This window comes from Vanessa cardui, chromosome 5 (assembly GCF_905220365.1).
Source record: "Vanessa cardui chromosome 5, ilVanCard2.1, whole genome shotgun sequence".
NCBI lineage: Eukaryota > Metazoa > Arthropoda > Insecta > Lepidoptera > Nymphalidae > Vanessa > Vanessa cardui.
This window is the reverse complement of record NC_061127.1, coordinates 4679460-4796081: the sequence shown is the minus strand read 5'-3', so window position 1 is coordinate 4796081 and position 116622 is coordinate 4679460. Positions and strand designations below refer to the sequence as shown.

The following is a 116622-nucleotide window of genomic DNA, read 5'->3' as shown; positions in this document are numbered from 1 at the left end:
TCATATTTGAAATTTTTATTACTCAGTCCCATTCATACCGTCAGCTTGTAATAATTATTTTTAAATCTCATAACAAAATGAGTAAATTTTTATATTCCAAATTACGGTATAATTGTAGACGCTTTTTTTTTAAATCACCGGTCCCCAAACCTTCATATACAAATACATAACTATTATTTGTACAATACTGTTTTGGCTTCTATATTTTTTAAAGCCTAACAGCGTTCTTTGTTTTTAATACGCGATGCAGTTAATGAGAATTAGAACAAATGAACATCATTCGTATTGTATACGAAGTACGAATATAAGACAACTATTCGACCGAATGTCCTCGTAACACAGCAACGAACTACAATAGCTTCCGCCTGTTAACTCAGCCATGGGTGCGTGAATTTCGGAACGGGCTGTGTATTCAAGGCACGCGTTTTCAACAAGACGAAAATAAACATATCGCCGCTCATACCGTTACCGCTACACGGTCACGACATCTGGTGACGTCTTTTATGACGGTTGAATTGTGTAAGTTATTTGTAAATGGAATAGGAAAATAATTCGAAAGTAGGTTCTTGTATAAGTGAATTTGATTAAATTTTACGGCTTGAAATCAAATTCAAGTTTTTCAATTTCACTTCTTAGCTCTTCGTCTTTTGTGTGTGTAATAAAGCACAACATCACGAAGGTACTAGATAACAGGAAAAAAATGATCGCTGTAGCTGAGAATATAATATCAAATACATTTTGAAGATTAACATATAAGTTATAAATGCCTTGTTAATCCTGAAACTCCAACACAAGTATCAAAGTATATACACATGGTTTTTCACGCTTTCGTCACAAAATATTTCAAGTATAAGATAAATCAAAATTCCATACGAGGCGTTAAGGTTTGCTTACCGTTGATTAAACTTCACCTTAACGCAGCCTTCGGTTAAGTAACACTAACGAATCTCAAGCCCAAGTGGGCTCTTTTTTAACAGAGCTTATAGAACATATTGTAATAATTATATTGAATTTTAAATTTTTGTTTGTGTTTGGTGAACATCCGATTTATTACTATAAGGACTAAAGTGGAAAATATAATTTATTTTCATAATAAATGTCTTTATTTTTGTCGTAAATTAGTCCGATAAAAATATCGTTCCGTATAATGCGAACGGTTCCTATAACAGGGTGATGTTCAGTCTAAGCGGTCAGCGTGTCAACATGTAAACAAGTTCATCTTTGTTTTAACTTGTTTGTTCCCTCACAAAAGCGGTGTTTGCTGGGGGGTGATAAATGAAATGGGGCGGATGTAGAGATTCACAGAGCTCTTATAAAGAAACCCATACTATGAGATGATTGGTTTTATCAAAAATTTTTTTTCTTTAATTTTCATAATTTTCTTTACTTTGGTTACTCTGAATATATATTTGCTCGACCGTTTGGTTTTTTGATTTTGTATTAAACATGCGAAAACTAATGAAGGCGCACGCTACTATACTTACTCAATTTCATAGTAGTATTCATTTACAATACAAAATTTAGTCCACGAACGATATAATGTAGGTTAAAATGTTTCATTAACGAATGTATTTAAATTCCCTAATGTAACATGTTCAGCAATGTAGTATTTACGTTATCAGTAATAAATATATAATTTCGTCAAAATTCGAACAAAAATTGTATTAATAAGTAATTTAATAGTAATAGCATTCAATAATTTTATATTCGTACAACGGAACGTTGAACATGATAATCAAAATTTCACAATCTTAATTCATTCGTTCTTTAACAGTATAAAAATCATTCGTTCTCATTACGATTTGTATATTAATTGTACACAATTTCCATTAGAACAAAAACAAATTAACGGAGATATATAATAAGATATCTTACAGAATCATGAACAATAAAGATATTAACTTAATAATCCGTCATGGCCAGTGGTGCACATTATAATCTTTGGGTATACATCTATGCATTATTTTATCTGTATTAATAATTTCGTGTAGGTCTACGATATACCTGATCGAAACTTATCCACAAAAATAGATCGTTAAAAAGAAATATTTTTTATTAATAAATTAATTCACAAAAATCGTATTAGTAGATATTTTGATGTGAAATTCATAAAATTCAATGACATGATTTTCAACGGGCGGCCATGTTTGACGTTTACGGGTCCGTTCAGTAAATATATTCCAAATAATAATTTCGTATAGCGATATGGTTAATTCAATGGAACTTATCCACAATAAATTATTAATAAATGATAAGCCGTATGTGTTTTGTTCTATTTATTTTTACACGAACGAAGCCGGGTTGTCATTTAGTGTTTCTATATTTTTCATTTGCAGATTGTCCGACATGGGTAACTACTGCATAGTATTGTATATAAGGCAGGGTTGTAAATCTTCGTAACAGAACATAGAAGTTTATATGATTTAGTAGAGAGATAGTATTTTGTGTAATTTGTTTTTAATGTCGCTATAAATCTAGTATATAATATCCTTATATTGTTATTAAATGTCGCAACCCAATCAACATAATACAAAAGTTCTAGTCAATTCCTAAAGTATAAATGAAAGCTTAATAATGTAAACTTGGATGCATTTTATAATTTGTAATGGTAGCGATGTAATCAGAGCAGTATTAGCTTTGGAGTTCAATCGATAAGAAATAGGTAAGAGCTAAGAAATGCCAACTACTCATACGTAGATCTAGGGGGGATCTAGTACAGGGTTCTATGACTAAATTTTTTTTTGTATAGTACGTTATAGTACTACACAACTTAAATGTAGCATCAGCAAATTCAATAAAACCGATTCCTGCTGATTTATACAACCAATAGAAATAGCTCCTTATCGCGCCATTTGATTCTCGCGTCAGTTCAACCCGATAAAGCAAGTGCATGTAAAACGACGTGTCAAATATATTATAATAAGTCATTACGTTTGTGTGAATGTGTATTTATTCACATAAGAAGTACATAATGATAAATTGGAATAAAGTACTTAATTCGGATGTGATCTGTTTTACGAATTTTACCAATGCTACATCTAAGTTGTGTCATACTATACAAGTTTTATTTGTTGGATTTACTAATGTATGAAAACTTTGATTGCTCACCCCTAGGAATAATATTATGCTTCACCATGGTAAGCTGTGTAACATTGTCTGGTCGTTCATTAATTTATTTGATTGTCTAACAGTTTTTACATTGATCATAAATAATGTAAACGATAAGTGCCTACCTAATTTTATAAAACGTAAATAGTATACACGTTCACTACACGCGGGTACAACCTACTCATCAAATACACCAACAATAATTTATACTCAGTATTGTAGTCGCGTTTTGATTCGGATGAGTGAGCCAGTGTAACAGGCACAAAGGACATAACACCTCACAACATGTTGGCATTGATGCAAGGGATGAATTAAATGTATTGCCTTCCAAGTGTTTAGGGTGGTGAACCATCAATTGGCGTATTTTGAATATTCCATTCAACCTATTTGTATGATATGTGTATATATATATTTACGAAAAGTAAAATAATAATACTATTTTTAAAGGTGCCTTTAAAAATCATTAACTTTTACGGAAATAAGAAAGTATAGTAATGCGTCAGATACAAAAAAAATAAATAAAAGACGTTTTTTTATGAAATTATGTAGATAGGTTATTTTAATCTACTTATTATAATTTGAATTTCTCACAACTGTTAATCTGTAAATTAATTTTTTTTTTTTAAATAATAATAGTACTTGGCCGTACAATGCTATATATAGCGCAAAGGGCTCAGTAACAACCATTATTATACACACATTTTGTACTTTTTTATCTGTCAGAGCCTTTTTAATTTTACTGTATACTGTCTGCCACTTTAAACGGGTAAAAATAAGGTTTTATTGCATGATTTTAATATAAATTTAAACAAATATTATAAGACAATTATTGTTTTATCCATCGATCCTTCTTCAAGTAAGTGTTCATTGCTTGTATGTATTACTTTAAATAATGTATTATGTAATATTAATATACAATGTATATAAAACAGAAAGCAGATAGAGCGCAGTGAACATTAAAGTGAAGCAACAAAAGCAAATACAAATTTCCAGTAGCTTTTGCATGAATTAGATAAACAAGAAAGACTCACTTCACACAGCTCAAAATGATAGATCGTCGAGTAAGTAGGCTGTGTCGAAAAACAAAGGACAATCAACTCGAATTATTCACAATAGACTATATGGAGCTAGTTAAATAACTATATAAGCCATAATATTAGAATAAACACGGACGAAGAGTAACGAAGCATACGAAAAAGAAGAAGAAGAAGCCATAATATATGGATTAGAGATGGTCCAGTAGGTAGAACACGCCACCAACCCGCATTGGAACAGCGTGGTGGAATATGTTCCAAACCTCAAAGGGAGAGGAGGCCTTTAGCCCAGCAGTGGGAATTTACAGGCTGTTGTTGTTGTTATTGTAGAACACGTGAATCTTTATCAAAGGTTCCAGGGCACCTTTATCTTTTTATGTTTCATTCGCTAACCTATTTTAGTTAAATCTTGTAGAATAGGTTCCGGACCTTCTCCTCGAGGAACCGAGATCCGGAGTGGAAAAGGAAATGAAAGGAGATATTTAAAAGGTAAGGTAAGTAAGATAAACTATAGTATCTATATATCTTTATGATATACTTCTAAGAGAAAATAATTATATCCAACATACATTTAAGTAATAATAAAAAAAGAAATTATATGTATATAAACTTAATTTAACTCACATTTGTCTTCCATCATCATCCTCCTGCCCTTACCTCAATTTTATTTGGGGTCAGCGTAGCATGTCTTCTCCTTCCATACTTCTCTGTCAGACGTCATTTCACAAGTAACATTTTTTCTAACCATAAAAAGAGTAACTACTGAGTTTCTTGCCGGTTCTTCTCGGTAGAATCTACTTTCCGATCCGGTGGTAGCTTCACTTAATTGTAAAATGACGATTCAAAAGTTTATTTTGATTTGATTTGATATCGTCTTTCACTCAATCCATCCATCGTTTCCTTGGTCGTCCTCTACCTCTATATCCATCCACATCCATGCTCGAAGCCTTCCTCACAATATGTTCCTCATTCCTTCTCATTACATGCCCATACCATGATAGCCACCACAATTTTTAAAGAGTTTTTGCATTATATATATATTAATAGCATAAATCCTTCTCTCATACCAAATTTCATCCATATCGGTTCAGCAGTTCACCCTCGAATATGTAATAGACCGAATTTCTGTGACACTTATAAAATTAAGTATAGAATCAATATTATGACAGTTTGACAGACAGACTTAGGCTAATGATGTATGAAAAAGATAATAAGCTTTATCATATAGAAACTCATTCTATAAAGACTTTTTTCATTAACTTAAGGACCTTAACTATATACGAATAAGAATTTAAAATACTCTTGTTTACTGGATATCTAAGCCGTGTGGAATGGTGGTAATTATTCTTACAGCATCTCTCCTCTGAATCGTAATTCCAATCCTCTGGGCACCAGTGGAGGCAATAAGGTGAGGTATACTATTAATAAAGGTTTTGTATCAATAATTAAGTAATATTGAATATCTAAATTATTATATACACTATGCAGTCAAAACTTTTGTGTGAACTAGCCCTAACTGTCCTTTTTAATGGATTTGATATTATTTACCTAGATACAGTCGACTACATTAGGTCATTTTATTTTTAGTTTAAAAATAGTGTAATGTAGCAAAAAAAAAATTAAGATACGAGGTACAATATGTTTTGTAAGTGCGGGATAACTTGTAATCTTTTAAATAAAGGCATAATAAACGGTTATGTATTATTTCACGGTACTTTTCGCGTCGCAATGAGGTGTTTAACACTCATATCGCGAATAAATAGCTGATAATTTTGCTACATCTCTAAAGTTGAAGGCGTTTCGGTTTTTTTTGGACTTCCAACTAAATGGGATAAGCCTATTATTATGTTTACTGTACGTTTTAATGTTCTATGTCATAAATAAGGGATAATAAACCAGTCTTGATATGAGGAGTTATCATTTTAAATGAATATAACATATTATTATAACGGTATGTATTGTTTTTGTTTGTATGGTAATGGTCGCAGTGGCTTAGTGGCTAGTTTATAAGACTGCAGATTTCAAGGTTTAGAATTCGATGCAACAACTAAAGTCTGTAAATTTTCCACTGGTGGGCTAAAGTGGGCTTCTTCTCCCGTTAAGGAGAAGGTTCAGAACATATTCCACCACGCCGTTCCAATACGATTTGGTGGAAAACACATGTGGTAGAATTTATATGAAATTAAACACATGCAGGTTTCCTCATGATGTTCTCCTTCACCGCCGAGCACGAAATGAATTATAAACACAAATTAAGCACACGAATATTCACTGGTGCTCACCTGGGTTTGAACCCGCGAGCAACGGTTAAGATGCACGCGTTAGAGCGAAATTTTAGGTTATTCAAATTTTAGATATTTCAAATGAACGTCAAAACCGTGCCTCGTAAAGTATTTAAAGCTACTATCCTTGTGTCTAATGTTTCCGATCGTGTCTTATTGCTTTTACCTATGACAGTAAGTGAGAGTGCTAATGCACTTTATGTGTTATATTATTAAACAGCTACCGCTAAACTCAATTACTAAGATTGCCAGTCTCGTCTTCTTAAAATAGCATTGTACCTATTCGTACAACAACAGCCAGTAAATTCCCACTGCTGGGCTAAAGGCCTCCTCTCCCTTTTGAGGAGAAGGTTTGGAACATATTCCACCACGCTATTTCAATGCGGGTTGGTGGAATACACATGTGGCAGAATTTCTATGAAATTTATCACATGCAGGTTTCCTCATGATGTTTTCGTTCACCGCTGAGTACGAGATGAATTAAAAAGATAAATTAAGCACATGAATCAGCATTGCTTGCCTGGGTTTGAACTCATAATCATCGGTTAAGATGCACGCGTTTTAACCACTGGGCCATCTCGTACAATACGAACAAATAAAGATAATAAAACATGGATTTATTTCAACCAGTAGTTCTACAAAAAAGGTTTTATAGTACAAAATCGTATGAAAGGACTCGTAATAACATAATCCAATACAATTTAATATAGTTGTTAAATATTAAAAAGCGTTTTATACTTACAATAATTTATGAATACTTCGAGCAATATGTTGCATGCATAATTGCGAATTTTATGTTTTTGAACCGTTTTTTTAGCCAATAATGAAATTTTAACAGGACAGTTTTATTTGTCGCAAGATAACATTGTTGTGAATGAGTTGATTAGTTTGCTGTATTCTGAATTAACACATGTTCAAAGATGTGTCGTCACGGCAGCATTCGAACGTGATTCCTTGACCCTCGCCGAAGAGATACTGCTTTTTAATGGGTATTCCATGTTTGGTGACCTAGGAAGACTCCCACATACCCCTAATTTTATTATTATTATTGTGTGCAAATGCATAACGCGTTTTTCCAGCGACAAAAAAGGTTAGTAACTGTACACAGCTATGTTAGTTTTAAATTGAAAGGTTTTTTATTGACATGCCGTTCTGTAAATATTTTGAATTAAGAATAAACCAGCAAATTCGGGCACTATCTATTTTTTAAATAATTTTTTGTGACATGAAGGCAGCACTATTTTTATAATTGAAATCTACGTGATTAGCTGTTTCTTGTTAATTTTCAAAGTTTGATTGTTAATCTAAGAAAGCATTCGCAAATAAATATAACAAACATATTTAGCTTTATTTTTATAAATATTAATACGAGAGAATTTGAAATAGTATATGCGTATCTTTATCTATTTAATTGGTCACTATATGTGCAAGTTACCGAACTACTCCTAAATGACCGAATCAATATTCTTTTAAAAAATAGAAGTTGAGTTGGTTCCAGCGCAGTTTAGATTGGACCCAATAGTTGGTCAAACTTCAAAGCCAGTACAAGCTACCAATATATGTAATCATCCAAATGAACGGATGACTTTCTATACTTTTTTATTCGAATATCTATTTAATTGGTCACTACATATACAAGTTACTGAACTACTCCTAAATGACTGAATCAATATTGCTTAAAAAAAGAAGTTGAGTTGGTTCCAGCGCAGTTTAGATTGGACCCAATAGTTGGTCAAACTTCAAAGCCAGTACAAGCTACCAATATATGTAATCATTCAAATGTACGGATGTCTTTCCATACTTTTTATTCGAACTTCAGGCTTCAATCTCACGTGTATTATAATATAATTTTATTGTTTTTTATATCGCAATCACGAACAGTATTGTAACTAAAGAACTAGTCAAAGATCAGAGAACAGCAGATCGATCGATCTCGTAATGATAGCGTTCGTTACACTTTATTGCGTATAAAACTAACACGAAATGCTAAAGAGGCGAGAGATTACCGAGGTAATAAAGATATCTAAGTTTATTACCCAGTTGAGCATCAATGCAGGCCGAGTGGATATCTCCCTTCCGCGTTTATTAACAAATTTACTGAATCACTGACAATGCCGTGCGATTTTACTTGCGGTTTTGTTTTATATATACATGTTTCATGAATGATTTAAATTAACAATTGTTGAGCAAAACCGCATCTGTGTGAGGAGAAGATTTGAAGCTTCTTTCACCACGCTACTCGAATTTGGGTTGGTGGATACACGAGGGGTAGATTATATAAATACAATTAAGCACATGAAAATAGAATGGTGCTTGTATAGGTTTGAATCCGTAATCGTTAGTAAGATTAATGGGTTCTTGCGACTGAGCCATCTCGTTGGTTCGCCACTTTTATGAATGAAAAGATAATATAAAGACCCCAAACTGTAACATAGCGGAGTAAAACGTGACAAAGCGTTTCTTTATTTGCATTAATGGATACTTTTGTTAAAAGTTTTATATAAGAAAGCGGTGAACATAACAATATGTCTTATAAAAAGTTTTTTTAAACTTTATTTTATGGATGTCAGTGTTAGTTAAACACATGCTTCGGTTATAGAAAAGTTATAATTACATTAAACGTTTACTATTGTGTAGTTTTTTATTTCCTTTTGGTGTACATAATAAGGTTGAAAATTGAGACGCCGCTGGGCATTTACATTGAATGGTTGAAGTAGCGGTTATCAACTTGCATACAAGAAACAAATCGTATGAAACCAGATCCAGCCTGCCAGCTTCTAATACTTAAACTAATATTTCGTAACATTAAACCAACTAGAACCAAGCAACTTAAAAAAAAAAACAAAAGAGTATAATGGAATGATTAACTACTATTTATATATGTATGTCAATGATATAAGTCGAAAGCCTGTATCAGTTGAATCAGGAGTAGAAAAACATCTGTGTTTTATAGTCTCCAGATCTCTTTTGAGTCTAATTGTATAAATTAATATATTCTATAGTTAAATAAATAGATAACTCTAAAGGTAAAGAAATCATAGATTATATATTCTATTATACATATAAATACAACACAATTTCTCTTAACTTACACTGATTTCACTTTCAATTCCAGTAATGCAATCGCCAATTTTCGAAATTGTGTTTTTTCGCGAATCAATAATGATTGTTCAAAAACTCGACCAATGATATTGCGTCAAAGTTATTCATTTGTTTTTACTCGTCCTGTACTATAACACTAGTTCTATGAATGAATGAATGAATGAATTATACTTTATTGCACACCACAAACAAAAAAAAAGAAAGTAACACAAAATTAATAAAATTCAAAAATAGAATATGAAAAAAAGTATATTAAAGTATTGTACAACGGGCGGTCTTATGGCTTATTAGCCATCTCTTTCAGACAACCCAATCAGAGGAAGATTTTAAGACCATCGGCGTAGGCGGCGCAGTCATAAACTTACAAATATTTACACATTAATACCTATACTTACTACATAAATAAATATAATGTATAAATAATATATATCTCTATTATACACTAATACATACTCAAGATAATAAAATGATATAAAAATACATATAATTATGTAATAAATGTTATAAAAGGTCGTCTAAATTATTGTTTAAGTAATAGTTGATTTTCTCGTTAAAATTTGATTAGAAATGAAATGTGTGAGGTCCAATATCAAACTATGTTCATACTACGCACGCGATAAATCCACAGCAGTCCACCAACATATTTCATATTCATTTAATTTGTGCCAAGTTTTGTCTTTTCTTTTGTAGAACATGTATGCTATGTTTTGTTTTGTGTATTTTTATACAACTTGTGTAATACGTATTAGTATACGTAGTAGTATTACGTAGTGTGTTATACGATCCAGGTATAATATAACAATGGGTTGAAAAATATACACTCTGTAAATGAAACAAATATTATAAATTAATTACAATAATAATTTGCAAACTACTTTTATTTATTTATTCAAGTAAAACAACCAATAAAGTCGATTCAATGGACATTGAATTTATATACGAGCATATGGGCCACCTGATGGTAAGTGGTCGCCATCACATCACATTATGGGTGACAATGACGCTGTAAGAAATATAAACTATTCCTTACATCGTCACTGCGCCACCAACCTTGGGAACTAAGATGCTATGTCCTTTGTGCCTGTAGTTACACTGGCTCACTCAAACGTCAAACCGGAACACAACAATACTGCGTACTGTTGTTCAGCGGTAGAATAACTGATGAGTGGGTGGTACCTACCCAGGCGGGCTTGCACAAAGCTCTACCACCAAGTTAACTATTTTCTCAAATCGACTTCGTCCGGGTAAATTTCTTAAAAAAATTCATCGTATTGGAATTTTCAAAAATACTTTCTTAATGCATACTATCCTTATAAAAACACCCTATGTTCCAAATTTCAGATTTCTAGATACATTTACATACACACATTAGTCTGTGCGCAATCAGTTATTCATGGCAAATTGTTTATGTATAGATTATAGTATTAGCTTTCGTTTTCTTAGCAAGTATGCGAGTGCCGTGTTGACCCAGTAAGACGTAGAAGACGTAAATCTTAGTCGATGATTCCGAATTCAAACTTTTCAAATTCTTCCAACCCTCATTACGTGCTCCTTGATAAAGGCTAATATAGCGAGGAGACCTGCACGTAGTGAATAAGAATCTGCCACGTATATCCAACAAACCGGATCGGAGTAGCGTGGTGGAGTAAGCTCTAAAAGTTCACCTCTTCCCTTTTTGTCCAACGGGAAGTTACCAGACTGTTACTGTTTTGCTGTGCATGACTTTATTCGTTAGAATATAATCTTATAGACAGTAGTAATGATTCTTAATAAGACATAATATAACGCCTTTAGAAAACAATAATATTTTTATGTATCCGGTCGACCATTGACGGTTATTGTTATTAATTGGGTCCCTAGTTAGCAAACAATACGTAGGATTTTGAACAATAAGTTTCACCCTGGAACCTTGAATAAAAAGTTATACGATAAAAAAAATTATAACTCCACTCGAAATTCTTGGCGACATCGTTGTTACAGATAATAAAAAAATAAAGGAAAAAATAATGTTGTTTAATTTTTATAATCTATTAATTTGAAAATTGTATTCCATTTTTAAAAAATGGAATTACTATATTAAGAGAGCCATAATAAATTTGAAGAGAAGTAAAACTCGCGACCATAAACCGTTTCAACAGATTTGCTTTTCTAACGGGCGCCTAATAATAATCTAAGCTTTCAAGCATCGCTTTTAATATTGCTATGGTCTATGTCGGCTTCTGATATCTTGTTTAACGTACCTTATTTGCTCTAAAAATATAATTTGTTATTTTTTACCTATTTAATTTTTTATAAGCTCCAAAACTTGTCTATAACTCTAGATTCCATTTTTCTCGACTTCAAGTAATGTGCTTGATATGTTAATTATGTTTTATGTAAAAAATACTTGCGTGTTTCTCAAGGTTACTTAAAAACTGTATAAAGTAATTTTAAAGCCACATCAGATATAACATAGTGATGAAGGAAACTGCTTTAGTTTTGACTAGCGAGATCGTTATCATATTGTCTAATACGTCCAAATAAAAAATCAAACATATTTTTTATTTTAAACTTAAAATATATAAAAATAAATTACTTCTTACAAGTTTTAAATACAATTATGTGCATATATACATGTATAAAAAATAGTAATACCAAAGTAGGTGATGTACCTAAATATTCTTTATACTCTCGATTTTTTTATGTTCTTTGGATAATGCGCGGTTAGCGTAAATATATTCTGATAGAAAAATAGATGAACTAAGAAAATGTTCCTCTCGAACATATAATTAAACCCTTCAAACCCTTGCGTTGAACAGCGAAAGTGCTCGCACCCCCGTATAAACGTGCGCGAAGGCACTTGCGCGCCACTCGCGAATCGCACGTCGAGGTGCGCGCGCGCCATTGTGTCGCAGTGTAGTGTTGCCATTTGTGAATATATATTTTTTATATTTAATTTCGTGCAAATTCAACATCGAGGTGAGTCCTTAAATTTTATTTTATATATATATTTTTTATTTTCTATAAATTCTATTTCATTTAATTTAATATTTCGTTACGCAAATATTATTTCAGTTAAATATAATGAATATTCATTCATTATATATTTAAATTAATTAAAAAAAAACGTTATAAATAAAGTTCGACTTATAAAAAGATTATCGCAAAAAATATCCGATACTATTCTTAGTATTATAATTACTAAGAATATATTATTTATAAAGGACACATCTAACGTTGAAGTCTATTTTTATCAAAAACAAGTGAGCACCAGAAGTTGTTCTACGTCAAAAAAACTCACTCTTGCCATTTGCAACACAGATCACCGCTAAGATGGGCTGAAGTCTCAATTGGCTGAAGGAAATTTAAAAAAATCTACATATTTATTCATTGATAGTAATCGATTAATGAAGGTAATAAATACATTATTTAATTTTGAAGCGTTATTTGTTAGGTCGAGTAAATTAACTGGAATCAAATTCGGATTTACAAAAATGTATTAATATCCAAAAATAGGATTATAAATACAATTACATTTTATACGTAATTTCTCGTACTAAAAATAAAACAACATTATAAAAACGGTACACTTTTGTACATAGCTATACATAAAGCTTCAAACGCTGCAACTGTTTCGAAAATTAGATAATAATTCACTCAAAACTAATCATCGGTTTGTTGAATGTTCGAGCAATTATCGTAACAATAATGTGTGATAATATTTCTGAAGCTCGTTCCGTCTCATTACGGAGTTACAAAATCGCTACGCCAGAAGCAATACGTAACGGTGTCGATACTTAAAAGCCTTCGTCTAGGCTAATCAAAATCCCGTCAACATCAGCTCCTATTATCCCAAAAATATTACAATCGATTATCTTTGCTTTCTTAATGAAAATATGATTTGAAATCGATTATTCTACATTCACGTTACCGTTTTGATGATAATCGATTAAGAAATCGCTTTACGCACGTTTCCGTGAAAGTGTCAGTTGTTGGGTGCGCGTATAGAAAGTGATAATTTGGTCTTGCCGATTATTTATTTGTTTGTAAGTAATTCCATCGTATTGTCAGTCGAAATGTAATTTAATCGATTTTGTCACACAATTCTGTATTTAGAATAGCGATGTGATTGCGACCGCTGTTGCTGTCGGATAATAATTACGGAATTTGCATGCTTATCGATCTAGGAAGATGAATTGCTAGAACTCACTGGGGTTAGTATCAATCAGTGGGTGAGTATATATAATGAGATGGTAGAATAGATTAGTGCTGATCTCTGGCTAATGTAATGATTCACAAATATTCTAATTTACTTTATCACCAAAAATCTAACAGTATCATTACGTAGTATATAACAAAGTCGCTTAACGCTGTCTATCATTATGTATGCATAGATCTTTAAAATAACGCAACGGATTTTGATGCGGTTTTTTTATAGATAGTATATAGTACAAAGTCAATATAAATATATATTAAAAAGATACATTTTTTCATTATTCATATTTATTTTAGCGTAGAGCTAATTCTTGCAAACTTTCATGCAGTATATATATTACAAAGAATTGCATTGAACTGACATAACTTGGTAATCAAATGTTGGAAAAAATTAACTGAGCATTACTGTCTTTCCTGCGGATTATTTTCGGTAGAATTTACATTCCGCAAAGGAGGTAACTTTTTTTATGAGGTTCTGTAAAATGGCGATTCAATGATAAACGAAGAAATAAAGTATATATTGATTTGATTATAGCATAGAATATATTTATAATGACTTCATTATTAAAGTCTAAAAATGAAAGTGAACCATAATTCTACGACAGTGAATTTTTAATAAAATCTTAATGCTGCTTCCACACTTGATGCGCATTTAATAAGTGAATCCTAGATGTATGCAATTATATCAACCCACCCACACGACATTATAATTGACCAAGGTGTCATAAATAGACAGCAAAGATAAGGTTTAAGTTGTAACCGATGTGCTGTTAGAAGGTTAAATATTACACTACATTCGCAATTACTATTTCATTAGATATTGATCTATTTCATTAGGGATGTGGACTGACGGACGACGTTATTCGCTTTGAACAAATGAAGGTAGCTAATTCTAAATCTGTATTTATCTCCCTCGTAATTATATACGTGGGATTCAGGCGATTGATTAATATGTAAGAAGTACAGTTGATACCATACTCGATTAATATAATATGGTAGATTTTACCAAGTTCGTTTAAATTTCGAATGCTTTCCATATAGAAATTTTTATTTATACATTTGTTTTTTTTTAACGTAGTTATGATTGGATTTGTTTGTGGCCTGGTTTCGAAAAAAAAAAACAAAAAAAAGTTACCTTGCACATATATACATTAAATAAATGTCATACGTTTCCGTATTTTTTATAAAACGTTAATATAAGTTAATGATTATTTTCTCTTAATTAAGAACTATTTTTTTTATTAAATATTTTATTCGTTATAATTTGAATTTTTTTTTTATTATAAAGTTCTAAAATTTTATATTGATTTATTTTATACACATTGTAGAGCTGATTGTACTTACATTGATCAGAATGCTATAAATTAAGTGCGTGGATTCATTCAAATCACTGCGGAAGCACTTTCCTTACGTTTTCTTTTACATAATATATTATCTATAAAGGTATTAAATACAATTTCGATACAATTATTTCAATAACAAAATAGTTAGGTTTGTAGAAGTAGTATATATAATTTATATTTTAAAATAAATTCACCTCCTTAGCTTAAAAAATATTACTTCTTAAAAGCTGAAAAAGATATTGCATTTTATATTTGTTTCTCAGAAAAGTACTGTCTGTTTGTTGAGTAACGGTTTGAGAGCTCAAATATTTTTTATTAACATAATAATTGTATTACTCTTTCTTGTTTAATGATAAATGAATACTTTATTCAAATACTTTATAACTGTACGAAAAAAAAATTTGGAAGTCGGATAAAATCTATTTAAACTATAAAATAAACATATTTTAGTGATGGCAACACTTAAAAAATATACATGTCAACGGACCAAATTGAATATTTTCGAATTATATTTGAGACTGAACAATTGAAGTCACAATTTAAATAATCAACATTTAAATTGTACAGTATTAACAATTATATTAATTGCATGTAGCCGCGACACATCATTTCAACACGAAGTGGTACTAATATCTGTCTCACATATAAGGCTCGACTTACAGCACGAAGCGTCTAATGGACCCTGAGTAGCCTTAAACAGCGCCCATTACATTTAGACCAGAACTCTCTTAGATACCACATACACGGGATGGTTTTTCATAGCGATCAGAACCGCCTGTCACAGCATAGCATAACTATTCGTATTTTTTTTTTAAAATATAATATCGAGCAAAGGCTACCCTTTTCTATTCATGAAAATTGTAGATTTTTATTTTTGTAAAAAAATATTTTTTGTTTTAATAATTAATTTCTTTGTCATTAGGAAGCTGATAATATAGTTTGGTCATACTTCATATTGTTAGGAAATCAAAATTCAGACAAATAAGAGTTTTATTTTTAATAAATCAATGCCTCCATCGTTATGGTTCAGATACAATTGTTTACCGATGTGTGACTTTATAGTATAATATATAAAAAAACGTTGTGATTGGGAAATTAAAAAAAAAACAAATAATGTAAAACTAAAAAAATACTGGTTATAAAGAAAAGAGTAAAAAAATACTCGCGAGTATCATATGAAACTAACTTAACTAAGTTTAAGTTTGGAATCGGATCGTGTATTTGGTCTTTAACCGATTCCTAACGTGCGAATGATTGCCAGTATCTTTAGTTAAATCTAATATATATTCTCTGTTTAGGGATACTTTTGAATGGGACAGATCAGATATAAATTGGCAACGAACGTATGGTTCAAGTGAATTCGTTTAATCCATGCACGATGTACTGTTTTAATGAGATTTATTTAAAAAGCTAAAATTTTGGTGACGGATGTCATAAAATAAGCATCAAGTGTTAAAAATTTTTCATTCTACAACTTTTTATTATAAGAAATATTTTCATTAAAGTAAAAAAAATAGTTATTTATTATTTTAAAACAAACATAAATAAAACACTTCAGAAATGAGCTTTTAACTTAATTCGGCATGTGTAATGTATCATATAAATTTTATTGAGTGCTTCTATGTTTTGATTACCATATTACAGAGATAATTAACCAAAATTGCTTACGATTACAGATAACATAATTATCTAAGATACATTCATCGTATACATTACATTAATTAGAAGTTTCACAAAACAGTATTTTGTATAATTTACATATTTATACTGAGTGCTAAATGGTAGTTGAATTATTTACTCGTAAGATGTAATTTTTCAACTAAAGTAAGCTTTGTTGTATTATTCTCTATATTGTATACGTAACTTTTTTACATTTTATACAATTTTATATTTTGTTGCACTTAGTTTACAATATAATTTATGCACAAAATTATCACTGAACGTCTTATTTTTTTTAATCATGTTATATCTTCGGTCACTTGCCAAATGTCCTATTGTATAAATATAAGCCATAAGGAAATAAAATCTTTAGTTCATATCTCGTTCATACTTGAGATCAATTTACTACTTACCATATTTATTATCACGACACCAAACTTGTAGGAGTACTAATCTTCAAATAAAAACTTTTGGTAGGACTTCGTGCAAGGCCATCTGGGTAGGTATCACTCACTTGTCACATATTCTATCACCAAGCAGCAATTGTGAAGTGAGTTGATCCACAAGTTGACAATTTCCAAGACTGGTGGCCAAATTTCCAAAGCCAATGTCTGTGGACATCGGTAACCAACATGTGCCCCGGAGGTTTCATTTGTCCGCCTCCCTATAACATTAATATTATAATATAAGATTTTTTGCCAAGAAACTCTCCATGGTTGGTATTATTTTGCGCCTGAAATCTCTAGTTCCAAGAGTGAACTAATAAAGAGTGCATGGGTTTTTACAAACGAACAAAGACACATAAATCCTTGGTTAATAATTGCCAACATGACTGAAAACGGTCAGGGGCATAATTATACTTTTATTAATGTCGACATAACTTTGGAGATAAGTTTATTTCAAAGATCCATGTCAACAAAGAAGCTCGTATGTATATTTCTTCATAAATTACTAAATGCACCGTTTTGTCTCCAATGTTTTATCTCGGAGTCAGTATATTCTAATCTAATTAGCATTCTTGAGCTCTCGGGTAATATTTAGTGCGGAACGATTGTACGGACGACGATGTTGAAGAATTTTGACCTCTAAGCCATGGTAATAAGACAGTGGTAGCTTAAAATATGTGCTTACTGTTTGAAAGTTGTCTGTTGTTCCATCGCGACGGCGACGTGACTGAATCTTTGATATATCCAATCCTGTTTAAACTGTACAAGTGCATAGAGGTCTAATTTAGTTTGATACCAAAATGTTTGATGACTTCTAAGAACTATTTATGACTGAGCAATCTTTGCTAGTCAAGTATTTAACAAGGCAGTTGATGCCTGAGGCAGGGGTTCAAATGCAGGTTGGATGAGTATATATTTAAGACAACATTATTAGTATATATTTATTGATTTTTTCATCATCATGATTCGTCATGACAATTTTAGTACCAGACCCAACTAAGGTTAGAAGTTTTTCTGCTACCAGACCTCAGAAAGCTTATTTTCATTGGTAAATTAGAGTGAACGATTACCTGGTTTCCTATACTCACGTCTCCTGCGCAGTTGACAACTCCTTGAGATAGAGATACTTCGCTTATAATTTAATTAATTGGTTTAATTTTTTCTAGACATAAAAAATATTTTAGGATTGTGTAAACTTATAAAAATCGAGATTTGAAATATTCCAGAACATTTCTTACTAAGATTAAACTACATAGTTATTATACATATCAATATTCACAACTTACTTAAAACTCTCTTTCTTTCGAAAAAATGTAAAATTATTAGTAGTCATTAATTTAGTCGTAACATGACTACTATTAATGAAAAAAATATTATAGTAACAAGTTCAAATAATAATATGTCAGGCTCAAAATAACATAATATAGGCATATTCATTAAAATAAAAATTGTTTCTAAAACAATATAACTTATCGATTTCTACAGATTTTGCATGACAAACGTTAATGTATGTTCGCCGTATTGTGCCAAAAAACGAATTATAAGTCACACATAGTGATTTACAAAATAAATGCCAGCTATTTCGTAAATCACATTTCACCAACATAATCGTTTTTGAAGTAATAACTATGTAAGTTTAGCTAATCGAATGAAAGTCTCAGTGTAATCGACTAAAAATATAATTCATAAAAATAAATAATGATTCGCCGAAATTTTACGTCGGCATTTTCTCATTACGTAACAAAACATCTGTGAATTATTCGTTGCCATCGATATTCTCAAATCGATTTAACAAAAACGATAATAGTTACACGTTCTGTGATTTACATTGTAGCCTACCGGACTCAACACTTTCGCTGAAAAAGCATTATCTTATAATGTTCGTCAATTTTAAGTCGCTGTTATGACATTTGACCGACAATCTTACGCGTTAATTCACTTTTTCATTCAGTCGAGAAATTTCGTTTTTTTGTTGTGATTCGGACATGCGGATGTTCGAAATTACGGAACGTATAATCATAATGATATAAGCATGTCTATTTATGTCGTATTATTTTGATGTCTTGCTTTAAAATGACTTTTGAAATAATTGGCTGATGAATTTCTAAACTGCGTGCATGATAAACGCAACCTGGGAAACTGCTAGACAATATAATTTTTTTTGGTAATACTATCCGTCTACAGAAATTTAAATATGAACTTCTCTTTAAATACTTTCTAACAACTCTTGTCATTCGTCTATTTGTTTTATATTTTGGTGAAAACTACAAATTACGAATGCTATCAGCCAAATTCTAGGCGGCATTTTATGAAATATCCCATTCATTGGAGACGTGTTTACTTCATTGATATTTATATTCATTATATTCATATTTACTTTATATTTATATTTTACTATATATTTATATTTACTTCATATATATTGATATTTCTAAATTTAGACAGAATTTAATGCTTAATGTTTGCCCCGAAACTATAAACTATCAAAAAACGAAAGTACCATTACCATTTGAATCGAATGAGTAGTTTTTGCGGGAATCTGAATCATCAAATTTATTTCGACAAGAAAAGTATTAAAGAAAATTGTACTAAAAATATAATATTACTATTAGGCCCAATTCAGGCGACGACGGAGAAAGTAGTATCGAATTCTGCATTGCGAATTAGTTTGTATAATTATCTAATTATATTGGCGAAAAATTAATCTCCTTAAAGTGGCTCTCTCCCACCCGGAGCACTATCTTTTGTGTTTTCTAATGACAATTGTGAAATAAATTGACCAAGACGTCTGAACTACTTTCAAATTTAATTCAAATCCATTTGACCTTTTTAATGTAATTACGTTCCGTTTTTTGCATCGGACAACAATGTGTGATTTTCTATTTTTTTTTTCAACCATGCAATATTATTCAAAAATCGATTTTTGGCATTTGTATAAAATATTTTTTTTGATCTCATTGAATGAATGCTTATTTTTTTTTTAATTGTTTAAATATTTGCTGTAGATTGTAAGAATGATACGAGCTTGAATGTGTGATGCAATTCAGTGTACGATTAATTTGAAAAGAGAAAAAAAGTTGAACTGGTATAAATTTACAATAAATCTAGATGGTGTTACTTGATACAGCGTAAGTAACGGGCAAAGAGCGTTAAGCGAATTGCGCGTCTAATTACACAATTATAGTTTATCTGTGACATCAGATAAGAGACACGATAAGTAATTGTATTTCAAATTTATTTTTTAATAAACAAAGTGTCTCCCATCTTAGTCTATTTTCTGTTTAAATATAAAAGTAAATTGAATGATGTTCTTTTTTTGAAAATCGTTATTTTTGTCTTTTAATAATCAGGCAAAGGCGCATTTTTTTAATGAACAGTTAATTTGTGAGAAACGGTAATTACGATCAGTCGTATACCAAATGTGCTGTGTGTTTTGGGTTGTGTGTTTGGCGTTGCTGGAAATTTATAAAAATTGGAATCGGTGGTTTATTTGCTTAAGGAATGGTTCATATATTTAACAGCGCCAATATTGGCGAAGGTTCTGTATCAAACAGCTTTATCACTTTCTTATTTATTAAAGTACGTGTATTATTATTTTTTCTGCTTGATAATATACACACACAAACTGCATACACTCGAAACAAACGAAAAATATATATTTTTAAATCAGACCAGTTATTATCGTGTTCAAACAAACAAACCAGCTCATTTTAACAGATTACACAGACAACACAGAATCATCAAGATACTTGACGACACAAAAATGATGTCTTATAAAAATAATAAGCAAGTTAATTAACACTTTCTGGGACAGCACTAAAGACGCCATAACAATTACTTAGCTACTGTGTGTAGCTAAGTAACTCTGAATGCTCATGGTTCAACCCACGATCTTAGGGTAAGATTCACGTGCTCTAGTTTATTTATAAACGTAAATGTGTGTATGCGCCTTTTATTGCACTAAAATAGTTTCTACAAGTAAACCGAAGCAGCGTTCTAGAGCTAGTAATCGGTAATCACATAATTATGTAATGACATGGTGAAGTATAGTAGTTTATTACCAATTTCCATGGTGATCGAATCGGTAACATACCATAACGATATATAAGTTGATTTCTGCACTATTACCCACTCATAAACTTAGTTACCGGTCAGTATTTTTTTAATCATCTGTCATTATTTTTTTTTTAAATTCTCACGCTAGACCTTGTTAAAGATCCCGATGAAGGTTTTATATTTTTAAAAGAAATCTTTATTTTTAACCGACTTCAAAAAAAGGAGGAGGTTCTCAATTCGTCGGGGCCTTTTTTTTTATTTTTTTTATTTTTTATGTATGTTACCGAATTACTCGAAGATGGCTGGGCCGATTTTGACAATTCTTTTTTTTTAAATTCCTTTTTAGTTCGCAAACAAAATATGCAACAAAATTTAATAAATATTAATATTAAATATAGTTTTTTATTCATTGCAACTGGAAATTCTCTGTACTAATATTGTTCTTTAGGGTCTTTCTGTAGGGTGCGTTCTCCGGAATTAATGATCCGAATCTAAAAATGTTTTCACTAGTCGAAAGCTACATTATTCAGAAACAAAATAGGGTATAAATTTTATCAATATCCTATCATTTTAGCGAAAAAAAAAAATTGCAACCGTGCAAGGCCGTAGCTATTATTAGATCATTCTAATTATATTGCATCCGATCTTCATCAAATACTAATTTTATTTTTTGAGAGATTGAGTGCATTAAAATTAGTATAATTATTATTTGTATATATATATTTTAATGGTAGAAGGAGTAGATATATTGCTTTACCTATTTCATGCATTTAATAACTGACTATTAATATGTATAAATATTTATTAATTACCTTTCCCTCTTCAATTTTATTTCCAAGTTCCAAAAACAACTTGGACGAGTGAAATGTCATTAACTTTAAAACGCAAATGCTTAGCTTTCCTTTCAACAATCGGTCACAGGATGTACTTAAAACTAATATAATAAAAATAACCTGAAAAGAAAATGTAATATACAATGCAATGAAACACATACACACACATAAAAATATAAATATTATACACACACATTGACAATAATTATACAGACCACTTAAAGTTCCCTTTGAGAGAATCTTGAGAACAACAGATGATATCGTCTTAAGACGGCTTCATCAAACGCGTTATTGCATAATACTGACTGAGTTTTCAATTAAGTCTATTCAGCGACTATCATTACAACGTCAATATTATAAAGATGATGTGTACGCGTTTACGAAAACCAGTTTATTTAATCGGAATTAAATTGCAACTTCTATCACACGCTACTGATCTAGATGACGTTAATATTATAGGTATTCCTATAACAGAGCTTATTCGCGAATCCTATAAATATTAATGCGTTGTCTAAAGAAGCTGACCGTGTGAACTGAAAATTAAAATATCCGTAACGCGCGCGTGATGTGCCTTGTTAAATGTGTAACTGTCTACGCCTACCTACCTAAAGATGCAGCCGTATTATGCGCGTTCGATAAGTCGGTCTATTTTATAGTACACTACAAAACATTTCAATTAATATTAACTTTTTTTATATGTTTGTGAACTATTAAATAATGATAGCAACTATTTAACAAGATTTAACTTCAAGTAACAAGGATAAGCGTACTTTCTATTACACCTAATTATGACTGTTCTTCTGTAAATAAACTTAAGCAGATATATATTCCATTGATCTGACCTAAGATTTCAACTTAAGATTGTAGAAGAATTTAAGATTAATCTAGAGTTTCATTGTCAACTAATTAAGGACCTACGAAGTATTTTAATATTGCGATATTTTTAAATGAACAAAATTGTTTCATTGGTTTCATCCAAATATATATACCTATATTCTTAGATTAACATTGTCTATATTTAAATATTAAATCTATCTGAATCTGCAGCTTTACTTGCGCGAAATTTTTGAAACTTTACACCCAATTATACCCCCTCGAGGGGTGTATTAAAAAGAAGCTTACGTCCTTACTTGTGTCTCAAACTATATTACAAAATTTCATCTAACCGGTTAGCGGTTTAAGTGTTAAGAGGTAAGAGATAGCTACATTCACATTTATAGTATAAATTAATATGCATGTGTCAATGAATAAATAATTCGATACAATTTTAATAGATCAAATAAAGAAATTATTTTGACAGCTCAATAATCATCTGATTAGAGGTTTCCGCTTTTTATTTGAGCGTAATTTAATTAATGTTGGCACTTGGCACAAGTTGTTTACATGTCCGCGTGGGAGGGAAAACGGGGCGTGTTTTATCACTTATTTATGCAAAACAATTCATAAATTTGCATAATTTTGACAACTATACTATTAATTAAATTTATTAAACTAATATTATCACGACGTTTACTAGAGATATGTTATGGATTTAAATAAATTAGTTATTATTGATTAAATACGTGTTATTTTATTTCTGAACGATATCATTACTTTTAATATACTTAAGTTGACAGCTTTAAATATTGATTTTGTAACTTGATGTAATGATTAACGTCGCTTAAATGTGTTGCTATTTTTAATCTATTAAAATAATCTGCGTAATTTAATTGCAATAAAATATTGATTTAACTATTTTGATTTGTGAAGTCGAAGGGACCCAGTTTATAGAACACGTGAATCTTAAAGAAATATATTGGGTTCAAGCCCTGGCACATTTTTTCATGTGCTTAATTTGTGCTTTTCGATAAAGGTGAAGGCGTTTGTTGTCATTGTTGTTGTTGTTGTTGGCCATCTAAATTTAAATGATAAATTAAAAACAAAACAAAAACACTTACACGAAAGTACAGATGTATATTTTGAAAGCAGTCAAAATAAACAAGCTCTTAAAATATTAACGACCCATTATGAAAGTTGTAAGCCTCATTGTGTTACTTATTATCAACTTGTCAGCTGCGGACAGTTATGTAACTATCAATGTTTAGAGGTCGCATAGCATAGAGTTCAACTAACAGTAGCTGATCACATCTTAATATTGATGGTTAATAATTACAAGCACTTTTTTTAATGATCATTTTGAATATCATAGCAAAAGTTTTAATTAATTCTGATTCGATACTTTTAACGGTTTTTAGGGAATTTAAGATGGTCATTTATTGTTTTATTATTAAAAAGTCAATACCTAATATTGTAATACCTTGGCCTGCTCAAGGAATCTACGAAGTATAAAAAAAAAAAAACAAAAGAAAGTAGATACTGTACCCTTAACCAAATAGTTCTCATTAATTCCAATTCACCCAAAAACCAATTAATATACTATGCACGTCAAGTGATTGATACGAATTTGTACCAGTTAAGATTACTTCGTAACGGAGATTTGAGAATGGTCAATTGATTCAGCCTCGTCCCAATTTATGTACTAGATTTTTTCATTTGAATCCATAATAAGGTTATATAATAGTGTCATATAAGTGAAAATTAAAGTTATTTATTTATTTCTGAGACGTCACAACTCTTATCAATATTTATGTAAAAAAGTGTTACTTACCATCAAGTTACATAAAAAAAATTTTTAGCGAGATATGGAATTATTTGAATTTCGAACGCAATACACAGATTGACAAAAAAAAATAGTATTCGAACAATATTTTGTAAATATAATTTAATTTATGAATAAATCCTGTTTGGACAAGTTGTTTGCTGCATGATAATTTCTTTGATAGTAATAATTGTATTTATACATACTCAATAAATCGGTATGATTTAAGTTCTTCTTAAAAATAAAAAACGGTAACTAAAAAAATACACGAGTTCAATACTCGCAGTGACATAGAATATGGGCTTATTTGTAAGTAATTTGTCTATTTACAAAGGTAATTTATACAATAAGCGCTTCAAACATCGCTTATTTTCATGATCTTCAAATGCAATTAATCTATCGTGATGTCGTGTGACATAAAATGGCAAGCGATGATTCGTTTAGTAAGCAGCCACAGAAAATATGTCGATTACAACGAAACAACGGCATTCTCGAACGTTTGAACCGAATTCTCGAAGTAGGTGTCTAGGTCACATGTGGAACGCTTAATTTTAATTTTCATTCAATTACCGATCTATTTGAGTGTATTCATTTTATAAAAATCAATTTATGATGATCCATTTACTTACTTTACGACTTTTTGGAGTTATCATAATCAATACTTAAACTTTTCTTGACATTTTTTGTATTAGGCACATATCGATTTATAAAATAAAAAAAACATTCAAATTTGGAACAACCGAATACTGTTTTCGATCATAGAAAATAAAAAAATATATATATTCAAATTTGGAACGATCGAAGACTGTTCTTGATAATTGAAAATAAAAAAAATTATCGATGTTATCTTATCACTAATTATAGGAAAATCGTTCAAACTAGTAATTATTGGAACAACCTTTCTTCGTTTCAACATTATAACTAAATTATTAGTTTACGCTTCGATACATAACAGTTCGTTTGCATACATCAAAAAGTATTATACGTGATGTCGTTCAATTTCCACGCTCCGAACACACGCACGTATTCGAAAACTAGATTATCGGGTTGGTTTTAGTTTAATGGTTTTGTATTAATTATTATAACACCCTGTCTAGGCCTGTTTTAATAAACGCCATAATCTTGTCAGAAAATCTGTCTCGTATAATGATAATTTATATAATTTGCTAATAATTTGTAATTTTATAGAGAAGCAACATTGTGCTATATTTTGCGAAGTGTAATTGTTATCAATGTTTTTGATATCTTCGTTGTAACGGCTTGTGAGTTACAGCGGTAACGCTTAGCGATTTGAGTAATATTGTTATTTTAAGTGTTTTACGGTATAACGTTTCAGTGCCACGGTGATTATCACTAAATTTTTAATTACAAAATTAAAGAAGAAACCTAATGGCTATCTTGTTGTGAAAATATTTTACATTAAACATTATATGTTATAATTTTTAAACATTACTATTATAACATTATTTTAATAATTGACTAGAAAAACTTTGTGATTGGTCATTAAGCTCTTGTAGTAAGTGACTACGCAATTGTTTTTTTCATATGGTTTGGAAATGTATTGCTGTGTTTCTATGTGTGTGTGTGTATTCTTTGAATGGTGTATGCGTCAGTGGAATTTGAAATATAAAGGAATATAAAATTTAAGTCCCAATAGGAGACTGCTCAATGATTATGAATAACAACAAAAAAAATTTTCATGAAGCATTGAAAGCCACTTAATAAAATTATACAATAGCCGTCATTCTTCTAAATTCAAATAAATTAAAAAAAAACAACGGAAGATCGTAAAATGAATAAACCATCAGGACGCAAAATTTTAGGATCATATAGGTCAATTAAATGTATACATGAATGGAACTATTTAATATAGTCGTCAATGTTAAGCACTGTACTTAAACAGTTCATCAATAAAGCACTTAAAGATAATCCTAAGAGTTATTTACGCAAATTTAACTTTCACTGTAGAACTAATTGCTTTGAAATAAACATACGTTGTTACATCACGCCATCGTGGATCGAAGAGCTCATGTTAGTCACGTTACTTACTGAATAAGGAGGAAGTCATTAATGATGGTACCATTAGCGAGAAAACGAAATAATTTACTTATGGAATCACCTTGATGTATGGAGCGGATTCTTGATTATTAAATATTTAGGTAAGAGTTATTAATTCTTGCAGACGAGTAAACTGCAAGAAAACGCTCTTAAATCTTTTCCTCTATTTTTCTTTCTATATATTAAATAACTTAACTGATTTTTAATAACAATTTTATTTCTTCGCATTTAATTATTTTCAGAAGTTTATGTATTCTATTGCGTCTGTTATTAAATATTATAATAAACAGCGAAAGCGATTCCCTTTCATTTGCCGATGAATTATTTGAAATAGGCTATTTTTATAATAATAGATATAAAAACTTTTTGCAAGTAATTGTTATTTTTGTATTCTCTGTATCTTATGAGTTTTATTTGTAACGTCACGAGCCGACTGAGCGAGGGAAATATCAAAAGATTACGATTTCGTGCTCCATTATGTCACCTGAATAACAAAGTGGAAAAGTCCCGAAACGTGACAGACCTTTTAATTTCAACGAATTTACAATAACAAACGTAACAATATTGAAATCTAGTATAACTACTTAAGTCGTTCTTTGTTTGCGTACCTTTTTATTTATCTATACATATAATAAAATTGGTGTGCCTGCTTGTAATATTTAAATAGCCCTTTTTACTCAATGCATATGTATATATATACACGATAAATATACCAAAGATTTTTTTTTTACAATTTTTGTCTGTTTGTTCCTGCTAATCTCTGGAACGGCGAATTTTGACTAGACTTTCACTGGCAGATAACTGTTATAATAAGGAGTAACTTAGGCTACAATAATATATTTTTTGTTAAATTCAAACGCGAAAAAGGTCGCGGGTACAGCTAGTTTTTTTATAACTTGATACTTATGTATTAAAAATCGTAGAGATTTAAAAGGTGTCTACAATGTTACTTTGTAAAACTACATGGCAGATTAATCTAGTACAAATATTATTCCAAAGACGACCAAAAATTTGCCTGAACATGTTTCAATTACAAGCTTAAATACGTGGAAATTTCGTATTGGAAAACCAATTAAACTAATTGGAATACTTTAGAGCTATTATACCAAATCCAACACAAAAATAATTGTCAAAATCCGTTTGCAAAGAAAATAAATACGGATGTATCTAATTCGATCGGATGAACTAACAAAAAAAAGGTAATAGAGAACCGTCTGCATTATTGGAGTTGGTTTAAAAATGACAATGTCGTGAACACTTTCGATTTCAATCCGTGTAAGTGCATAAGTTCAACCATTAAATTACACTAACATGTGCGCAGTTCGATGTTTAGTGTTACTGTTGGGAGGAAGTAATAAATAATGATCTCATTAGTATCCAGATCGGAGCGTGCAGTAAAAGTTTAATCAGGTGCGTTTTACACCGGCTGGTAGTTTCGAAGCGATTTACAAACGCGATTTTATTGGGTACATTTTCGAGTCTATTTAGTTAAGGGTTATTGATCCTGTTGAACAAAATCAATGGTTTTTGTAGACGGTTTTTATTGAAATCGTTTTGTTGAAATGTGTGTTCTATATTTGTAATACATATGTTAGCTATTTGGCTTGGTGTATTGAAATTTCGAATTTGAAGCGAAATTGAATTAACTGCAATTAATATTAAAATACGGTGAGTGGTTTATTAGACTTTTGGAATATCACTTTTCCACCAACCATCATTATTTTTTTCTTACACGTTGCCAAGGGTACAGAAAAGGAAAAATATTACCGATCACTACTCAAATTCTTGATAGATATTCTTATACCAATAACTTTTAATTAATTTTCAGCTTCTTTGTAAAAATATTTTTTATATAACAACATTTCTTCAGTTAGTGTGCAACCCTGATAATACAGTAACAATTAGTATTAGTACGTTACCTAAAATGTATTAGTTCCACAAATGTTTGATGGATATGCAATTTAAGTGGATGAAATTATTATTATTAATAGTTAGTATCTTAATGATACACGGGATCGACGAAAAGTAAAATAAAATATTTTCTTATAATATAAATAACAATAAGCGTAACTGAATAGGTGGTAGGGCTTTGTGCTAGCCCGTCTGGGTAGGTACCACCCACTCATCAGTTATTCTACCGCCAAGTAACAGTACTCAGTATTGTTGTGTTCCGGTTTGAAGGGTGAGTGAGCGAGTGTAACTACAGGCACAAGGGACATAACATCTTAGTTCCCAAGGTTGGTGGCGCATTGACGATGTAAATAATAGTTAAAATTTCTTACAGCGTAATTGTCTATGGGTGATGGTGACCACTTACCATCCGGTAGCCCATATGCTTGTCCGCTAACCTATACCATAAAAAATGCTATTTCTCTATGCGCGGATGAATCATTCATCTGATTGTGATGAAGAACCGTGACCGAAAAGAACAAGAGTTTTTCTGTTTATAATTTCTCTTCCAATATAAACTTTTTACGTAGACCCGTGTAAAGTTGAGATGCCAGTTTATCATCCTTGTTTTTAATAAAATTAATTGCATACTGTGTTTACAAATTACATGAGTTATCTTTATTGGCTTATCAACATAACTAGTAACCTTTAGGTTATAATTGTGGAAAGTGACATCATCGTAATATACCTGCCATAAATTTCTACTAGGATAACATAAATTTACTTCGAACCTAAATTTAACTAGACATATACTAATAAATACGGGTATGATATGTTCGTTAATTTCCCTCATTACTCATGTATTATAGTGAGAAATTATATATATGTCGATGTGTTTTTAGCATATATTTTGATCGCATTATAGCTTACTGGATTTAAATCCGTGAAATTCAAAAGTTAATTAAGTTAATATTGATTGAACTATCTCTTCTGTAGGGTTATGTAAGTCTTTAATTTAAATAGATTACAATAAATCGACTTATCCTGTGTCTATGAATAGTTTTATTTTTCTATGGTAGACGCACTCGGTTTTATGGCGGTGATAGACATAAACGTATAGTGCCAACTTCCCGTACAGTTTCGTTTTGTTTAAGCGATGGTCATGAGATTTACATGATTATGTAAATTATAATACAATGTAAGGTTTTATAATCTGCATCATGACTTTACAACCCATACTTCAGTATGAAGTCTACAGTCATGTAGACTTCTAGAGAATCATTTTCAACTTTTTTAAATGTTGAAATAGTAAATTCTATCAATTATAACATCGTAGGTAAGTTAAATTTTGTATTATGTCTGATGCATCTTTTATAGTCTGGAATAGTATAGTTTGGAAAAATAAAATATCTATTAATTAACTTAATCTACTATATGTACCCAATTGAAAGGTCATTACAACACGTTCAATCTGTAAATTTCCTACTGTTGGGCTAATGTAGCATATTTCATCACCTCACCTCCACTGTTCTAATACGGGTACGTCGATTCACAGAGATTCACGGGAGAATTTTGTTGAAACATTCAAGTTTTCCTAACGATGATTTCCTTCAGCTCGAAATGAATTATAAACTCAAATTAAGCACATGAATTTCAGTGTTGCTTGCCTGGGTTTGAACCCGCAATCATCGCTTAAGATAACCACTGAATCTCGGCTCAATAGTCGCTAAGGAGGGCATAATGTATTGACTGTTTTTTTTCTCTGATATAATTTGATCGCGTGAAATGGCAGTTTAAAAGCGCTCGTATGAGCTCAATTGAATAATGCATATTTTGATTTGTATGTACGTCTTTAAGTACAGATTACCAATTTCCACTCCGCACCAATATACTGTGTTAATCGCTAATCTATTCCTTTGAAGCAGATGCAGATCGAATCTGGTCATTTACTGCATTCCATATATTTTTTCTTTAAACAGGCTCTATATACGCCTCATACTCGCTAACAATCCTTTTCCTGTACCAAGTTCATCTGCCTCTATCGTGTTTGAGTTTTTCAAAGATATTTTTCAAGCTTCTACCTTATGGTATATAATTGAATACTAAAAATATACGAAGATTATATTATGAACAGGATAACCGGTTATAAAAAAATCCTCGTTTTAAATAATCATATGCTGGCTCATAACAGCTTTTTAAAAGGGTCGTATATAACAAAAGCGAATCTTATCGGTATAAATCTAGACGAGATCATATAATATCGTCAAAATTATGTTTAAAACAATTTATGACAGCGATATTATCTTCATTAGCACTGATTGGACGAAAGTATCCGCATTAAATATCGAAAGTGAATTTAATGGGCGTAGGTCGTTAATTAAATACAATGATAAAGAGAATTATACAAAATGTTTTATATCTTTACCAATGCTTTCATGTATATAGAAAGTTTTAATTAACATTTTACTTACATTCATAAAATATTATTGTAAAAAAATGTATGTATCGCTTATGTTCTTTGATGCTCGTAATTATTTATTCATTCTTTTAATGTCATGATACTTTGTAAGATACATCATTATGTTATTTATTAATAATAATTAATTAATTATCATACTTTATGTATACGGCGTCAGCTTCTTAAAAATACTCATTCATTAAATGTGTTTAGCACAGCAAATGATTAATCGTTCATATTGGAAATCATTTAAGTAAAATTCCAAGTATCTATTTTATACGAAAACTGTTGTTTCATGGGTGTCAGCACTATATTTCTTCCCCCGTTAACTTCACCAAAATCGTCAATTATATTGCAAATTTATTAGAGACTGTATAACTATTTAATTATTTATATAAATTGCCTTGTAGGTGTAGGCTTATGCCTCATGCCTCTTCACTGATCTGTATAAAACCAATGATAGGTATACTTTTTATTTAAATTTCTTGATATCAAATATGTATAGTTACAAATCGTTCAAAGGTATAGGATTCTTTATGAGTGAAACAGAAGTAATAGTCTTACGGTTGTAAAGACTTTTTCGTCACTAAATACTTTACATGCATGTACCATTTCAGTCATCGTTGTGATATTTACAAACTGATTTTTTTAATGATAATTGAATCTTATATAGTGTATTTGTAACTTCCATAGTTGTTTCGGTGTATATACATTCATATTATCCGTAATTCGTATGTATATGTTCGACTTCGCGCAAGCGCCATTGATTATTTTATAAGTATTTCGAATAATTATGTGTAACTACACATACTTGTATCTCTAAATAAATAAATATATAAGTAGTATAGTTAGTGTTCTTCGATTGTAGTTTTTTAGTACTCAATACTAATTATTTAATATTATTATTAAAGATCTATTGTGTTTTCTGCAAATCAACGTTAAAGTACCAAATTAACACTTGCATTCTAATTGAAATATAAATTGAGTGTGTATTTTAACGAATACAATTTGTTTTAATGTTTCTACATAAAATATGTTATTGCATTCTTTGAAAAACTGCCTTTATTAAAAACTCTTTAATTGCTTTTGTCGTCTACGTAACATCTCATCCTAATTACACATAAAACGTATGTATAAAAATTGAATATTACTTTAAATGACAATCACAATATTTAATTATGGGACTCGCGATAGCACCGGAGTTATTATATACGTAGTCATTTGTTTATTTGAAAAATCTAAAAGATTTACTAAAAAGGTAGTAAGTAGTAAATTTAATACATATGCAGTTAAGCCGTTCTGTAAAATACGTATTGGTAGATATGACCTTTATGCACCAACGTAAAGCTATGCTAATTTTCAGCCTATAAAAATATTTCTCCAAACCTCGCTGATCAAAAACATTCGTTTTTATAATATTTACTATTTACAAGCACATTATAGTAGCTGCCAAACTTGGTACAGATAAATATATTTTTTTAAACATGTGATCTGAATTACAGTGCCTTAGGTCTAATCCAAATAGCCCAGAGTCAAATAAAAAAAATCATTAAAATTGTTCCAGTCGCTTAGGAAGAGGTCGTTTGACATACAATAATACAGAAGAGTTATATTTATAAAGATTTCAAATTAAACATATTTATACAATAATTAAATAAAACTGCTAGTATCCATGTCATAATGGAGGCTATAAAATTAAAAAAAAAAGTACAGCGTATAATGATGACAGCTCGGTTGTTTTATGCACGCGTCTAATCAGAGAATCTCTACGGTTTGTAATTCATCTTTTTTTCTTAGTAATTCTGTTTATAGATTCGTTTTTTTTTCAATTCAATATTTTATAATGGTAACTTAGTATTAGTTTAATTATTATTTCCATGAAGCTTTTATACGTATTAAAATTTGTTAAAATTAAATAAAAAATGAAAATCCTTGCTAACTTTATTGAAAAACATTATTTGATCCAAATCGTTAGTGCCGTTTTTAAGATACACGGAAAGAATAAAATAAATGAATAAATGAATTGCTCATTTATATTTTAATGTTTATATTTGTTGGTTTTCTGGTTATAATATCTTCTGATAATATCAGAAGTATAAGTAAGTAAATAATTAGTGTCAGTATTGCACCCGTGCGAAGTCGGGGCGGGTTGCTAGTAATTATATTATACAAGATTAATTACCGTATGATTGAAGTAACCCAATCAAATTGAAAAATAGAATATATTTATATAAAACATTGCTCAATTAACCGACGGTAGACAATCAATAAAAGAAAGTGCCGACTCACGATGAATAGTTTAAAGAATCTTGACAAATATGCGTATAATAGTTTTCAATGAATAAGAAATTAATATTTCTCAGGAATCTTTACGTAGATAATAAATTATTCAATAGTCGGCGCTACGGTCCGTGTAAGTAATAACATTTGCGTTAGCCGAGTCAACAATGGAGCGATTCTAATCAACCTATTTCACACTTCATTGCATTTAAATGACAAATATTGGCGAGTGATACGAATAGAATGTCAGATGAGGATTTTGAATATATTAACGTTATGCTTTCTTTTAAAAATTACGCAACATTTTTCCAGTCCTGTTAACAGAGGGTATGTATCACAGTGAGCGGCAGATACCACTCTCGCAAGGAGTAGGTTTAGAGAGTATTTATTATGATATAACATTCTTCTACTGCATGTTGTATGATGCCTATATAATAAAAAATAAAATAATTTATTCCTTAATTATATACCTACTAAAATTAATTAAAAAGTTATTTCGGAATACACAAAATGTTTGGTATCAACTGAGTCTCATAGTTTTAATATACCTACTCCTAAAAGGAGTAGATTAAAATGCGCCCTTAGGGAGAAGATTCACGAGATCTTTATTTATAAAATATACTTTTATTTCTTTACAATAGTCAATTCTGTCGCTACAGAAAACTTTAAATGTTAATGTAGGCATATTAACTGAATAAATAAAACGCCGTGATAAGTATATTTCTCAGGCTTTCCCGACAATTTTATTGTTATAAACGTGACGACAATTTGCATTTTCTTATAATAATATTATCACGTGATGTCACAAGGCTTTAGAATAACGAATGCGTTTATTTTACGATCGGTGAACGGATTCCAACACGTTAGTTATAAGCGGTAATGGAAACGGGAAGACTACTGGTTCACATATCGATTGGCCAGCTCTGTATCTGTTTGATTAAACCAAGATATGCATAAATGTTACGTAAATAGATTAAATGTTATCATATAGCGATTGAAAAGTTGGCTAAATCTTTAACATAACGTTTATTTATTATTTTTGTTACTTTATATTTTCGTATCGTTTCATAGAATGTACTTTCGAATATTGAACTATTTTTTTTGCCATAATTTTACAATTTATAAAAATGTATAACGCATTTTAATTTTTTATGTTATATAATATTTACATACGAATAATTTTAACTGCTTATAATATTAAGTAAATAATGAAATAGTTGATATATCAATGCGAAAAATAAAATATAGTAATAACTTAACCTTTTTTCCTAATTAAAGGTAGCTTACAATGAGTGTAAAAAAAAGTTCCACCTTAACTAAGTTTTTATATTTAATAATAAAGGTAATCGATATTTGCTAACGATGAAAAAAGTAACTTGCAATTAATTACCCGATTACTTAGAATTATGAATATTTACATAAGAACGCATCACGCTATTGACTTAGGACCTTTTTAATGGAGTATGTTATATGTTAATTAACCGGGAACAACAACGACAACAAGCCACCAAAAGAAATAAAATCATGTAAATAACTTAGATTTTTTAAATTTTGATTCCGTATAAAGTCTAAAATATTTTATCTCCAGTATCAAAGCGATGTTGCTATTTTTATAAAGACAATCGCGTTCTATAAATAACAAAACTTTTTTTTTATATATAACTGCAAACAAAGATCGTTGGAACTAGTTTTTCTGCTGGCTCTGCTTTTATCTTACTTATAATACCAGTGGTGATGTGATCTTATCGATACAAACATTTTAAATGGACAAGTCAAATCGATAAATATGTCATTTTAAAAGAAATAAACTTAGATCAGTCGAATAAGAAATGGTGTTTTGGTATAAAAAAATGTAAATAATGTTTGCAAATGGTAATTTATTTTAATATTTATTACACATAACATTATATTTATTGTAATATTTTCCCAACATAGTGATATGTTTAGGCATTGAAAATTGGAGTGAAATAAAAAAAAAACGTTTATTTTAGTGGCGAAAAAGTTGTTTTTCTTGTAACAACATATTATCTATAATATATTAATCGTTTCTAAAAACATATTATGATAATTTAGGCAGTTTTATCTTTCATTTCGCACAATATGCATATACAACTGTCATATAAATAACAATTATAATTTCTTTTGAGAAACATAAATACAAAAACATGCATATGTATATAACAGTATAGGATGTTCCAGTTTAAGCGTCTCGCGTGTTGAACGGCGTTTATACCGACAAAAAGGTTGTCATATTTGAGAATTTTATTACGAGTTAAAGCAAACACGATTATGATAATTGGATTATCATTTAAATTGTTAATTCCTGTTTTTAATATTTACAGAGCATGTGATGTCAAAGCCAATTTGAAATTACTTAGCAAAAACCGCCGTACGAGTCTTGTATGCGCTCGTTAATTCTACATTGCGTATGTTTTTTGCGTCTGGCAACACATTAACGGTAATACCTCATTTGCATTTGAGAATCTCGAAAGCAAAACTCAAGTTACTTCATAGTCTTTATTTTGTATATAATTGTTAGTATTCATGATAATAATATCTTTGCTAATATTTGCATGACACTTCGTAATACAGACTTGGCATTTTTTCCAGAAAAATTGAACTGACATTGACAGTCATACGAGAACTTGTTTGAGTATCTGTACTAGATGACTATCAAAAATTTTATGCAAGTGTACTTCAAGAGTATTGTGATAAAATTCACACTACTATATTATTGGTGTATTACAATCTTAAGTGGAAAATAGAAACCAGTTTATGACCAGTGTATATTAAGAAGTGAAAAGTTCACTAAATGTCTAACAGAACAGTCTCTCGAATAGGTAATCGCTATTGACCAAATGATGAGATTCATAAACAGAAAGCGTAAAAGATACACTATAAGACTCTATCCAGTACGACTTGGTAGAATTTAATACAGCACATCCAGGTTTATTGTATTATAAACATTAGTAAATGCCCATATTTGCTAGTAAGTTATGCCATTTCGATTCCATAAAAGAATTTAACAATGCCAATTTTCTTATAATCATAGGTTGTCAATAATTATTTCTGCTCTCAATATTCCTACTTATTAAATTATATTTTGCAAAGGAATAAATAAATATTGTTTAGAAAAACCAAAGTGGATAAATGGATTAATTATTATTTTTAAATTGTTTTCACGCATACCGAGTTGTTCCACATCACACAATTTCTTCCACTTTAAGGTAGTAATTGTAACTTGTACGTCTGACTAGTTTATATCTAAAAAGGTAAAAAATATACCATGTGACCACGCCTTTACGCTGTCATAGTCTATAATAAGATAAAGTGTTGTACACACAAGAGCAAGGATGTTGCTCATAGAAAAAAATAGTTTTTTTTTTTCAATAATTAAGTAATTAAATAAAGTGTTTAATTTCGTAACAAAAAGTCACGTACGCCAATTAACGCTGAAAGTATAAACTAGAAGTTGAATGCTATTTTACATGACGAGTTTCTCACGTGTATCGGTAAGATCAAAAGAGCATTTGTCAGTAAGGAAATTCTTTCCCTAATGGCTTCTGAGTGTTTCTCAGATTTCTTGAAAGGATTATTTTGAAAATGTAAATGCCAATTGATGTGTGAATTTATCAGTTTCACGGAGAGATAAGTACGAACGGTTACATTTTGAAAAATAAAATAAGGATATTCCTATATCTTATTTATCTAATAAAATAATTTAATTTATATCGTATCTTGAAAATTGAAATAGTTGATTTATTTTGAAGAAATTCATACGACTATTTCCTATGCTCAAACAATTATCGCTAGATGTTAAAGTGGGACTATTTAGATTCTTATTCGCTATATTATGTACGAAAAAATTCTAAACTTACCGTAGAAGAAGATTGTACTATGCGACATTGACTTTAATATACATGACAATTAAAAATAAAAGGATCGAATATTCTATCAGTCTCAAGAGTGAGTTATTACACTACAGGTATTCAACCGTTTTCGTGACAGAATCTACATTTCAAATTAGCGCTAACTTTACACAATATACTCGTAATATCTTCAGAAAGTATTTAACAGTCATAGACTTATAGGTGTATGTATTTTAGTTTTTTTTTTATAATTGTACCTTTTTCTATATATTTAACTGATTTCATGAAAGCTAATTTTAAAAGAAAACAAGTTAAGGGAGGGCCCAGAAACAAAGAAAGAGAGTTTAGAGGTATCATCAGAATCTTCTAACTTAGTTCACTATAGTAAATTCAAAATATCGTTTTAGTAATTTCATTACATATTTTAGTTCAAGAATAACAGTCGTTTTTCGGTTTATCTTTGATAGAACATTTAGAACCGGTGTAGATTTAACTACAGCAAATTAGCTTGTAACATAAATTTGAAAAAGTTTTTAATCAATAGAACCAATATTTTATTTACTGTTGGGTAACATAAATATTAAATACAACATAAAGCTATTCCGATTGGCGACAAAACTACTAACCGACGTTTGAGTAATGTGTTCATATCCTTAGATATTTATAAGCGTCTGTAAAAAATATGAGCGCGATGTGACTATGTAATTGTGAAGATAATAGCTGGCCCCCGGGTGTTTTCCGAACATTTTTAATGGCGGCGTCTCCAACTTTGGTACTGTTTTATTATTAAAATACCCCTCGTTACAATGTTGCTGCACGTAAAAATAGAAGAAATGACATTCTACAAATCTCTGTTTGTACAGGATATTTTTTATATAGTTACTTGTTGACTTCCAGGCGTGCTATAGTACATACACGTAGGTATAATTGTATTTAACTAACATGAATGTATTTTTAAATGTTGAAAAACAGTAACTGAGTTTCTTGTCGATTCTTCTCGGTAGAATCTACTTTCGACGATTCAAAAGTGCCTGTAAAAGCATACTTGAATAAAGTATATTTTGATTTTATTTGTAATTTATTTATATGTTACTATGCACACTTGATGGTCTAGTGATAAGGTTGCAGATTTCGATGATCTGGATTCATGAGGTCGATGAAAAGTTATTGCAGTTTTCTGTCGAAAAATTCTTAGTAATAGCCCAGAGTCTGGAAGTTGGAAGTATCTACTTTCCTGCCTCGGAAAGCACGTAGTCGGTGGTCTTATGCCTGAAATCTTTTCGATCCTATCGGATTTACTTTTCCATCAGATTATAAGATATGAAATAGAGAGTGTACTTGAATTTGTGCACACAATTGTGCACTGTAATACGTAATACGTATTGCGTAGTTGCGTGCGGCTGGTATTCGTTGAGATTAGAGCTTACCGAAATTGAACAGGATTCATATATTGATTGCAGAATCACACGTGATTATATAAGTTCCCGGTTATGCTTGACTTATCGGAAGGCTAGGTTTTCTTTATCATGAAGCTACAATTTTAATCACTTCATTGGTATTCTATCAAGACGTATTGCAAGTCAAAGATTGCGAAAGTTAAATAATGCTAATAAAATTACGTATAAATAGATCCTTTTCTCCAATCTTTTCTAAAAAGAATTAAAAACTTTCGTTCATTATTTTTTCAATACGTGTGAAATTATGATGTGATCGCTTTCGAGCTACACTGAACCTAATGCAATATTAATCATCAAAACTGTGAGAACATATAAAGGAACATTTACTTTTTTAAATTGTTTAAAAATAGAACAATGCTCACGCCGTATAGTATAGTATACTATTCAACCTATCAAAAAAGGCAAAAAGTGCTTAATTAGCTTATAACAGTCAATTGATATAGATCTCTTCACACGTGAAGGTTCGTCCCTCCACGCCCTCCACGTTAAATTAATATCTAAACAAATATACTCTAATCTTTTTTCTTATATTATGTAATCTTGTTAGCACGAGGGTCACACAATGTTTATGAACGTCGATTATGAAACTTTGAGGAGCGTAGAGGGCGCGGCTTCGTAAAAGAATAGATCCATACTAATATATCACAGGCGAGTGCGAAGTTGACATATGATTGCGGTAATCACATATCTAAATAACACAGGAATTTTCCTGACTTAAACAGATTCACAAATGCTCACTGTGCATCGTACAATTTGCGTATATTTAAACCTAGCGACCTGACCCGGCTTCGCACGGGTAAAATACTGATACTAAATATACTACAATTTTTTTTACGAAATTAGAATCTTATACAATAATGAGTGTTTCTTTACTATATTGTCAATGTATTATATACAAAAACGTTCCTCTCGAATCAATCCGCATCAAAATCCGTTGCGTACTTCTAAAGATCTAAGCATAGATAGGAACAGGCAGCGGTAAGCGACTTTGTTTTATAATATGTAATGATATATTTTTTTAAATAATTGTCAGTATTAATTTTACAGTTCTTTAATATATTTCATCGTTCTAGTATGTCTTTATAGCAAGGAGATTTATTGAAGCAGCCTTCATCGTCATACGTCACTGTCACATTCCATAATTTATTTCATAACATAGTTATATTTCTTGTATGATTCCTACCAATTACTTTGACGCGTCGCACGCGGTTCGATACATGAAATTAGAATTTATAATTATTTAATGGACAAGGAATTCTATGTCCATACATTTTGTGTCATAAATTTAATGTCTATCTTTAATGCAATATATTACAAACCATTATTAAGGGACGTTAAGATATAGTCGATAATAGGCTTAGACATTACTTTATACGTAAATTATTACGTTAAATTGCACCATTTTTTTTAATATATTTTGACCAATGGTATGTGATCAACCTTTGATTTTTAATCCTTCCTTACATCGCTACCAACCTTAATTTTTTTTTTTTTTAAATGTTTTGACTCTTGGTATCTGTAGGTACATTAGAGTGACATTATTGCTGAAGTCATCTATGCATATGATATAATTGAAGTGTCTCTTTGTAATATTAAAATTATTAAATACTTATGTATGTATGCACTGTTCATATAGGCAAAATAACATTTATTTTTATTTCTGTTTGTCTTTATGTCAGTTCCGGCTAATCTCTGGAATGGCTGGACCGATTTTGACGAAATTTCAATAGCAAAAAGCTGATGTAATAAGGAGTCACTAAGGCTACAATAATATTTTTATTACTATATACAAAAGTGCATGAAGTAGCGGGCACAGCTAGCAATCATTTAAGATTAATCAATTGGTCAATTGGTTACTACAACAGTCACAAGGCTTTAGTTGATGTTTATAATTTTCATTTAAGATTATTTTTAAATTGAACGTTTAAGTTTTTCCTTGAACGCAGGAAGGAGATGTGGTTTTTAAGGCAGACGTTAAGAAAATACAATGGCCAGTGCAAATCTCTGACATTGAAGCTATAATTATGTTTTTAAATGACTATACTGTATGCATTTGTCGCCAGTAACATTTATAATTACTTATTTATGGAAATGTCAAACCAAAAAGAATCAAATATATACTAAAATACAAAAAAAAATAATTATTAAATGTATAAATATTACGAATTAACAAATAAGCTGAACAAAATATATGGCGATATGGTTCCTTTATATGCGGTGAAAGTTCAACCTAGTAAAATGCCTTGTCTTGTCGAGATCTACAGTAAATCATCTTGCAACGAATATCCAATAGATGTGCTAACAGATGCCTACCAAATTTGTCAAGTGGGAAGGGGAACACCAGCAGTAAAGGCGAGAGTTGATGTCTTTTTCGAGGAGACCCCCTATATCCTACACCCGGGTTATAAGTCGTGAGAACTGCTCGGAGTTTTCCTCTCTTCATTACGATACGATGCGATGGACCCGGCACCAGCATGGTGAATAGGTGGAACGCTAAAAAGTTTCGTCGCATTCGTTGAAGATTCACCCTGTCTTGGCCTGTGAAATAATCCATACTGAATATCATATTGGTTTGGATAACTTCGAACTGGGTAAATACATGATTACTATAAATTTTAAATAAGTTCACTTTGATTTGAATAACAGAATTCGAATAATAATTAAAGAATCCTTTAATAACACTCCGTAAAACCATAAAAACGTGATATTTAAGCGGTATTTTCTCGTTGATCGAATTTTGGCATTTTAACTGTCATAACCTCTAACTCTTATATATCTTTCCTTGTATATTACCTTTTTAAGGGGTAAAAAGTTGGATATATACCCAAGAAATATTATGATTTTATGGTACAGGGCGTATTTTACAAGTCAAGCGACCATTTCTATGTATGCTGGAAAGCTCTGAACGAAGCTTGTTTCAAAAACATCATGCGTTGATTATGTTAAATAAATCCTTAAATACACATTTCATTTTTGTATAGATAAAGATGCTCTTACTCGTATTTTTAAAATATAGTATAAAAACATCTATAATACTTTACAAACAATTTTATATAACATTTTTCACCTAAACTTACATCGAAAAGTTACGTTATCGACGCGGACGCTGAAATGTACCCCATTAGAACTTTGACATCTGCATAAAATAATTCATTGTATCAATTCACAGCGCTGTCGCAACGATATTATCGAATTTGAAATGATATATCTGAGTATATTAAGTGATAGTAAGCAAAAACTTATGACTGGGGCATGCCTTCGCCCCGTGCGTGAAACGGACTCTTAATAAAAACAACCAAACCGTATCGTGAGAAGTACTTTCGCCCACCACCGCCGGATACATCAGTCAGATGCTGGGAACGATTTTTCATGGACCGGTTACTATTTTTAACACTACAAATTATATCTGTTTAAGAGCATGATTAATGAATCTTATTTAATTATAATAACTTCCTGTAACTTTACAAATTGATTATACAGTCGATGTTCAGACGATTAAAGAAAGCTCACTTTCCACCGAATGCTCAATGCTCATGCAATAATATCCGATCTTATCTCACTCGATAATGCTGTTTGTCGAGGAATGGTCAATAAGTTTAGCGAAGTGCATCGTGTCCGTGATCATCGAACGGATGCGTCGAAATTACGTCGGCGACGTGTTCGAAACCTGTCGAGCATTCCTAGACAAATAGTGAAACCGGTATGGTTAATAATAATATGAGGGGTGTGTTTTTTTTTTAGTAATTTCACAGTGTGATTCTTAACTATTCATACTCTGTGTTTTTTTCATAACTACGTTATCTATATAAATTGATGTTTGATTTCATAACGTATAAGTAGCATTAATGAGAAGTATAATTCAAACCTATCCAAATTATAATTAAACAAATACATTGCAATTACTAAAAAAAAAATTTTGGCTTACTAAATTATTATTATTTTTTTAATTAAATTACATTTCTACGGTTCTTAAGTATATTTCTTTAAATTTCATTGGAATATATTTTAAAATGACCTCATCATGATAGGTTAACCTACGGTTATTTTACATGATATTTTCCCATGAAAGGGTGTTCCCACATTTTTCTGATATTAAATATCTAATTATGCTAATCTTAATCTAGGTCTTACAACGTAACCTTCAATTACGTATCCACAGAAATCATTTAAAATTAGATCATGTAGTCATGAACACAGTTTTTTTAAAGGCAGTCAGGTAAATGTTTATCATTAGTGATCACTTCCACCAATAGACAGGCAGTTTGAGACCATTTCGCACACTATTAATGTACCGCCGACGATGAGTTCATGTTCCATAAGAGATGTTATACATTATAATAATCCCACTAATTATATCACTTCAAACCGGTATAGAGCAATGGAAAGTATCGATATTTAGTTGTACGACAATTGATTATTAGCTGATACCCTGGTAGATTTGAACAAATTCCTACCAACAATATTTTCAATCAGTTCTTTTATTATAATGTATTGAGGCCTATCTTTTTTAACTCAAATTCTGAGTTGAGTAAATTAGTCAGTATATAATAATTAACTAGTAATTATTTAATTGCATTGTAAATCGATGAAACCTTTTTTTAATGATACTTTTAATATCAAATACATTAGTTCTTTTTAACCGGCCAGTAACTTTTTTCGTTCTCTAAAATTAATTCTTTACTAAACTGTAACAATTGAATACATAACAATCAAGAATTATCTTTCATTTTCTTTCTTTCTTTAATTTTTATGTGCAGTTATCGTCGCATATCACTGGGTCAAAAATCGGCTTACCCTGTTTATATATAAGGCCATCAAAATAGAAGTTTTATGTAAAGTGCTCTTTCTACCTAATTATTATTGTGTGCTCCTTTCATTTATTTGTTTAAGAGAAATATTGCTCGTAAAATTATGTCCAGTGAAAGACGGCACTGGCTCCAACTACACAATTTTACGTAATGTCTCAAGGGTCTCCCAAACCTTAGGCAAATCAGAAATACATAATAGGCCTATACACATAGAAACATTAAATCGTTTTGATGAAATAAGTATGTTCTCTGGCAATTCTTAAATATAAATTTTTAATGTATGAACTCATCCAAACTATACGAATAAATTGAAAATGAAGAGGTCACAGTAGCTATCGATAAGACCTACTGTTCAATTCTTCTCAACAACATTATACAACAATAGTACCAAATAACTCCCTTGTTATCTAAATCATATGTAATATGATTTGTTTTATATTTTAAGTTATCGGTTAGAATCGTTTTTTTTTAGATATTTTGTTTATATATTGAATTGTTTGATACGCAATGAAGCTAATATAAAGCGTGTAATTTGAAAATACATTTCTTTTTTCACACAATTCTTATTAAAATCAATTGTTAAATCGGTGAAATAACTTATTTTGTTTTTTTTTTCAATGTAATATTTGTGTAAATTATCTAGAAAAAATTACTAAATGTAGTAAAGTTAAATCCTGATATCTATATATTGTATATTTTTTGTTATGTCTACACATTTAATTAATCTAAATTACGTAAAGATTATATAAATAAAAATTAAAAAAAAATTAACTGCATTTGAAATTTAGGATGTATAAGTCAGATATTTGTATGAAAACAATAGAGGAAAAAAAACACATGAATCTCTATTCCTACACTAGGATGTAGACCGCACAGAGTGTAATAATTCTAGACTGCTAGCCTCATTTTAATGCTACCTTACAGCATCGGATACGCATCAAGTGTTGTCAGTAATTGCGGTTCGCTGCCAATTTACTGATATTAGGACTTTTTATATAATTAACTTTCGATTCTAAGGCTTTCTCGGATACCTAGATTGTGTATTTTCGTTGGAGAAAATTATCTACAATTACTTAAAACAAAAAAAAAAATCTTTAACAGGCAATGGCCGTGAAATTTAATCTAATTCGATTACCGACATTACAAATAATATAAATGAATGCTAAAAAACGATAAACTAATCGAAAGTTGAAGTGACGAATTGTATTATTTTAGATTATTTATCGTTTTAGTTTTACTACTAAGAAAATGGATAAGTGACCGCGACATCGATTCAGTAACAATGCTCGAAAAGTATCGTCTCTTACTTCCTTTTAATACTGAAAGCATAATAATAAGTCGTAGTTGTTAAGTATGAGAATAAAATCCAAACTAAACTTCTTTTTTTAATAAAAGTGTGTCCAAAATTATTAAGAGAGTTGACATGCGTAACAAATAATACCGTCTTTCCATCTTTCAGTCTTAATCATTACATTACATAACATTAGCAGCCTGTAAATTTCCCACTTCTGGGCTAAGGCCTCCTCTCCTTTTGAGTGGAAATTTTGAAGCATATTCCACCACGCTGCTCCAATGCGGGTTGGTGGAATATACATGTGGGCGAATTTCTATGAAATTGGACACATGCAGGTTACCTCACGATGTTTTCCTTCACCGCCGAGCACGAGATGAATTATAAACACAAATTAAGCACATGAATATTCAATGGTGCTTGCTTGGGTTTGAACCCGCAATCATAGGTTAAGATGCACGCGTTCTAATCACTGGGCCATCTCGGCTCATCAGCCTCAATCATTCTATCATTATGTAAATTCATTTATCTAACGACATATACTCGAAATAACACGAATTACCTAGATTGTAAGCTTTCATCCTCCTCTATCTCAAAATGAATTGGTTCGTGTTTTAACGGCTGTAGTTAAGTGTTGTTATCTGTTTCAGATTGGGCGATAAACTTGGAAGTGGTGAAGGATAGAAGCGTGAGTACTTTACCTACATACAAAATACTTAGAGGAAGCGCAGACTTGAAAAACCTTAAAATGAAATTCTCTTAAATGCTTACTATCTAAATATTAAAATAACTGTAAATGAATGGCTTTAGTAATATTATAATCATTAAACATTTGCTTTAAACATTTTGCTTTATTTTTTCATAAATAATCAATTTAATTTAAAAAAAATCATCGATAAAAATAAATAGGTTTTTTTATTGATGTCATAGGCGCAATGAAAATTACCTGTCAAAGTATAACTCAATGGAGACAACCATAGAAAGTGAGGCTTAGTCATAAAAAAGTTAGCGAATGAAAGATAAATAAAATACTATGAAATTAGAGAAAAAAAATATTTAGAGCTACGACTTTTGCCTTTTTTGTGGAATGTCTATTTCCTTTGAACACGTAATCGAATTAACATATATAGAGAGACTGTTTTTTGTTACTTTCCACTTTTAATAATAATAATTTTATAAGTAACTAATTATTCTACCATTAAATGTTGCAATTAACAAGATTTCATCGCTTAAATTCTCACGACATGATCGTTTGTACTACGCCTGTTTTGTCTAGAGTCTGTGTAGTCTTAAAGTGGATAAGTCTGTTACTAATGTCTAGGGCAGCTTCTTTCCCATGTATCGTGATGCACTTTACCTACATACGGCGAAACAAAATTACAGACAAGATCAGATGCTGTAAGTTTGTGAAAAGTTATAGCGATTCGTGGTATGTAAATTTCGTGTGAAATTGTCTTTAGTCAGTCTAGTTAAGCCAAATTTAGCGTCTAATAAATTATAAAAAATGTATATTATATTTAATTATATTAAATAAAAACTCTTTGGTGAATATAGATGCTGTGAAAAATGTTTACTGCTTCTGATTTTTGTATTAATCACTAATAAGTCTACGATGATATAATAATTATAATACTGATTATAATTTATATAAATACGCTTATTTTATTAGTTAGATAAAATACTTTTACTGACATTATCCTGTTTGAAATAAAAAAAAAATTTCATTCGAAGCGTTTAATTTATTAATTAGTTAATGCTTTAATTGGCGCGATTCTAAGAATACGTTAATTTTCCTCACAGCAGCGACTAATAGAAATACTTTCAGTAGATTTTGTTTTTCTATTTTATTACAAAACTTTTACTTTTCTTTTTATAAAAACATTTTAGAATACGTTTTTGTTCTATATTTTCCTTAATCTGTACTGAAACTTCCATGCGATTAATCATATGTAAAATTTTTAGAGAACATTTTTCCCTAAGTGTTTTTGTAACAATTTAAATAATTTAGAATGAGTTTATCATTTTGTATTCTGTCGGTAATTCTATGTATGTTATATTTAATTGACTGACTGTGATCATTAAAATATATTTATTGCTTTGTTAACTATAAAATATCAATCAACCTATACCACTTTTATGACTGCTGTTTACAGTTTTCACGATTCTTAATTATAATTTAATTACTGACAATAGGAATTGAATAAAATTAAAATAGTGCATTGCTATAAATATTCATTTATTAGTCATTTTTATCGTGCCTGCGTATTTATATTGGAAGTTACTACTATCTTAAATATATTTGTTTTCTCGAGCAATTTAGCCTCAAGTGAAAAAGAGTAAGTTAGGAATATAACGATAATTAAAACGTAGTAAATTTACTAAATTTAAATTTGAAAGTTTGTCATTAGACTTTGGAGTTTTATTTGACAATATTCCACAGGTCTGCGTTAGAGTATACGGCGGAGGATTCTGTAATAATAATCTGTAAATAGTAACTAAGCAAGATTTAATAATTTAATAGTGATAGTTAAACACATTTTAATTTAACTCTAATCTTATAGGAGATTGCATAAGCTACTAAATTAATGATTTATTTCCTTTTATGATAGGTTTTGGTTCCATTTTTTCCTTTCTTTCTCTATACAATACAATACATACTTAACATATGTAGGTACGTATTTTAGTAAATATTAGCAATTTATTAAGAAGTCCGAAGATGGGAAATCGAAATCATTATCCCGGATGTGTTTAACGCGAGTTATAATTATGTGAAAGCTTAATATCAATTAATTTTTTAATTATTTCAATTAGAAAAAAAGTAGCGATCACTTTCGTAGATATAGTTTTGTTTATCAAACTGTTACATCTGAATGTAGAATATTTTTTATATGTGATTATGTAACTTCATCTGTTATCATGTTTGTGTCTTGCTTACAACCAATTCATTCAACCATCAATCCATTGAGCTACAATTTTGGAAACACTTTTTAGAACCAGTGACAATATAATCTAGAACGCTAAATAGTTTGACAAAACTTTTTTTAAATAAGCAAGTAAAATATAAGTTTAGTTCTATATTTAAACTATAAATCGTAACAAAAACGGTTCCGGAAGTAACATGAATTTTGGCAAGACCAAAATTTCCCTTTTGCTCATTGCCTTGCATCTAGCATTTTAAAAAGTACAAACAAAACTTTCGATATCGTGTCAATCAATATTTAATATTTTATTGCGCAACATAAAAGTAACTGATACCATTAGATTAACGAAAAAAAACAATCAACAAATGGTACGCAAACGGTCTTATCGTATACAGCCATCTCTCACAGACAACCTTTGGTGAAAAAAGCTTTGTAATAAATAAATGCAAATATGAGAGATTTGACTTTGACTAATTTTACTATTTTATATCTTTTGTGCGAGTAATGATATTGATTAACAAAAACTTCAAACAAGAATAATGCAAATCTCAATATAATAAATAATATAATCAAATCTGTTTGGTACCAAAAAGTCGTATGGGAAGTGGTGCTTCTCTTTGCTTTTCGTCTCTTCTACATCTTCTCGTTCCGTGCCACGGAACATATGTAAGTAATTGCATTAATTTGACAGGTTGCGTGTCAAATCATTCACAGTTGAGATAAAATAGGAAAACCACAATAGAAAGTAAACGTATATACATATTAAGTGGTAATAACAGTTTTATACGTAATTCGTGCATCAATCATTCGACTGATGTTTATGAAGTGTGTGAAATAACTGTCTAATTTATATAATAAGTTAATTATCACGCCATTATGGACATTTTATATGAACGATTTTGTACGTGCTTTTACTTTGATGGCGATGATTGAGCTATTAGGTTTTGATTGTTAAGGTCGATAGGTTCATAATGTAAATTACGGATAAATCCTGAAGGCGTGTAATAAACAAATCTTATAATATTTTTAGGTGTCGTGGGTTGAAATTTCCATTAGCACCAATAGGCGTTTTTAGCGCATGTTAATTTTAATTTTATTATTAATATATGACTAATTATTATTTTTTTTGAATCTGATTAATTTACTTGTATTTAGTTTATACAAAAAGTTTGCATAAAAAACTCAGTTCCATTTACAAATGCAATGCTTAAATTGCCATACCGACATTGAGTAATGAAAAATATGCAGATGAGATAATATCTAAAATTTTAATGTTGATTCGTTAAAACTAAAAGTGGGTACAAAATGTCATACCACTTGTTCTAACACATATCCAAGTTTAATTGTTAATACCTTTTGTAAGTGAGTTGATTAAAAAGATCTGGCAAGTTGGACTATCTTTATCTTTGAATTCATCTAATCACTATATCAACACAGCAGTATATGTGTTACTATGTTGATATATCATGTTGATTGACTGATGACTGCCGTCCTCCTACCGATTTCGACCACAGCGTTTATTCGCAAAGGCTAGTCAACTGTGCATATTTTATGTAGATTACGCTATTCTTTCAAAGTCCAATAGAACTCAAATCCAATGTATTTTTAATGTTCTGGCATGGAATTGATTTCCAGGATCTCGTGAGTCAATCAATGGAGTCATATTATATGCATACATTGGTGTTTCTTAGTAATATGTTTTATTAAAACGCAAGTAGATTATGTTATAAGTTAGTACCACTTGTAACTACGAATGCGTTATAGATGAGCGAAGTTAGAGCCAGTTTGTTTTTTAATCCTCTACGAAACAGGAATATATTAATAATTATCTCATACATACATGTACCGCATATCAGAAACATGCTAAGTTGTTAACTTGAAAACAAGTTATTTTATAATGAACTAATTAGCTATGCAGTTACTTAAATTAAGATATTTCACTGAGATAATATTTTATACGTTTTGTAACGTCCCTGTATGATGGCTTCTGTTTTTTTATAATCAATGAATTATGAATGACTTTATCTTTTAAAGGTGAGAAACATAAATTAATCTAAGCTATTTTTAAGATATTTAACTTAACAAGCCGATATATGTCTGTATATAGTTTAAGGGATGCAATGTGTTCAAATTACGGATTCAAATCCACGCAAACTCAACACTTTTTTTCGATTTCCAATTATATATATATATATATACTTGAAAATTAAGCGCATTAACTTATAATATGCAAAGAAAGTATTGCGGAAAAAAACAAGCATGTAAGCATTATATGAAATGCCGTCACATAATAAACAGCTCCTAGACACAACCGAGTTGAAGCTGTGTAAAACAAGCGTTAAACCATAACTTCTATAGGAAATTATAATATAAAATTTTTACAAAAAAGTACAACTTCTAATTTGAGTCAATTAAAAAAATAACCTGTATATTTGCCAAACTTAGAGCTGGTTATTTATTTCTAAATTTAAATAGGATCAAAATAACCTCTCAAAAAAATCCAAATCTATTTATAAATTATACAAACATAAAAAAAATGCAACCGGATTGACAACCTCTTTTCTTAAGTTGATTAAAAAGGTTTTATTTTATTTGTATCATAAAAAAATAACAACTGAACAGCATTGTCAATTGTTACGTACGAAAAAAAAGTTTTATAATTTTAGACCGTTCGGGCGCTAACATGTGCTTAATAACAATTTAAACATTATAATTATGATTGATGAACAGTGAAATAGTTATATTTATGAAACAATAACAGATTGCGTGATCGTTTAGTTGAATATATTTTAAGGTACTTAAAAGGCAGCAATCAATAACACTTCGCCAGAGTCAGAATAAATTAAACTTCGTTATTATCTATCGTATATCATATTTCGTGTTGCTTAATGTGAGTTTACAGTTGAATGAGCATTGTTGCAATGATGTAGGGAATTTTTAGTGTGAAATAATTACCACTTATGGCGCACGCAGTATTACTAAGACTATGGTGTTCATTATTTCGTTATAACTTTGTGTTATTCAAAATTGATTTCTAAATTTTAACAGACATGAGTTACACCTGATTTTAATTAGTAATTCCGGTAATATATTCATGTATTGCTGAGATTTATGAAACATAACATGGATTCTACTATTCGCAGTTATTTGAGACATACAGGTCTGGTTAGTTTAAATATAATCCATTCATAGTTACGACACAAAAATTTCGAACAAATTTTAAAGAGTTTTTTTTTTTATAAAATATGTATGTATACACGGTACATATACCAAAATAACATTTTTACAATTATTGTCTATTTGTCTCTGTCTTTTTGTTCCGGCTAATCTCTGGAATGGCTGAACCGGTTTTGATAAGATTTTCACTGGCTGATATCTAATGTCATGATGAGTAACTTTATCCACAAAATAACCTTTTTTATATTGAAACGCGCACAAAATCACGGGCACAGCTAGTTATATATAAGACGGATTGGATCGCAAACAGTCGCTTGTATCAATTTTGTTTTGTAAAGTATGCAGTATGCTAATTAAATGATACATTTCTAACTGTTGCCGACTCTCAAGCGCCGGTTATCTGATCTTCTCATGACTACAGCGTTGTCAAGATTAACCGAATTAAGTAGGAATACGTTTAAACGCCTTTGTTGTTAAAAATTTTAATTGAATGTAAAAAATGATCTTTTGTTAAGATTTTAATGGTAATTGCTTGAGATTTCATGCTTTTATGTTTGAATTTTATAATTATAGTAATTTAAAATTACGCTGATGTTTATAAAATTATTATTACGATTCATTTGATATAATATATATGTGTGTCTATATTTGTTAATTAAATATTTTCATTTAAACTGATGACTAATGTACGTAATTTTTGAGCAAGAGTTTGTTTTCGTTACTTTTATGATTTATTGTGATAAAATAATCTTTTTAAAAATATACTTTTTTATAATATATTCAATTGCATTAAAAATTTGATATTCAAATCTTACGGTTATCAGTTTTCATCGTAACAATTACCCTGACTTTTGAGAAAACATAACACAAGAACAGTTTTTATAATTAATTTTTTTTTCTCAGTAATTACCAAAAATGAAAGGTACCCCTGATCCCATTACAAAAGATTTATAATTATGCAAAGCTTATAAATGTTAGCATTATATAGCATATTTACGAAACTCCTTCGTTTCATAAGTTCATAATAATTTCCCTTGAAATATATCATCCCGATAGACTCAACGTTTGTCAATCGGTCATTTTTAAATTGTATTAATAAAGTATATTAAGTTATTCTTTTTTACATCTCATTGTCGTTTAATGAGATGTAAAAAAGAATAATAATATCGCAATAGAGCACCGAAGTGTCCAAAAGTAGTTCATATATTTGATATAACCATTGTATATGGACGTAGAATCAGGTGTAATATACAATCAGAGTAAGAAAACCTTCGTCAGATTTCAAATTCATTCCTTAATCAAGTCTTAAACTCGTAGTACCTTTTGAATCTAAACATCAAGTCATCGCGACGCAATGTCATTCTCAATCGGTAAAGCAGATTATCGCTTATACTGATCTTAAGGTGACGAACCTTTTCTTACCTCGACTGTACACAGAAGAAATCTTATGAAATTATACCCAAGTTGACATTCAGTGTCAAATTAAAAAAAAATAAACGAGCTTTAGTTATAATAGCTGTTACGAGTATCCGATCGTTATTCATAACGACTTATCTCGTTACCTTCAGTTAAATACATTTTCAATTTACACGAACATGAATCCGATGTTCACGGTCATGATCACAACGTACATATTATTATAATTATTGACTCTAAGTGGAAATTACGATGGCTGCGTTATAATAATTGCTAAATACATAACTTTTTACTTATAATTTTTATTACTATAGAAATAGCTCTGTGTTGAGTTCTTAAGCTTATTTTAAATGTAAATAAATGACGTTTTTTTAAAATATGTAGATAAAGAAGCAACCTGTTCACCCACACTTAGACATTGGTTAGGGAGTTAGGGTGTTATATCCCGTGCCTGTATTAAAACTGACTCACTCATCCTTCAAACCGAAGCACAACAAACCTAACTATTGTCATTTAACAGCAGAAAAAGGATGGAACTTACATTGGATTGCATACAGCACCACCCAGTTAATTTATTGACATTTTCATAAGATACTTAGTGTCAGTTTCGTCAAAGACTTTCAATAGGTATTTTCGATAGATTTTAAGACTACACCCATAAAAACGGGGTAGGTTCTTTGTTTTGAATAACAATCCATTCCAATGATTTCATAATACTGTTCATTATTAATACTAAATAATATTGCCATCTCTTTCTAAAGCGTGGAATTGAAAGAGATAGCAGTATTCAGTTGTATCAATTCAGATTAGTTTACCGATGGCGTCTAGTTATTAGACAGTGCTAATGGATACGATTTAAAGTCATATTTATCTAACGTTAAACAAAGATACATTTGTTTTCGTGTACTTATTATCTTCTTCCAATTGAGAGCAAACGAGTTATTTTATATTATTTCTAAAGTATCAGTTTTATCTACAAACGACAAAGTACTGACTTAACGAGTACGAAATAAGATAGTGTTGTGACTGAAACTGTCGATAACATGTATTTGTTTAATTAAATATATCGATACTATCATTAAATGTAATTAGAATGTTGGCGATAATCTGGAATACTCGGTATTATAAAATATATATTTTATTCGTCCTAACGTACAAATAAAGTGACAATACAATACACAAACAAAATGCAGCTACACAGATGTTTACGTTATGAGGTGAGGTGTTTACGTTATGATTTTTTTCATCTATATCTCTATACATCTACCTAATAAGGATTGTAATATTGAAGTAACCGCTTTTTACTAAATGCTTATGTATGTACACTCGGTACGTATACCGTTTTTTTTTAAATGTTATCTGTCTGTCTGTTTGTTACGGCTAATATCTGGAACGGATGGACGGATTTTGACGGAACTTTCACTGGCTGATGTAAAAAGCTATATTTTTTTGTTACATTTAATACTGCCACATGTGTATCTACCAGCTGACATTGTTGGATTCCCAGTAGTTGACAAGACTTTTAAGATTAGCGGAAGTCGGTTTGATGAGCATATATAGTGAGTTTATATGAAAGTTTAACTAACAATTGACATTACAATTTTTGTCTTACATATAAGTGAAATAAAAAAAAAATAAAAAACAACTTTCAGCAATTTTTATTGATGAGTTATAAATTCGTGATTGTAATTAGAATAAAATGATTATGAGTTAATTATATGATGTAAGTTAGAGTCTATAATAAGGTTCACTACTAGTTTGCCATTTGTGAAATCGTCATTCGTACGGACATATGTTTGATTATATAATAATACGTTTTCACATAATTCTCTGTTTCAGTACAAGTTTTTTAACACAAGAACAAGTGACCATGATTATTAATGGCAAAAACGTCTATGACTGTCATAAAATATACTATAAGTAATATCTGGTGGAAAATCTTATTCAACTACTGGCTTTCTATGATACACTCGGTATGCGACTCATATATCGCTATGATTTCTCTTCGTGTTGATTGTATAGACTAAACATTAAAACATATACAAAATTAAAATATTTATACACTTATACATGTCGTAATCATTATTATTGGATTTAAAGTAATGAAAAGTCTGTTTATTTTATCTTTAATTAAGTCGTTGGTGATGAAAGCCCTAATGGGTAGACATCACCCACTTCCAAATACAATACTTACCATGTGTTTTCGTTTGAAGGGTAAGTGAACTAGTGTATCTACAGACAAAAGTAACATAATATCTAACTGCATGGTGGCGAATTGGTAACGTAAGGTTATTATTGCTTAAAGCGACAATATCTATGGATAATATTGATCACGTACGATCAAGTACTTCGTATGATTGTCTGCCAATATAAAAAAAATTCTAATTTTACCATCTTTAAAAATATGATGAAAAATGAGCAGTGCTATAAACAACAGTGTAACACTATTTTTTCTATTTATAACAATTATAAAAATTGCAACCACAAACTATTTCGATCGTACACATAATTGGTGTCTGCGATGTATATAATTAATATAAAAGTCTGAAAATAGTTGAATATAATTTTTTCTCCGAGTCTTTCGTATAAATTGCAAGTCAACGCGGCATATCTTAAAGCCGGGGAAAGTATAAAAGTGGACATACATTAGCGTATTCCAGTGTACACTGATGCTTTTATTAAGATAAAACTGACACAGTTTTAATTTATTACAACACTAATGTTCTCAGTTATGTATGTGCTATTTTATTGTATTCCATTTTCTAAGAATTCGATGATCTGAATCTAAGATTTGAAATTTTATGTTTAGATTAATTAATCATAGCGAATTTTGTGATACCAACGTGAAATAAAATTTATTTTGTCTGGTACCCAGTAGCTGTTATCTTATTTTATCATTTAATTAATACTTTAATATTTTAAACCACAAATATGTATATGCAAATGTAAATTACTAATATATATCCTATAAAGTTAAAAACATTCAATGCTTAAATATTATAACATAGTTTATTTGAAAGATTGATGCTACGGATAACAAATCCAATATGAAAATCTTTTTGTCTTAAATGTACCATTTATTGGAAAAGATTACAAATATTTAGAACATCAACATTAAAATCGTAATTTCAAACTCCTTGCTTACCGCTAAAACATTGATAAGTTTGTCTTATAAAACATAATTCAATATTGGAATAAACATCAATGACTCATAATGATAGAACTGTACAACAATGACAAACAGCATTTGTATTCGAATCTCCAGACCTTTGACACAACGGTGCGAACGGGCAACAGTATTCTCTGAATTAGCGGGCGGAGTTGTATAAATCAGCTGGACAATCCTAGCCGAATGGTTTTGTATTAAATCTACGTTTGACGTTTATAGTCGCGAAACGCCTTTAGAGTCGAGACTCGACCGCCGGCACGCTTTTGAGAAAATAGAAAATTGAACGACAACCGTATTCAATACACGTTCCTCATTTTTATATTCGCTTTTACATTTAATATTATATTAAATATTAGTTTTTTAAATTTAGAAATTCTATTATTATTTGTATTGTAATAAGTACACAAAGGTAACAGAAAAAGCGACGACGGCGTCTAGGTTTTATAGTAATAGACTGAATGTAGTCGAAAATAGACTAATTTTAGACAAATACAAAGCAATTGAAAATAGACGATCAACGACAAAACCGCACAAGTATTATTTAAATTCATTTCATCCACTTCAATTTTAATTTATAGACGCTGTATAATAATCAGAAGCGGTCTAGCATGGTAAAAAAAACCCGACATAATATAATAGTCACTTTCTTCGCTTATAAAAACGATATATTGATTACTGATTAAAAAAGCTAACTTAATTTTCACGGTTGTCGTCGCTCGCGGTCGGACCGCCCAGTTGGCGATGTTTTTTTTCTTATTTTACGTCTGGTTGTACGTTTTTGTTATCTTTGTTACGAATTTCGCTTTCACCGGCGTGTGCTAATTGACGAAAGTGATGCAATAGAAAAGTTTAATTTGTTCTAATTGGACTTAATGTATTGGGAATTATTGATTGCGAGGTTAATAATGGAAAGGTATTATATTACTTTTACTTTTTAATCTGGCTGTATACAATGAATAATTTTTCCATGACTTCAGTTATAACTGTGATTACAGATGTAATGTTTTCTAACTATTTAACGAGAGCCATTTTATTTCCTGGGAGTTGTAATATGTTGTTCGTGATTTAAACTCATGTCTTACTACGTTGCAACCTATTTACAAGTTTCATAGAGGCTATAAATTAAAAAAAAAATGCTAAAGATAAATCTGTTCTATTTTCAAAATGTAAACGTATTAACCAGTTAATATTATCGGAGCACTAATAAGGTTTTATATATATTGTTAATAAATATATAGACCAAAATAATATTAGAATTAACCATAACAAAGTATAAAGTGAAGCGAATACATACATTACTAATGAAGTTATTTTGTCTATTGACATGCAGCACAGGTACCGCTTAGGTAACTTAGAATTATAATGTGTCCAAATAAAATTGATCACGCAAGACTAAATGCTACTTTAATGTCATGTTAAGTTTAATTTGTATTTGTCTTCGTAAATGTCACATTTGACATTCAGCAATTTGAAATGTGTTAGATATTAATAATAGACTCATTCAATTTATTTAAAAAATATATTTATTGAAAATAAAATTGAATAATTATTTGGCTTGATAACTTGCTTACATAAAAAGATATTTATTAAATTGAAATAGTGCAATTAATCGATTTTTTCTTTTTTTTTATGCTATAAGTTGGAAGACGAGCATGTAAGTGGTCACCATCCAACCCATAGACAATGACGCTGTAAGAAATTTTAACTATTCCTTACATCGTCAATGTGCCACCAACCTTGGGAACTAAGATGTTATGTCCCTTGTGCCTGTAGTTACACTGGCTCACTCACCCTTCAAATCGGAACACAATATTACTGAGTACTGTTACTTGGCGGTAGAATAACTGATGAGTGAGTGGTACCAACCCAGACGGGTTGCACAAAGCCCTACCACCAAGTAAAGAAATAAAGTAATATGAAGAATTTACTTATTACTAGAATTTTCTGGTTGTTTCTATATCTGACTGGTTTAGTTTTCCAGCATAAAATCGATAAATTATTTATATTTAAATTAATTTTTTAATTATTTATAATCGCTGACAGTAACACATTTAAATAAGACATAATGCTGACATAAAAACTTTTTTAAGCCTATTATCTATTGTAAGAATATATGATCAAAATTATTCAGTAAGCCTATTTGTTATATATAGTTTCCTATTCCGAAGTGACAGCTGTCATTATAAATATCAAAAGTACATTTTAGACATTCGACCGTCATTTTATTTCAATCGCGTGTTGAAAGAGCATTGGGCGAGTTAATCTTTATATTCTGTTTACGTTCCGTCATTACTAGACGCTTATTACCGAGCGTTTGACTATCAATATTTTAATGATTTCAATTAAGCTTGCTAGGGTTCCGGTCTTAACTAATAATGTTCATAAAATTGGAATTTCTTTCATTTGATCCGGTTTAAATTTATTAAACCGGATAATATAGTCTTTGTGTAAAATCATTTACTTAAAAAGCCGATAATAACAGTAACCGTTATAATATTGATAAATGGTTAATATAATTAATTTTATTATAGATTTATTTAGCGGTAATTTAATAAGTAAAAAATCTAGGGAACTGATTAAAAATAATAGAATATTATTTAGTGTGGAATATACTCGGAAGATTATTTTTGATGATGTCCTAATTGCATTTCAGGCAGAGCGGCTATTCTCTAAGAACTAGAACGCACTGGTAACTTTTGTCACGGTGACAGTTTCGTCACTCTTGTCAAGTCCTTGAATATGTATGGAGGTGCGCGCAAATTACGACGTGACATTTGTGTCTGCATCTGTACATAGTCACGGACTTGACAAGAGTGACGAAACAGTCACCTTGACAAAAGTTACCAGTGCGCGCTAGTTCTTAGACGGTTAACCAACTAAATATGTTATATTAACATGCTCTATCATAATTCGATAAACAGCAAAATCGAGACGACCGAAAACAACTCAGAGGGTAACTAAAACCATGTACATAGGTAGTGTAACTTCTAAACCCCGGGAAATTATTTCTCATACTGAGAATTTTACTGAAATGTTAATCTAATATAACTCTACAAGAATGTCAGGTGTTCAATATGATACATGAAGTACAGTCGTATAAGTGGACCACTGTACTAATGAGGCAGTTAGAAATATTATAAATAGAACGCGTTTAAGTTTATGAAGTGGTTAAAAGAAATAAAACAAACACAAAATACAGTCGAGAGTCAATTGGCATAACTGGCCACTCGTAGACACTTCAGGCGATCGCAATCACTCTAAACAGTTGTCGGTAAAAATATTGAATTATATGTTTTAGAAGATTCCACGCCTCGACGATTATTATAATGAAAAGCCGTGTCATGTTGCATTTTATTTATAACTAACATTTCGCACGCCGTTTTGCTTAATAACCCGTCACTCTAGTTCTGCTCGTTTAAACGTCATAACATCACATATGAAACCTTCAACTCTATCATTCTACACACACACAAACACACATACACACACAGTTACACAGACACATACATAAATCGTCTATTTTCGTGACTTTGCATATACCCTTTCATTATAGTGTATTTTCAGTACTCACCATTTATGAGCTAATTTGACGTATCTCTGTACATCTCTTTCTCAGCACAATAGCAAATTTCTTATAGGTTTTATTTTAAAAAAATATATTCGTATACATCAGTGTTGATTATGTCATATGTTAAAATTATATGGATGGTTAATGGAAATTAAAAAGCAATCAAAATTCTTGGGACAGCCCTAATCGCGGGTTACGGCAAGTGAAGGTCGGATAGAGGCCGGTCGCTGACCCCGCTATTTATACTGTACGTCGCTCAACACAGAGCAACTGCACCGTAGAGGCTGTGGAGGCGTGTCCGGTCATTTTATATGTCCATTAATAGAATCGATTTCATGAATATTGCTAATTGAAATACAAAAGCGTAATCGTTTGTTAATTCATATAATTTATTTTATTTAATAAATAGGAACTTTTTATATTGAGGCCATGACAAATAAAAAGTAAAAATAATTACTGCACAAATTATGACCGCGAAGAATGGTGGCAAAATTATTTATTTTAAGTTTAAATTTATAAAATTATTTTTGGTAAAAATCAATAACAATTAATGTGAAATTGTGAAGAAAAAAAAAAATAAAAAGTTATTTTTTAAATGGCACACAGAATCTTTCATATGAACTGAAAGATATAATTTGTTTTATTTGAAATACATGGGACTAAGATTAAGCAGCTGGTTGTGCTTTTATCACATTTGTACCATATTTTTTTAGTATTGGTACAAATTAAGTTTAAGATAATTAATTAGGCGACGTAGTGTCAAGCGTTGTTTTAGTTTTTATATATTTTCTCACACCACGGGGAATTCGATTAATTTGTATTTTTTGCACATGCATAGAGAATCTGCGATACATACAAGTATATGACTATTGATTATTAAAAAAAAACACACTTAATAAGACCTTTTTTTGCGATTTTAAAACTGAAAAGATTATTAAATCTTATTTTTAAATTAATTAATGCGTATTTTTCTATAAAACATTATATTATTACACCGTCATTAGTAAGTATAGGCTATACTTCAACACTGTCAGTTCGAAATCGTTTAGTAATTTATAAAGTGAACCGGTTCGAATCGGTTAGTTTATACCGAATATCTCTTATCTAAAATTAGTCTGTAATGGATCTAATGACGCGTCAATGAATAGATATGCATCAGATAGGCGCCGTTAACGGCTTTATATTTGTTGTTTAATCATATTTTGTTATACGACTTCACTTATCGTGTTACATAATGAGATTCCGATTGAGATTTATATGTGATCAGTCTTGTTTAACCGTCCGTAACATATGTATTTACGGACGTTTACTAGTCTGTGTTGCAAGAGTTACTGGTTAGAGTGACTAGTTTAGAATGACTGGTTATATTTGAGAAATTCGTTTGAATTACTGATACAATTATATACCTTGGCTCAATACAACAACAACAACAACAGCCAACCCACTGCTAGGGTAAGACCTCCTCTCCCTTTCAGGAGGTTTGGGACAAAATCCACCACATTGTTTCAGTGCAGGTTGTTGGAATACACAATTGGCAGAATTTCATTGATATTAGATACATGCAGGCTCCTTAACGATGTTTTCCTTTACCGCCGAGCACTAGATGAGTTATAAATAAAAATTAAGCGCATGAATATTCGGTTGTGCAAGCCTGAGTTTGAACCCGCAATCGTCGGTACGATGTAAGATGCACGCGTTCTAACCACTGGACCATCTCGGCACCTTCACTCATAAAATATAATATTGCTCTAATATAATAATGCTCATTAAAATATTTACCATCTGAAAGTTTTTATTACACTTACTCACTCACACTACGATCTGATACATAACACTACCAAATATTTCAGTGGCGACTATTAAACATGAAATCTTTAAAAGTCGTTTTAGGTACTTCCAAAAGCTATTATTGACCGGGTCTAGTCAATCGGTACTGCTGTCTTCTTCCAAGTGGTTTGAACTCTTGCACTCAGCGTCAACTGTAAATTAATATAAGAGCAAAATAGTTACTATAGACTTTGTCTAGACGAAATTGCTACTGTTAGAGCTTTAATGAGCATTTAATTATCTTTTCATAATATTTTATCTTTATCGTAAAATTAATGTATTGACTAATTAATAATTAATTGTAATAATTTTACATTGGATATCAACCACAATGTCTTATAATCTATTACTATCTATATTAGGAATGTGAAAGTAAGTTTGTCTGTCTGTTATGCTTTCACGTCCGAAACACTTAGCAATTTTTTTCTTTTATTTTGGTTCTCCAACAACTCACAGCATTTGTATATATCTATAATATATTTTATTTATGTCCCTAACAATTGACGATCAAACCGTAATCTCAAGAAAATCCGCGGGCGATTATTAGTAGTTTAAATAAATATATCGAGACCCACCCCGCTTCGCTATCAGATGATATTTTAATCGGTTTATTAATTGATTTTAAAAATAAGTTAGTTATGTAAATAACGTAAGTAGGTAGCCTAGACTTATATAAAGAAAAAATACCATTCGTGGTAGGTCTCCCTAATGATTTTTATCTCGACTCGATGTAATGAATAAAATTAATTAAAAAATATGTCGGTGACAAGCGAGAATTTTTATTTCAATGAAAAAATTACGATGCTTTAAAATATTAATTATTATTTCTCTTTGAAAAAATATTTTTGTAGTTAAAACATTTAATATGATGGTGTAAAAAAAAAATTAAAATTCTTTATACGGATTTTGTCTTCATTCGGAAAATAAAAATTAAATTGTCGTAAATAAATTTAATTCTAAAGACGTTGATCGGCGAAAGTACTTCATTATTCCGATCAGAATAAGGAACGATTTAAATAATATGCAAAATTTATTTTTTAATGTTAATAATGTAACCCACTGCGAATAATAAATTACCTTGAAAAAGTCATTCGATTTTATAATGACACAATTTGTAATCTGTTACTTTTGAATACGAGTAATTTCGAATGAAGTACATAGTTTAAGTTAGTATATGTGTAACTTAAAACTATAGTTTAATATTGCGAGTTTGGTGTAGAGACTAGCTTAAAGAGATCTGGATTCTAACCTAGTGTTAGGCCAAACCCAGGTAGGCAGTGTTTGATCTCTCTTGGTTTCACGTAAAACCTCTTTCTTATGATATGATATGAGGAATTGAGCAAGCTTCTGTTTGCGCAATAGGTATAGCCTCTTACCATTAGACTAATCACTTTGATTGAGTTCGTCAGAAATCATAATAAAATTAATACACTAAAAACTACTTTGTAGTAATCTTGAATAATTAATCGAGGATATAAAAATATATTTGAAATCAGTAGCGCATTGGCAATACACTGTAACAGTCTATAAATATCCCACGGCTGGGTTAAGCCAGTTTCTCACTTTAGGGAGAGGGTTAGGAAGTATTTACACGTACAGGTTTCCTTACGATATATGCCTTCACCGTTGATCTACGAGATGAGTTGTAAACCCAAGTACATCAAAAAACAATTTTTAATACCCGGTTATGAACCTAACATCTTCGGTTAAGATTCATGAACTATAACCACTGGGCCATCGAGTCTTTTGGGAAAATTAAATCATTACGACGTGCAAAATAGTAATAGAAGTTAGCGTTTACTATCGTAATAGGCTTTTCATGTTTCTTATTAACGATAAAAATGATTAGGATTATTTATATGCATTTCATAAAAATATATATGTACAGTATTAAGTGATAAATAAACGTACACATTAAGTTACAATCGTGGACATTTATCAGTGTTGTAAATCGCCACTTAGAGTTCCAACAAATGATTACAGTTATGTAATATTAAGGTTTGAGAATATTACGTTCTTGATAGAACGTCATTATATAAAATGTCTGTTGTTATTAATATAATATTGATATTTGCAGTAAATTGCCTCTGAATGCATCGAATTCTAGGTCCCATAAAATTACGAGTGGCGGCTTGGAACTAGGAAGTGTTAGAGAGATAAACCCTTTAGTTCAGCATCCGTCGAGTGTTTTCGGTATTAATGTATCGGATTGCCGTTCTTTTAAACTAATAAAGTAATACATCAAGAGCGTGCTTACGTATACTCGTTGAGTATAATATATCGTTGGCAGTTGACTTATCATTACATAGCACAAAACAAAGTCGCTTATCACTGACTGTCCCTATGTATGCTTAGATCTTTAAAATTACGAAACAGATTTTGATGTGGTTTTTTTAATAGATAGACTGATTCGAGAAGAAGGTTTTTGTATATAATACTTGGCCAATATAGTAAAGAAATACTGATAATTTTAGATGTTTCTAATGTGATATCGTAAATACGAGTATACAAATTCTGTAGAATATTTAGTATCAGTATTGTACCTTTACGAAGCCGGGGCGGTCACTAGTATGTGATATTATTTCTATTAAAAAATATTATTATTAAATGGAGTTACTTTTGAATCAATTCACAACTCAATTAAGCGTGAAAACCAGTACAGATTCTTGAAACTTCCATTAGCATTGTCGTGGTAGAAAATATGAAAAAAAAAAACAGAAATAGTTTCGTTCAAGCTTGCCTTAACAAGCAGTTCTGAGCAATTTTACAAATATCTTGTGTCAATTCAACGTTGACGCTGATACGGAATGTAAAATTATACTAAGTATAGATATATGACAGGAAGGAGAACTATGAAATGACCCATCACCTATACAGATTTCCTTTTTGTGTTGTTATATATATAAGAAATATTAGCCATTCTGTACAACTCTAATATGCCATAAACCTTGGAAACTAAGACGTGGTTTCCCTTTCACCCTTTTGCCTGTACTTACACTGGCTCACTCACCTTCAAACCGGAGTAACGATTACTGCTGTATCTGTCATACAAAATCTGATGAAAGGATGGTACCTACCTAGACTGGCTTGTACAAAGCCTTACCAAGTAGACAGTATCAGTAGTTCAGTATAACTATACAGTATAAAACAAATTCCTCTCGTTGTGTCTGTCTGTTTGAGTGTAATATACTCAAGTGATGCTGAACAAATTTTCATTCAATTTTCACCAATAGCCGTAGGTTTATGAGGAAAGCTTGGTTGCCTAATTCATTAATCTTGTAGCTGTATCAGCGTGCGCTGCGTAAATCAATAGAGTTACATCTATTACGATATAAACGTTTTACATAGACATTCTGCCCGCGCGAAGCAGGGGCGGCTAGCTAGTTATTTATAAATTACTAACTAATACAGCATGCGTTGCAATGCCTCTATAATTTTTTTGTGAGCAATTTACAGATACAACTCGCGCACCATATATTCTACGTTAATGGTACTGTAGAACCTGTGTTTCAGGGATATAAAAAATAAATATGCTTCACTAATGGTGTTCTTTTATTCATCAATTATATTTAATATGCAAAGATTACAATATTATTTTTTATACACTTTTAATAGACATCAATTATAATGGTACTAATTCTAGGACTGGCTCATTTTTCTTTATGATTAACTTTTTAAATCTTCATTTATTTTTATCAATTTGCGCTATAATTTCGATTACTTTCAAAAAAAGAATACTAGAATACACTAAGCAAAAGTTCTAAGCTTGATTCGAAAATAGAATCACCGAATTAAGTGCTATAAAATCTGTTCGTCGACGTGAACTTTCAATTTCGAACTCTCCAAGAAATTATAGAAAAACCTCTTTTTCCGTCGATTATTTTTTACTTTTCATATATTTTAATCTGATCGCTTCCAAAGACCGCCACTAGGCTAACCTTTAATTTATATACGTAGATCTGACTCGTGCTATTGAAACTCTTCTTGTACTAGTAATTGCCTACATTTCTAGCTTAGACTATAATGTTCCTACAACTTTATATTTCTATTAAAAAAACTTAATTTGATTGCTTGTAAAATTCATTATTATCAGGATACTAATAAATCAATCTATAGTACTATGTCACGATGGAAAATTTTATAGAAAAATATTCTAAATTAAAATGGAATGAAATATGTATGTAAATACATAGACAAAGATTATTTTGATTGGTATTCGGTGTTGGTTAATTTTATTCTATTTTTAAACACATTCTAAATTCAATTTATTTACTCATTTAAATCATATTATCATGTTAAACTAATTATAACTCCTAGCAACCTAACTCTATTATTTGTAAAAGAAGAGAACACTCTTGAGTATTAGGGTACAAGAATTTTTGTAGTGTCTTCGTTGGATAAGCAAAGTGGCAAGCGCACACGCAGCTGAATTAACAATACCACCGCAAGTAGGCATTGATCTATTTTTTACATCTTCGATGGTTGATTTCTCTATTACCGTGACCATTTGTTGGTATTTTACGATATTGATATGGGTTTTGCAGTAATGGGAAACCTTTACATATTTTCTTTGGACTTCCTAGCAAATATAAATTTAATACGTATATACTTGCTTTGACCACAACAACAACAACAACAACAGGCCTTAGGCCTCTTCTTCCTTTGAGGAGAAGGTTTGGAACGTATTCCACCATACTGTTCCAATACGGGTTGATGGAATACACATGTGACAGAATTTCTATGTAATTAGACACATGCAGGTTTCCTCACGACGTTTTCCTTCACCGCCCAGCACTAGATGAGTTATAAACAAATTAAGCACATCTATATTCAGTGGTGCTTGCCTGGGTTTGAACCTGCAATCTTCAGTTAAGATGCATGTGTTCTAACCACTGGGCCATCTCGTACTTGCATTTAATTAATATAGTAATAAGTAACGTAAAATATTTTTTTCTTAACTAAACTCTATGTATATACTTGATTAAGTCTATATTTTATTGTTTTCATCAATTATACATTCGTTCAATCATTCTGAATCTCGATGTTTCGCATCTGCCGACCTGATCCACGTTTTTTGTAAAAAATATGTTCGATACAATTCCCGCGCCATTTATTAAGTGTAGCTAGTACTATGTCAGACACCTCGCAGGTGCGGACAACAACTGTGCAAAGGTCCAACTCAATCGGACGGACTTGCGCGCGCGCATATAATACGAACAAAAGCGTACATTACTTTTTTATTTAAAAAAAAAACAGTGTAAGCTTTTGTATAAAGCGTTTTATGTTGATATTCTAAATATAGGTTTACAACTAAATTTAAATAACCAGTTTGGATAAAATACGTAAACGAACTATTTTTAAACCGATTCTTTTTTTTTTAATCTACTATCAATAAGAATGCTACAATGTGTCCGCCATATAGTTTAATTTTAGAACGGCTTAAGAAACTTAAATATAGAACTCATTGACAGTCAATTATGTGTTTATTTAAATTGGTACTTGTTAATAAATCAATAAAGTTGATATTATCTTAATTATATAAGGATCGGATAAAATGATTGGCGCCCAACTATTGGCCTAATTGATTACCTTCACATTTCGCTGTCATGTGTCTACAAAAGCCTGAGAAAATGTAATTTTAATAATTAAGTTGTTTAAAACTTATCTCAAATAGTATAATTACATTTTTATAAAGTTGTACAGTTAGCGCGTCGAGTTTTAAACTGTATAATACCATGTTATACAGTGAAATTATTTAGTAAACGTTATTATTAAATATGTTTTTGTTTTATTTAGTAGTTTTATTATGTATTTATTTTGTTAAATACCTTTAAGCCAGTAACATGTGTTGGTAAATTGAATAAATGTAGTCTTCACTAGTTGGAATGTCAGATGGTGAGCACTGGCGCCAACATTGGAAGCATTGTGCATATAGCGAGTGCGTTTATTTTTCAACGAGTCAGTGATCCAGTGGTTAGAACGCGTGCATCTTAATAGACCAAGATTTTAAACCAAGGCAACCTCTGACTTTTCAATGTGCTTAAGTTATGTTTATAATTCATCTCGTGCTCGGCGAAGTTGAAAAATTTCAACGAAATTTTACTACATGTGTATCCAATCCCAATGGGAACAGCGTGGTGCAATATGCTCCAAACGTTCTCCCTCAAGGAAGGAGGCGGCCTTAGTCAAGAAATGAGAAATTTAAAGGCTGTTAATTATGTATATAAATTGTATCCTAATATAATTGGAGTTGAATGAGTAGAATAAAACAATTCCAAAATAATTAATATTAATTGGTCGGAACTATTCAATTAAAGTAGTAATTGAATGACTAAGTATCTAGACGATATTTATGACAGATCTTTGTAATAGAATTATTACTGTACTGTCTGTTTTTATTGATTTGAATAAGATTTGTCTCGCTGTCACGTTAATTTAGCGGGATAAGAAATATTTCTAAATGTTATTTAAGAAAAAGAAAGAGAGAAGAATTGTACGGAAAAAACGAGGAGAAAAATTATAACTTTACTTGACCTTGAACTAATTGATTTTAAAACATTTTCTTCAATATACATGTCGCTTTATTTAATAATTGATTATCAAAATGTCTACTGTATCTGAAATTTCGATAAAGAAGCGAAGAATTTATTGAACATCGCCACGTTTAAACCGATGTTAACTATAGTTATACAGTACTACTTATGTTACATTTATTATGTATATTATAGCTATACGGCCAGCTTAAATATTTTGGAATAGATTTACATTCTATTTTCAAATTTAATAAGTTCGACTTTCAAAAATATAAACCGAATAAATAATTCCAACTTTCCCGCGATATATTTATAAGACATTAATTTAATCCAATCGAAATAAAGTTAGTACCGAGTAGAGTTAGTAATACAATATCATTATATTGTGTCTCATAGTCCATTGTTTATAGTAATAAAAATAATTATACATTTTTAAATTGAATCCAGTGGAAAGGCAACAATTTTCATTGAAGTGAAATTATTAGAATGAACATTGCAGACGTGTGGTTACTCTTCATTGTAATTTCATGAAATGGTCGGGTATAAAAATGATTTAGTAAAGAAAATCGATTTTACCACTTGATTCAGCTGTCGAAATCGATTACACAACTCGATAATATTGTAATAATATAATTAGTGCAATTTTGACGGTGACATAATTTGACGTCTTTAAAAAACTATTAATACCAAATATTTAAATTCGTCAAATTGACAGATTATTTTACGATCTTATTTCGATAAAATGTTTCGAGTAAACTCGATTGTATATCGAGAGTAAAACTTATCCATCAAAGGCAGACTGTTTCTTTAGACGCATTCTTCAAGATATCACGTTCCTTCACCTCATTATTTCCAATTTCATTTCTATTCGCCCGAAGGTATAACTCTCACTTGACAAATTGTATTTCGTTAGCTCTGAATTTACTATGAACTCCCTTCATTGATTTGTCCACTGATTGAAAATAAAAGCTTGAACAGTAAAGACTATGTGATGAATTATGCAACTATCATTTTAAACAAATTTTATGTTGAACTAGCGACCTTGCTTCGCACGGGTACTTTGTATGCATCGTTATATTATATCCAAATTACATAAAACCATTACTGTAAAATTTCATTCAAATCCGTCCAATAGTTTTTTTCGTGAAAGAGTAACAAACATACATATATCTATCCTTAAGAAACTTTCGCATTTAAAATATTAGTGGGATATGCTTAATGCCTACTTACTTATGTGAATAAAGTTGCGTAGTAATAATAATATTTAAATAATTTTCGTAATAAACATGGTCTAAGTCAAAGTAAAATGCTTCCTTTCTTAAACAAGAAAATGTTGTGTATTTATTAGAACTGTGTGTAATAAACCAAAAATAATATTTCTTTGGCAAAATGCAGCTAGACATATCTTTGACAAATTTACGATCTGCCAATAAATTGTAAGGCTTAGGCTTCATGCACATGATGCCGGAAAAGACTCTAGACCGCGAGTTTGTAAAGACTAATAAAAAATCGCATATGGGCCGCACCGTTGATGCCGTGTAGTCACCAGCTTTATTTTCACAGATACATTTCCTTACATATTATTATGAAAAAGATTAATTGTACAGTGCTGATTAATTTCATTGAATTAAATCTATAAAGATAAAAATGCTTACTATTTCCATATTATAAGATAGCGGCAATGACTAGGCAGTGATGCGGTACGGTTTCGGCGCCGTGTCTAGGAAGCCTTAGTATTATATGTTTGCATAATAAATAAGGTTCATGCATACTTATGAGATAAGGTATTATTATTATCTATTGCATGGGTTTTAAGGGATTAGATGTATGAATTTTACAATATTAGGTACATTAATATGGGATACTCAATATAATAGGATTTGCTTCTTGATAGTCAAAATTCTATCACCGATTCGGAAATAAGCACCTCGGGTCTGAGAAGAAACGACAAAAACGCAATAGGCTATTTGACAATGCGAAAAATAAATTGTGAATTATTGTAATCAGTGTATATTATGAGTTTAAAAATGGTTATTTACTAACGAAACTTGAAAATAATACTTAATTTATTCATAAATCAATAAATAAAAGTTCATTTTTTCAAACGTTTGTCACGTGACACAAAACGCTTCTGATTGGCCGGGCTTAAGATGAAGTCACTTTCTTGTAAACCTTGCTTTTCTACTATATGTACCACAGATTAAAATACAGCAAAGTGACGTCAATGACCCAATTGCAGCGCCATATTGTACAAGTAGCGTTTTCGCGCGTTATTTAAATATGGAATTTTTAATATGATATTTTTCGGCAAATATGTACTAGAAATAAAAAAAAACAACTTTTACTGGTTGTCTTAACCTCTACTAAATAATATAAAATGGATTTTAAAAACCAGTCAAATAGCCTATTTCCAGTAGAGTGATCTGGCTGAAATCGTCATGTAAGAAAAAAGCGTTATACCCACCAGGTGACCTTTCTCTATCTATCTCTCTGTCTCTTTCTGTTACTTAAGGTATTACTTAGCATTATTTAAAATTATATTTTGTTATTGATTTTATTCACACGGATTTTTAATATTTTTTTTTCTCTTTATTAAAATTATTTCATTGTGTCTGTTATTTCATATATATAGTGAAAGCAACTTCGTTCCAACTTGGTGTGCCAGGCCATACCTTTTTCTTTCGTAATAAACTGAACAATTGTGAATACCAATAAAACAGTTTTTTTGACATGAAATCGATAGTAAAAATACTATATTCAAAATCATCATTAATATTAATAGAAGTATGATATGAAAAAAAGCTGATTTCATAATAGACGTCGTAAGTTTGCCTATTAGATATTTTTAAGCGTTAGCTCTAAGCTTAAGCATATCTTGTTAGGGTTGTCAAAAGTTGGTTTTGATCCATCAGATGTTATTTCTAATAAAATCATCGAGTTAAATATATATTATAATTAAACAAGCATATTTATGAGTAAATATTAGCTACATATATTTGATTGTCATATTATTGGACAATCTAACATTATAATAGTAAATACCTTTACAAGCATAACAATATGTTTTAAAAAAAGACGAAATCCTATTTTTAAGCAAACCAACGTAATATGTTTCTGTAAATATTTTTGAAGAATTATATTTATGTGAAATATTTAGTAATTTAAAAAAAAATAATGCAGATGTTGCTAAAATTTACCTAATATTGTACTGTTTCGTTTTTTCACTTAATTGTAAAATGACGATTCAAAAGTGCTTATAAAAGCCTACCTGAATAAAGTTTATTTTGATTTTGATTTTGATTTTGATTTTGATTTTGATTTTGATTTTGATTTTGATTTTGATTTTAAGGGGAAGTTAATGTAAATACAGACGTAAAAACTTAGTTTCAAAGTCGGTGCCGCTTAAGTTATATGAGAAATTTATCAATATTTATAAGTATTGTGTACTTATGAACACTTAGTAGAGTGGTCCATTTGGCAGTCCGTATACCTACGAGGCACAAGAAATCCCTTATGTTAACACCATTAATGATAAGAGCATTTATTACTTCTAATTAATTATCAAGATGCTTATAAAATAGGCAATAAAACCTTTATGTACGTCGCGTCGTTTAATTTAATTAAAGAATGAGTTTAATTGGCTAATTAAACACTTTTAAATCGATGATTCGCAATATAAAATGAATAAATTTAATGGTTAAATTTATTGTTTCAATTAAATCGTTGATATGCTTTAATATTAAATTACATTATAAAATAATATATTTAAACTTTTTGAATACTTTATAATAATAAGTTTTATTTTTAAATAATTTAACTATTTTTAAGTAAAAATAATTTATGGTATGTTTTTAATAGTACTTTGAGTCCTCGTACAGGATTCTATTATTAAATGTAGTTAAAGCAACAACCGGATCCAAATGTAGATTCTACTGAAACCGGTAAGAAATGCAGTACCATATGCATTTTTTCCATCATTTCAATTAAAAAGGTATGTCAATCAATTACGATTTATATAATGAAGTATTGTATTTTCTGTTCCTGCTTAACGTTCGAATTCGAAATTCGAATTTGTAAAAAAATGACAGTTGAAATATTAAATATTTATTGATAATTCGAATAAAATACTACATGTAAAACCCTAATACGCTTTCTGACTTAGATCAATTCTATTCAGAGTGAAAATAACGAGTAACCAATACTTTTGTTGACGCTTATCAATCTCTATCACGTTATGATCACATTATGTTGACGGCCGTTCAGAAATTAACGTACTATCACAAACCGCTTCTAAATACACGTTACTTTTAGTTCACATCGGCTTATTTATTCGTGGTACGGTTAGCAAGAAAAATAATACCAAAAATTATTTGACAACAATTACCCACTTTTAGGTAAATCCTGATATTTCTATTAAGACAGAATTATATTTAATTAATTAAAAGTTCTACGTAAATAGCAGTCTATAAATATCGTAGGTATATTTAAAGGTAACAGGCTGGTTTCCTGTTGATAAGGACACTTGACTGTATTGATGTCGATAGCTAGATATACGTGTGTCACTGACTCGTTGGTCTTGAAGTTCATAATGTTAGAGATATCGAGATATAGGATTCAAATATACCAGCCTTACAAGATACTACCCGCTTACCAGGTACGCAACGAAACAGTAATACTTACTCTATATTTCTAGTCCGGATTGATGGGTAAAAACAGTGTGACTATAGGCTGATACATCTCAGTTCAGGTTGGTTTTGGTGATATCATGAATTAATATTTATTATAAAACCAGTATCTAAGCAGTGGCTGTGGTCTACATAACGATATATATAAAAAAAAGTTTAAATAATTGAGTGCATCTGTCAATAATTTCTAAGTAGCAACACATATTAAATAATTGTCTATGTTTTCCTATAAATCGGAAAGCATGTAACCAACAGTGATCTTTTTTGGTCGTGTCTAATTGCCCTTACCGGATTAAGAAATTAGAGAATGTATGTGCTATCCTATGCTATATAGTTGAGTTGTCACTGAGATAAACTGCCGTGGCTTAAATACCAAATATATGAGATTGTCTTCCTAAGCATAGAATAATGGTATAAAAAAATAAAGTCTCCTGGTCTAGAATTAAACCGATTCCTTGCTTAATATCCACTTGTTCTGGGCTATTTATACTCAAACTCACGCACACATCTATCGCAGAAATAAATAAGTAAGCTCAAATCACTTGTCTCGAGTGTGCTTCCTGACTTAGATTAATACGATTGAGGTTAGAAATAACGAGCCTATACTTTGATTCTTATCAATCTTGGAATGATTGCATTATGTCGACAGGGGTCCAGATATTGATGTATTGCTGAGAACCTACTGAGTTTCCAGTTAATTTCTCGAACAATTTATCTAATGTATGGTGGGTAAGACAAAATGCTATTGTTATGATCAACTATGATATTTGATTCCAAACTTGAAATAAAATCTCTATGTATAGTTTCGTTATTATTTTAATCAGACAGAAACTTGGGTGTATTTATTATATTTCACCTCTCAAGTTACTATTAAATTAATAGATGGATTTTTTGAATTTTGTTACTAATCTTCCATTTACATTTTTATTAAGAAGACATTAATTTATGATTTTATTATTGACATGACATAACATTTATTAAAAATACTATATGTAAAAGAACATATAAATTGGAGGTGTAATATTCACGATAGTGTTACATTTTAACAGCTACTAAATCAGATTCACTTAATTTCAAATTTAAAGAATATTCTTATATTATAAATAATATTACATTAATAAAAATATAAAAAAAAAAATGATCGCACTATTTCTTCTTCTGACGCTACCCTCCGCAGGGGGTGTTTCCATTCATACATATATTTATCAGATGCGCCCGCGGTTAATAGTTGGTATTTATAGTTTAACTACTAGGCATTTACTGGTTATGAATTATGTTAACAGAATTGAGTTATAAATTAATAGATTTTAACGTTAATTCACGCAAGATAGTTAGCAATTATCATAATAGTGAATGCATCAATGATAACGTTTGACGCGAAATAAAAAAGATGAGTTCAAATTATTATGAAATAACAAATGTTGTAGAAATTTATATTACCTACATTTGATACATAGTTGATGACCCAGTGGTTAGAACGCGTGCATCTTAACCGATGATTGTGGGTTCAAACCCAGGCAAACACCACTGAATATTCATGTGCTTAATTTGTGTTTATAATTCATCACGTGCTCGGCGGTGGAGTAAAACGTAAGGAAAACTGCATGTGACTAATTTCATAGAAATTCTGCCACAAGTGTATTCCATCAACTCGCATTGGAAAAGTTTGGTGGAATATGTTCCTTCTCCTCAAAGGGAGAAGAGGCCTTAGCGCAGAAGTGAGAAATTTACAAGCTGTTGTTGTTGTTTTTTGTTGATAAATAGTTTGTTATTGAACATTTTAGATAGGCTTTTTGACGTTTGAAATTAATTTATGATATACAGTTGTAATGATAAGGCACAAATACCAAAACAATGGAACTCAAAGGCTTCAGAATGTATGAATTGTCTACGAACTCTTGTATTGTATTTATACCAGCTACGAGTATAATGCTGGAAATGCGTTACAATAAAACAATAACACCGCGCGCACGTTGTTCGAGGCAATTTAATTTTAATTAATTGATGCAGTGGCGGGCTCTGCGTTGTTAACAAATTAAATTCATATTCGTAATTACCATATTTAGGCATAATTATTAATTTCAGTCGTATGTTGTCTTTCGATCTTTGGGTCACGAGGGGGCGTTTTCTTTATGTGAAGTTTAATAGATATCGTTTACTCACTGAAAAAATGAGAACAAATTTATAGGATGCTCATGCTTGTTGTCTATTGATAATATTGATGAAGTATTATAATATTGATAAATTATATCGTAATTTTGATTTCTTGGTCATTCGTTAGTCAATTAATACACTTATATTATACTTTTACTATATGTAAAGGTTTACTTTTACTTGTTAGTAAATAAACCATTTCAGATAACTTCAACTCGTAAATCTATTTAATTCTGTGTTTCCATGTAACCTATTGTTGGACACGATAAGGCAAGACCGTTCACAGTAAAGTTAGTCCGACAGCTTTGCGTCATTATTCCTATTTTGTCCACATCAAGTCCACTCGTAATAAATCTTGTTTAAGGTGACTTTCCACTGCACGGGGGAGACAAGGCGACATTATGAATAAAATAAATGGGAACACATTTGGCATATTGTCATACGAGCACCAAGTTGTTAGAAATATTAATTTTCTCTTCCTAAGATTTACAACAACGACGTAAAAGTTGTATTAGACAACTTAATTTTTTGGTCACATAATTCCCAATTAAGTTCGGCGATACCCACTCCATGTCTTCGGCGAGCATAGGGATCGCTTGTGCTATCGCGATATACTGACGGTTAGCCCATCTTTTGGCGGGCCTTCAAGCTATAGCGATCCAAGCTATAGTGTAAACAGAGAATCATCCACCATTATGAGAGGTTTGAATGAATTCTGTTCCGATAAACTGAATTCAAATGTAGCAGATTTTCGTCCGGTACATGCAACGTGCATCCTTGCAATGTCGATCTTAACCTTAAATGGTGTTTGTGTCATAATCACTGGGCTATCATGACTTTTTCCGTAACTATAGAATTAGAAAAAGGCACAGAACAAAAACAGCAGTTTTACAATTCCTCATTTTCATGACACAGCGTCTATCAAAGCCATAATGTTAGTACTACCAATTTATTTAAATAAAACTAGTTATAACGGATTTTAATCGCGTATATTAGACGTGACCACCGTCCCACCGTGACCACATTTACAGCGTGTAAAGTGCTCGAAACGTCGGGATGTCCAAAATTATTAATATACGCGATTAAAATCCGTTATAACTAGTTTTATTTAAATGTGTAATAATCGCGAAAATTTAAGACAACACTACCAATTTATGTTGCTACTCTAGATGGTTCCACTTATTATCATCATATCATTGTTATTCATCCGCTAAGCAGCAATACTTTATATTGCTGTGTTCCGTTTCGAAGCGTCAGTGAGTCAATATAATTACAGGCTCAAGGGTTATAACGTCCTAAACACCATTTACGGCGCATTGACAGCACAGTTGACCAATCAACGCCAGTCTAGTTAAGACAATAGTTTATTGTCTAATTTAAATCGTCCAATCAGATGCCAAGAGACATTTCGAGTAAACGAAGTCGAATATTTTTGTGTTAATTATCCATGTGAATAAACCAATTAAATAATCCAGAATATAGTAAACTAGTAGTCACCCGCGTCTTCGTTTGCATTTTAGGGTGTTGGTTGTCATATGTTAGGTAGTAAGTAGCCTATGTCCTTTCTCGGAGTTTAAGTTTGCTTCATATCAAATTCGGTTCAGCGGTTTGGTCGTTAAAGAAGTTATAGTTAAGTTTTATTAATTAATATACATTTGTGCTAGTGTGGGTAGATACCACCCACTCATCAGTTATTCTTCCGCCAAATAACAGTACTCAGTATTGTTGTGTTCCGGTTTGAAGGGTGAGTGAGCCAGTGTAACTACAGGTACGAGGGACGTAACATCTTAGTTCCCAAGGTTGGTGGCACAACACACAGTGGTGTAAAGAATAGTTAATATTTCTTACAGCGTCATTGTCATTGGGTGATGGTGACCACTTACCATCAGGTGGCCCATATGCTCGCCCGCCAACCTATACCATAAAAAATACACTTCTAGCATTTTATCGATGTAATACTTGTTAACAAACTTAATCGTAATACATAATGACATACTTTAATACTATTAATATAATTTTGATCCTTGTTGTCGTTTAGCTGTCAAAACACATCGTTTCGCTTTTGCTGCGACAGTGAAGTGGTTTACGGTGGTTTAGTTCAGATTAGCTCGCGTGCCCAGTGCCCTGTTAACATCAGTTCAGCTGACAATGAAGCCTACTCAATTTAAATGTAAATACGGCAGCTACACGACATTTCCCGTGTCCGACTTCCAATCAGAACCGTTACGTAGGAGCGTCATAATTAAGGGTTATGTGTTCAAGTAAACTCTTTCATACTGTTCTATAGTTTACATATACACCGTTACGTACTTATGTAATGATTATAAACGATAATAATTAAGAATTAATTTAATAAGACAACTAAAACATTTCTGTATCGTACTATTAAAATCAAAATTGAACGGTTCCACTATAATTTAATTTAAACTAATTCTCGATACCATAACTATTCTAAAATGAAAGTTATTACTGAAGAATTATGGAACTAAATTAATGTTTTATTATAACGTACTTTGAATTAATGATTAGCAATAAAATAGTGGTTAAATAAATACTCATTCTATATATTCAGCATTTAACATGGAAACAATCGCTGTTCTTTTTATAAAATCGATGAACAAACTGGCTTTACGTCGGAAATAGAGCACGGAGTCTTACAAATCATAACAGTAATGTCTTAAAATACCAAATATTAGCATATCCCAATACAATTTCAATTGGTACTGGTATCGATACCCATTGTGTCCCGTTTGGATAGCCACTAATGATATCGGGTTCCACGTGCAGGATTTATACCTTTATCTGAATAGATTGCATTTCGTTATGCAGGGAATACATTAGTGCCATATTGGGCTGGGTATTGGGTTTGGACATAGAAATTCAATATTTCTGCCCTCTCCTCTCTGATTAATAATGCTGCACCGTATGTCTTACGTAATTAGTATTCGTTCTGTGATAAAACCTCTTTGGTTGTGCGTTTAACATTTTGTCACAGATATTGCAGTGTAAATGGATGAATTTGTCTGTATTTTGTTTTTATCTTTCAAAGATTTTTTTTGTAGCGAGCTCTTAACGACACTAAAGTAATTAGGATATGAAAAAGAACTAATCCTGATCCGTCAAAAAGTATTTGCGGTGCAGTGGTCTATTTAGGAATGTTGCAATACGTAACGGGTGGTAGGTTATGTACAAATATTGTTCTAAAAATAAAATTGGCTGACTTTTAAAACTATAGAGATTTTATATAACAACAAATTCTAAATTCACTACAGAACACACTTGGTAAAAGTGAGGTGATATTCGACATTAAATATAAGGATTCACATAATAAGAGATACAGGCGTGAAAACAGCGTTTTACAGTAATGTGATTTTGATATTTCACGGGTGATATACGAAGTGAGATCTCAGTATATAGAACAGAATTGCTATATAAATAGTATTTCTATTTTTTATTATTATTCATGATAAAAAACTTCTTATTAATTGAGAGACCGAACAACGTAACTTTTGTTATATTTATTTTCTTTAAAAAACAAGTGCTGGTACAATCGAGTCTGTCTGGGTTCGTACAACTCAATTGAGGATTGTTCTACCGCCAAATAACAATACTTCGCATTAATACGATTCCGGTTCCGAAGATGAGTAAGCCCATGTTATACATATACAAAGGACAGTATCTTAAGGTGTGTTCTTTTATTTACCGTATTCGCATAACGATCGCATGACTAAACTTTTTTTTGTATTTTAATATTTGCTAATATTATATACATGATCCACAAATATACTGAACCATCAATTAACAAAAGCTACGCAATAATAGTGACTTAGTGGAGATGTGAGTGAATCAAGTGAATATGTAATATATTGTAAACATTTTAATTTATATCATAACACGTTCATTTATGACATAAAATTATATTTTCACAAAGTGTTACATATCACCTTCTTCCACTCATGTATTCAAGTAGAACAATATGAAAATATGTTCCCTTTATCCCTCTCTAATGACAGCTAAAAACTTACAACAGACGGAAACAGTGTTTCATATGTACGTAATTTGTCACGTCATATGCACGAAGCAAATATATTCAAAGTGGTCGTCTGCACATGTTGTGTTGGCATAATTAATGCAAATACGCTATGCCAAGTGAAGTACTGCCTTCAGACCCATAATTGAAGGCGGTAAAGGTATTGTCACACTGTAACTATTATTTTATATTCAGATCTTACATACAATGAATTTAGAATATAAATTAAATGTATCATTTCAACAACAGACAAAAACAACAACAGCCTGTAAATTTCCCACTGCTGGGTTAAGGCTTCCTCTCTCTTTGAGGAGGCTTGGAACATATTCCATCCTAATTTATTATTTTAATGGAATAGAATTTAAAAATTTTGTGTACATTCATCAAAAATAACAAATGAAATGATGTGGGCGCCAATGTAATCATATGAAACCTGTCTTTTTGCGAAATATTTGTATTATTTATTGTGTAGCTTTAGGTACGAATGACCTCATCTTGTACGAAACCATAACGTTCTATAATATACATAGCTTCCGTGTCGTAATGGCATTTTTTCTGAAAGTGGCTATTTTTGTCGTTACCGGTTCGCGAAAAGAGAAATTGCGTTAAATATATGTATTATTTAATATCACTTAAATTGAATCATACTTGCATATTAACGATTCATATCACAAAAACGCATCACCATTTAAGGTACTTTTTGGTGTTAATTGACGTTTATGTCAATATAAATATATGTAGTAAAATATATTTATGACGTTTTTAAAATTGATTATTGAGTAATGTATAGTAATTACTATTGAAATAAATCACTTTTATTTCATAACTGTTCGTGATATAAGATTACAGTATATTTATGATGGTATAAATTAAAAAAAGAAGCAAATAATTTCTGTGAAAGTAATTTTATACTTACCACCAAAAAGTATAAATCTAAAGGGAATAACTGAGTCACGCAAATTTCGAGCCGAAACTGCTGATGTCATGACCTATGAATTTACCATACTTATAAGGTTTATTTTATGAGATAAGAATCTGGCAATTGTATTATTAGTTTAAATGAAAAGCTGAAACGTTTTACTGAAGACTTCTTATTCGAAATTATAAAACGAATATTTACGATTTTGATTAATAAAAATTTTAACAAAAAGAAAAACCGACTTCAAACAAAACACTATTTTAAAACAAATGAATATGCACGAAAAAGTAATAAAAATAATTGCGTATTCAACATATTTTTTAGAGTCTCCCTAAGTTAAATGAAATGAAAAATATTAGAATACTTAAAAGTCGATTAACGATTATATCATGTAGTTATAATTATTGGTATATTTAGAGCCGGTGTCAGCCACGGTGCCCTTGCCCCAACAATCAAAAGAAAGAAGCGATACGAGCCCCTTGATTGATCCAGTATATTATTGTGTAAAAGGTAATTTGTAAAAAACATATTTGTTAAATTATTCTCGTATTGTTTTTTGATAGATATACGTAGGGTTATGTAGGGTTTTATTGGCTGACACCGTCTCCAAATATAACAATAATTATAACTACATGATATAATCGTTAATCGACTTTTAAGTATTCTAATATTTTTCATTTCATTTAACTTAGGGAGACTCTAAAAAATATGTTGAATACGCAATTATTTTTATTACTTTTTCGTGCATATTCATTTGTTTTAAAATAGTGTTTTGTTTGAAGTCGGTTTTTCTTTTTGTTAAAATTTTTATTTATTTTTTGATTTTAAGTGAAGCTGATGTTGATTAACTAATTTTTTTTAATATGGATAGATTAAGCGTTCCGTTTATATGAGTCAGAAACTACTTCGAGGACAATTTCAAAAGAAACTTGCGAATACAGCAAAAATAGACTTTAGAAAATGCGGATTTAATACGTCACGCGGCGTAAACTACAAGGATCCCTCGAAAGAGCTGTAATCGAACTCAGCAAAAAAACTTTGAAAAAGACCAACTATATTTCGTACATCATATGACATCACATCACATACACAAAATTTGATTAAAGATAGTAAGAAATTCTGCCCCATATCGCACCCTAACTGCGAGCCGTATAGGAGTTCCATCACTACATGGTATAAAACAAAGTCACTTTCTCTGTCCCTATATCTTTAAATCTACGCAACGGATTTTGATGCGGTTTGTTTTAAAAGATAGTGTGATTCAAGGGGAAGGTTTTTGTATATAATACATGAACAATATAGTAAAGAAACACTGATAATTTTAGAAGTTTGCGATGTGATGTCGTAAATAAACAAATTCTGTAGTATATTTAGTATCAGTATTGCACCCGTGCGAAGCCGGGGTGGGTAGCTAGTTGATTATAATATTCGACTATGATAATTACATAAACATAACCACATTACGGAAGGTGACTCAAATATCCAAATAACCTATAAATAAAAGATTCGACTAAGTATCGCTAACGTGCTCCTCAGAATTGTTCCGTTCCCTTTCGTTCCGTTACTTTGTCATGGATCCTGTGCTCAGAACCTTACCAAATTTTCACCAAATTACCCTTGAAGTATATATTTTATAATAAAAAAAGAATTATCAAAATTGGTTGACGTGATTTTCAGTTATTCACCAATTTGTCGCGCATATACATAATGCAAATTTAAGACTTATGTCGTTTTCATAAGGATACCATCATCTGAAAAAAATAAAAAAAAAATGGGACCCCACGGGAAGCACTACCTTTCAAACAAAAAAAAATTATCAAAATCGGTCCACCCAGTGAAAAGTTATGAGGTAACAAACATAAAAAAAAAAAAAAAAAAAATACAGACGAATTGATAACCTCCTCCTTTTGGAAGTCGGTTGAAAATACAAAAATGTCAGATTTCTTGATTTGAATATTTTTGATAAATTATTTATAGAAGGCTTTAAATAGAGGCTTCGAGATTGCACAAGAACATGTTTTTTACTTACTCCATGACGACGGCAAGCTAGTAATAAATATTATTTCAATATTCCCAAGAAACCAAGATCATAAATAAATTACGCTTGTAATCTTTTAGTTACTTCCGTTAGGAGATATCTGTGAGGGATTGCCAATTTCCCAGGCACATTCTAATTAAGAAATAAACCAAATACAAATAATGTCTACCGGAATTATCAGCATAAAACAGTACACTGAACTTCCTAATGAACAAACATATCTTGCAAGGAATGCTTGGATTTCTGCATATAATAACCCCAGCTACAATTAAGTAGAGGAATACCACAGAATAGATATATTGGAAATGTCATCGAGATATACGTGTGATATGTTAATAGATGTTTTTAATTGCGACTTCATCCTGGTGTCTAAAGATTTTCAGAAAGCTATCAGAAGAATAGCATAAGGAAGGCTTGCTTCCGGCCATACTAGTGTGGGATCCTATATCAATTTCGTGCTCATGTTGTAGTTCGTGGTAGTTAGTCTAAGGGATACCATACAACAACAACAACAAAAGCCTGTAAATTCCCACTGCTGGGCTAAAGGCCTCCTCTCCCTTTGAGAAGAAGGTTTGGAACATATTCCACCACGCTGTTCCAATGCGGATTAGGGATACCATATCTCCTTCTATTTGTGTGTTTTTTATTTATAATATTTATACTAAGTAACTATAAATCTAAGTCCACGTAAGTAGAATTAAGGTCTATAAACGTTTTTGGCCAGGAACTTTCTTGAACCTATGATGAACAACGCAGAAAATACATCAAAATCAGTCGCGAAACTTAGGAACACAGGTCAATCATACAGACATACTTTTTGATTTATGTGAGATAAATATATTGACCTTGTCTGTAATATGTTGTCATTTCCATTTTTTCTGTTCTTAGGGCATTACGGTAAAGTGGCTTAACTGAAACCTTAAATCAATTAATGCAGACATCGTGAGAAGGCACTCTAATCACGTGCTTTACATGGCTATAAATCTCCTTGATGAGTCTTACATTAGTACTTAATGATACAGTAAAAATATTTTTTAATTAATCCAACGTATTTCACTAATTTATTTAATTTCAAGAATTCATCCTAAAAAAAAGTTAATGGTTATATTCTTATGTTAACTGTACTTTCTAATTACTTCCGAGTATTTTTGTGCCTTCGAGCAATTTCAAGTAAAAATACAATGTTATTAATTTTATCGCATAACCAATTTTTGATGAGAAAATTAAATATAAAGCCTCTCATTCTCACGCTGGTCCTTCTTGACTCAGATTACTTCTTTGAACAGTGTTGGTAGATTTTCGACATTCATAAGAAAGTAAAGCGCTCCTATATGAAATATAAAACAGTTGCAATTATTTTTTAATTCACAGAACACTATTATGAGTCGAGATGGCCCAGTGTTTAGAACGCGTGCATCTTAACCGATGATTGCGGGTTCAAACCCAGGCAAGCACCGCTGATTCATGTGCTTGATTTGTCTTTATAATTCATCTCGTGCTCAGCGGTGAAGGAAAACATCGCGAGGAAACCTGCATGTGACAAATTTCACAGGAATTATAGGAGAGGAGGCCTTTAGCCCAGCAGTGGGAATTTACAGGCTGTTGTTGTATTATATTATGTATTGCATTTAATAATACTTATATTACTGTTAACTTTTCAGAAATATTGTGATCGCTTATAAAATTAGATATAACTAATATTAACTTACGGTCATTCATAACGGTTATTTGCTAATCAGGAGACATGATTGTGCTCAAGTTAGTACAAAATAAAGGCCCTTACTATTTATTCTTATAATCTTATGTGGTTTAAATGTAACAGTTCTGGACAGAGCCCTGGTACAAGGCCAAAAGGATTTAAGTGCTTTCCAAAGCCCTTGACAGATAATACTTTATAACTTTCTAAAACTAACGTTAAAAATTAAATCTGTTAGATTTCAACATTTCCTTAATTGTTTGGGCAGGATAGGAAACATTTCTGAAAAGAACGCCATCTATGTACAATCACGGTGGCTAGTTAATGTAAGTATGACAGTTTTAATTATAAAGTTTCATATTGATTAAAGATAGCATATAATTGAATAAGTATTTATAAAACACAATTAGAATCATTGCACGATAAACCTATTATTGTAATTAAAACATAACTATTTAATCTGATAATTAGTATAATTACAAATATGTGGAGCGTTAATCGTAAGAGTAATTTGAATTTATTATTTCAAATTGTCATTATTAACATCAATACGTTGTAGCTGTAAATATATTAGCGACGCAAAGAACACACATTTTGGTAGAAGTGGTAGCATTGAAAGTAAAATACTGCTGAAATAAAGTCTAAATATTTTACAATCATTTCGCATTAGCAAAAAATACGTTAGTAGATCTTGCGATGCCTTAAGAAAGTCTAACTTAGATTGATAAACAATATAAATATAAATGAAACAATATTGGTGATAAGTCATTTGCTGTAATTGTCAGATGCAAACATGTAGCTTTTGTTATACAATTGACTCCTTGCCTTTTCCAAGGGATTCTAATCAATTGTTTTGCACAATGAAGGATTGAATTTGGGGACAATTCAGACAAGGTATATTTAATTGAGTATTAAGTTCTTTCTTATGCTTCTTCTGGGAGTATGTTTCGCATAAAGTCGGAGAGGGCACCGCTGGTTTGTAAACTAGTGGATAAACAGGGAACCGGGGAGTCCCAAACACGCCCCCCCCCCACTTTCTATCACGTGGGGGAAGCGCATAACGCGTTTTTCCAGGTAGAGAAAAAAAACTGGTAGTATTTTTCGTCTTGGTTTAGTGGTTGGTTAAGTTTTGGTTTCTATCGTGTAAAATCTATGAACATCCTGATTGTTTGTCTCATCGCATTTCACTATAAAAGTCATAGAACGATCACGAGTATATCCTCAAACCAAATGTCAGTTACTATGGCCATAGTCAGAGGTTAGCCGTTCGCTAAGGATATATTATAACACAACACGTACACTTCATAGCCCCCAAAATATAATCTGATAGGACGCCAATATTCTGCGCAAATTTATTAATAGTACGCATTGAAGGTACTAAAAAATCCAAGTATTTTACTGACTGCAATCTTTAGACCATTATATTAGCTAAAAAGAAAGCTAGAGACACAGATAAAATATAAACATAAAGTAAAATTATATTATAGACCAGACACTATGGCACTTTATCAAATTATCTAATTAATTTGACTGTAATAAATTACCCACAGTGTATAGATTCAGACAAAACAGATTTATCTAACATAGTCATTCAAATATAATACTGTTGCATGATAATAGAAACTACCTACAGTTTAGTGATACTATCGTGACTTCGGAAAATAGTCACAATACCGATAGCGCTGTCGATAGCAGAAATGGAGCAATACTCTGGAAGAACATAAATCGTATCGCTGATATTGATACTATTGCCTCTTGACAGCACTGCTATCTAACCGGATTTATCCGGATCTGCGTAACATTGGTGCGTGCGAACGTTTTCGAATCATTCGGATTTCGTAATGTAAACTGTCATCGCCAAAAAGTATGAGGTTATATATGATGCACGAAGTAAATTATATTATATGTAAAATCCTATCGATCTCTTGTCGTGTTTTGACTCGACTGTATATTTCATACGTATTTTTTTTTAAATAATTTATTAAAACATGCTTACAGTCTTTATCATATATTTATCGATCTTGTTTGTGTCTACCTCCATTAACTAAGAGTTTTTAGTGCATTAAAAAAAATATAACGTTTTCGTTCTATTTTTTTATACAACTGTCGAAATAGTTTCCTGTCGGCCCTCAATAATTTTATAAATGAATAATATAGTCAATATCAAAACTGTAAATATTTTATGAGACTGCATAGAAAGATAAAAAACTTTAATAATTTAGAAGATAGAGGACTCTTCATATTGTTAATATAATTGTCTCATATAACTCTGTATATAATTGTATGTAGTAGTAACTCCCGCGTGAATTGTTTCGTAATCGTCAGACGTTACTGTGATATAACATTGTAATTTAAAATTTAATGCGGAACTGTGGAATCGTTTCCGAATATAGTAAAAGCGTAGCCGATTCACGAACAATTACATGCATTTAACAGGTCCTGTTTATAGTAATTGGATAATAGCATTTTTGCATATTCAAATTGAAATTGAGGAAAGTGAAAATACAAATGTTGCCAGCTTAAAAAATAGTAATTAATATTTTAATCATGTCGTTTATTAATCTCGAAACGACAGTAGCTTTATCTGTCTGTCTGTCGCTCTTTCACTACCGAACTACTGAACTGAATTTGATGAAATTTGGTGTGAATCAAACTTGAACTTCAAGGAAGAATAGGCTACATTTTTTGCCTAACATATGACAATCGACCCCTGAAATGCAAGCGTATCCGCGGGCGACTAGTATTTATTTATAAATTTATAAAAAATACTTTATTCAAATGTTGTTAATACGTGAAACACTAAATGTGACACGTAAAAAAGGCCATGAGAAACTGCAAAAAGAGATTTTTTTTTTATTAATAACTTAATTAATTTCCTCTTCAAAAAATTAAAATAATTAACTGTAGAAAACACATAATCGTATATAAAACCTGCTTCCTCCACAAAATGTTTCTTCCGCCAAACTACCGTACCCTAATCAATTATTGACAAGAGTACCGGAATGATTTCTGATCCGACACGTTAGCTCGTGCTAAGAAAATCGGTAAGATGATAATTATTCACCATAGGAGGTTCTGTTCGACACACCGATAGCATTGTAATTACAGTAATAATTGCATGCTTAGTTGATTAAATGCTTATTCGTTTCTTAGTTTTATAGACGTGGAAACAGTCAAAGATTGTTTAAGCAATTAGTGTGGAAATTTACAGTCTTTCATTGATAAGAAATATATCATAACAAATGTTCTGTTATATTATTTGACGGTTGGTAACTTCTGCAGATACCGAAGAAGGTTCTTAATGTCTGGTCTTTAATAATGTTATTGAGTGTATGAATGTCTCTTGAAATGTTATATAGAAATTCGGTCTTGAAATAGGTAGAGTTTATAGACCCGTGCTTCGATAAATAAGTCAAGACATTTTCCCATAACATTATGACTGTAAGAGATTCTATTGAGTCTTCGTAGATATCTTGAGTCTGGAAATTGGAAAATATTATACATCCGTGCTTCGATAAACAGGTCAAGATTATCTCATAACAGTATGACAGAAGGGAGTAGGGTCACATGTGACTCGTATTACTTCATAATGGTCATTATGGTCGAAATAATTCAAGAGTGTTTTATAATCAACAATTCAATTATTATATACTTCATTGCGTATAAAAATATTTAATAGAAAACATCGAACAAAACAACGGATGTTTCAAATGACTTTATAGATAGAAAGCGATATCTCTTCCAGAGATTCTATTGAGGCAAAAACAAACGGTCTGAAGATGGATAGATTTAAACGTTTAAGGAAATGAACAAAACATATACATACTTAATTATATACCAAGTTTTAAATTTATATGTGTATAATATAATATGTATATATTTATTTATAATGTATTAGTCACTTAAAACTAAAAAAGAGTCTTCAGAATGGCCATGTTGGGCAAAGAACTATTATGACTTTTGAGAATGTTTCCTGCTTGAATGGATCAGATTCTCATCCCCCAATGTAGATTACCTCACGATGTCTTTCACCACCGATCACGAGATGAATACAAAATATTTTCTAATTTAATAATGATATATAGATATTTTATAAAGGAAGTTCATTAAAAATTATAATGTAAAGTCATTGTTAACAATTCATTCAACCGTGCGGTATACTCGTTCGAACATCATATTTGCGTGAAATAAAAATAATCAATCATAAAATATAATTATAGTTCCAACTAGGAACTGAAACATAAATAGAATTGAAAACATACATGTGAATAAAGATTGTGATTAGTTTATTGCTCTCGATATTTATTTTATTATTATGCGTTTTATATAATATTGTTTAAGCCGGTTTATCTTTTGGCATGGAAATGTTAAACACTGAAATGTAAGAAAATAATTTATGTTTTAATAGACTCAATAAACTAAACTTTTCTTACATGATTTGTCTTAAAAGATTTGGTTTAAAAATTAAAAATCGTAAACACTTCTAAGTAAAAAAAATAATGCTCCTAATAGACATACTATTATGGTACATTATGTTGTGATGTTATATTTAGGTATATATGTAAACATCAAAGACTTAAATAAATCCACATTAATAGAAGCATCAGTTAAAGCAATTTGATTTGATCATACTTGGTTGTAGGATTTTTATGTTTTAGGGTACCACCAAATCATCATATATTATATCGTCATCGTCAAACAACAATGCAGATTATTGTTGTGTTTTGGTTCAAAAGGTGAGTGAGCCATCGTATCTACAAGCTCAAGAGACATAACATCTTAGTACACTATGTTGGTGGCTTATTTTGAACGTAAGAAACTATCAATATACAGTATCTATCGAACAGTACTATTGCGTATGGGTATTGTCGCTACTTATTTGCTTAACCGTTAACAACATGAAATAAAAAATAAAAATCAAGTCAAAACACTAAGGCCGATTTTTTCGTATCTTTTTTTTATTTGAAGGAGCCTTAGTTTATAAATAAAAACTTCCACACAATTCAAATACGAAGACGATGAATGGGCTGTCATTACTCTTTTTTATGACTGTTTGTTTGTTATTCATCTTTTAACCCAAATACTATTACAAATTACAATAGGGCAATGTACTCTTAAAAATAACATAATTAATAACACATGATTGATGGACTTTTTTTTAATTATATAATTAATGCTTTAAAGGAGAGATAAGCTAGATAAATACGTCATGTGGGCGAGATGAAATTAACGGTGTTTATGAGTCGTAAGGACTGCAAACTATGAGTATAAAGGCAACTTCATACAACGTCTATATTAGCTAGTTGTAAGTTTTTAATTGGTTGATTATTTATTGAAAATTGGACCGTAATTTCTATATACTATGTTACATTTTCAATTATCGTTTCTATTGATTTCCTATTTATATTTTAATTGGATTTATTTATAAATTTTCATTCCTCAAAAATGAATACCTTAAAATTACAATGTTACGTTTTTTTTTATAAATCTATTGTTACAACAAAAAACACGAATTACGCAAGATTGGTTTTATTTTATTTATTCGTATTTACTCCTAAATATGTATTAGATAGATAGATTTAAACGTTTAAGGAAATTAACAAAACATATACCTATATACTTAATCATATAACAAGTTTTAAATTGATAAATGTATAATATAGTATGTATATATTTATTTATAATGTATTAGTCACTTCAAAGTAAAATAGCGTCTTAAGAATGGCCCACTGTTGGGCAAAGACCTATTATGACTTTTGAGAAGGTATCCTACTTGAATGGAATGTCAGCACGAATTAAGCAAGCCTTGTTTCGTTTTATTTATTCGTATTTAACTCCTAAATATGTATTGGCAGCTATAAAAAGTCGCTGTACAAATAAAGGTACTTTTTTACCACCTCGCTCCTATCATTCCAGCCATAGGCCGCAATCAGGTGCAGGAACAACGTGATCACACGTGGATATTTTCTTGGAAGGAAAGCGCTTACCCACATTTTATTAGTTTTTCATGTATATACATATAGACTTGTCGTGCCGCGTGGTTGTTACACACGTTTTAAATGCTAGCTTAATTTGTACATTTACAATTACATAATTACTACATTTAATTATAAAAAAAACTTTTAAATGAGCCCGTTCAAAAAAATTACCCATTTTGAAAATTACTATGTATAAGTATTTGATTTTAATTTTGGTAATTCTGATTAATTAAAAATGGAGTTATTTTTAAATCAGAGACAAACACTCAAATTTTATTCATTTATATTAATGATCATTTTAAGTGGCATTTTTTCAAATTGAAATGCCGTATTAAGAACACAAAAAAATTAAAAAGAAATGAATACAGTTTTGTATTACTTTTAAATAAAACAAATGTACGTAATCAATAACAAACAATAAATGGTAGGTAACTGTTTCAGTCATAAGACCTGTAATAATAAGTTCAATGAACTCTTATAAGTCGGAAATTAATTGCAAGTGACGAATCGTCGATCCTAAGCGAAATAATATAAGAGTCTGATTTGTGAAGGAAAGTTAGTACAAGACCTATCATATTTATTTACAGGGCTCTTTAATATACAATGACATTGATTACCTCATTGATTAATGGACATTTTTATTTCGAAATCAAATAATCTTTATTCTACAAACCTCATCCTCCTGCCCATATCCCAATATAATTTGGGGTCGGCGCAGCATGTCTTCTCCTTTCATACTTCTCTGTCAGACGTCATCTCACAAGTAACATTCTTTCTAACCATATTGTCTTTCACACAATCCATCCATCGTTTCCTTGGTCGTCCTCTTCCTCTATATCCATCCATATCCATGTTCAAAGCCTCCCTCACAATATGTTCCTCTATTATTCTTACTCTACAAACCATTTAAGAAAAATATAAATGCAAATGTATTCTTATTGCAAACTCAATCAAGTAACTAATGATCCGATTTTGCAAGGCTTTTTTGTACTGTTACAACTCACACCTGTCATCATTAAGTAATTAGTTATAATAATGTTATATCTAGCTAGTAACACCAACGGTATTTAACGAAAAAATATATATTTGCATAATATATAAAATGATTAATTGATGTATACGCTAGCTTAATATGTACGTAATATAATTAATATATGGAGTAGAAAAAATGTATAAAAAATAATGTAGGATCTTTACTGTCGACTCTTGTCTATTATCTTAAGATTAAAAAAAAAAAGGTTCAGTTACCCGTTTATTGGAAAACATGACATCACGATCTACGGAAACAGTTAAGTTTAACAGTTTTTAAGTTGCTTCGAGACAATTTGCCTTTCTAACAAGAATTACTAGATGTGACTTAAAAAAATGCGTCTATTTAGTTCTAAAGGTGTGATATGCCTTACGCATTGTAAGTCAATAAATAATTTTCAATATATTCAATAATCTAATCTTATGGTCATTCATTATTATCTCGTTAATGTACAAGATTCACCGTCATACGGAAGCTGGGGCCGTGTCTCGATCATTTGTTTGATCAACAAAGCAATCTGTTTCGTAATTTCATAACAGGAATGCCTCGCCTCGATAGATTGAATGGTAGATAACAATAAAGGCTACCTTCACAGGAGTTAATAATGGACATATTATTGATTAGAAGAATACTTGTTTTTTTTTTTATAAGAATTGTAATAGGAAACCGACTTTTACTAATGAAAGTTAAATGGAAGTTGTATTATTTCACAATGCTGTGCCTTTATGTTCAGATACGGTGAAATATTGGTGTTAATTATTTTCCATCAGTAACTTTTATTATCAAGTCATATATTTGTTTTTAAATATAATACCTCCATGAATAAATACATTACAGCTAATGCTTATAATAATATGTTCATATTGTAAGTGGCAACATTATATTATTTAGTCCAACGGTTTCGAAGTGTAATATCAGAGATATAACAACATTCGTAATTTAATCCGTCGTGACATATACATTTATATGTCATTTATGTACATCTCGCGTTGAAAAACATAACATACCTTGACCACGTAATGGCCTATACACGACATAACTCGATTGTCGCAATTATTTTTTTCCTCCTGATGACACATAACGCCAGCATTCTCGGAAGAATTTCTCTGTCCTAAGGGATTCCCAAGAAAAAGTGATTTGATTTGAGCATTTATCATTGACAATTACTATGCGTCTTGTTATAATTTCTACGAAATTACAAAGCTCTACCACCAAGTATATATACTTGGTGGTAGAGCTTTGTACAAGCCCGCCTGGGTAGGTACCACCCACTCATCAGATATTCTACCGCTAAACAATAGTACGCAGTATTGTTTTATTCCACTTTGAAGGGTGAGTTAGCCAGTGTAACTATAGGCACAAAGGACATAGCATCGTCATGTGTAAGGAATAGTAAATATTTCTTACAGCGTCATTGTCTATGGGTAATGGTGACCACTTATTATCAGGTGGCCCATATGCTCGTCCACCAACCTATTCCATAAAAATAATATAATAATAAAATATAGGTAATTTAGATTATTTCTATGCTTTAAATCTCAAAGCTTTGTTCCAATTAAACATATTGACTGTTCGCATTTACATTAATAATGCTAATGAATTGATAACGAGAAACAATTATAAAATTATAATTAAATTAACCATAAACAGAATATAATTAATCTGAGTTATCTAATGAAAGTTTTGTTTTTTTTTTCAGATATATCGAAGAGCACAAATTCTGAGAAAGCAACCATTACCCATATAAACGGTGAGTAAATAAAAACAGGAATGTATTTCATAGAAATGAAAGCTGCAATATTAGCGGAGCACTTAATATTATCGTTAAACCTTATTAGATGCAGTAAAGCCTAATGTTCCGTAGGCATAGCTATCATCGTATTAATAATATAATTTTGACGTGTGTCGACTATGATTAGTGATCAGTTCAAAACTTATCAAAGATAAACGATTACATGGCAACATTTCACTTTAAATATTCATTTCAAGTGATATTATGTTGTTTATATTTTTCGATTAACAAGTAGACAGTAAAATATGCCATTTAATAAAAAAAATGGTCTGGAAAACTGCCCTTAGACATTTGAAGACATATTAATCTTTCTTTATAACGTCGGGATCGGTCGGTCTGTTTATTACACTGGGTCACTCACGATTCAAACCGTAACACAATGTATTATTACTTGATGATAGTATATATAGTGGTAACTAATCAGTCCGTTATTTAGCTGAACTAAAGGCGGGTATTTCTTAAATTATTTTGCGTATTATAATGAGATCGTTATCCTACCCTACTAACTCGTATAATAAAGTTAGCAACAGTTTTAATTGCATGATTTTTAAGTATACGTTAATGGATGGTTTAATTGAATAATATGTGCAAAAATATATTATTTCAACGTATTGTCTATTTGTGTTGTGAATCCCCTAAAATTCGTGGCCTATATATAATATAAGACTATTTCCGATAATGGCCCTTAGGCTGTTTTTTTAATTTCCAATACAAGTAATTGACTTCCAGGGAGAAGTAAAAATTAGTCATTATTCGTTTATTTAGTAATAGTTATTATTCATTATAAAGTGAAGGATTATTTCCGAAGTTACTGTTTTGTTGATGCTAATTATTGAAGTACTCGAACCAATTTCTCTAAATTACTTTAAAATTCGAAAATATTTAAAATAGAATAATACATATTATAAAAGATACTATGTCTGTCTCTTTATTGAACTATTAGTATTACTATTGTATTGAAATTCCACATGGAGACAACGACATGCATATAAATATATATGAATAATATATTTAACGCAAGTGGAGTCGGAAGAAACAACTAGTATAAAACATAAGGTAGTTGCTCAAGGCTTTATGGTGTTATAAAAATATATATATATATATTCACCGTTCTGTTCACGCTTTCTTCCCCCATATGAGAAACGTGAAGATATCACGCCGATACCTGCTTTAATTATTGTTATTTGTTAATGAGAATTTAAAGAAAGGCTTATTATGTGTGCCGGTTGTTTTTGTAACTGTTTGTAAATTTAAATTACGTGTTTTATCTCGTTAGCTCGTGTAATCGAGATCGCCGTAAAGTTTAAGTGTGTTATTATAATTATACGGAATTAAAGACCTACGAATAAAATTAAATTAGAACAATCATAAAATAATGTAAGCCGATTTTTGTCTCGCAGTGATTAATTATGAGACGGTGGTTGCATATTATTCGATACAAGATTTTGTGGATGATAAAAAGACGTGGAATTAATACCTGTTGACTTCCAGGCATGATATATTAATTTAAATAATTGTATTAACTAACATGACTGTATTTTTTTAAATGTTGAAAAAGAGTAACTACTGACTTTATTGCCGGTTCTTCTCAGTGGAATCTACTTTCCGAACCGGTGGTAGCTTCACTTAATTGTTTAATGACGATTCAAAAGTGCTTGTAAAAGCCCACTTGAATAAAGTTTATTTTGATTTTGATATAAAGAATTGGTTATAGTCTCATTTTGAAGTGATTTACAGTTTACAATTAATTGGAATACCAATAAAACCTGTCATAGGTTCAAAAGAAGCTCCTAAAAAGTCTTATGAATAAACGCGAAGCTTCGCGGAAGACCTCTTTGATAATAATGCACTGTAAGCTCTACATCACGAATGCTTTACAAACCTAAGGAAATTGAAAATCAACACAAAATATAAGTCACAAGTAGATGCAAAACTAAAAATTACTAAAAAAACTTTTTTATATATCGGAGCGACAATCAACATTAGAAAAATAACGATGGAAAGCAATGATAATAATATAATAATCAATATCTTATCGTTTATATTATATAAAATGTACCATTATAAAAAAGAATTAACCACAAACAACATAACAAGACGCCTTATTAACATTAATGATTTAACATAAAACAAGCCAATAAGGATGTGAGAATCAACAAACGTCCACGCAAATAAATAACCCGTTATTTATGAAATTATATTAAAATGACACTTGTTAGAACACACGATTGTATTCCTCTGATTGTCATTCATAACTCAAGATGTACAGTCAGAGTAAGAAAACCTTCGTCAGTTTTGAAATTAATTCCTTTATCAAGTTTTAATCTCCTACTACCATTTGGATCTAAACATCAAATCAATACGACGCAATATGTCATTCTCGATCGGTACAGCAGATTATCACTCATACTGAGCGCATGAAAATCTATCATAAGGTGACGTACCTTTTTTTACCCTGACTGTACAAAATAAATGCTCACTGTAAACGGTAGCAATAAGAATTTCAAACAAGAGTTATAGTTTACAGCACACGTGATTATGGGAGCGGGAAGAACGTAATTTATTGGAGACTGCGTTTGAAGCGAAGTACAGTTAAAACCCTAATTGCCTTGTTGCTTAACACCTTTAGGTTATTTTAATGATCGTGAACCTAACAGAACTATTATTTTTATTGTTATAATAGGGTTAACGGTCAGAGCAGAGATGGCTCAGTGGTTAGAAAGCGATGATTGCGCGTTCAAACCCAGGCAATAAATTAAATTTGTGTTTATAATTCTTAAACAAACCCGCATATGTCTATTTCATAGGAATGCTGTCACTTGTGTATGGAATACAACGCATTGGAACAGCGTGGTGGAATATGTTCCAAAACCTTCTTCTTCGTGGAAAATTTACAGGCTGTTGTTGTCATTCTCGTGTCGTTGATCTAGCTCGTATGACTGTAAATCCTGACGTTCTTATCCCAGGACAGGTCAATTACGGTTTATGGGTGTTTCTGTCATGAAATCCTTCGAAGCAGCGCGGATTAAGAAAGTTGGCATTATATCGCAAAGGATATAAACGCGTTCTGCGGTTGATATCTCGACGATTGTATCGGATTGCCGTTCCATTGAACTATGAGAATGCAAAGAGACCACACTTTTTATTAGCTTTTATTCAACTTGCAATGTTTGTTTCTCAAATCTTTTCGCTGAATTTTGACACATCGGTTCGGGTCCGATATGTATGGTATATATTTTGTAGTGGGCACGACCCGATTGTATACCTCGGGTTTGTTTCAGATGAAAGAACCGTAACAGTATAGATACAAAATTATATGTGAATATTTAATTATGATAGCCTGTCTGAGTTTTACTATGGGTTTCAAACGAGCGAAATCTTATGGAGCTAACAGCACAGAAACTAAATTTTGTATAAAGATTAAATTGTGATTATTCATTCTTAGTGTGACTTAGTTCATGATATTCCTGTTGCACTCTATTGGCTGTTTAACGAATGAAACGGCTTTCGAGATTTCTTGCAATTGTTTTATAATAAATACAAAAATTCTTTTTTTAAATAATAACTAGTTGTGATGTGTTGGGTAGGATTCAGTTTTATTTATTTCAAATTTCATTTTATAATCCTTTTTCTCAGAAATTATCTGAAATACTAAACTTTCCAAAAAATATATTTATAAGTAAAAAGAAGGATTATTTTTTTGTAATTCTTTACTAAAACTACTAAGCAAACATACATAAAATATCTGACAGAGCATGGGCCACCTTAAACATATCTAGTTTAATCTGCGAATATTAGAAATGCGAAAGTTGCTCTGTCTGTCTGTTTAATTTAATATGAAACCACAGAACCTGTTAATTTATTTTTTGTATGAGCTTGAACTCCATTGAAGGATAAAGAGCACTTTTTATACCTGACATCTGAAAATCAGCCCCTTAATTGCCAGCGAAGCCAATAACAGTTATTATAAGCATAAAATTTGTTGCGCTTCGCAGTTTCATCAGTTTAGATATAGACCGCGGAAGTGAAGCGTGAATTTCGTGTTCTTGTATTTCCTTAACTAGTTCGGTATTCAATAATAATTCAATTATATCAGAAGCTGCGTCTCTGCATAAAATATAAACGTTCTCCGACTCAGCGAAGTCAATAAATCCAAGATGCAAGCTATTCGTTTCTATAATCAAATTCCATGGATATATTACATTGACGATGTTAAAAAAGCGTAGAAAATTTGTACATGATTTTTTAATGTAATTCGTTCAAAAACTGTGAAAGTGTCTGTGTGATGTGTTTGATTTCAACGAAATTCTGCCACATGTGTATCCATCCGCATTGGAGCAGGGTGGTGATATATACTTCAAACCTTCTCCTCAAAGGGATATGATCGTAGCCAAGTAGTGGGAAATTTACAGGCTGTTACTGTGTAACAATCTAATATTACACCCGATGAAAACGTAATTCTTATCATAAGCTCGAAAGATATATCTTGTATCACAGTTTGAGAATGAAGAGAATTTGTATCGACCAAACTAGTATCTCCAATTCCAACGTCCGACCGAAGTCGTACACATATCAGATTATCATTAATACAATTTAATATTGCATAAAGCGTTATTAAATATCAAGATAGAACGTCAGTGTTAATCTCATCTGAGAGACAAACATGACAACGAATCGCTGACCCTGTTGCAGCATCCTATCACGAGGCACATCTGAACATGCCAATGAAAGCGCATTATTCAATTTCACAGATTATAAAAGGTTCTGCGACAATCTTGACATTTCAAGTATCTAGGTCGCTCGAGCGTCCGCGTGTAATTCGCTTCGTGTATGTTAATGTAGGATTGTTTGATTTTGTAAATTCAAACTCAGAGTCTAACATAACACGTTATTTAGATGTATTTTTTAAATAAAGCTGATTATACATCAGAATGTGAGCTTTTAAAATATTGTATAGCTATATTATACATTAGACAATAATAATAAGTTAAAATAATTATAATATATTCACACTCTATATATACTCTATACCAATCTTTACTATAATAATCGTGTATTGTATACGTTGAAATATTTTTTTTTATATTTTCGCTATAACATGTTGAAGAATTTTGTGCATGTGCATCTTGATGTACAGGATGTACTTACGTTATAAAATAGGACAGTACATAGAAAGTGAAACCTTCTTTAAAAAAAACTATTGTGCTATACCTATTACGAAAATCAAATTTAAGATGAAAATTTAATCATAGTAGTTGTTTTCTTTAATTAAAAATAAAACCTCCTAAGTTCCTTTCACCTTATTTACTCCTAGAGCCGTTAGATGGTCTTTTTAGATTGTATTATAAACTAGAAAATGTTAGGAAAATGTAGTAGATTTCAATATACTTTTATTTGAGAAATATATGTAGTCTAAACAATACATGTTTCTTCATTTTAATATCTATGAACTAATTTCTTAAGTTATTTAAGAATATGTTGCTTTATATCTCAGATCGAAAAAAAAGCAAATACAAATAGCAACAAAAGCAAATACAAATAGACGCGTCTCTTGGTTGATTCGACAATCATTAGTAAAATTAAATTGACAGCTCTTCTGACCGCTCTTTTGTTGCTTGACTATAATATTCCACGAGGTCCGACTGTATTTTGTTTTGGAACCAGAGCTTCACATACAAAGTATGTTAATAATTAAAATGTAAATTTATAAGAATTAAAATGTAAAATTACTAGAACCATTATCCCATTATAATAAACCGAGGTAGCTGTCAGCTCATGCATCTTCCGATGTACCCAATTTAACAAAAACACTGGTATTTATGTATGTTATAAATAATTTATGACGCTTTAACTTTTTTCCAACACAATAAAAATCTTACACTTAACCAAGCGCCTCATCAGAATGATCTGAATTAATTTTAATGAATTAAAAGTTCAATGTTTGTCATATAAATTCTATAGAAAGACTTGACTAGAAATGTCGACGGCGCCTCAAGCCTGTATCGCTAATAACAAATAAACAAGTTAAAGTATTTTATCGCACTCGGCAGCTGCTGGAGTTTGTGCATTAATATGTTGATTCAAGTGCTGACTGCTTGAATTTATATCCGTGATATTGCTGCTAGGTGGCCCAGGCTATGCGGTTTAAGGGCTAGGGCTAAATAAATCGCTCCGCTTGTGTCCATGACAAGCGGAGCGATTTACTTTCTTCATATATCATCATTACATAGTATAAAACAATGTCGCTTACCGCTGTCTGTCCCAATGTATGCTTATATTTTATTTCATAACTGATTTTTATGAGGGTTTTTTTAATGGATAGAGAGATTCGAGAGGAAGGTTTTTGTATATAATATATGGACAATATAGTAAAGAAACACTGATTAGTTTAGTAGTTTCTAATGTTATGTCGAAAAATAAACAAATGTTGTAGTTTATTTAGTATCAGCGTTGCATCCGCGCGAAGCCGGGTTGGGTCGCTAGTATCGGTATACATTGATTTATTTATAGGATGTGGACGATACCTACCTTAACAGACTTGTAAGCAGCCTCACCAACGAGTAAGGTTGTCGTTTCCTTGTTATTTTTACGGTTTAGGGGCCAAACGAGCAGGAGTCACCGCACATTGACATCTGCAATACCCGGGGTATGTGCAGGTGCTTTGCCGGCCTAAATATATGTGAAAAAAGTTCACTGTATGTGATTAGATCACTACAATATGATTACTGCCATTTCTCTTGGCCATAAAATAAAGATTTGTATTCCAGAAGTTAATAATTAATTAATAATTTATTTTATTGCGATTCAACGATGAAACGCTGCTTGCATTTTTTCCACTATTCCACGCGGTCAACATTTATACAGTAACCATTTTTAATTCATATTATTAATATTAATAATTCTTCAGTTAAAAATGTGAAATGAAAATGAAATTTCAAAACGCTGCTGCTCATCACTGTATGCTATCTTAAGTCAAGGCTATTGAAATGTGCTAGTGGCTGCATTCCACCTACACCGCAGTGCATCAGGTCTGCAACTGTTTTTGCCACTCAACCTCTACTACGGTTTCAATTTCAGAAACGAAATATTCATCACTATTATAAACATAACGCATAACGGTAAAATACATTGCAGAGTATGATACAATACGATCTCGTATCTGCTGAGCTATCTTGTTACAAATACATGAATCACGGTTATTTTTGTTTGTAAAAATATCATATTCCGTAAATTTACATCTATTCGTATGATAATTTTATTGTCTGGTACTTCTATTTAATAGGGTACATACAAATTTAATTATGAAATAATTCTAAAATAACCCATAGTTAAAATATGGTGAAATATTAATACGTATATTTATATGTATATTTCCTTGGTGGTAGGGCTCTGTGCAAGCCCGTCTGGATAGGTACCATCCACTTATCAGATGTAAAAAAGTTTTATAATTGCTATTTCATGAATATTGTCAACCTATTTGTTTGGTTCCAACATGTTTATTGATATATAAAAAAGATTTGAGAGTGAATTAATACCGGTCAAATAATCGATTCTCTTCAAAAATTAGCTAAATAGTTTTCAAACTAGCAGTTGAGATATTAAATTCTGTAAGAAATCACTTCGTATCTCACTCGAATTACGGTCACACGCCATTCCGATACGTGTATTCTATCAATTTTACTATAATTGTAGTCAATATCGCATATCACATTTCACTCGCTTGTTCTGCGACGAATTTCGAGTTTCTTCTTATAGGATACCTATACCGATAATTTTGCTATTTTACTCATGTATCATGTTTCTTTAACTCGGTTGTACGATAACATATAAATTGAAAATTTAAAATATAGAGCATCATTCTTCGAAAAACGCTCTTAAATCAAGAGTAACAAAAGCAACACCTATTCCTTTTTTTGAAACGTGAGATTTAGAGCGAAGGTAACAGCTGATTTTACGCATATTACGTAACTGTACATAATTAGAAGTCCATTAGACTTCTTGCAGAGCATCCCAACTTCAATTGCTGTTAAATTCAGACCGATGATGATTTATTGAGGTGCTATCATTCTCATCTCTCATATTACTCTTTGTACTTATGAATCACATTCTTTATTATGTTATCAACGACAACAACAACAAACAACCTGTAAATTTCTCACAGCTGGGCTCTCCTTAAGGAGAAGATTTGGTACATATTCCATCACGCGGTTATATCAACACAATGCTATTATTCATTTGGGTTCTACATTTCTTTTTAATTTCATAATATTTATATTCCACATTGGAGTTGTCCAAACTCGTTTAAGCCTTCGTGTATTTCAACCTCGCAGTTCTTATTTTTGAATTATGAGAAAGGATAGTAAGGGACATGCTTTGTAATATCATAATATACGGCTGGCTTCGATGAGAGGTACTTATAAACGTTACCTTTAACAAATTATACTTGAGCTGAGCTATATTTCATATTAATGAGAATATAAGTGATTCAAGCGTGGGCTTGAAATAAGCAATTAATAACTTTCAATATGTTTATTTAACATAATTTCTTTAATGCAATTTGCATTTATATGCATGAGCTGTTTTAAAATATAAGGAATTTGTTTAATTATATAAATAGCGGTATTTTTAAATGTAAATGTACGTTTCTGAACTGATTCGTTTACATGTAATTTGGTTTTATCAATTGTTTATTTGTTTGATATTTTTTAGTTGAAGTTAAAGTTTCATTTATCAAAACATATGCACACTACAGCATTCGTTATAGTTGTAGTATACAATAATAATTAATCTGTCTATTTATTTGCTTAATTATAATTGAGGATAACTGACAATGTACACAATAATTTGCATATATTATATTGCCTAGCAAAGTCCCTTTCTTTTAAAGGGAAAGTTTAGAACGTATTCTTTTACTTGATCCAGTACATAAAGAAGTTGCACGTCACTATGTCCACATGTACCCTAAACGAGAAACCCAACCAAATGAAAACCGTGTGATGTATCCTCGGATTTGAACCCAGGTCTGTTAAGACGACGACGAAGACTGAAGTGTCCCGTACACTGGATCATCTCATCTCTATCTGTGTAATTTAATAAATAATAAATATTAGACGTACATTACTCTGATCCCAATGTTGGTAACAAGTAACGGAATATAAGAAGTAACGACGGTACTACAATCACCCAGACCCAAGACAACATAGAAAACTACTAAACTTTTTCTAGATCAACTCGGCCGGAATCAAACCCGGGACCACAGAGTGGCGTACCCATGAAAACCGGTGTACACTCTACTCGACAAAACTCGTACTCAACAAACAAGAAGAATTTCCAGATGATTATTATAATTCCGCAACTAACTAGCAATATTTTGTATTGAACTCACGCACCGCGCTTAATTAACAAAATGACATAAATCTTCGTGCGTATAAAAAGAAGTAGCTAAACTTATTTAACGGCCACAATAAAGAACCAGTAATACTGGTACCATCTATACTTAATCAATAGTCTTCTTTCCTAATATAGACTTAATTATGTCATAAAATTCCATCATATTTACTCTAACAGATTTAATTGTCTGAATAATTACATAATTATTTCGTTGCGTTATTTTTACGGGTATTCTTGTCTCTGGAATGCCTCTAAGCCGCTTTCAGCTAATAGCTTGCTAGGTTAATAGTCCAATTCGTCTCAGCGTAAGGGAAAGATTTATGCCGTGAGTTAATGTGCGGTTATGTTTAACCAGCAGGCTAAGTCGTTAAAGACAGACCGACTTTTAGTAGGAACGCTACTTGTATAGGCATAGTCGTATTTGCAATCAAATATTGCATACGTTAAAGCATATAGATGTTTTTGACTTCTATTCACAACAGTTACATTACGATTTGAATGAGATGCAATATTTAAAAATGGAATATATATTTGATAATTGATTTTTTAATTTAGTATTGTTACAGTTAATTTTTACACATTGTATAATAGCTATAAACATAATTTATTAGAATAATTTAGTTAATAATATGTCGATTGACTATTTTTAGAATATGTTGTAATATAATATTTAAATTGTTCACGATTAATACTGGCCGATTGTCTGATACTGGCCGGTAAGAAAGATAATGTCAAAAAATCGAATGCGGCGGCAATGTTTGGTGATATTTATTTATTAATTTAGAAATAATGAGAATGAGAGGCTATGTTTAGATATAAATAAATGAATCTGGAAGAATATCGTTGTTTAAACTCGTGACCATCCTAAAAGTATAGTATCGTACGACACAGCTTTTTCGGATTGAACTGTGTGTGAGAAATGGCGCGATAGAGAGCTATTTCTATTGATTGTATAAATCGGTTGTAATCGGTTTTATTGAATTTGTCGATACTACATCTAAGCTGTCTCGTACTATAAGTAAATAATTTAGTGTCAGACAGGAATAGATTGTATCAAATGTCACGTGTAAGAGAGAGATGCATGTTTTTATGCGCAATTAATATTTAATATAATTGAAGTAGATAAATTAAGTTTCAAATCTACTAATTCACCGCTGAATTTAGCCTTGGTGCTTGAACTTGGTTCTTTTATTCCAGTAATAAAATGCGTCAGGTAGGCTTTCCATTACACGACATGCAATGCAATAAAAGGCTAAAAACATATTTAACTTGTTAAGTTACATGTAACGTAATAAGTAGTCCAGGAGGACATTAAATTAAGTCTTATTGCATATCGATGCATGTTTGTATTTAATTACATATGATTTACTTAATAAAACTGTGACATTGCCAACTAAGCTTAATTTTGCAGAAGTGCTTTATATATATTGGTAAACTTAAGTGACATCAATTAGGAAAGAAGTAAAGAAAAGGAATTTTGTGTGAATGTTAGTACATTTTAATTTTTTTAGTACATACATACAGTAGGAAGTCAGTATGACTCTATAAAATTTCGAAAATAAGAACCTAATATTGATAAAAACACGTTAGTCCATGACCAGTAGATCATTTGTAAGATATTTTAGAAAAATTGAACAGACGCAAAGTAAATTACAGTGCACTAATTATAATGTTAATATATGAATATTATTATTTTTAAATATTCAAAATTAAAATTTTAATTTAATTGAATAAAATGTTTGTTTTAATAAAAATATGAGTTAAATTTTGCCGCTACAAATATTAAGCAGTTTCCAAGAATCATGCACTAAAATACAATTAAAACGATCGTAAATTTAATTTGTTACACAAATATATAATTCGAAGACAAACGTAATAGTATCTTTAACTTAGAACGATCTTTATCTATTTTCATTCGATAAAGCTGGAAGGTTTATAGGACCTACTATACCGAGTTGAATAATTATTTTGCTTAACATAGTCGGTTTATTGATAAATATAGGCTACACCCCAAGGTGTGGCAACTATAAACGTCAAGCAATCAGGCAAACTGTTCCAAGTATTCTTCATTTATAAACAAATATGATAAAACACAGCACAGACAATCATCTCACTTCTTTAATGCCAGGAGTATCAACAAAAGAGTAAAGCAATGATATAGCAAAGATTCACAGATAATAAAACTTTTGAAAAAAAAAATCTAATTATTTATTTTAATAGAATGTGCTTTGTACAGTATATTTTGCATATTAATTAATCCAAATAAATTATATTTATATTGTTATCACGTCGACTGTCTAAATTTCATATGGTGACTGGCTAAGGGTAGTCACTTGTATTATATTTTGTACTAAAACTTCTTTTCATTGATTTTGTTTTTTTTTTCAGTCACATATAAACGTCTACTTATTTATTTACATATTTACAAAAATCCTAAAATAATTGAAGATTAGTATCTTAAACAGAACGATGCAATTCAAAAGCTCTCTATTTCAAATAAGTGATAACCTCTGGTTCAAACTTAATTCCCTCAATGCAGCTATAAATATGTCTTTTACAATTAACTTTATATCGTTTAGATATGGTTCGGTTTAAACCGCAGGAAGTAGATATTTTCTGACTATATTCGCTTTTAGTTAAATGGATAACTTCCTTAAGTAAGAGAGATAAATCACTGATTTATTTAATATTGATTTCTTAACGGTTAACTGAAATCTTTCGTTGGTATATTAACGTAGTTTCAGATTAAATTGTTAGGGTAAATATATTATTCAAATATCTTCGGTTTTTTTTTACATTATATACATGTACAATATATCAGATTCAGAGTAAGAAAACCTTCGTCTGTTTTCAAATTAATTCCTTTATCGAGTCTTACTCTTTTGAATCTAAACATCAAATCATTGCGACGCAATATGTCATTCTAGATCGGTTAAGTAGATTATCACTCATATGTGCTCAGTGCACACGAAAATAGAACTTAAGGTGACAAACCTTTTCTTACCCGGACTGTACATATGTAGTAACGATTCGTTAGTACGAGTCTATTCTTTGTAATGCGTCCCTATTCTTTGCAAGCTAAAAGAGCTGAGCGACTCTCGCGATTCCTGTCCATTCCCGAAAGTTGCGTAGCCAATATTTTTACACTTTCATTATAACTTCATTTCATTTTATTTATTCCAATATAATTTATTCCATTTCCAATAGTTTGACCTACAGTTCATAATTAATTACAAATATTAAATTATTAACATTCAATCACACATCAACACAACGGACTTCAAAACCGAAACTATTATTTAATTCATATAATATTAATTTATATTAAATGCACTATTTATTAGTGATCATAACTACGTACAACAAACATACAACTAGAAACATTGATGAAAATCGTACATTTTTTTATATTATTCGATTTTGTTATGGTTGGTATCGTTTGTAGAAAATTAAAATATAAAATTTGATTATTCAATAGAGGAAGTTATTAATTCACGGTTTCCTTAATTGGTGGTTCATTAAACACCAATCATTCGTATAAGCATGTTAATTTATTTTAAAAATAAGTTTACACTTCTAAAATAGTTTTAAAAAAATATTATAAATTTCATGTCTAATCATTGATTATGTTTAAATTATATTTTTAATACTTAATGCTATTACCACGTTAAATATTTTACAACTTTGAAATGTTTACTATGATCAGACATAATACTATGTGATTGTTTAATGTTGTGTAATGTTATAGTGCATGGTGATAGCCTGTAAATAGTTGAACATTGCCAAGATAAATTTGAAATGTAATTTTGTTTTTCGTTACAAACAAATATCAATGATGGTGTTTGAAGTACGATAGTAAAACCAAAGTTCCTCTATCAAGCTGCTTCTAACGCGAATTTGGTACATTTATGTATGTGGCAAGTTTTCATCCTAGTCATGAAGCTTGGCTCAAGTTTGAATCTGGAATCTTCGATAAATATCCAGGGTTTTTAACTCGTAATGTACCTAGATACGTATAAAATAAGGTACACCCAAATATTTCGAAAAAAAAAGTAAAAAAATTACCCACTGTTCCAATGCAGATCGTTTCCTCGCGATTTATTCCTCCACCGCCTAGCACGATATGAATTATAAACACAAATTAAGCACATATATATAGTTGTGCTTGCCTGGGCTTGAACCCGAAATCATCGATTAAGATGCACGCGTTCTAACCACTGGGCCATCTCAGCTCTAAATATTTATATATTGTATGTATTGTATATGTATCGTATCTACATATATTATAATTTCTGTTGTATTATCAACTAGTCTTACCAGAGGATTCTCCCAGCGGGCTCCCGTCCTTCCCGGGATGGGGGTGTTGTGTTATGCTGACGACACTCTCGTCACGGCGATTGGACGGGACTTCCGGGAGGCGGCTCGCCTTGCCGAAGTCGGAACGGCTCTCACCGTGGACCGCATGGGAATGCTGGGCTTGAGGGTCTGCATATCCAAAACGGAGGCCCTCCTCTTTCACGGTCCACGAAAAGGACCCCCACGAGGGGCGAGTATCACCGTCCAGGGGACGGTGATCAAGGTGCAGGCCCAGATGAAGTATCTGGGCCTGATCCTGGACGGACGATGGAGCTTCGGGCAGCATTTTGTTCATCTCGGCCCAAGGCTCATCAACGCCGCTGCCGCTCTTGGTCGCCTCCTTCCGAATGTGGGAGGGCCGGGGTCGCTATGCCGGCGTCTCTATTCCGGCGTAGTGAGGTCGATGGCGCTGTACGGTGCCCCGATCTGGATAGACGCCCTCACCGCTAAAAATCGGGCTCTGCTGCGAAAGCCACAGAGGGTCATAGCGGTGAGAGGCATCAGAGGGTACCGAACGGTGTCGTGGACTGCGGCGACACTTCTCGCGGGCGATCCGCCCTGGGAGCTCCAGGCGGAGGTGCTCGCGGAAGTGTACCGGTTCCGGGTCGAGGCGAGGGACCGCGGCGACCGTTCAGGGTCGGCGGAGATCGGGCGGATCAGGGCTCTAGCCCAGCAAGCCCTGATCGCCCGATGGCAGGAGGATCTGGGGACTCCCACGGCGGGCCTAGCGACAGTGGAGGCGATCCATCCCCACTTGAGTCGCTGGGTCGAGAGGAAGCACGGCACACTGTCGTATAGAATGACGCAGGTACTTACCGGACACGGATGCTTCGGTAAGTACCTGCACGGGATAGCGCGGCGGGAGGAGTCACCCTCCTGCCACGAGTGTGGTGCGCCAGTGGACACGGCGTACCACACCCTGTACGAGTGTGCTGCGTGGGGGCCCCAGAGGTACATCCTTGCGGCGACTATGGGCGGAGACCTCTCGCTACCGAGCGTTATCAACACCATGCTCGGTAGCGAGGTGTGCTGGTCGGAGATGCGCTCCTTCTGCGAAAGTGTCATGTCGCAGAAGGAAGCAGCGGAGCGGGAGCGGGAAAAAAATGCCGCCGCTGACTCGCTCCGCAGAAGACGACCGGGGAGAAGGAAAAGGCGCTACGCGCATCTTCTCCCTCCGCCTCAATAGGCGCCGTAGGGACCAGGGGGAGTCCCTGTACCATGGGAATCCCCCCTAGCTGTTGAAGGCCCGTATAAGCGTGCCGACCGTCAGGGCGTCACGGTAGCATGCGTAAGCGATCCCGTGGCGTCCGCTGAAAGACGGAGAGGGTACCGCTGGTTTTTTAGTGGGTAAACCCGGTGTACTTGGGCGCACTCGGCGTTCAGGGCTCCTGGGAGTCCCACACACCCCCCCCACTTTCCATCACGTGGGGGAAGCGCGTAAAGCGTTTTTCCAGCGTAATAAAAAAAAAAGAGGATTCACCCACATGTGATCGGAGATGTCTATCAGTTGTCCTATGACGTTTATTGTAACCCTCACAACATATGCACAAAATTTCACGATGATCACTTGAGTGGATAGATCGTGAAACCGTATCAAATTCATTCACGCATTAACAATATTAGTTACATTTTTCGAACGGAAACTTCTATCATATTAACACCTCTTTTTTAATCTGATACAGATAAAAAAACTTTGAAATAAACGTTTAATAATTTCAACGCTGTTTTCTACGTATCATCCATCATAGCAGTTATAAATTGTTTTTTTTTTTATTACTTGATTAACATAACCGTAGTTCATTAAATTGCTCTTATCTCATTATATTTGTATCGATTGCCAATAAAGGGTCAACGATCCCTTATTATGTAGAACGTTATTCAATTATATTACTAGTAATCCGAAACGTGAAAAAAAAGCTATATGATGACAGTGATTAGACGTAAATAGACTTATATTCGTGTATTTAGATGTTAAATAATTTAATCATTGGTCATTTGAATACTTGTTATGCGTCTATATATTTTTTTTTGAGCCTTATTTTTATTAATGGTTTAGTGATCTGTGTTTATGTAATGTGTTAGACGCTTTACTAATAAATAATTGATTACTTTTTTATTTTTTATTTAATAAGATCTATATATAGTTGTTTTGTTAGTAACAGTTAAGTTATAAGAACACCATTTGTTGAGTCAGTCTGAAAATAGTCAACTGCTGGTAAAGACCTTCTCTCTTATTAAGAAGGTTTGGTACATACTTAAAAGAAAAAGGTCGGCAACTTGAAAATTCTTCCAATGCATGTAAGTTTCTTACGATATCATCCTTCCCCACTAACCGAGATGATGCTTGATGCACATACAACGTGGTGCTTGATCGTGTTTAAATGCTAAGGCCAAGATTAGTAATAATGTAGCCCTCCTCAACTCATTGATCAACAAATAAAGTACTTCAAATATGACAAACACCCATGTGATCTTCACAAGAGCCATCAACGAGATTCGTAATTTAGATTGTATTCATTACTATTTTATATTATACTCTTTAATGCACTAAGAAATTTTACATGGTAATTTTACACATGAAATTATTGTTCACAATAGCGGGCTTATTTCTAAAAGAAATTTCTTCCAGCCAACCCACAGCTGTAAGAGATAGTGTTATATAGCAGGTACAGATAGTGGAACATTAGATACTCTTAGTAATATAATTTTAATGTATCTTATTAGTTTTGCGTGTGAAAAAAATGATTGAAAACTTATATTACATATATACTGACGAAAGCTGAAGTTGAACTAACCATAAATATACTTGGGTTGTAACCGCGATCGTACCCTTTAGTTCTCCGAATTCACGAGTTGGTTGGGAGCTCTATGTACGGATGTTATTATCTAATGATATCGGAAAAATAAAATCAACGAGTATACGAATATGATACGAGTTATTTGGTATAATTATTTTATACGAATTATTAATATTTTATTATGCACAATTTTTGTACTACTCGAAAATGATAAATATTTGTATTCTTTAATCTATACGTTACTATTATAAGTCTGAAAGTTACTCTGTTTGTTTGTCGTTCTTTCACTGCCGAACTGCAGAACCGAATTTGGTATGAAGAAAATTTGAAATCCATGGAAGGTACTATTTCTTCCTAACACGCGACAAAAGTCCTAGAGCGAATCCGCGGGCGAAAACTAGTAGTAAATATGTAATTGATTCATTGGCCGCACCAGTGAATGTTTTCGTAGCTTTTAGGGTGATTGGTAGAAAATTCTAGCCGGCGTTTATGCTTCCATATTATATAAAATTATTTATACAGTAAATAAACAAATGAATAACTACTTTTTTCTTTACTTGTTTGTGAAATCGGTTGCTTTGATAGTTAAGTGTAATAAGGTTCTATATTATTATGTGTTAGAGTCATCATCATTAGGATTTCTCGCAAAAATCTAATCACGAGTTTAGAGTATTTGATAGCTTTTAAATCTAATAAAAAATTACAGCCTACATTTTTCCATAATATGTACGTTTTGTGGTAATTTTAGTGGGATCATTAGGCATGTAGACCGCAAACCTATGTGGTTTCTCTCTCTCAATTTCCACTAAGCTCGTTATGAAGTCCGCATACATTCATTTTTATAAGCATTATAAAAAATTCTTCATTATAAACACATTTTATTTTTATTTTAACATTAATTTAATGGTCGCATACAACGTCATTACTAGATACCATAGACGACACTCGTACAAAACTACCACAAACATCTTTATAAAAAAAAAACTACCAGAGATCTAATTCCAAATTTTAAGATGAGAATGTCACAATAAACGATTGACTGTAATATAATCGGCTAAGATAGATTTTTTTTAATCTTAATTTGAGTTGCTCACAATTAAGGTAATAATAAATTGAAAGCTTCCGACCACTTTTGAGGACTGAATCGAATATTATTATTTTTTAATTACAAAATGCAGTTGTTGAATTAAATTATATGATTCAAAGTTTCCCAAAACTCTACTTTGAAACAGGCTGAATACAACAATTTAAAAAAAAAAAAAAACAATTTTTTTTTATATAGATAAATGGATACACACATACAAAATCGTATGATATTCTGCCACGTGCGTATCAATCAACCAGCAATCATTGCATACATAAAGGTCAATAATAGAGCAATTTTACATTTGTCGATCAACCATATCGCTTAAATTGTTTACAAATTAACGTAACCTTGTTAAGGCGTAATTCAGAACTAAACGTATTATTTGTATAGTTACATATAATTAACTAGATGCTAAACAACGTTGTACTGTAAACTTTGTATAAGCTGTCAATATAGGTGTACAATGTATACATAATACCATCAAATTAAAACGGCGATAATGTTTGCTGTAATCAATACATTTGGATGTACTTTATAATTGTCATGCATTAAATTAACTCTTTTTTTTAATATTATTATCACTGCTAATAAATGATCATCAACATTCTTTTGCATAATTTAAGTTATCTCGATTGTATTAATGAAGCAAAAAGTCAATCGTGAGTGTTCTTACAAGTCCTTTTAAACCAATTAACGTTGTGTATTTTGTAATATGTCCTTTTACGCGATTTATATTAGCTTTTCTTTATAGAAAACTTGAGTATAATTATGCATTTAAAATACCCTTTCAATTATATTACAATTATTATGTTTTTTTTTTCTTATAGACTTATAATATTTTAAATGTAAAATTAATTATGTTGAAATGTGCGTCCGTCTGTTATACTTTTTACTGTTAAACTAAATCGATTTTATTCCAATTTGTACCAAGCAAATCCCAAAAATTAGAGCTATTTTAATTTTTCAAACTTTGGGCATAATGTTGGGGATACGATCCGTATACGTGTTCTTGAAACATTTTGGTGACAGACTGAAGTCTACGTGGGTGAAGCCGCCGTTTCACCTAGTTATGTTTAATTACGTATATAATTTTTATAATGTAGCTTCCTAAGTTAATACTTTAAGTATGATTTATTCATATACCATATGTAGAATATTGATTTTGAAATTGTGGAACACCAGTTAAAATGTAAAACGAAATCAATCACAATGGTATCTCGTAACCCAAGAAATGAAGGGATATTCAACATATTTTTTAATTTTATTTGGTAGAGCATTATCTAAGAATGGCTTGTTAGCGATATTCGAGCATGTCGAAATATCGAGCTCCAACAAATAAAAATAAAAAGTGGGGTAAATATCCCTTTTTAAATACTTGTAGTTTTAAAAACCGCGTTAATTAAAAACGTTATTGGGAAATGTTAATTAAAACTGAATTTAGTTTCATTAATATTCGCAAAAGATTTACGTTATTTGTTTTTTGTATGTCAATTGGATGAAAATTCCGCAAAAGTATGTATTCATAATGATCTAACAGAAAATTGTTTCTCATTTATATTGATTAATAAAATTAAAAAACTCGCTTATAGCTCCTACATATTTCCCTTAAGACAGATGCATATAATTTAAATGTACTTATCTATAAAAAGATCCTATCGTCCGGTCATATTACAGGGACATCAACTCCTAGTTTATCGCGATGTGTTCTTGCTTGCGACTTTTTAAGTAAGCGATAGTTACTTGTCAGTCAACGGTGTGTGTTTCATTTATCATGAATATGATATTGCATATGATGGAATGGTTACATTAAATAATATAATAACTAATGGATGAGTGCAATGTTTAATCTATCGATATGTGCGGTTTCAGTGACATTTTATAATAAAACCGCTAACCGTAGGCTTGTGGTTTCTGTCATTGCACTTTACAAATGCTTAGAAATGTATCGAGTGAAATGTTTATTTTGTTCTTTTTTTATATTATATGGCCAGAGTTAAGTAGACCGACTTCGCGAACTGTCAGCCAAATGACATATTAATATGTTTTGGTCTCCAAGATAAATCTGCTCACAAATATTATGGACCCATCTAATTTGAATGAACATAAAATGCCACCATGAATTATCGAGAACAGAGACATTGCTTATAGGAAGAGCTAGTTTAAAATATAAGCGCTATGGATGGCAATTATTACCTGTAGTTCTTAAGATCTTTAAGATTTTATTTCACATGTTCGGCAGCGTAAACATTCCTTTCGTCGTTTACTATTAAAAAAAAAACAAGATGTGTTAAAATTATCTGTTGTGAGACGTGATTTTTTTACATTCATAATAAATTAAAAACATCGTATAATATGCTTATGTATTTCGAGCACATTACCCTCTAATTTGTGCAATCATGTATTTAACTGGTCCAATTACTGACAAAAACATGTTTTAAAATTTTAATTCGACTATAAGATTAACGAGAGCTATTTAGTTTTTTGTTCATAATTGTGATGGTCTCTTTCAATAGAATTACATTTCGCTGCAACTAAAAATAAAGTCTATTTCAAGTATAAAAGAAATGCTTTTAAATGCGTGCTATTTATGTCTTAATGCTGAATATTTCGTTACTTAAAATATTTTTAACATAAGAACAAAAACATTTAACGTTTTATACGAAAAAAATAAAGGAAGAGAAAACTTATGAAGATTAAATAAACGTGCAAAACAAAACAGATTTTCCTACTATCCAGTATTTTCGTATTAATATTAGAAATTTAAATTAAACGGCAGAAAGGATTTTCATAGAACTTTGCTTTTATGGAACGTTTTTAACTTAAAAATACGAATTGCATAATATATCATTCGTATGTTGATTTTCAAAAAAAGAAAGAATATTTTTATCTTATTAATTGTAATAATTGTTTTATAATATCAAAGGTTATATATAGCATTACATACAAGTGTCGTTAAACTACTTAAATATAAATTAAATAGGTATGTAATTGTATAAATTACAGTTAAATTTTCGAATTATACCTCAAAGAGCGCAAATCATTATTTAATTAAACTGCAATTGATGCATATATTATTCATCCGGTAATCATAATAATGCAATATTAACTATATTACTGTATAATGATAACCTTAAAGTAAATTCGTCTAGCGAATTCGTAGCTAATGAAAGGTCTCTCCAATCCGTAGTGTCTGACTATAAGGCGGTTAAGTAGTATGAAATTGGTTGAGAAATTAATGGAATGTAAAAATTGGTGCTTTAATATATTAATAATAGTAATACACTGTTAATTGTGAGTGTCAGGAATGATTTCAATGAACGTACCATTATTTAATGATTGAAAGTCTTATAATACTAGCTTCCGAACGTGGCTTCGCCCACGTGTGAGAAGAAAAAGGAAAAGGGAAGGTGCTGGAAAAAATATTCCTTTATATATTATGTATTATAATTATAATAGCCCATTGATTGATTTCTAGTCTTAGCATTCTCAACGTTGAATAGTCCTGTCAGAACAAACTCAGGATCTTAAACGTCAATTCCTTATAATACTGCTCTCATGAAACCTTGCTTGTGTTCATTGGACAACTGGCTAAAGTAAATTATTCTTTAAGGTAATAATTTTAAGGATTAATATAATATGTCTCAATTGCTCATAGTTAATATAATTACGATCGTATTCGTATAAATGGTTCGATCTGTAATCGGCGTTAAGATGACGTTAAGTCAGTAATGAGATATATGATAATTAGGTACGCGATAAACATTATCCTTTTATACATAAATAATGATGATTAAACGATCAAGAAATATAACGGTTTACTTTTTTTTATTAAGACTAATTTATTCCTTAGTTTATTTTTCATCTGTCTTCAATGCCGTAAGATCGATATTTGATTTATAAAATTTGACATTTGTTATCTTTCGATTGGTTCTCGTTAATTATAGTTAAATAAATAATAAAAACTTTTGGTACAGTTGAATAGTTTATAATATGCATATTATTGTGTTTTGTCAATTAAAAATATATCAAGCAGATTATAAAGTACTAATTCATCTATTTTATTTGGAAAACCTTCCTCCGCGCTAAAAATTCAATAAGGATTAGAAATTATATAAGAGATTTCTGAGGTACGGCCAACGTCATAATGTTTGATGGCTCAATTCAGAATAACGCATTTCCTAAACTTTACAATTAAATTTAATAAAAGATCAGTGCCGCTCTGGCTTGAGGCTCATTACTCATTCACAGAGACTTCAACAAATAACTCTTTAAAAAAACATATTCAATAGCTACATGTAAAATTACCATAAGATCCCGCAAAGTAGAAATACCATCCATTAAGTTAAAACAAATAGATACAAATCACCTTTCAAACAGTCTACGGGAGTCGAGAAATAAAAAATGTCTAGCAGTAATAATGCGTTTATCTTTAGGTTTGTTTGTAACTCACGTTCCCCGTGAATCGATTAACACTCCATACGACCGCCTTGTAATTAATCTTGGTCTTGTTAAGCTTTGAAAAATAGTACTCGCTAAGATTTCTTGTGTAGGTATAAAATATTATGACTTCTAACGCATTAGCCCTAAAGCGTTTCAGGTTATTTTTGCTTTCATATTGAGAAATGTTTGTAATAAACGCTCGTCAAATGTTTTTAATTATGTCATTTGTTTTGCGTTTCCATTATCAAAGACTTAAACTCAAATACTTTGTTTCTCTTTTCAGATAAATCAAGATGGAATACTCAGTCCTGTTGTCGGTGCTCATACTTATCATCGCATTATACCAAGTTGAAAGCGCACCCTCGAGAAGATCAAGAGCCGCTTTAATACCCGCAGAGGAGACGACTTCAGAACGAGAGAGCAAACTTGAGGATAAATTTAAGGATGGAACAACACCAGCGCCAGAACCGACAAATAGAAGAAACAAGGCTCTTAATCTATTTGGAGGGTACTTCCCATCCTACTTATCGTCAGGTCTTGATTATGCGGAGGACGATGATGATGACGTCACTTTCTCAGTAAATTATGATCATTTCGATGACGACGATTTATCTCGGACCATTCCCTCGAAGCGTCGTCAACAGAACAAGAAGAAGAATGGCAGTGGTGGGACCTTCCCGAATGACAACCTAAATTCACTTCAATACGATAATTCACCTATCTTCTACATCAGATTACCCCCAACTCCATATATGTTTGTACCAGGTTTAGGTTATGTATCCCAGCCTCCTTCTCTAGGACCAGCTATGCCACCAATGATGCCTCAGGGAGTTCCTCAGCAAGTTGCTGATCCGTTTATCAACTTACCATTAGACTTTGTATCTAACGGTAAGCCGACGGGAGTTTATCAATGGAGCGGTGCTTCAGGTTATCCAGGCGGGCCTGTCGATCCTTTCGGATACGGACCATCCCAACCCGTCATGCCGCCAGTTTCTCGTCCGAGTTACAATGCGCCATCGTACTCGAAACCAAAACCACAATCAGTTTCAACCAATTCGAAGGTCACCAATCTTAAAGGACCATACGTTTTTAACGGAAAACCCAACGATAGTGTTTACGTCCTCAGGAACACCTACAACTCGATATATTCAGATGCTCTACAAAACTTCTATCCTTAATCATTTATCGTATCAATAGGAAATAATAATGACTCGTATCGAGTCGTAATGTGCTTAGACATTTTCTAAACGTCTTTAGACAATATCCACCCATTTTTTTAGTACTATGCAAATAAACGCATGTTATAATTATTTGTGATCATTAATATTCAGCTCAATATTTTTTTTAAACAGCTAGTAAAGTTATTCTATGTATTTTTGATATCCTTTCGTTATATTTCGTGGTTTTGTGAAATGGAACGAAACGAAAGAAATTTTGTAACAGTAAGCCCGGGAATAGTGCTATTTGATTTGACCAATGAGTTTGTGAGTTTGTTCGTCAAACTAAATTAGATGGTACCAACTTTCCGAGAGGATACCGCTAATGTTGCTATCACCAACATGAAATATCATATTATATACATAATGTACGATTCATTCTAAGCATTTGTTTATTAATAAAATTAATTGAATACATTTCGAAAAATCTTATTTAGTAAACAAATAATACGTAAATTATAAGTATAAAATAATTGTAACATCAAATTATTAAGTCAATGCTATGCTATATAAACTTATTATTTTGTATAATATTGATTTTCTTATTATTGGATTCCTCAATTCTTGGATGTCAATATTACTGGATTATAAAAATGGTTTCCGTAACATATTTAAAATTATTGTTTTACAGATTATATACCATTCGAACAGAAAATAATAGATAAATATTATGTATTATTCATATACTTAATATTTTTTAATTAAATACGTATGGTGTACGAATTTAATGTAAAATACTTTTTATCCGATTATTGCCAGCATTTTAATAATTCTCATATTATATCTAATTTAAGTCAACAAAATCTACAAGATGCATAGATGTAATGTCAAGATTGATTAATTAAAATTGTAAGCATACAAAAAATGTCCGTATTAATTAATATCTTTAGAATATTGGTTTTAAATATCGAAATTATAAACCATAATGTTTGTGATTGATATATTTTTTTTAATTTATTTCATGACTTATGAATAGGTTTTTAAGTTAATCGCAAGACTTTGTAGCCTACAATTTAGTCAAGCTAGTTTTTAAAATAGCAATTTTTAAAAGAACTTAAGATGTATTTATTTTTTAATTTAATTTATTTCTTAGAATTTAAGTACAATTTTTTAAATGGGAAACGATCCGTCCGATAATTATTAACGAGGTATATAATTATTACGATTAAGTATAATATCAGTGTGATTATAGTGATTAAATTGTCGAAAGGAAGCCTTAATTATAAGAACAAATTGTAAAAAACATTAAGTATTTAAATATTTTTGCATGAAAATTTGTCTCAAATTACAATCGAGTTTTGTAACATTATTTTATTATACTTTTAAGTTATAAATATTATATTTATTCCGTCCAATAAGAATAAGAACTCCTTAAACTATTAATTAAAAAAAAAACAGATGTACTTAATCTAAGGCCCAAATTCCAAACCGTTTTAGAAAAAGAATTTAAAAAAAAATGATAGCATGGTTGGAGTTTGCAATGCATTGTAACAAATATTTTATTTTAATATTAAGTCAAAACGCATAATAAAATACTCGTCAAATATTAGTATCTAAATAATAAAATTTTAAACAATCTTTATTTTAATAAAGGC

General features: G+C 31.0%; 1 protein-coding gene across 1 annotated transcript; it reads left to right on the top strand.

The window, feature by feature from the left end:
• Nucleotides 1-12346: 12346 nt before the first annotated feature.
• LOC124530105 lies at nt 12347-115164 on the top strand. The gene is made up of 4 exons (XM_047104105.1): nt 12347-12484; nt 45457-45494; nt 91647-91697; nt 114094-115164. The coding sequence occupies exon 4, from the start codon at nt 114104-114106 to the stop codon at nt 114986-114988; it is 885 nt and encodes a 294-aa protein (XP_046960061.1). The 5' UTR covers nt 12347-12484; nt 45457-45494; nt 91647-91697; nt 114094-114103; the 3' UTR covers nt 114989-115164.
• The last annotated feature ends 1458 nt before the right edge of the window (nt 115165-116622 follow it).

Coding starts and splice junctions, on each gene's coding strand:
- LOC124530105 (XM_047104105.1), top strand. CDS start 114,104: ATGGAATACTCAGTCCTGTTGTCGGTGCTCATACTTATCATCGCATTA.